General features: G+C 34.4%; 8 protein-coding genes across 12 annotated transcripts; 3 read left to right on the forward strand and 5 right to left on the reverse strand.

The window, feature by feature from the left end:
• Nucleotides 1-2,399: 2,399 nt before the first annotated feature.
• Nucleotides 2,400-5,470, reverse strand: LOC140743995 (uncharacterized). Its single transcript, XM_073075429.1, has 2 exons — nucleotides 5,296-5,470; nucleotides 2,400-2,656 (listed from the first exon to the last, which is right to left on the reverse strand). Exons 1-2 carry the CDS (start codon nucleotides 5,436-5,438, stop codon nucleotides 2,461-2,463), a joined length of 339 nt encoding a protein of 112 aa, XP_072931530.1. The 5' UTR covers nucleotides 5,439-5,470; the 3' UTR covers nucleotides 2,400-2,460.
• Nucleotides 5,471-7,288: 1,818 nt separating this feature from the next.
• On the forward strand, nucleotides 7,289-14,577 carry LOC140744211 (apyrase). Its single transcript, XM_073075721.1, has 4 exons — nucleotides 7,289-8,073; nucleotides 8,649-8,858; nucleotides 11,669-11,902; nucleotides 13,548-14,577. The coding sequence occupies exons 1-4, from the start codon at nucleotides 7,534-7,536 to the stop codon at nucleotides 13,749-13,751; spliced, it is 1,188 nt and encodes a 395-aa protein (XP_072931822.1). The 5' UTR covers nucleotides 7,289-7,533; the 3' UTR covers nucleotides 13,752-14,577.
• Nucleotides 14,578-16,131: 1,554 nt separating this feature from the next.
• On the reverse strand, nucleotides 16,132-27,261 carry LOC140744212 (mitochondrial glycine transporter B). 4 transcript variants are annotated; one of them, XM_073075723.1, is made up of 6 exons: nucleotides 27,000-27,261; nucleotides 23,611-23,744; nucleotides 21,818-22,081; nucleotides 19,928-20,103; nucleotides 18,534-18,703; nucleotides 16,132-16,297 (listed from the first exon to the last, which is right to left on the reverse strand). In XM_073075723.1, the coding sequence occupies exons 1-6, from the start codon at nucleotides 27,081-27,083 to the stop codon at nucleotides 16,178-16,180; spliced, it is 948 nt and encodes a 315-aa protein (XP_072931824.1). In that variant the 5' UTR covers nucleotides 27,084-27,261; the 3' UTR covers nucleotides 16,132-16,177. The 4 variants fall into 4 exon arrangements, with proteins under 4 accessions (XP_072931824.1, XP_072931823.1, XP_072931825.1 ...); XM_073075722.1 differs by having other exon boundaries at nucleotides 21,818-22,084; nucleotides 27,000-27,257; XM_073075724.1 differs by lacking the exon at nucleotides 27,000-27,261 and adding an exon at nucleotides 25,944-26,099 and having other exon boundaries at nucleotides 21,818-22,084.
• A 3,058-nt stretch (nucleotides 27,262-30,319) lies between these two features.
• On the reverse strand, nucleotides 30,320-60,284 carry Chd64 (transgelin calponin-3). Its single transcript, XM_073075728.1, has 4 exons — nucleotides 60,084-60,284; nucleotides 33,751-33,887; nucleotides 33,029-33,233; nucleotides 30,320-31,492 (listed from the first exon to the last, which is right to left on the reverse strand). The coding sequence occupies exons 1-4, from the start codon at nucleotides 60,135-60,137 to the stop codon at nucleotides 31,322-31,324; spliced, it is 567 nt and encodes a 188-aa protein (XP_072931829.1). The 5' UTR covers nucleotides 60,138-60,284; the 3' UTR covers nucleotides 30,320-31,321.
• Nucleotides 60,285-66,725: 6,441 nt separating this feature from the next.
• LOC140743996 (uncharacterized) lies at nucleotides 66,726-73,549 on the reverse strand. 2 transcript variants are annotated; one of them, XM_073075431.1, is made up of 5 exons: nucleotides 73,314-73,549; nucleotides 69,951-70,207; nucleotides 68,985-69,088; nucleotides 67,133-67,267; nucleotides 66,726-66,861 (listed from the first exon to the last, which is right to left on the reverse strand). In XM_073075431.1, the coding sequence occupies exons 1-5, from the start codon at nucleotides 73,339-73,341 to the stop codon at nucleotides 66,777-66,779; spliced, it is 609 nt and encodes a 202-aa protein (XP_072931532.1). In that variant the 5' UTR covers nucleotides 73,342-73,549; the 3' UTR covers nucleotides 66,726-66,776. The 2 variants fall into 2 exon arrangements, with proteins under 2 accessions (XP_072931532.1, XP_072931531.1); XM_073075430.1 differs by having other exon boundaries at nucleotides 68,996-69,088; nucleotides 73,314-73,476.
• A 1,544-nt stretch (nucleotides 73,550-75,093) lies between these two features.
• Nucleotides 75,094-81,366, reverse strand: LOC140743997 (uncharacterized). The gene is made up of 6 exons (XM_073075432.1): nucleotides 81,210-81,366; nucleotides 80,133-80,352; nucleotides 77,320-77,546; nucleotides 76,293-76,339; nucleotides 75,902-75,939; nucleotides 75,094-75,528 (listed from the first exon to the last, which is right to left on the reverse strand). The coding sequence occupies exons 2-6, from the start codon at nucleotides 80,314-80,316 to the stop codon at nucleotides 75,449-75,451; spliced, it is 576 nt and encodes a 191-aa protein (XP_072931533.1). The 5' UTR covers nucleotides 80,317-80,352; nucleotides 81,210-81,366; the 3' UTR covers nucleotides 75,094-75,448.
• A 14,987-nt stretch (nucleotides 81,367-96,353) lies between these two features.
• LOC140743998 (alpha-(1,3)-fucosyltransferase C-like) lies at nucleotides 96,354-98,020 on the forward strand. Its single transcript, XM_073075434.1, has 2 exons — nucleotides 96,354-97,356; nucleotides 97,706-98,020. The coding sequence occupies exons 1-2, from the start codon at nucleotides 96,407-96,409 to the stop codon at nucleotides 97,971-97,973; spliced, it is 1,218 nt and encodes a 405-aa protein (XP_072931535.1). The 5' UTR covers nucleotides 96,354-96,406; the 3' UTR covers nucleotides 97,974-98,020.
• A 27,338-nt stretch (nucleotides 98,021-125,358) lies between these two features.
• On the forward strand, nucleotides 125,359-127,868 carry LOC140743999 (uncharacterized). Its single transcript, XM_073075435.1, has 4 exons — nucleotides 125,359-125,578; nucleotides 125,984-126,171; nucleotides 126,548-126,726; nucleotides 127,389-127,868. Exons 1-4 carry the CDS (start codon nucleotides 125,413-125,415, stop codon nucleotides 127,585-127,587), a joined length of 732 nt encoding a protein of 243 aa, XP_072931536.1. The 5' UTR covers nucleotides 125,359-125,412; the 3' UTR covers nucleotides 127,588-127,868.
• The last annotated feature ends 16,311 nt before the right edge of the window (nucleotides 127,869-144,179 follow it).

Here is a 144,179-nt window from a genome sequence, read left to right on the forward strand (position 1 = left end):
TTAGGCAATAGTTTGATCAAATTGGACTGCGTTGCACTGTGCTCTATTGGGCGCAGGGCGCACTAACTAAAGAGACGGTGTAGTGATGAATGCGCAAATTAAACGTCACTTGGCTAAATATTCTATAAGGATTTCTTCGTAGCTTTTGAAGGGTTCACCGACTAAACAATCAACAAGTATGCACTTATGGTAAAAGGTGGTCTCAGCGTGGTGCATGCAGATTTAGCAGTCGTCGATTATTTGTCGGCAGTACAGTTCGTATCTCATCACACTTTTTATTGGCCGATGCCGAATAGTTCTAATGCGCGTACTTACACACTTCCTTAAGTTGATTAAAGACCCGACCAAACTATTACCCGATAAAAAGTCTGTCGTTTGAGAGGTCAGTGTGCTTACCACGGTACAAGAAAAACTCTTTTCCCTGGTGCTACATTGAAATAAAATTATTTGATTTTACCTCAAACGGTGACAAAATGTAAAAAACCAGTTCTATTGTTTCAAAACTCCAAATAGTCCGAACTAAACATGATGCTACGCTCAGTTCAAACATCCGCCCCATACCATTTAGCTTCCATTCCGAGGCAACGGACTAATTAAAAAGCAAACACCTTAAAACAAGCCTGCTCGTCTTATTAAGACATCAACAGGTCGCTAAGTGTAAATTTAAACCGTCAGAAACCAATTTCTTTAGAAATTTCACTTTCTTGTTCACTGACTTCTTGTTACCGACAATTTTTCGCATGTAAGTTTACAAAGTAACACAAATTACTTCCTGTGAAATATTTAGCTTGAATTAAAAATTGGTTCATCCGATGAGAATGATAAAATAAAATTAAAAAGAGATTGTTATATCCGGTAAGTAAGCATATTTTAATATCCTTGTTAATACGACTCTCCTTTCTGGCGCCCAGACTTTTTGTCCCAGATTGTTGAGTAAATTGGCCAGTGGATTATGTCCGGTGACTAATTGATGGATTACGCCCTAAAACCCTTATCTTTCTAAAAGTTGGCCAATGCCCTGTAAATGAACAATAAAAGCTTGCAAACACTACTTCGTGTATAGTATTCCATCATAAACAAAGCAAATGTAAAATGTTACTAAACTAAAAATACAGATTATTCACACATACATCACACATGCCTCCAAATAATTATTTATGTGAGAAAATCCAGTTTCATATTTGGCAATAATAATAGTGCCTAATGGTAACACATACCATCATAACTACTTATTCATTTAAGTAGGTTAATATGTAAACCAAAAGTAACTAAAGCAGAAGCGATAACTTCTTTGTTTCTCCGATAAATAATGCTTTAGCTTTCGATATATCTAAACAAGAATCTCGATATTATTGAAGTTCATACAAATCACTAATGTACCAATAATTTGCAACGCGCATTGAGCATACATCAGTGAATGCGAATTAGTGTTATTACCGTTTCAATACTATTGATTCTTCCTGTATCAATGGGCATTATCACCTACATATCAAGTCTCTATTGCGAGACATTAAAGTGTAAAATCGATCTAATATCTTTTCAAACCGACGCCACTGTCAATCTACGCACAAAGGATCTGGTCAATTCGTCATTCATGAATGGAGCTGCCAGTCACGATCATCAAAGATAAAGCATCGCAAAAACGCCGCAATAATCTGATATTGTCTTTGTTTGTTCCCCATCAATTGAATCTTCACTTTCATTCGGATTGTGTTTCAATTACTATATTAGCGCCTTCTAGGTTTATTTTTCGAAAGTGACTTTTTGTCCTAGCGTCAAATGATATCAGTGTTCAGGAAAGGCGTTTGGCTGTCGATCAAACGTCGCGCAAAAAATCAGACTCAAAATTTAATAACCGATCTTATTTTCACCTGTACTCACGTTATATCATAATTCAAAAGCGCTCTTCAATGATTAATGATAGTGTGCGCGAATGTTTAGTTGCGAATTGCGAATTAGTGCAGTTTAGAACTCACTTAGTTTTAAATTGCGATGAAAAGACCACTGCCGTTATATAAATTAGCTCTCTCATTTCTTATTGTTGGATTGTCATATTATAATACGATAATCGAACCATTTTTAATGATTTTTTTCACGTGCCATTATTTTCGTAATATTGTTAACATCGTACTTCTAGAAATACTTTAATTCAAATTAAGTTCATGTACTAAGAAAGTAAAGTTATTCGTATATAAACTATTTGAAAAGTATATAATAATAATAACCGTTTTTCGAGAAGTTAATGTGTAGCGTGTAAAAGGTAGCAACGGATGTGACCAACTTCACATAGGAATATAGTCTTAACTGGGGTTGTTTACAGATGTCCATGGACGGCAGTAACTTTTCACAAAGTCGACGGTAAGTTCGTTTGGTACTTCAATATTAAAAAGACAAAACACTGTCTGATCATCATTAAAATTTAATAACTCAAATATCAATAATACAGCAGGAACAGTAAAATTAAGGCACAAACAAGCCAAACTTAAGCTTAGTGTCAGATATGAGGGTATAGGCGCAGTAGTAGCATAACGCTATGGTAACGATGCTGCCGATAAGCCGGCAGAACCACACGCAACCCAGGTCGCAGCAAACTGGCCGCTGGTTTGGTTCCGGGATCTTTGGTTTCTTTTTCGGTTTTTTTGGGATATTCTGGATTCTGGAAATTGAAATAGAATGACGCACTACAATTAAACGCAAGCGGAATAGGAATAGCTGAAAATGCAAAAACGCATACGAACACGCACTGCGTTTGGCTTTTGCTTAATTTTATTATTTAACTAGCTGACCCGGCAAACTTTGTGCCGCCTTAAAATCTATTTATCAAATATATTTCATGTAAAATATAGCCTAAGTTACTCGTGGATAATGTAGCTTTCGAATGGTGAAAGAATTTTTAAAATCGGTCCAGTAATTTTTGAGCCAATTCATTACAATCAAACAAACAAACAAAGGTTTTCCTCTTTATAATATTAGTATAGATAATGTAAGTCTGTGTGCATTTAATAAGAATTGTTTTAAAAACTAGTTACGAGAAATGTTTTGCTACTAAATATAATAAAAGTGTACGCTGAACTGCACCTAAATTGTAATTTAGAATAAATACAAAAGTTTGTTCTCATATAAGTAAATTTCTTGTAATTCTTATTGAGAATAAAGTTTCATAAACCATAATATAGGTAGGTATATTTTATTATTTTCAACCAAATACTTTATACACATAGATTAATCTAATTGAAATTATTTTTACCACAATATTATAATCTAGGTAAGTACTAATATTGTAAACTAAAATATACAAGCATTATAGCAATTAAATCAGCATCTTTATTGTCATTGTCATTGAGATGTAACAATAAAGTTATAAACATAAAACCTATAAAAGTTTATTATTATATTAAAAAGGGGAAGAACACCTGTCTCGGAGCTACCGTGCTCCCTAGAGAACATTTCCGACGCAAAATATAAAACTGACCAAAGAGTTACGGTAACTACTGTACATTTTATAGTAGATGTAAAAATTAAGAATTTGTAATAGCAGATATTGATTTTCCACTACGAAACCTGTATAACTTGAGGTCAACTATGGCATTTTTGTTTCTTTTATACATTTAAAACATTAATAGCTGTTATAAACAATGTGCCAGAGAATATAAAACGTTTTTACGAATCATAAATTTATTTTAAATATTACACGTTTACTGAACACGGGAGTTTTTAAAAATAAAATAGGTATTTACTTTTTGAACATCTTGTTTGACGGTTTTATCATTTTTTACAAATACGAGTTATAAATAAACGCGTGTTAAATTAAATGCTAAGAAATATTGTTATATCTTTTAGGACGTAGCTCGTTTTTCCGGTTACATGCCTCTCCGAACAGTATTCTGTATCCTTTATATGAGTTGTCAATCGTCCCTACAAATTTACATGCAGCGCCTCTGGTGGTCGTTCGAAACAAAATTGTTATTATAATGTGACTAGCGATATTTTGAAGGTTCTTAATAATTTGGAACTAGAATCTTTCTTGGTTCAATTCCGAAGCCGACGCCGGTCCATCTGATGGTATGTGGCTACTGCCGCCCATGGACATCTGTAATCAACCCCAGATAGGACTAGATATTCCTACCTGAGGTCAGCCACAGAAGCGCCGCTACCCTTGAGGACTAAGTTGGAACGCCTCGGAAAAGTATGTGTCCCTTACCACACCCTTCAAAACGGAACACAGCAAGGCCTAACACTGCTGTTATTACGCAGAAATAGGTGTGGCGGTGGTGCCGCCGGAGTCGAACCACAGAGGGTTCTACCACCTTCAAACATTTACTTATTATACAGGCATTCCAACCTATTCCTCAGAAAAACGCACCAGTGTTCGACCACAGGTGGGACTCAAATCCTGTCGTCAATACTGCATGATGATTAGCATGTTTGCAAATCATCATGTTTGTAAATTCAATTCCATCGATGTTTTAGCCCTTGAAACAATCATACGATACCTTGAAGATCATACTTTATACCATACGATGATCCGAGGCTCAAGCGTTTAATAAATGCATTCCCTTAAGATTTTTAACCATCCACTCGTTCAATAGTTAAAATTCAAGAAATCGTTTAAATTAAGTACATAAACCTTGACTAAAGTATATTTTCCGAGTCGTTAAAGTTAAATTAAGTGCATTTAAAGTAATTTAAGTTTCAAGTCACTTAGATACGAATCTTACATCACGATTTTGCGTTTTGTTTCTGGATTCATTGTTCTATCCTTTAACTTTGTAGTAGCCAAGTACCATCAGCCATGTACCTAAAACAATTTTAGAGATTTAGTTATAGTCCGCGCCAAGCTGCTAGTCCGCTCTCAAGTTGTTCCGAGCAGGTGTAGTCATACAATTTGCTATGGCGACGCGATTCATTTCTATATTCAGAGCGGACAAGCAGTTTTACGTCTATACTACATATAATATATTACATGTGTGCATTATGAATAAGCAATAATATGTTTGTTTTAATTTAAAAACTTTATCCATATTATAAACATAATTTTCAAACGATTTATTATCATTTAAATATAAATACGAAGAGCATAAAAATATGCTTTGTAAAGTAAGTGCTAAAAGCCGAGAAACTTAAAAGTATTAAGGTGTAGACTATATAATATTAGATTATAATAAATTTGTTCCCGCAGCGCTCATATAATCGTAATTTTATTAATATAGGTGTGTATAATGTACTACAAGTGCGTCAGTAAATTATTTATTAATCCTTCACGTACAACAATGTAAGTAAATAAAAACAACTCACTTTTGCCGCATATCATATCGAAGATTATAGTGAACGTAATGAATGTTCGCTAAATACAGAATGAAAAAGAAAAACGCAATTAATATTACTACGAATGCGAAGAATTCCAAATACCAGAGAACATTTGTAAATATCCCGTGCATCGTAAATTGTTTATTTTGTTATTTTGTATCTGTATCCACAAACCTATCAAAATATTTTTTTATTTTTAATGTAAAGTCAGCAGCAATATTAATTTGGGTTTCATTAAAACCTCGAGAACATTGACTTATAATAATATAGGTATAAATTACTTATTATAACTTTATTATATCTTAAATTTAAGTGAAAAATTAATAGATTTTTTAATTGTTTTATTAATTCTCTTTAAGACAGCTAATTTAACTTGCTAAATAAAAGTAAACGTTTACAACGAGAAGTGTATATTTATTAAATTTTAATACTTTATGTTATTGAGTTTAAATGCCACTTTAATGCTATATACTTCATGTTTAATACTATGCACTTACGAGTATATAGTTTAATGATGTGTTAAAACGATTTAAGAGAATGATTATTTTCTCTTGACTCTAAGTAGGCGTGTTTGTTTATGATTATGATTAATGAAACACTATTTAAAAATCTAAAGAGCATGCAGTAAGTGCAGGATGTATCATTCAATTTTTAAGTCCATAACGTCCTTAATAACTACGTAGATATCAAATATCTGAGAGTGAGAGTATGCGAATAAAATAATTATCTGTGGCATTGAATTCGGCGGGCGGATGTTTAGCTCTCTATGACTCGAACTAAAAAGAAGCCCAAAATATTAAATTGGTAGACTACCGACTACATTCCGAATAGTTTGGTTTAATTTTATTTCAATTACGTTTTTTGTACAGGATGTCCGAGGAGAGAAGGTAATCACTTTTGAATTTCTTTATCCAGTGAAAGCAGCGAGATGTTTTTTCTTTGCGTGCGCAAAATTAACTTTGGACGCAAATTTAATAATTGCATAAAATAGGTACCTAGCCATGTTATATAGTACCTAGTACCTAACTAGGTGAAGATTATTATTTCCAAAAATAGCTTTAATCTAAGGAGAGTTCTGGGAAATAAAAAAGACGTTGATAGAAATGTAAGCACCTGTAATGGAATGTAAGTGAAAAAAATACATCAAAGTAAGTAAGTAACGAAATTCAACATTATAAAAATATGAATTCAGAATCTTCTGTCTGTCTTTCAAAATTTGTCTTTATTATTAAGACATGGTGCAGTACATTAAAAATAAATGAGTAGGTAGCTAGTTAATTTGATGAATAAAAAATATTGCTGGAGAAAAATAAATCACAGTACCTACGTATTGTAGCCAAGTTCATATTAAGTAGTTTCTCGTAATTGTAATAGTAATTTGCTAAGTATTTTTTTGCAGGTATATGTAATCATGCTTGCGTTACTTGCTTATTTTCTAAGGCTTTTTTAAGCTCCAGCAGTAATCAACTGAAAGAAAACGTAAATGATTTTTTTCCTAGTGTACTCTTTTATTATAATAGTATTTATCTCATTTTGATTTGAGAATTTATCTTTTTAACCGTTTCTTATAATATATGATCCTTCAATAAATACAACTTATATAGGATGCGTCAAACTGCTAACTGCTAACCGCGCCGCTCTGAAGTTGTTGCGAGCAGATGTAGTCATACAATTTGCTATGGCCACGCAATTAATTTCTATATTCAGAGCTAACTAGCAGTTTTACGCAAACTATACTTCTGCTACTAACTGGCTCTACTGCTAGCTTTTAGCTACAATACTACGACTACTGCTTTGTTGGATCATTAGCGTTGCTCTTCCAGCGTGTAATGTGCCAACGACAATATAGCGCTAGAAGCGCTATATTTGTGCTACATTCATACAAATAACAAGCTTTGTAAACATTCAGTAAAGTACACGTATTGTTTGTTTTATCTGTTGGCTACAATGTGTCACATGTCATGTGGTAATTTTGGAATGACATTTGACAATGACAAATATGACAAGGGTCAACCAGCTGCTGTCATCGTCATATTGTTGGAATTAACCAAATTTTTAGATTTCCTTACAAAATGTACCATATTTTTCCACGTAATTCATTAAAGTCGTCCTGTGTTAGTAAATCGAAGTATTGTTTTAAAGAAAACTGTGCGGTTTTAACTATTTCTAGTCAATTTTAATGTGCGAGTTTGAGTGAAATTTAAGTATGAAATAATTTAGTGCGTTATGTATGACTATTACGATTTGGAAGATCGCAAAATGAAAGGAACCCTTCGCGATTGGCGTAAAGCCCTACGGACCCCTGCTACGTACAGGGTGGGCAATGCAGTGAGAATACAACCACAGTTCATATACCTAGTGGCGCTAGTAGGGATGTTCCTGCTCATATTATTTTATTATAACTGGTGGACGAGTAGCCATGTGCAGTCAATGCACAGATGGAGTAGTTCGATACGGCCGTATAACAATACATATCCGTTAACACCCCCTGTGCATTCAGGGGAGATTGTAACATATAGGATAGGTATAGTAGCTGACTTAGACACCAATTCCAAGAGTAGTAGTAAGGCGCATACGTATAATAGTTATTTAAAGCAGGGTTTTCTTAGCTACAATCCTACCAGGAATTTTGTGTCAGTATCATGGGAGAAAGTGCCTGTGACTCAGCTGGCATCCACATATTCACACAAGGGAAGAGGTATGGAGCTGTCGGAGCTGATTGTGTATGATGGCAGACTTCTTACATTTGATGACAGGTCTGGAATGGTAAGTAGATATTTTGTTCTTTGCTTTTATCAAACACTGTGTTACTGTTCCTGTATTGAAATTTGGTGTCAGAAAAAAAATTAGTACTCTCATAGCCACTAGAATTTAGTGTTTTCATTTACACAAAAATAATGAATATCTATATTTAACACCCATGAGCATTTAATTTACAATGCTAATTTATTGATTTGATACTAATCTAATAAAGTATTGAAGTCCACAATTTATCTGAAGATAAAGTAAACTAGTTTTTTAAAGATAAGGGTTACTAATATAGTGTTTAAATATTATCTATTAAATGATAAAGTAAAGGGTAAATTGCCTCATAGGGAATAGGAAATAATGAAAACCCTAACAGAAAATACTGTTATTTTTAGGCAGAAATAATAGAAGTAGCAGTGTAGCTGTATTTAAACAATTTATGTTTAAATACAGCTGCTTTTTATAACTGTTTTAATTTTTTATAATAAGTTACTATGTACTCTATAATATGCTACATTTAAATAACTATATAATTTTAATATGTGCAATTGCGTCTTTCAATTATTAATGCAAATAAACTTCAAACTTTTCAGGTGTTCGAAATAGTTAATAACAAAATGGTGCCATGGGTAATCTTGTCAGATGGGAACGGCCATATGGAGAAAGGGTTTAAGTCGGAATGGGCCACAATCAAGGATGAGATCCTCTATGTCGGATCCATGGGTAAGGAGTGGACGACTGAAGGAGGAGAGTTCCAGAGTTACGACCCCATGTGGGTGAAAGCGATAAATATTCATGGAGAGGTAGGTTTCTATTCTATTTTAATAAGCTTTTACTTTTTATTTAAATTGCCTTGTCGGTTTTATGTTTGTGAGTGTCATATCCTAAAACTAAATATTAACCCAGTTAGCCCCAATTGCATGTGCTAAAATTTTGCATATTTTCTATCAAATGTAATTTTTGTTCTAAGACAAATACAGTAAACCAAATAATGTTACTTTCTTAATAACTTTCATTTTGTTTTTTGTAGTTGTAGCTAGATAATACGCCCAAATTATGTTGAGCTAACCGTTAGCTCTAGTAGATATCTTTAACTGATCCCAAATAACAAAGGACTCTTAGAGAATCATCACATAATTAGTCTTGCATTGGCACCATATTGTAATTACAGGCATAAGCTTCAAATTGTAGTAATTTTTTTTTCTATTAACATACTCAACTCTCACTGCTGATAAGTTGTCACTACAACCCATAGATTAGTAAAGATTACTCACTCCTAACAAGAAAATGTACCCAGTTTTGAGAATTGAAATAATTGCGTAAAAAAGTTTTGCCACGTCTCCGTGCTAAAATGTCCCTAAAATATTTGAAATAATTATTCATTTATTATATAAATAACACAGTATTAGTTATTTATTCGTAAATTTACTCTAAAAATGTTTTTATTTGTCAAGAATTCAAAAAAAGAAACTTACTAATAAGCCATTTGTGGCTTCATTCAATTTCAAGGCGGCGAAGTATCTTTACTAATCTATGCTACAACCCATGAATATTTGTGATCAATACTAATTACGGTTTAAGTCCATCTTGATATTAGCTATAGATGATAAGAATTTTATTACCTTAATTACCTTAAAACATTACTATAAGTATTACTATATTACTATATATATTATTACCATTATTATAAGTACCTAATTCATGCTATTTTGCAAATGACATAAGCATTATCTAATGACTTTGAAAGTCATGCAAACACTTTAGGTAAATATTTTGTTAGTTTTAATTTGACATTCATGTCTTATCTATTCCACTTCTAGCTTCTTATCATTCAATTGCAGTTGATGTTACTGTTCCTATGCAAAGTTATGTACTAGGCTGATTAAAAAAAAACGGCTAATTTTTTTTTTTCAAAATCCTCACATAAAAACTTCCGAGAAGGTGTGAAAAGACGCGTGTAAAAAGCAGAGCCCTTAATATTATTATTAAGAGGTCGCGCATCGGGAATTTCTATTTCCCGTTTAAGTAACACAGGAATATTTTTTTTTAAATTTTGCAATTTCCTATTTTTGCAACGGCTCATTGAATTAGCGGACCAAAGCATATTTTTGTAGGAAATTTGACGCTCTACAAAAAAGGTCCTTACAAAGTTTTTGATAGTCACACTCCTTCAAAAGTTATTCGAGGTCAAAGTTGATCTTACAAAAAAATTCAATGTTTTTTTTTTCGATGATACTATGAATCTTTTCTTATTATTTTGTTATAAAGAGGATAGAATTCGGAACAATTGCATTTTTAAATAGTCAAGTGCATCAGTTATGGATTCTCCATGATAACATGTTTATTATTGAACATCGCATTTTTGTAAGGTAACTTTATATTGACTCGATGGGAAAATTAATGATTGAAAAAGCCCAATTAGAGTAAGATTTATTTATTGTGTTATATTCTATAGTAAAGTTAAAAAAAACTCCGAATAGCAAAAATACATCAGAAAATATTATTACTAGCAAAATATTGAGAAAAGATTCATAGTATCATCGGAAAAAAAAAACATTGAATTTTTTTGTAAGTTCAACTTTGACCTCGAATAACTTTTGAAGGAGTGTGACTATCACAAACTTTGTAAGGACCTTTTTTGTAGAGCGTCAAATTTCCTACAAAAATATGCTTTGGTCCGCTAATTCAATGAGCCGTTGCAAAACTACGAAATTGCAAAATTTAAAAAAATATATTCCTGTGTTATTTAAACGGGAAATAGAAATTCCCGATGCGCGACCTAATAATACTAATATACTAAAGACGCCTGTAAAAAGCAGAGCCCTTAATATTATTATTAGCCCTTAATATTATTATTAAGGCTCTGCTTTTTACAGGCGTCTTTTCACACCTTCTCGGAAGTTTTTATGATTTTGAAAAAAAAAATTTGCCGTTTTTTTTAATCAGCCTATTATGTACCCATAAACTAAATTTTATATTCGCGAAATAAAGATTATTTGAAGCTTGGAAAAGTAAAATGCAATATTTTGTGCTATGTCATTGTCATATTGCAATTATTGCTATATTACCAAGGTCTTTGCTTATGTTACAATCAACATTTGTAATAATTTTATTGTGAAATAAATAATTTGATTTCATATTGGACATACGTAAACTGTCAAGGCTAATTATTATATTTAGAATATTGAAAATGATATATCTTCTGTATGTACCACTTACAACAACTTATGTTATTTTAGTATTAATGTCATCATTATCTGTATACTGCACTATCTGCGTACTGTAATACATAAGTCTGTATGTACCTACGATTCTATTGGACAATAAACTATTATTATTATTATATAGCGATCTTAAACAATATTGCTGCCATATTCCCTACATATAGTTGTGGTAAAAGCACCTTACCGTTGATATTGTAAATGCACATTCCATTGTTCATAAAAATCAGTTAAAAATACCGCACATTTGAAAATAAGTGATGTGTTAAGACCAAATTTATTTTAACAATCAAATATTGGTACTTTATCACACTATATTGTACACGAAATTGTAGATTTAAGAACTATTATTTAAGACTACATAACAATAAATTTTAATTGCATGTTTCCAGGTGCAGCACTTAAGCTGGGTTAATCAGTATAAAGCTGTGAGGAGTTCCATCGGCATCCAGTGGCCAGGGTACATGATCCACGAGTCGGGAGTGTGGTCTCCCGTCACTGAGAAATGGCACTTCCTGCCAAGAAGATGCAGTCATGAACATTACAACGAAACTAGAGATGAATTGATGGGCTGCAACTTTTTGATAACCGCCGATAGTAATTTTCAACATGTTCAGGCTACTGAGGTAAGATTTTTTAAGGTTCTAGACCCAAAGGGTAAAAATAGAATAGAACCCTATTACTAAGCCTCTATTTTTCGACGTTTTTCGCTTTATCTGTTGAATTGTAATAGGTAGACAATTTAAATTTTCACAATACATTTACTGCTAAGTAAATGCTAAAAATTCAAGGATGCTATAGTAACAAATACTAAAAGCAAACATTTTTTTTTTTTTTTTTTATAATATAGGAGTAGCAGACGAGCATGCAGTCCACCTGATGGTAAGTGGCTACTGCCGCCCATGGACATCTGTAGTAGCTATATAGAACAGGACTTCTATTTGAAGCTGATCACACGAATAGCAAACTCCTAGGGATTAAGATGGCCGCCGTAATGGCAGACGTAATTCAGCCGCCTTCAACAATCTTCCACAAAGAACTGCTTCTTGCTAGAAATAGGTATAGCAGTGCTAGAAATAGGTATAGTAGAAATAGGTATACACTTACCACCCTTACCACGTCTTACCACCATTCATCATCATTTCATTCAATTTGATGAAAAAATGAAAAACATATATATTTAGAGTACATGTCTAAACATGAACAGGACCAAACCTGAGATATGTAATTATTCTATCATTACACCCACTTAGCCGAAATTTATGATTATTTCTTATCAGATCGACTCATATTCCCACGAGAGACATACATACTGTGAGACTGCAGTCAATGTTCAAGATGTTAAAAAAAAACAAGGAAACCCTTATTATATATCGCCCTATCATTTATTAGTTTATAGGTCCAAATGCCAGATCATATGTCAATATAAACAATTTAAAATTATTGGAGCAAAAAAATACATTACGCCATAATCGCAAAATATTACATCATACCTTGCCGTTAATATGCGCAACAAATTTTACCGAACTAAAATAAATATTTACGAGCAAATATAATTTTAATTGTCATCGACTCATCGATTACATAAGTTCAACCCATTCTATATATCTTGTGGTAGGTAAATAAAGATAAAACTCGTTTATTATCAATCTTAATTTCTTGTATAGGGATAGAATTTCTTTGTGTTGAGTTTAAATAGAAATTTAAGGCAGTCTATTCACGAACTTTTATTTTTGTTAGTCAATAGTAGTAATAGTCTTGAATTTTAGTCTCTTACCATAGCGATTCAATTATAATTTTGGCCACAGTAGTGTGAAAAGAATGAGTGTTCACATTTACATAGACGCTATTTACAATATCTTCATCATGATTTTTACTCTACGAGCACACTTCCTCTAGAGCTCGTATATATGTACGAGCAATATTACCCACTGAAGCGGAACGTGAGATTTTCTTTATGTCGTAGATCGGTTTTGACTATGCTTGGTTGTGATCGCAGTAGACAAAAAACTTTCAGAAATTATTTCCAGACCATGTTCTGATATTAATCCTTCAGTCGACTTCATTCTTCTCTTTGATAAGTAAAATATAAACATACTTCATTATTAATGTATCAATGTATTTCAAACATTTTAGGGTCATTTCAGAACAGAGACGTGGCAACAATTTTTTTACGCAACAATTTTAACTCAAAACTGGTGACACTTTCTTGTTAAGAGTGATCAATGTGTGTATTTTACTCATCTAAGACATATCTATAAACTTTTTCAGATAACAAAACACCAACCAAAGCACGGCTTCTCTTCATTCAAGTTCATACCTGGATCGAATGATGAAGCCATAGTTGCTTTGAAGACCACAGAGTTCGAAGGGAAAACTGCCACCTACATAACTGCATTTAAAACCGACGGCACTGTTCTATTACAGGACACATTTGTAGAAAATCTTAAGTATGAAGGACTCGAATTCATATGATAGATGTAAGTAGAAGATAGATCAATATTGTAAAGCAGAAGTAATAGTTCATATTCGTTATCATAGATATTATTGTCTACCTCAAAATGAGCAAGGTTATGGATGCTTTCTACCACAGATGTGCGAGATCTAGGTTAACTACTAAGATGTGCTATGCTACAATGCTATAGCTACTCCGGTCAAGATTTGTAGCTTGCATCCGTAGCTTCAATCCTTAGCTCGCATCCTAGCTTGTATGTCCTACCTAAGCTTAAGATGTGCATATTTGATACACATCCATAGCTTAGGTAGAGTCCGCGACACGCACCACAACTTCAGACCGGACTAGAAGTTTGGTGCGGACTATACTTTGCGCATCTCTGGTTGAAAGGCACTTATAGGCCATCCTTGCCAAACTTTAGAAAAATTCGTAAACAGAGACCAGTAAACATTATGAGCAAAAATAGTATACTAGAGAAGTTGGCACATAAAGGCTGCCGTGCAAAGTAAGTGATAGAGAGAACTTGCGCTCATCCTAAACTTTCAGACGTGGATGACGGTATGTGATCACACATACTCCTCATACCTAAATAGATAATATAACTCCATAAACGTTAACAAATAAAGTAAAAATTATATAAAGTATTTACATGATTTCGTTTGTAATATCATTAAAATTCATATGTACTGTGTGCTAAGCTGTAACCCCATGGTAACTAAAGATGAACTATTTGTAATCAACCTCGTAAAACGGGAGCACATTATGTTTTTTTTTTTATTATGTATGATGTTATAGAATAATAGAACCATTTTTTGTCATAAAACGTGAATGTTATTTTCTTATAAGTTTCAAATCAAAATCAAGGTTGTTATTTTCACTATCGATAGGTTTTATTTAGTAATTTATAGAATGCAAAAAAAATGTTTTTTGAGGTTTTTGTCATGTATTTGCTACATGCGACAAATTATTTTATTGTCTTTAAGTCATGGCCCAAGCGCTAAATCTAAATATATAGAAATATTGTGTATGAGGAAAATTAAAAACACTAAGCAATTTTATTGCAATAATTGTTTTAGGAAAAAACATGCTTATTAGTGGCAATAAATATTAAACTAAACATTCCGTCATACCCAGGTGGAAATAAATATACCACATGAAATGAATAGCAAACTATATTATTAAATGAATAGCAAATATTGGCCCTACAAATATATTTCTTATTTTTCTAGTATTGAAGGTCTTTTCTGAAACATTTCCATTAATCTTGACTTTTTAAATATAATTAAAAAAACGGGATAACAGTTATAACAAGGATAACATCGAAGATTTTAATTTATGTATTTCTCTCAACAAGACATGGATATAAAGGTATGAGTGAACTTACTCAATCAAAATAGAATTATTATACATACAAATATGTTGATATATCATTTAATAATGTTTCTATGATGCAGTTTATTTTAAACCAACCCAACCGGGACCATAAATCTTTATGTACAAATAATACTTGAATGTGGTTATAAATATCCTATGGAAGATGACGTAATAAACCAGCAATATTATTTTGATTCTAACAAATTGTAACATTTTCATTTTTCGAGCGCCATTGAAATTACATATATAAATTGAACGTAAGGTTGAATATACTTATGTTATTTATATGTACATGAATGTTTGTGTATCATAAGTATAATTATAAAATCAATAAACGAAGGCCAATTAAATGTAGCAATAAAGTATTTTTGTCATAGCAACACTAGACTAATTATATAAAAAGGTTCGTGTAAATATGTACAATAAAATACTTTCTTTCACGATATTGTATCATTTGAATAAAATACAAATTAAAATTTTAATTGTTTATTACATAAACATAAACAGTTTCAACAATAGTTTGTCATAACATACTTGACGATAGTAAGTATAAAATTATTTAGCAAAACTTCCTACTTCAGATAACTCAATCTATTGGTTAGTACTAAGCGGATGATAGAAAAACTACTGGTTTGTTAATAATGTAGATAAGACAGTCACATAATGTATTATATAAATCTCCACATGGCGGAAGAAATAAGCGAAAAATTGTGTTTATTTCGATGCGTGGCAAACATGTATTATACCTAGACTATACGTGTCAGAGATTCGTAAAAACACTAATGGTTTGAAAAGCATACCGACTTTTTAGTCTATATTTTATGCTGTCTCAAACCTAAAATCTATCTAGACATATAAATGTACACCTATAAACTAAATAGATTCATATATAACTTCCAACTCAAGGAACATCATGCTTATCCAACAATTTCTTTGTCTTATGCTCTTATATTTGTGCGTATCTGTTAATTAACTTTGCAACATTCACTTTACGCTCCCACAGACTCAAAACAATCCCCATAACTTGAATTTTGGTATCCCAATATTGGTATTGGTGGTATAAAATTCCAAATTATTTCAACCCAATAGATCGAGTTATCTCTTCGAATACGGTCCAGGCCATCGCGGCCATCAAAGTTCTACGCAACATCCTCGGAACTGCACCTTTGAAGTAACCCTTCACCCCGTATGTCTGTAACAAAGTAAATTTAATTATGAGTAAAGTCTCTTGATATTTTCATCATTTGCAATATTACAAAATAACCAACATAATTAGTAATTATATACTCTGGTATTACATCAGTCAAACAATGTGATCTTTATGTTATTACGTATTATAAATACATTATCGTAGCAACAACGAAATTGCAGCATAACTGAAGTCAAATGTTAATTGCTTTCCATCTTTATGAATAAAGTTCCTATTAAGAGTTGATACTTTCAGGATTTCAGTTCTACCTGTGATTGAACATAGGTGAGTTGCTATCCCTTATTTTGAACACATCTATCACATTTAAACAGATTAAAAATAAGCGTAGACGTGGTGCCACCAAAATGAAACCAAGAAGAACTATACTTCTGTCTATTTGTTTGCCTGGATTATATATTCTCTTAAAACTATTGAACTGTTTTTTATTTACAGGACAATTGTAGGTGAAGTGTACCTATAATAACTATGGTATTCGAATATAAATAACTATAAAACAGGCAGACAAAATATATAACAGGCTGCCAACGTATAAATTAGACTCTCCTAACAACTTGAAGCATAATCTATCATAACTCCGAGGCAAATCTTTACGACATACAGCAAATCTTCACAACATACAAATACGGATACTTAATTAATAGTAAATTACTACATCATTTTTGCAATCAGTTTCCTAAGTTATCTGGAGGTCCGAACAAGGCAGCGATAACCCCGGTTCACCAAAGTTTAGTCACTGTAGATATAATATCTTGTATATATACAAAATATTTTATATAAATATATAATTGTCAATGACTTGACCCCACACCACACTCGAGTACGTGCGATCGATAATATCTGTCAATAATAATAATTGACTTGAGTACATGCAATCTTAATAAAAATAATCAAAATTAATTTTTTAATTAGGATATTATTTACAAGGGTGTAACCGCTCATTAGCGACCTAGAGGATACATTTTCATGTGCTAAAAAATTTGGTACGCTGTGTTTTGTCTCTCGAACAGTCATTATAAAGTTAATAAATGGCTGTATTATGTACCGTACGTTTATTTTACACACAAATATTTGCAGGACTGCTATTTTATATAGAGAAAGCAAGGGAGTAAAAATTGGGGAGCGATGATATGGGAACCATACTTACTAAGTTCCTACATCAGATGAAAAATATTGAAAAACCTTCCTCACAAATTTCTTATTTGACACAATATTTTTCTCTTTTTTTTTAAATAAATTAACGTTTTTCTCGTTGTTACTCGTGCAAAACAATAATAGGTGTGTCGACGGAACTGCCACGAGGTCACAGAAAGTTCGACCACCTTTCATTAATCAGGAGTAGGTTAATAACCATTTAATTTATCAATAATTATCAAATCAAGATTGACGAAAGAACTTGCGTGCGCAAACGGATAGAGATTGCGCTCAATATAACAAGAATCTGAAATCATTGATAGCACTGACGCATTTTAATTATGAACAAACAATTTTATTATCAGACATTTGACGCCAAGTAGATTTGAAAGCGGTCGCTGATAATAGAAATATGTAGGAATTATCAATATATATTTTTCTGATGGTTTTAATATTTGTAAGTACATGTATACAGGACATTATTTAATTTAATATACCACGATATTTTTTTTATATTTAGTTTCAAGTTCCATTGGAGTAATAATGTAAGATTTATTTATCAATAAACAGGAACCAACAGATTTTAATAGATTATAGTTTGACTCCGGCGGCACCACCGCCACTAATTTCTTCCTAATAACATCAGTGTTAAGCGCTGTCGTATTCCTGTTTGAAGGGTGTGGTAAGGGAGACATACTTTTGCGAGACGTTCTAGCTTAGCCCTCAGGGGTAGCGGCGCATCTGTGGCCGACCTCAAGTAGGAATATTTAATCCTATCTGAGGTTGATTACAGATGTCCGGGGGCGGCAGTAGCTAGTAGTAGTAGTAGTATCAGGTGGGCAGCATGTCTTAATCTTAGTATCATTTACCCATAATACTTTGATTGTTAATTCTAACATTTTAGCTAAGTTTTGACATGTGTGACACCTGTATAGGTAGCATTTAATTGGACTCTAATTGACTCTATGTATCATTATTGACCTATTGTTCTAAATGCTTGACACAATAAAATAAATAAATAAATAAATGATAATAAAATGCTCGTAATAAAATACTCCTATATTACATCAACAAAAGTGCTATTCACCTGATGCACATACACAGCAGCGCTGAACGCGTTAGGAAACTTGTCCGGATAGAGTTGCATCTTAGTTTTGAGGACATCAGCCGGGTTAGTGGCGAGAGACGCCGCAATGCCAGCCACTATGCCACAACTGAAGTGCATCACACTGGCCGCTGTTGGGGTTTGCAGCCACTCTGAAAATGTATAGTTTTGTTAGTTATATAGCAAATATCAAATGCTACTATACTATGGGAATTGGAAATATTAACAATTTGAATACCTATAATGTCTATGTCTATGGTTTGTCAAATCTAAGACGTAAAAAAAATATTGAAATATTAAACGATATACATATACTGGTCACATTTTTACAAGGAGGTCAATTAATATGTTTATAATTAAAATATGTTATAGATATCACCAACTAACATTGGAGCAACGGTGGTGAATTATGCTCCAAGTGACACAGAATTAGTAGACCGTTATATAAGAAGTCATATTATATAACGGTCAGTGCCTGTCATAAGACACGTAACAATAAATATTTAAACAAAGGGTTAATTAGAGTAGAAGTCGCGACGAATTCTATCAATTTTTGTCGCACACAAATTCATTCTACTTGACATACCCTTACACGTTTCAGTTCTTTAAGTTTTTACTGGAAAAAACCCTAAAAAATACGTATCTACCAGTCAAAGCTAATCGTAACGTCATATTGATAAAAAGATAAGTGATAAATAATCTTTTGATAAAAGACTTAAGACATCAACGTCAGATAGGATTTGGTACGTAAATATGGCGCGATGATTGTTTATCGGAGACTATCACTGAATCAATATGATATAGAAAATTCCCGACTAAGCTTCGAATAATATTCTGATGAAAAGATAAGATTTAGTTCACCTACTTTTAAAAGATATAGTTTTAATAAACATGCAATAAATTATAAACAATTACTATTTATGTTTCCTCATATATTTTATAATGGAAAATATTGACGATACTTCTTCTATAAATGATAAATATTTTCCGGGAAAAACAGCTATTATTTATCTTTTTAATCATAATCAATTATTTATTTATCAGCATATGACGTTCTGCTATTAGCTATTTCTATTTTCAATATCAATGTTAGGTTAGGTTAGGTTAGATCCTCTGGTAGGTTTTAAGATTGTTTTAAAGAGACATTTACACAAACAATTCTAAATTAGACTTAAAAGGTGGCAACCCATATTTGGCCGAGTTCTTATCTATCCAATATCAAATCTCCAATTCTATCTAAGGGTTGCTTACAGATGTACATTGGCGGCAATGGTCACTTACCATCAGGAGGATTGCATACCTACTTGTTTGCGTTAAAAAAATCTTAAATGAAGATACCTAATACTATTATTTTCTCTAAAGACAAAAACCCTTACCTTTAGGTAACGCTTGCTTAGTTTGCGTGTAGAACATCAGATAGAGTCCTGAGAAGGGTGCGTCCCGTGCCAAGGTAGGACCCAGACCGCAAGATAGACCCCTTATCCCTTCAGCCCTGTATATAGCTTTCAATGCACCGCTCAAACTGTTGTATTTGTACACCCCTGATTCGTATCTGTGGGCAATAAAAATATACATAAATATGTGTTACAGAGTAAAAACTAAGTAGATCGTAAACATACTTTCTGTAAAAAAGGCAACTACAATTTGCAATTTAAGTTAATGGAATAAGCTAATACTTAAATTATAAGTATGGAATGAAGATACATCGTTTAGGCTGTACAATAAATAAAATTGGAAACATTTATTTCATAATAAAGATGCACTTATGTGTGATGCTCGTAAAAGGTCAATGCATTTTCCCACTGCTTATGTGATATTTTTTGTGATAGTTGATTAAACGTTATTATTCAGAAATAGTATTTAAGTCAGTTTTAAAAATGATGCAAAAAAATCAATTAAAAAAGAAGTGTAGATATTGTATATAATTATACAGTAATTGTAAGTAATTATATAACATACAAAAGTATCCATAGAAAATTAGAGAACAACAACCTCTATTAAGTATATTTACTACAATGAGTAATTAAGAAAATCAAATGATAGTGCAAAATAATGCGCCGTAACTTGTCTTTTAGAATATAAAATATCTTCAAGTTTAAATGAAATACCTATTTTAGAGTTAAATTTTCCTTAAGAAACAACGCAATAACCTATGTTAATTTAAAGTCAGCTCAATAAATGGAAACAATATGTGTAATGTAATTATGTAAACTAAACTGACCTGTGTTTGGATTAAAAGGTATTTGACACAAAACTCTACATAGAAAACAATAGAGTTACAGAATAAACATAATCAATTACCTAATTGATTGTCATTCATCATCATCAATATCATTATATAAAACAGGTAAGAACTTTTTTCTCTTCTGTTGGCCAACTGTGCTAATTTTTGTTCTGTATTATTAGGAAATTTTTATCAACAAAAAATACCGACTTTACTTTAATAATTATGGTCGACCTAAATAATAAAAAAGGAGTATGTAGTAAGTACCTATAAGTGTATATTTTTTTAAAAATAATACAAAATAATGAACATCTGAAATCAAAATACCTTTAGTTACATAAATTACTATAAATATGCTATTTTAAAAACCAATCTACTATTACACTAAAGATTTGTTAAAATTCCAAAATAATTTATTTTAGCAATCTAACATACAAAACGGTTCTTTACCGTACATAATTCTCTAGTATTTGAGATACACTTTAACATTTTACTATCATCATTTGCATTAGAATTATCATAATAAAGAAACGATTAATGCTTTCCATTGATAATAATTAAATGATGATGAAAATACTGAACTTATCTTAATCGCCGAGTGCAAGGGTACAAAGACTTGGTTATAAAACATGTGTTGTGATAAACATTATTATAACTAGATATTGATATTTATCAAGTGAACCCCCCTTAGGGTTCAAAACGTAGTATGGGTCAAAATTTACGGGTCCTATTGAAGAATTTGCCCCCCTTACCCCTTTGGACATAAAAAGCAACCAAAACCCAAACAGTCTTCTATGGGTAGTCAATCACGTTGCATTGCTCTCGATGTGTGCAAACACTCTTTAGTACAAGAACCTCATTTCATATATATCTACTTAACCCCTCCCATGAGTATTTCCAAACGTTTAATCTAAATCGATCAATATTTCATACCTACTTTCTCTATGTATATTCGCTATATGCGTACTATATTTGTATGTGTGTTGGTAGTGTTGTGCCAATCTATCAAAATGTTTAAATGCATTTAAAACATGATTCTTACCGTGTCTTTATCACCGTCATCGGTATGAGCGCGACACCACTCATCGACCTCGCGACAACGCCAAGCCCGATCGCCTCCAACGCTCCCAGGTCCTGGTTCCTAGTCTTGCCCAGCTTCGACTTCAGCCAGTGGAGAGATGAGAAGTACAACCCTACGCCGGGCACACAGCGGGCTATGGAGGGGACCATGCCCCGCCATAACCCAGCTATCTGCTCCTGGCGTATGATGTTCGCGAAGATCGTGATCATCCCGGGTTGGATTCGGCTGCTATGGAAGGAAATTTGGCATGTAATCTTGAGGTCTGACTAAATCCTAAGGCTGACCACACATTGGCTTCTAGCACCTAAGCTATATTTACATAAGCTAAGATTTTGGCGATAAAGCTACAAAAAGTTCCTTAAACCGTGAATTTCCAAAGTTTGCATGTTTTATTAAAAAATAATATTTTTTGATGATCAAGTGTATAAGTTATAAATACTACGTCAAGTTATACAATCTTACTAAAACATAATCATTGTTATGTACTCATATGTAGAAAGTAACACATTACTATCTCCTGCCAATTAAATGTATTATATGTAAGGTATATCTTAAATTAAACATTCATTTTGTAACAACAATAAACAAATTAATTAACACTACAATGTCTACAAAACTTTATTATTACTATCCACGCCAAATAAACTTTATATCACGGCGTGCGTAAATTGACGTTTTACGCACGCTTCGCGTGCGCAAAACCCCATTTCCGACCCCGTAATATAATAGTACATTACAATACGAGGACGAAAAATTTTTTTCTGACAAGTGTGAGTTTGCAGGCCGAGCCGCAGGCGAGGACTGCAATCACACGAGTCAGAAAAACATTTTTCGTCCGCGTGTTGTATAAAATTTTATATTACGGGGTCGGAAATGGGGGTTTTGCGCACGCGAAGCGTGCGTAAAACGTCAATTTACGCACGCCGTGATATAAAATTTTATACAACACGCGGACGAAAAATGTTTTTCTGACTCGTGTGATTGCAGTCCTCGCCTGCGGCTCGGCCTGCAAACTCACACTTGTCAGAAAAAAATTTTTCGTCCTCGTATTGTAATGTACTATTATTAGTGTAGGTATAATTATTCTATGATAAACGTCCCGCTTGGAGACAGTCACAATCAGAATTTGGTGACTTGTGTAAATGAAAGATAAAAATGAGACGTTGGCCTTACAAGCTTAGTACTGTCTGCGATTATTTAAGATATTTACGTGTTACTTTCATTACGAATCAAAAGTGAAAATTAAGAGAAAAGTGAAAAATAGTAGCTAATTCGGATTGGATAACAGCTAATAAATAGGTATACAGTTTTAAGTAGAAAATTGAGTTAGTAATCATTTTATCATCAAATAATTCGGGTAACGCTTGATAAATATACAGTTGTAAGTCAGAAATTGAGTAAGTGACCATTCTATCATGATTTTATCATTAAAAAAATCGGAAGTCCGCTTACGGCCACATCAGATTAGCTATTTTTAGCATCCGCGATGCATGTTGGCGATTGCATCGATAATGTATCACGTCTTATTGACTGCATTAATGCTATATAGCGTTCAGTTGCGCACTGCATCCTATTTCACTTATCAAAAACTGCATCGAGCATCCAAAACTTATGTGGAGTGCAGCGATTGTCTATATATATGCAAGATGCTAAAACTAGCATATCTGCTGGAGTCAATAGCCATAAGGAGGGCATATACAATTAAATACTTATTCTACCACCATCAACGTCTATATTAGTTATTCAATACTCACTTGACTGCCGTCGCAACAACATGCTGGCTGGGGTTCTGTAGCCTCGTCTTCACCAGGTCCAGGGGCTGGAAGAGGATAGTGCTGAACGTCCCCGAGAAGGAACCCGCGAGGAACGCCTTCAACACCGGGTGATACTGCACACATAATTATTTAGTTAGTACAATATTACTTGTAGATAACCTTTGCTCTTAATCTTACACGAGAATCGAATGATTTTGCAACACAATATGGTTTCATTATTACATTATATGTTTATTCGTTTTGATATAACGCATCTCGAAGTTTCTCAAACTGAATTTACAGATTTTCGTTGATGTATTTTGTGTATCGTGTAATGCAAGAAGGATTCAGTCTATTTGATAATAAATGATCACTGCAGCACTTGTAACAGTGTAACAGTTAATAATTACAAATGAGTTTCTATACTTTTTTTTTCGTGCCCAGACCTAAAGGATTTTACTCCCGAGAATTCAATTGCGTAAAGCCTTAAACTGCCTTAAAAGAGACTATCATAATGCAGACATGAATGGCCGGTGGTGTCACCTCATTCGAACTTAGAAGTTCTATTAAAAACCGAAATATAATTTGAATTACAGGTTGTAATACGTCAGAACTTACATTAGCAACGATGTCCATTTTGCTTTATTGCAAATCTTTCCAGTTCAAAAAAGCGTATCGTCAGGTAATATCTTTCGGGTAGATGCCAAATTTGTAGTATTCGAAATTGTAGAGCCAATGGCAAAGAGCGCGTTTCGGTTGATAGAGCTTCAGGTACAATCCTAGATCGTATCCGAGTAGTCCGAATAGTAGATGGGGTTGATACGATACATTAGAGTAATGGTCATTTTTTGTAGCAAATCGCTGTAATATTGATGCATGTATGCTATTCCCAGAACGAATTTTAAAAGTTTGAGAGCCTCTATTATGTGGCCTACGTTCGGCAACGTATTGTCTTTGCACTCACTACACGAAATAAATTAGTAAGGAGACAGAAAATCACTGTAGTTAACGAATTTAGCCATGAGGACTGAGTAAACACGAATTTAAAAAGACAATTTACAAATTGAAAATATTCGAATTAAGCTTTGCACTGAGACGTGTGGTTAGAATGACGACTAACGGCGTACTGAATTCGAATGTTGAGGAGCGATAGTGTGAAGTAATTTATATATTTCCTTATCGGTGGCAGACGACGGTCGCGGATAGCAGGGGTCCACAGAGGTCGCGACTCCCACCCCGGCAGATATCAGCTATCGACAGTTGTGCTAACTAGGGGGTAACGAGTAGGCACGGAATTCTTAGAACGATAACACGAACTTAAACTATAAACAATAAAGTATGTATAATATTTCCAAAGCTCGCTTTGTTCTGATACACTTTAAATGCAAATGTTAATCACATTCTTTGAGAGTGATCTTCAATTTAATAATTAGTAAGAATGATAATACAATTTTTATTTTACATCAATTAATGCTTGTTTATAATATCAATTAATACAATGAATAACTGTGACACTGTGAGGCCGTATGATTCCATTTGGATGTCATACTTAAAATAGTGGTAGAGCCATTATGGTTGGATTTAAGAGGTATAGTTATCGCCAAACTGCTAGTCCGCTCTGAAGTTGTTGCAAGCAGGTGTAGTCATACAATTTGCTATGGTGACGTGATTCATATCTATATTCAGAGCGGACTAGCAGTTTTATGCTGTACCACCATAGCACCCATTTCTAAGACGAGTAGTTCTGCATTTCAGTGAGAAGGGATGCCGGCTGACTTATATAAGCGGCAACCAATCAATATTTAGGAGTGACAATCCATATATATTCGGCTTCAGATAAAACCTGTTTTATATAATGTTGGTTATTGATGTCCACGGTCACCAGTGACTACTTACTATAGTATACTTAGACTGCAAGCCTGTTTACGATTCGAATCTCGTAAAAAACTATTCAACTGTATATTATTCAATATTATTTTTGAAACATTAGTAAAACTTTTCTAAAACGGCTATGTCGGGCAGTGGATTTTTAAAAGCTGTTACATAGAATAGAATAGAGATTTGTGCAAATAGATTTAAGATATATTATAGATGAAGAAAAATATTGGGGAAACTTAAATTTTGAGAGTATATTTTAGCAATATACTATAATGTACGGGTTCTGTCAAAAATGTGAGTGACATTGTCCAAGTCTAAAGGCTAATATTATTCATTTAGTAGGCAACCCACAATTAAAAATGTGTTGTCTTATCAACTGAAAACACTAATGAGTGTCTCCATAAAAATAGTACTTAATTAAAATCAATCAGTTTCCAAAAAAAAATTATGCTTACATGTACAAATTCCACAAATGCTTTTTGAACTTCCTTAGACTGTGTCATATCTTCACTTTACACCAAATATTATATCACACTTTATATTAAGTATTAGCTCATGAACACACCTCTACTATCTTAAGAATGACTAAATCATCATCGTCATGTCATTATAAGTAGCAGGATCCTTGATAACAAGATTAGTTGATACCGACAACAACGAAAACATGATGGAGCACTAATAACAGAGTTAATCAACAATAATAATGATAAAAGATAATAGATATGCAAAATGCGTAAATCAAACATTTACGTAAAAGATGATTTACAATAATAAATATGTTTAATGCTATTTATGGATTCATAATGTATATTGCTTTGTTATATTCTGAGATATATATTATCCTAAGAGCAAATATTTCGCTCTGCAATATAATAATGATTATGTAAAGATACTGAAAGCAAAGTATATTTCATATACTGCTTTATTGGAATGCACAAAACTAATAAATATAGTATGAACTAGAAATATATATCTGAAGCAAATTCATAACATTCATAACATTTTAAAATAATGGTATGTTAATATTGTTATATAATTAAGAATCTAAAACAATATAATTAAAATGATTAGGTAAATTTAACTAATTATTTATTAATAGTCATTGAAACAAAAAATGGTAACCATGTACCTACATTTCATGAGAAACTCATTACGTGCTTATTTTTAGATCAAAATTTTAAACAAAGCTGTTTCAAATTATGTAATATATAATAAGTGCGAAAATACCTGGTATTGAATTTCCATAGGTTAACTCGCGAATGTTTCGTAAAGCAGGCAATAGGTGTTTCAGCCTCAAAAATTCGTGAGAACTAACTTATAAATGGAATGCGTACGTATTTAACATTTCACATACTCTTACCAGCCAAGATCATACAAGTAGCAAATAAATGATGTCAGAATCGCGACATTTGCAGGACGTACGGGAGTAGTTGGAGTCAACATCGTAAGGTCAAAAGGAGGCTCTTATCACTCTTATCACTTGACAAACAACTCCACAGGGGGCCACTTACGTCTTTATCGTTCGAGTTCTGCAGGTCAACGGGCACTGCCGTGTCTATCGCCCATCCATTCGAATACGCCCCCAACTGCGACATCACTCTTTATTAATTAGTTTCAAAGGCATTTTACTATGCTTCCGCACCACTCCAGGCGCTGTTTTTACTTCAAATTTGCGATCGATTCAAATGTACAAGGTCATGGATACCTACATATAGTAGTTAGTACTAAACGTAATTAAGATGTTATGACATTGTTTGTTGTTCCTTTTTTATCATGTTCGCAATATTTGCAATGCCAATATGACATGTTTCAGTTTCACGCAATATTGCAACTTTCAGTGTCGCATGCGTTCAGTGCCAAGTGCGCTTTAATCATTCTTCTATTTCTGACGTAGCTTGTCATGTCTTAGTCATATCTTTTGAAAAGAATAGTCTTTTGCCGCCATTTATGTCTTGAAATTAATACTAAATGTGTATTTTGACACATTAAACCTTTAATTATTTATTTTGAACAATGAAACCTTTAAATGAGAAAGAACATAATTTGAAAAAGAATATAGATTTTGAACGCAATCCAGGTGACAATGACGTGGAAAGCTTATCAATTTGTCAATCTTGATGACAGAAAACAGATGATAAAACATTATGTTCAAAAATAATATTACAATTTTATTTTTGTAATAAAATAACAAGGGGCACTTACGCTTACGGTCATTAATGCATATAATGATGCACTTAAAACTAATCGATATGGAGAATGGCGCATATTATCATTTTTAATTTAGGGTACAAATTTTAAGAAAATATAGCGCGGATACCTAGACGTTTGGGAGTTCTTTAAAAAAGTCAAACGCATGTAAAGTCTAGCAATTCGCACTATGGGCACTATGGCCCAAAACTCCCTGTCGCCTTGAGAGGGACACGTACCTACTCAGGAGTGGGACAGTAAAGGATTGACGACCGAGTTATAATAAAATATCCCAACTTTATAAAGTTACATATCTAAATAAACGATATACTTAGATTAAAATGTGATTTATGGTATAAGTAATAATTGGAGAAGCATATAACGTTTTGAACATAATTAAAAGTGATAAAGAAACCTTATTAATTGACCCAATTACTTAAGTACTACAAGTTATCAACTTAGCCAACGAGGATTTCCTATATTATTATAAATAAGAATAATAAATATGATTCTTACACTTAATTTAGGTTATCAAATGTCGTAAGCTGATAAGGCTTCACTGGGGGTATCGGTCACGTGATAATTTCATGGTTAATTTAATTAACCTTTGTCTGTCATCATGCGTAGCGTGGTAACCAAATGGGTTAACTACCTACTCCAAACTAATTAAATTTGTCCGGAACCCGTAAAAAATACATAAAATAAAATGTTAATGGTATTGATAGTGCCTTAATTAACGTTATAATCATTTAATGGCTTAGGGAGGGGACAAAATTAGTTGCCCATCATAATTAATGAATAAATGGATAATAAATGAAACAACGAATACTCATAAGGTGGATCATGAAGCCCCCGATCGAGATGCAGAGTTCCTTATCATTAAGCTATCTCAGCCTGAGAGTACTCCAAAATGGTTTGAGAGGGAGATGAAGTCAGCTAATGTGGACCACTGGCGTTAACCCTTCCTATTCTGGCAGTAGGGACAGTACAGTAGGTAGACACCGATCAGAATTAATCGGCTGCTGATGATTAATTAATCTTCATAAACTTTTCTGAAACCCATATTAGTAGCACATGAACTGAAGGACTAGTACCTAGTACTCGTAATATGTAGCTTATATTTAGCGGTCTTATGTAACTTATTTACTCGGTATGTCTCTCTTACGTACTGATGACATCAGTACTTATTTATATTTTTTGTATATAATATATTATCTTAAAGTGATTTATATTTATTTTTATCATAATATCTGTAAATAGCAGGTCGTAGATATCATGGTCCATCTTGGTCTTTAGTGGCAAGGGAGACATACTTTTCCGATGCGTTCCAGCTTAGTCCTCAGGGGTAGCAGCGCATCTGTGGCCGACCTCAGGTCCTATCTGGGGTTGATTATAGATGTCCAAGAGCGATAGTAACCATTTACCATCAGATGGACTGCATGCTCGTCTGATTCTTTTTATACTATTCTTTTATATTATAAAAAAGTACATATGTAATCTTGTTTGTTTTATTTAAAAGTTTGATGTTCATTCACCTACATTTATCTAAGTACTATTTGTTTTTTACTGTAAGTAATTCAAATTCGATACCCGATATCCAAAGACAACAAACATAATTTTTTTTATTACTTAGAAAGCATAATTATGATTAATTAATGCAAAAAATAAAAAGGTCAACTTATGATGACTTTTAATATTTGCCTCTTTGAAGCAAGAGTGTTTATGGAGTAGAGCGACATCTATATTCTTACTAAAAAACGAAATATATGATAACTCATTACGTGTAAATTATTCTCTGAAATGTATAGTAGATGACGTTGTAATCTTACTATTTATGTTGAAAAAAATTAATAACTATTTTATATGCAAAATCAAGCTGTGATAGCCTAGTGATTAAGAAACTCGGCCTCTCGATCGGCGGGTCCGAGGTTCAAATCCCACGCACCTCTGATTTTTCAAAGTTATGTGCGTATTAGAAATTAAATATCATTTGCTAAATGGTGAAGGAAAACATCGTGAGGAAACCTGCATACCTGAGAGATTTATTAAAAAAAAATCTCAAAGGTATGTGAAGTCTACCAATACGCACTTGGCCAGCGCGGTGGACTATGGCCTAATCCTTCTCATTATGAGAGGAGACCCGTGCCCAGCTGTTTGACAGTAATGGGTTGTTGATGATTATGTGCAAAACATGCATAGCATATACATGGTAGACAGGATCATAATCAAGTAGGTAGGTACATAACTTAAAAAAATAGATTACTATGTAGAGTAGAAGTGACTTGAATTAACAATAATTTGCAATGCCTACCATAGATAGGTAAATTAAGTTAGTTTCAAATCACGTAATTTCGAATTAAATCATTATATTACAGTGAGAAAGACGATGAGAAAGAGCAATTTAATAATTGTCAACTCAGTAGTTGTATATAACATAATAATATGCTTTATATCAAAATATACTCCTGCCTTTACGCCAACGATATTTCCTAGTGCGAAGGTAGCTTTATATTATTAAATCTACTAGTCATTATCCAAGATCCATTCAAAATAATGACAAATCTTACACAATTGAGATATTAAATCTAATGATGTATTATTGAGAACATGATTAATGTGGGAATGGGTAATAAAAAAAAACTAATTTTATACATAACTTATTTTATTCTACGTACTTCCACAAAGCCGAATTAACTTTATGAAACTTACAGACCTAACATTACGCATCAAATACATAGCTATAAGAATATAGAATGTACCTATTCATAAAAGTTAATCACAGTGTGTAAAACACAATAAATATAATATGGAATGAATAGTTATTTTTTTAATTTTAATAAATAAGGAATCAAGATAATCTTGATTGATTAAAAGCAATGTTAGTCACCTTCGGAGAACAAATTGATAACCCCTTTGGAGCCTGAAGGCACGATTATTCTGTATAATATATATTTTAATAATTACACAAATAAGAGTCCGATTAATTTAAGCACGTACATAGATAATAAAGTCGAATACATTGGCTTTTGGAATGCAATTGGCACATTGAAATTAAAATGCAAAATTTGTGTCACATACACCTATTTCATACAATATTTGAACATTTACTGGTAATAATTTTAACGAATTACCGCACTTATGTCTAGTAAATTTATAAAGGATGTTTACAAGAAAACATTTTCTAAAATATAAAATAGGTACAAAAATAAATTCCAAAGTAATGGAATGATTCCGGAATGATAATAATTACACAAATTACGAACTCTACGAAGATTGGTCGTAAGGACAGAAGATGCATCAAGAGATTCGAATTGAGAATTTAAAATAGGTACAAACATTAACGTGGTCCTTAATTTTTTATTCTTATACTTACGTCGTAAATATTGACTTCAATGTAATAAGTACAGAGCTTAAGAGTTCCTAAATAAGTTGTCTAGATGAACCAACTAGTCGTGAACAATCTATTGGATTATGTTATAAAATACTTCGCGAATCCGTGACTATCATAGCCGAGTCACTCGGTTCATAGGAGCGAGATAATCGATTATGGCGCGCGATTCTGTTAATTTGAATTATAAATAGCGTTATTTTTTATCAGAAGACTGAAAATTGTCATAAAGATTGTTAATCTTATATTGTGCGTTGTTTACATATGTCTTGTGTTGCCGAAGTTGATGCCGCTCTGGTTGGCGCCCTTGTTCGAGCCGTACTGTAGAGAGATGACGCCCTGTCCAGCCCTGAGCTGCTCCTCCGTGAAGTGTCTGACGTTCTTCTCCGCCTCTTTGGGTCCTATTGTGGGCTTGCCGAAGTTGCCCGCCTGGAATATTGATAAATAGTGTATTATTATTTTATAGTTAGTGTACTTTTTAAAATAAACTCTCGTAGTGGCTGTGGCACATGACACCTATTTTTGGAAAACAGTCTAGCAATGTTTAGTTTTGGATTGATTTGAACATACGATAGAGAAAGTCCTCGAGAATAGTGGGGCATTTGTAATCAACATTATGTTCGATTTGAAAAATATTTTTCACATACAATCTTACTATGATTATGATGGTGCTATAATCTAATGCGCTCAGCCTTGGCCTGTCCAAGTTGTATACAAAGACATATCTAAAAAGTGACCTAAAATGAATTATTTAGATGTTAGCCCGGGTAAACTCAAATAGAATCAAATTGCTAATTGTGATAAAAAATAGTTTACTTATTTTTTTGAGTATTTACTATTACTGGGTTTTTCAACCGCTCATAAATGTAGATTTCAAAGTAATGAGATTATATTTTTTAGTCTAACAGGTATTATGAGTAAACATTATATTAATAGTCACAGTTAAATGTGTCATCGTTCTAATCACAGACCTGTGTTTGTAGGTCTGTGGTTCTAATTATTTTAGTAATTAAGGCTGTGCACAAACTGCTTCTTTGCTCTGGTATTAAAATGTGTAATATGACGACAGCATTGAACAAATACATTCCACACTGTTCTCACAATATGTGGCATCGTTAATTTGCATGCTTCGCATTTCTGTTTCCTTATAGATCATTGTCACGATAAGGCAATATAAACAGATGGCACGTTTGAAGGTTTCGCGCGCATCGTTTCATTTAAGATGATGATGGCTTTTTAGTTTAAAGAACGATCTCCTTACATTGTTTTGTTCTATTAAAGGCTGCTTTTTTACCCTGATTACAACTCATAATAAGAAAAAGGTAAGGTTTATACATTTGCGTACACCACTACATAGGTACTACATATCTTTAAAACAGGTTTTTGAGATCCATAAAGTGTTTACGTCCTCGAACTCGATAGACTTTATACCCAGCTTTATAATTAAAGAAGAAAAAGAAATTAACACGACACATGTATTTTAAAGCATAAAAATAGCTCTAAAATACGTCCAAGCTGCCTCATTTTAAATGGAGACATCAAGTTCAGAACTAATCATTTCCCACCGGGAATGTAACCTGAAACTTATTCCTCCGTAATTCCTACGTTTCTTGAGACTTACTGCTTCTTAAAAATAATGAGCTACGTGCCTCAATGGCCACCGTACAGCTGTTTAACTCTGTTTTATATTTAGAGTATGTGTTTAGGTACTAGTCTGCGCTTCTTCGAAGCACCCACGATAAGTACGTCTAATACTTATCCAATGCGTTCTAACTCATGCTCACGAGTAGCAACGAATCTGGGGCCGATCTTAGGTAGGACTTTCATCCTGTCTGTTGATTACAGATATCCATGGGCGGCACTGGCTACTTACAGACAGCATTATCAGCTTACGAGCGTATGTCCTGTTACTTCCTTATTATAAAAAATTGAGAAAGTTTAAAAACTATTAAGTTGGAGTCTAACCTTTCTGCCAAGTGATTGCAAGCAGATGACAACAGAGTTCAGATTCTGTCGCTCCCATAGGTCAACAGTCTGGAATGTCTCTTGTGCCGGAACGCCCAGTTGCCTCGCAGCTTCCAGGAACGCGTTGATGTTTTCCATGCACTTGAACGCCATTTTGGAAACGTTTATTTTCTTGATGATCCCCGCTTGGATGCCGTTTGCAAGCCTGGAATGTTTGAACGGGGATAATAATTTATAGCTCATATTCTTCAATAGCGTCTTAGAAAATGAAATTGACATATCATTATTTTTAGCCAGAAAAACAAATACAAACTTTTGTAATGTTTGCTTCAAAATTGACGATTTTCAAACAAATTTTAACCATATCTGCATTACCTTCGGGCTTGATTTTTCGTAAAGTCGTAAGAGGCGATTAAAAGGGGGCTTCCGGGGTTGCGAACGGTAAGAGTGGAAGCGTAAACCATCCAGCCAGCGACACTGGGAATGCCGTTGTGGTTTGCTGTTGTAATCAGCAGATTATGTGGGAAGAGCGTAAATTGCTTTGAGGACCACGATTGGGTTTCATCGAAGATCTTGGAGTTCTGCACCAAAACGGAGGACGGCCACCGGGAAGGTTTTAGTGCGGTAAAAATCCCACATAACCCGGCGTCGCACCTACGGCGTCGGGTTCCTTTTGAAGGTTTCCGCTCGTAAAAAAAATTGTATAAGGTTTGAATACGTACTTGCAAAGTAATGTGCCGTCTTTAAGTACTTCATAGAAGTTGTCCATGTCACCAGAAGTGTTCTGTGGTTCACCCGTAATCTGCCGCACCCATTCCAGACACTCCTCCGCTAACTCCTCGCTGTATTTGCTGTTGATCTGAAAAGATAGAAGATATTCAAGTAAATACTAGTTCATATACGGTAGCACCTACCACGGCAGACAATGCCTTTTAAAATATTGAGTTGACACTAAAAGCTAGTTTATTATTATCATCATCATCAACCCATTATTGTCCCACTGCTGGGCACAGGTCTCCTCTCTGAATGAGAAGGATCAGGCCATTGTCCAGCGCGCTGTGAAAAAGCAGAGGTCTGGGATTTGAATCTGGGACCCTTCGATCACGAGGCCAAGTTCCTTAACAACTAGGCTATCACTGATTTTTTAATTTATTATGTATCATATACAATTTTTGTAAAATAAAGATTATTATTATACAGTTGTAGGTTTTCTGTGATGCTTTTATCTTTGTTTTGCTTTATCATTTTATTGTACATGTTAGATTCTTAATTAATAAAATGAGTATTGCAATACTCTAGCTGAAATTGGTTGTTATTGTGTTTTGTTGAGTACGCTTTCAGGTACGAAGCAGAGCGGAGGCGAATCTGTGCAAAAATAATTGGTTCTTATTTTGGCGAATGCTAGCTTTTGTCAAACGCATACAAAGACAAATGTTTGCATATAACAATATTTTCACGAAATATGCAATGTTTGTTAACTCACAAACTCAGGCGTTTAGTGATTTCGAGTCTCATACTGTAAGCTTCAAGAACTCTTGTCATTTTTTAACCGACTTCAAAAAGGGAGGAGGTTTCTCAATTCGACAGTATATATGTTTCTTTTATGTTTGTTCGCGGATAACTTCGTTGTTTATGAACCGATTATCATGATTTTTTTTGTTAGAAAAAAGATATTTCTAAGGTGGTCCCATAATAAGGAAATCAGAGTCTGATGATGGCAGACCAGAGAAATCGAGGGGAACTCTAAATAATCGTAATCTCAATATATTTCGTCGGATAACGACATCAACAGCGTGTCCAATATGAGCGCCGACTTCAGAACTATGTACAAAATCAACATTTATTTCAATTATTTTTTACTTTGTAGTCGGTTGTATTTTTTGTTATAAAAATACAACCGACCGATTTAAAATGAGTTACAGACGTCTATCAATTGTATAAGGATCTTACGCTAACATCAATTATATTATATCCTTTTACTATTATGTATTACAAATCATACCTATGCATTAGCGCAGAGATATTATTAGATACGTATAGTCCGCGCCAAACTGTTAGTCCGTTCTGAAGTTGTCGCGAGAAGGTGTAGTCATACAATTTGCTATGGCGACGCGATTCATTTCTATATTCAGAGCGGACTAGCAGTTTTACGCGGACTACACGAGTATTATAGTTACTACATAATAGCAATTATAACCATCGGTTATAAAATGTAACTAATGAAATAAATAGACTAAAGGACACTGTTAGCGGCGGTTAGACGGATAGTTATTGCGGTTACGATATCCACTGCCCCAAGCAGTTGCAACCATTTGCGAGTAACCACAAGTACATATGTATTGATAGCAGGTAACTATTGTTATCGTATTATGTTTTTTCTTCCGTGTCAGTGTTAAGTTACGTTAGCTGAGGTTACGGTTTTTTAATTTGTCACGTCAAGTCGTTATTGTTCTATTGCAAAGCATTTTGCCTCTCGGAGCGGTTTAGATTCTAACTCGCTGGCCAAAAGCGTATTGGTAGTCTTCACACACCTTTATTTATTTTTATTTTATTTTTACTTAGGAAACAGACAATAAAATATGACACTTAAATAGGTTATAAAACTAGTTCACATATCAGTAAATTTTCCACTAATATCTTATTCATTAAAATGACTGGTAATAGGTGACTCTATTGGAGCAAAACAAAGATGATAGACAAACAAAGTGATAAGGAATTTTAGAAATAATTAAGTAATTACCTATATTAAAACTAAGTAGAACTTCTCGTTGCAATGACCTGTCGTATATTGCTTTTATATTTTATATTATTATTTTAATATTTTGTGAACTTATTTCAGATTTTCGTCAAGCTTTCAGAATGCTTTTGCACATAAGATTGATATTTTAGCATCTTTAATTACTTAAGTTTAAAATTCAAATCGTATTTCTTTTCTAAAATTCCTCCACTCTAAATATAATTAATTATTATAAAACTTATCAAAGGTAAACTTAAATGTGATCCTACCCCGTCAACTCTGACTTTGACTTTAGGTGTAAAATTTGTGTTTACCAAAAGTCTTAGAAGCATTTGTTCTGGTTTCAAATATATAATAAGTGAGAGGCAGTAGCACGAGTTGTCCCAACTTAGTCCTAGAGGTACCAACGCATATGGTTGACCTGAAGCCTACTTTAACGTCCTAACGTTCAAGGTAACAACACATCTGTCGACCTCAAGTAGAACTTTCAATCCTAATTAGTTGATTACAGATTGAAAATAATAGAATAGTTATTTCACCGTTTTTGAAGAAATAAACCCGTTAAGGTCGTTTCATTGGGGATAGAACTTTATTAAAAAAAAAACCCTTAATTTGGAAGCAAGGACTGTAAAAATTAGCAATTGGCTTTCTGGTTGGGAATGGTAGAACTTTTTTAACACCATTTATGGAAAAGCTGGAATGTATGGATTTTTTTTTATAATATAAGAGTAGCAGACGAGCATGCAGTCCACCTGATGGTAAGTGGCTACTGCCGCCCATGGACATCTGTGATCAACCCCAGATAGGTTAGATATTCCTACCTGAGGTCGGTCACAGATGTGCCGCTACCCCTGAGGACTAAGCTGGAACGCCTCGGAAAAGTCTGTCTCCCTTACCACACCCTTCAAATGGAAAATGGTGCGATAGTGGCCACTTACCATCGCGTTTTTAACATAGGCGCTTTATGTGCGCGTTTGCTACGTAATAAATTTCCAAAAAGTAACTCATGAAATAGTTTTATCCTAATGTCTATCTTTTCTAAATATATATAACTCAAAGGTGACTGACTGACATAGTGATATGTCAACGCACAGCCCAAACCACTGGACGGATCGGGCTGAAATTTGGCTTGCAGGTAGATGTTATGACGTAGGCATCCGCTAAGAAAGGATATTGATCAATTCTATCCCGAAGGCGATAACATAGGGGATGAAAATATTACTTCGAAACGCGAGCGAAGTCGCGGGTAAAAGCTCGTTAATAATAATATCTTACAAAGAAATAAAACTGTTGCCAATAAAACAATACATCAAGTGCAATTAAAGATTCTACTCGCTTATAGTTTCCTTTGAAATCGAGATGTGAATTTTATACGCTAACAATAGTAATCGATACTTTAGCTTGGCTAATCATGTGAGTATAGCACACATAGCTATTATAATATACATAAGGTACACACATAGAATGTAAACAGTGGCTCAGACTAGCTAAGTCGGAACCGAAACGTGATACCATAGTGCACACAACTATATAAGAATACAGTAGGGTACAATAGGGCTGTCAATGTGTATTTACGAATATTAAAAGAAATGACGTGACAACTGCTGAACGCGTGACACTGACCGTGCAAATATTTAATAACGTGATAAAAAAAAGTAAAATTTAAAATTATCCGTTATAGTTTCTAAAATACAAAGGTACACGGTGATTTACAAACGCAGATGCTAAAATAAAGTATTAATTATTAATAAGTAGTTTGGTATTAAATTTAATAAAGACAATATTTACCCAATGTTTTTTATTGTGATAACTTCACAAAAATATTTTGTTTATAATGATTTAATTATTTATTGCTTATTATTTAAGTAGTAGGTACGTAAAATTTAAACGAATCAGTTACCTATAACTTAAGTAATTTAAGCATACATTATTGATACACAAATGTAAGAATAAACCACAAGCGAGACTAAGTTTTTAAATATAAAATAACTTGAACTGCCATCCCTAGTAACACCATAATATTAATGTGTGACTGAGGAAATACATACATTTATGCAACCAAGGTCACTGATAACAGGGCGTTAGGACGTTCGGTGTATATTGCTAACTTGCCTTCCGTTACAATTCCCTGTTTTGGGCGTGACCTACTTACTGACCTAGATAATTCTCCGGGTTATTTTGCGTACAATCGGGACAGGGGTGTCTTGCGTCAAATCAACAAGGCATGAGGTGGCTTAAAGATGGGATGGAGTAGCTCCACTTCATCCGAACCGAGATAGGCCCGGATGTGGCCATAGGAGGCCGAAGGAGTCCGGCATATCCTCTCCGCTGCCTCAGCGGCTGAGAGGAACCCATGAAGGGTTTTCCCACGTAAAAGAAAGTTTAATATATATTTTTTAACATAATACAGGAGTAGCAGACGAGAATGCAGTCCACTTGGTGGAAAGTGGCTACTGCCGCCCATGGACGTCTGAAATCAACCCCAGGTAGGATTAGATATTCCTTCCTGAGGTCGGCCACAGATGCGCCACTGAGGACCCCTGCGGACTAAGCTGAAACGCCTTGGATAAGTATGTCTCCCTTACCACGCCCTTCAAACAAAGACACAGCAGCTCTTAAAACACTGCTGTTATGAGGTAGAATTAGGTGTGGCGGTGGCGCCAGCGGAGTTAAACCACAAAGGGTTCTACGAGTACCACCTTCAGAGCATATTACCAACTTGCCATCCGTTCCAATTCCCCGTTTTGGGCGTGATGTGACCCACTGACCTAGATATTCCCCGGGAATATTTCGCGGATCGAAACTGCGCAACCAGGGTCAAGTATTACTTAGTAAATGAATATAGTGGGAAAGAGCTTCGTTTTATCATTGAAGTGACGGTAATAGAAGCAGGGCTGGATTTAGAGGTCTAGAGGCCTTGGGGTAACAAAGGAGTGGAGGCGCCCTGGCCCCAAATTATTTTCCGAATAAAATGAACAATTTTTTCAGTTGAGTTTTTCAATAAATATTTTATTGTGAAACGCAGGTAAGATTCTTCTAGTATTCATGTTTGTACAAAGTACTGTAGATAAAGGTAAAACAGCGAAAAAATATCAAAGGAAAAGATATATATTTTTTTACTAGTGTTTACTAGTCGGAATTAAAAAAAAGTCCGACGTCTCTATTGTGGGGCCCCTCTTTTGCGGAGGCCCCGGGTCTGTCACCCCGGTTGCCCTCCCTTAAATCCGGCCCTGAATGGATGATTGAAATTAAACTGCTTAAATCTTTGATGTTATTAAATCTTATGGATAGGTTAAACTTAGTTTAGTTATTTTAGTTTTGAACGTTTTCATTGGCTCCACCCTTGTTAAAGTTCTTTCCTTTCTCATTACATTACCCATATATTAGACAAATAATATTTAGAAATTAATAATTAACCCCCTAATTATGATGAGGAAAAATATCATGAAGAACGTGAAATTATTAAATACTTCATGATGATCTCATTCCACACTGGACCAACGTTGTTGACAAATGGTTAATACGAAAAAATATGTCGCCAATCTGTTGTGAAATTAAATAATACTTTTAGCAATAAATTTTAATGGGAAGGAAAATTGTCGGCCTTATGTTCTATAAAATATAGTCATGAGTTATAGGAATTGGTTTACGAAGGCAGTAGTCGATAAAATTACTCATAAATGGAATACCTATAGTGAGCAATGTCAACTACTTAAGCATTACTTATCATAAGTTGTGGTCTACCTCAGACCAAAAGTAGAGATAACGCCTCACAAAACCCTTTAACCAACAATTTGACAATTTAAGTTACTTTGAGTGTGATCGTAGATTCGTGAATGTATAAAGCTTGTGATGTGTACGCAACGATATTTTATCTAGCATTTATTATCATACTACAAAGTGACGACTTTGCCAAGTTGCTCCCTTATGTGAAACACAATTGGCACTATTAGTAATATGTGTACGTAATTCGTGCTAAATCAGCAACATGTGGTACGTGTCAACATTTTATTGAAAGGCGAAGTCTATGTTTTTGGTCTGAGCTTATAGGTTAGGTAGAACATCTACAGATCTAGGTTAACTGGATTTCTCGTTTATTGCTTGCCCAAATTGCTTTAGCGAAGTCTCTTGGCGCCAGTTTTACGATATTTACACTCGAAATGGTGTCTGTTGGCAAAGACGCTTCCTTGGTAAAGAAACTATAAATATGTACCTAATCAATACAATGATATATTTACTGATATTATTAATACACGTTCTATTTTTTTTATACAAAAATCATATTAGTCTCTATAAGATAGAAATAACAGGAAGTTTGTAGTCCACCTGATGGTAAGTGTGTTGTTTCCCCTATCTGTAACCAACTCCGGGATTCTATCTGAAGGAAATCATAGATGCATTAACACTTCTGACAACTGCTATAGTCGGTTTATATGTAAGTCAGCATCCACTTCTACCGAAATGTAAGAATTGCTTCACGGTAATAAATAGGTGTGACGATGGTTCTTCCCCGGTTGAACTATAGGCATTTTTTGTCCTAGCGCCTGAACCAAGTAACTCGTGTGATAGGAAAAAGTCCCTTATAGGTATTCAGCGATATTCCCACCAGGATTGACATATAACAGGAAAACCATATGCAGATATGACTATCTGCTTTGGCTATTGATATGCCTTTTTTAATATGTAATTTTATTAAAAATTATTATCGGTAATAACATTGACATTGACATATTACGATAAAAGGTCAGACCAAAATTTGGTGAATAAAAATGACGATTGTTGGAGATTTTTAGGGGATTTTTAAATCGGCTAAGAGTCTGGCAGGTTTCCAATAGAAACTCTTAGAAAGTCTAAGACTGTCTTAAAATGCCTTTACAGGCTAAGTAAGCTCAAGGGAAAGTTGATTGTAATATTAATGGACATGGTGTAAGAACAAGTGGACCGTTTTATCAAATCTGTAACTTACTCCGTAAACCTCTACCTGCGATAAATCGATAAATATTTTCTGTTTTGGGAAGAGACCTTACTTGGACATACAAAGACACATCGACTTGATCTACTTGGTCTAGAATAGACACTGATCAGGATCTTAGTTCGTTGATAGATTAGTTCAGTGGTGTGTCCATTGAGCTATTCGTGTCGTGAAGAGTCTACACGTAACCCCATAAGTAAATTTGTCCTAAATTACAATTTCCTTCGTTGTCCGTACCGAATTTGTCCTATTTATCCCATGTAAAGGAAATACTACAAGTACAAGAGGTCATTCATTACAAAACTACATCAATAAACTTCCTAAGAAACATATTATGGAAGAATTTACCCAGAAACATACAGTACAGTTGAGCAACTGTCGTAGATAAGAACAGTTTCGTAGAATACGAAAATTATGTACATGGCGCCTACAAATGAATTAGGATGAAACGTCGTGTATGCAAATAGAGCTCCTCGAAGACAAATCGTGACTGGCCACCGGGTGTAACTGTTAAGACGTAACCTAGGTTACAAAATTCTATTTGTAGAAGACTGCAACTTTTTATTTTCAATGTTTATATTATGTTCAATAATGTACACATGTAATAGAGCGGAGGCAAGAAAAAAATAAGACGGTATAAAACCCCTGATTACACTGTAGGTACTTAGTTTTATTTCTTAAAGAAATACTCTAGCAAACCGGCGAGAAAACAGCTCTCCGATTATTAAATTGTGTAACATATTATATAGGACTTTATTATCAAATTAAAAAAAAAAAAAAAAAAAACAATTGGTTAAATGGATATGCAGCATAAGATGGGCATCCTAAATCTTAGGCATAATGTTATGAGGGTAATATCTGTTCAAGCGTGGAATGACGTAATTACATAAGGATTCAATGTGACTCACGTTCAGGTTCAAAACTTGGCAACAAAAAAATATCTAAAGTATGTTTCACGGATGCGGTCTTGTTAGAAGACTTGTTAGAATACGAACGTAAATAACAGGTATATTTACTTTTGGCAAGACGAAAAAAGTTCAATTTAGACTTGATTTAAAATTACTACATGTGGCAGACATAATTTAACATGGCTCATTACCAGTATTTCAACCGATTAGTACAACCGGTGAAGTAGAGACTTTTTTGTTTTAGTAGTTCACTACTTTGGATGAACCCCAACAGATCCATTTGATAAGCAATCCGCTAAGTATCCATTTGTTACTTCTACTAGATAAAAATAGTAATCTTTATTTACTGACACTGTTCTCCCATCAAAAAGTTCTCCATTCAATCGCGAAATAGATGAATTACAATCGTAACTATTCAACATAACATTGTTGTCCTGACCCTTTATACATAAAATCACATTCTTTCTCCCTTTTATAAAAATGGAAGGTCACAGACAGTATTCAACGGAAAGAAGACGTTACGAACAACCGTAACTGGTTTCGTAACTTGCATGATTAAGGTTTCTTGAAACTGTCTTGTCATAGCTACATTGTACTCATTATATTGGTATGTCGGAGTGATATGAAGAACGCGATACGTTCGGTTACTAATTCGTGCGTCTCATTATTATTCTAAACCGTTATCTAATTTGTGTTTGAAGACAAAGGAAGTGCTTTCTTGTGTCCTGTCAGTTGGACAGTCGAGGCACCTGCGACACGCGTATCGTTTAGAATTAGGGTACCATCATCAGGTGGTCTCGTTTTAGTTCATAAATATTCATCGACTCATGGCCAATCTCTCCCCAATTTAAAAATTGACTACTGTGTATTTAAGGTCGCCGTCTTAACTTTTGTAAAGACAGATGTATGATATACTGGGCTGAGAAATTTTGACAAATTCTTGTCAAAAACTTTTCCAACTGGATACAAAATGTAGGTAAAGAGTCTAATAAGATATTTACTTGCGGAAAGAGTTTTCATACCAAAAAACTACCTAAAGCAGTAAGCTAATCGCAAGTTAGTTCATCTTATTTAGCAATGGATGTAAGGCAATCAGTGACTAATTCCTGAGGAGTTTCCAAATTGGAAACAATAAATACTCAATCGATTCACACAACGCCTACATCTAACAATACCTCTAACTTTATCTTCAAATAACATAATTTGAAATGACTAGTTATCTCTCAAAGTAGAAATTTAAACTAAATAAGTAAATCTATTTTATCTGTGAACTTTGTACAGAGTAAACCATTAGATTGATGTCGTAAATGTGCCCGCAATGGTCAGTAATGATGTTTCGTTTGACCTAAATATTTGAATGCTCCATAACTTGAGGCTTGTGTTGCTGTCCTTATCACTACCGTGTAAGCTAATGAGATAGCAATGTTAATGTTGTGTTTTGGTACAGAGCCATTATGTCTAATAAGTTCTACCTTGAAGAGTAAATAAGTGAAATAGTTCCCATAAGAAATAACGCGAAACATTTCTCAATTTATAACATGATCGTAAAATATGTTATATGCCATATACATAGCTCAGTTGTATCGAAGTCATATAATAACGCAAAATTTATAGGTATCATTTTCTGGTTATATATCATAACATTTTTAATTATACTCTCTTCGCTATACTTTACCGTTTACGCATAAGTTACAATCATCATATTTCTAAATATTTTTTGTTTTGTTTAGATTATCTGTCCATTTTTTCTAGTCTTTGATTTGTGCATTTTTATTGACAGATCTTCTTTTTAAAACAAACAAGACCCTCTCATTAAGGGCTCGAACACAAAACTGCGATGCGACGCGATGCGAATTCGCAACGCAGAAAATTGCGATGCGAATTGCTGCGATGCGATATCGTGCGGCGTAGCGTCTCTCAGGGTGACCAACAACAACAACCACTGTGCGATGCGAATCAATTCGCAAGTTCTTGCGATGCGTCGAGGGAGCTCGCAGATTTTTGCGATGCGACGTCGCATCGCAGTTTTGTGTACGAACCCTTAAGTCGTACTTGAAGCCGTCCGCTACACTCTTGAGCACGTCACATTATCCTTGGGCATCACACTAATTGGATGTGACAACTCCATCTTCTTAATTGTCGTTATCGTCCTTTTTATTAATAGCTATTACAATTTAACTTGCTGTATATGAAAATGACATTTGTCACACAGTTACAATTTATTTAAGTAATACAATTGTAACTTCAAACATTACAGAGCTACAGTAATCTCGGTAAATGCGGCGACTTAATAAGGAATTGCATTTCATCTTGTCTGATGAAGAAATAAATGTAGTAGAACTAAAAATAAATACGCGACTTATAGATAATCTCCGTTCTTTGGTAAGTCAGTTTAAAATTATATTGGAATCTAAAACGTTTTGTTATATTGCAAGCTAACCTAGTACTCCCCTAGAAACGATGGTGTATTACGAAGGAACTTAAGAAAATAACATAAGTTGGCAAGCCAAAAACATACAAATTAAAAGAGAAAATGTACAGTTACTTAATTTAAATAGAAATGTGTATATGTATCATCTAGCATAAAATCAGACATTAGTGCATCTTGAATTGTCGAAAGCGTGGTTATTAAGACAATAAAATAATATTCTAATGTTATGTAAATATAAAGTAGATACTTAAGAAATACTGTAATGCAAAGAAAAAATAACGTGTAAGGTTTGCTTTACCTGTCTGGTGAAATGCACATACGAACATTTTTAAAATATTTTAAATATTAATACCTATATTATTATGTTACCATATTAACAGCTATAACACTTTTTAAATAATTTGTTAAAATATCTATTGCCGTAAACTCTTATCAACCTATTTTATTATTATTTTATATACCGTTAAACGAAAGTTACGTAGTTAATTTAGCAATTTGGTTGTAACGGGTGCCAATAACCTCGTGACTGATAATTTAAATAGGACTAGATATCGCTAAGTAACACATTAATTAATTTGTACAACGAAACAGACAAACTGTTCGGCATAGATAAAATGACGGGTGAGTAATATTTTATGGCCATCTGTTTATTTTTCTAAGTTGTTCTACATTCCAATAGGTTTGTAAAATTAAATAAAAAATAATACTTCTTAAGCTAATCGTCCCAAATACTTACAGACAGACAGTCACAGACATAGGATTACACAATATCCATAAACAAAGCAGACATTTAGATTCAAGATTCTAGACTATTCTAGTCTAGAGGGAAATTGAACCCATAAATAAGACTGTGTGTTGCAACAGTATGATGACCAGTTTTGGAATGGATCACTATATGGAACGAAGAAATTAAGACTCAATCATTTAGGTATCCTTACAATTCCCACACCGTTAAAACTTGTAAGTAATTCATTTCCAATATCATACATTGCTTCGAAATGCCAGGAGCAGGTATTTTATTCTAACTTCGTCACAAAACATACCAATCTATTAGACGATTTGAATAATTTCACAACATTATGAGGTACTACGCTACCGTATAAATCGACTATTCCTTATTCAGCCACAACAGATGCTTAAGCAGGCCATACTGATGGATGAGATTACCAATACGATTAAAGCGCTCTTTCATTGCCGGTCGCACGATGCTGCGAGCCGTACACGTCAGTTGGTAACAAAAACGTCTGTGCACGCAAATAGCTGTGACTCACTGTCAACAGATTTCTGTATCTCCACATCTAAGGTTCGAAACGCTTAGGAAATATTAAGCACACGTGGCTAAGAATGTACACTTATAATATATTAATTGGTATCCAGTGGCAATTTCTGAATTTGTAGAAGAGAGCATCCAGTTCCTTGGATTCCAGGAAAAAAAGTATTAGAAATCAATATCACTAATAACTTCGAATATGTGAAAGAAACGTTGTATGGAAAACTACATGTATCAGAATACTCGGTAATGTACTGAAAGGCATGTGAAGTCTATTAATCAGCGGTAAAGTAGCATGATGGCGTATACCTAGATCTAATTAATTATCAGAGAAGTAAGTAGGAGATAACTAGTAACTACCAGCAAACCAATAATTAATTTATAAAATGAAACACAAATGTGTTCTATAAAGAAACAAAGTACAATAATAAAGACACTTTAATTAATGGATATGACACATCCGGACACAAATGTCACTAATACTAATGGACCCTGGACACATTGACCGAATTACAGTAATGGATATGTCTGCTTTGTAGGTCAAAATGGAGTGATCATCCCACGAGAAGCTAAAATATGAGATAAAGAGCATTCGTAAGGACTACGACGATATTTATATGTTCTAATTTTAAATTAAATAAATGTACTTAATTTAAATCACGGATTAGAAGTAGCCCAAAACGAAGCTAAAGAGGCGCCACATTTTGAACAATTGTTTGAGACATGACGCGAATCAAACGGCTTATTAAGGCGCGCCGTATAAAAAATAGGTAGCCTTGCAAGCCATCATCGACAATGACTGCGACCAGTAAGGAGACTGGAATGGGGTCACGAGGCCGGTTGGTGTCGGTCAATGCAATTCGAGGATCAACGGGTTTACACGAACGGACAATTTTCACACGAATCGCAAGCTGTTTTGTTTTTGATCGATCTAAAGATTATAGGGCCTGGAAATTTAAATGTGAGCCTAGAAAATAGAGGATAATCGTGAAATAAACATTAGTTGTGGGTTTGTGACTCAGAGTACATACTAAAGATGAATACGATATTGTTTAATTTTAATGACCTAATGATATAGACCCACAACATTTGAAACGTGCACCTAGTAAATAATTGATAGATGTGGAAGATTTTTTAGAAATACAGAACCATTTCTAGCAACTTTAATAAATGTTAATTGCTGTAGGCTTGTAGCTCAGACTACTAATTTACTCTAACATCAACGTGTACATTCCTCAAAACAGGAGCAAACTGATATCGATCAGAATTCAATCACATTACCAGGCAACGCAATTAACTCGAATGTACAATTTGCATGACACACATTTCACGAAGCTGGTTGCAGTACTTGCTGCATCTGTCTGCATTTAATATGGTTATCTTACTTATAATCTTATTTAATGACGAAGATTTAATCCTACGTAAATCAGTCCTTTTATTTCAAGTGATGGTATAACGAAACACTTGTTATAATTACTTGAATTCAATCCATAAATTTGATTATCGTCAACATCATCGTGTTGCTATACTTGATATTCATAAGATTCAGTTACTCCTGGATATTATGATTTCGTTCATATATACAACTATCATCTGTTGTTAATAATTGATCTATCCAATTTTTACCTACTAAACATCAAAATTTTACAATGCTTAGAGTTAAGAAATTGTAAAATGTCGATCTTTCCTAAGCAAAATTATTGATAGATTCACGGTTATTAACGCTTGTATTTGGATAACTAAACTAAACTCTGACGACTAAAACCTTAAATATTACCTCAGAAACATTCTCAAATACTATTCCCAAACACAATTTCTAATAGAAAAGGCGGGAGTGGCGAGCTCCATAACATTTTATACCCGAGCGTGGCTAACGGAATGTTATTAGGACAAAGGCTTGCAACAATAACATTAGTTGACGTATCGTATTTCATGTTGACCACACACCGACGAGTGTGCCGCAATTCTAACGCTAATGATTTTCTGGTTACAGTCACCTGCAGTAATTAAATTTATTATCTTTTGTTATTGAAGCTATTCGTGAAGCTTTACATCTATGTCTTTATATCTTTACATTTTATGTCTGCTATTCTTCATTCAAGTTTTCTTAGAAAAATATTTTATAGATATACCTATTTTAAAAATTTTAAATGTAAACTTAAACATGTAATTTTATTACATTTACTTGATATCCAAAATAAAACTAGCGTACTACAACTTTACTACCAAGCCAAAAATGATGTCTGATACTGTTTTAATGTACAGTATGCGTGCATTTTTCAAAATTCCTTTTTTGTATCGTCCAGCTCCATGACTCAAAGAAAATACTTAACATCAACAAGAGTTAAAAAGAACAGGGAAGAAGAAAAGAAAAAGACACAAAGAGTTTGAACGGAAATATAAATTCAGTCAATTTTAGTTCAGTCGGGTAGTACCGCCACACCTATTCCTAGCGTGAACTTCTTGCGTTTCAGGGGAAGGGTATGATGCCGGATGACTTACATATGAAGGGACCATTTTACTCCTCAGAAGTGCAATTGCTTCTATGATCGATTTTAGATAGAAAACCTGTTATATGGAGTTACAGATGTCCATTGGTGGCTGTGATTACCATCAGGTGGATAGACTGCATGCTCTTTGCATGCATTGCTACTTTATTACGAAAAAATAATATTCTGAGGCCGTCTGTAGGAAAAGAGAAATTTTGGTTAGTGTCAATCTCGAACATATGGTTGAGTTTTGAAAGTAGCCTATATTTAAGCCTTATAAATATGTCCCGAGTAAAGGCCGTACCTTATAAGGTGCGGTTGGGTGTTGTAACACAACCGTGCCTTTTATGAGTCATCGTCTCGTCGAATTAGTATAAAATAAATTCTTTATACTAATTGAACATCTGTTCCTATTTACGTATTTATAGAGGCTTTCAGCAAACATACATCTCGCTTATTACGATAGTGTGACTAATTTCGTATTACATCATCGATTGATGTTTACATGTGTTTTTACTATAACGATAAATATGTAAACCAAATACTGTGTAAAATAACAACCAATTTCGAAATTACATTTAAGACTGATTTACGTATGCGGCGACCATTTTAATCCTCAGAAGTGCCAACGCATCTGTGATTGGCTTGAGGAAGAACATGCTATGTATAGTTGGATACATGTCCATGGGCGACGGTGACCACCAAGTGGACTGTATCCTCGTTTACTACGTCGATCTTAAACGCTGGGTACATTATAATTTCGTCGGCCTTGAGACACCTCAAATTATGAGAAGTGGCTCCGTAGTATTTCGAAAACAATGAAACTCAACGTTTAGGGTGATAATTTTCACAAATTTCATCACAACTCCACACTCGAAAGTGCAGCGCCACTGGCATTGTTGACTTTTAAATACGAAGTTGATATTTTATTGTAGATGCACATTCTCAGATTATATGATTATCTTACAGTAGGTATTCTTTAAGATATTACGTTTATACGGTACCTATTTTATAAAAAATGTGTCTTTTTCTTTCAGTTAAACTCCCGAACGGCTGCACCGATTTTAACGGGAATTTCAAGAAAAGAGTAACGTAGGCTTTTTATTTTTGAAAAATAATAAGTGTTTCGCGAAAAATATGTAAATTGCCTGAAATGTCTAGAGTATTTACGCTTTTAAAACGAGTAAAAAAGCTCGTCCAATATTTCTGAAAACTGTGATTATGCAGATTTATAGGTGACCTTAGTGTCTCTTAACGATGAAGGAAACATTGTGAGAAAACTAACATGCATTCGAATTCTTCGAATTTCGAATTCTCTTTTCTCAGACGCATGTAAAGTCTACTAATCCATACTTAGCCAGCGACCAATGACCCTAATACCCGCTCAAAGAGGAAATTCGTGGCCAGAATTAGTATGCATATAAATTTGCATAAAATATACATGCATAATATACGATAGCATCGTAGTTCAGGTTGATGATGATTGTGATAATAATTGACGGTCATGATGATCGACTTATATATTATGCTGTTATATTAGCTGTTATCAATTTTGTTCCTCACATCATTTGTACGAGTATTAATATAATTAGTAATGACATCATATTTAATTTAACCAGATAGTCAATTACTAACAAAGTTTACTCAGTAATAACAATTTACGAGTCACATTATTTTATGTACATATTACGTTATCTATACTTTATGCAAATTAATAAAATTGATGTCTGTTTTTTTTTGTCTGTTTTTATGTTTGTTCCAAATGCACAGATTATGACGGGTCTTTCACAGCAAACTGATGTTATATGGAGTTCAATTTATTTTACAAAAAGAATTAGGGATCCGTGCCAAAAATTGAAGTGTTTTTACATTTTAACTTGCTTAAACGGTGAAGGAACCTTCGCGGGGAAATCTAGGCATCTAAGTTCTTAAAAAAATCTTCTCAAAGGTATGTAAAGTCTATCAATTCATGTTTAGCCAGAGCCTATGCCTAAATCCCTCTCACTCTAGTAGACCCGTGCCCAGCAGTGGGACAGTAATGGCATGACGATGATATCGTACGTATGTTTTACGTTTGTTAATAAGAAATATCTCGTATTGTCAATGCCGTAGGAATCTCACTAAGCAAATACTCGGTACATTCGAACTTGTCTTACTCATTGAGGATTTTACTGACTTTAGCAAAACGGTGTTTGTTGAACTGAAGTGAAGTGTATGTGTTTGAAATATGCGAGAGATGCAAAATTATTGACCGGTCACTGCCCGTATAGAAGGTATGTTTTAGCAAATTGAAATGTTTGGAATATTAAACGAAATTTATTAGACAAATTGTTTTTGCAATTTTATGTTTTAAAATATCTTAAGATCTAACTCGGGTTAGGAATACTAATTATTTTACTACTTACATTTTCTTTCGCTTTGTATTCTTATATTCAGTATATTTTGAGTGAAGTGCATAAGTAAGGAGTAAATATTTTAATCAAATTATTAAAAATAATTTTATCAACATTAAAGTCTACCTTTTAGACAAATTATGAAACATCATATACTATGGATACACACAATAGTACACAAACTCTCAGACCTTTGCTAAAAATCTAATATCAATATTTCGACGTTTACCTTGGGGAGTCATCATCATCATCATCAGCAACCCATTACTGTCCCACTGGGCACGGGTCTCCTCTCATAATGAGAAAGATTAGGCCATAGTCCCCCGCGGTGGCCAAGTACGTATGGGTAGACTTTACATACCTTTGAGATTTTTTTATAACTCTCTCAGGTATGTAGATTTCCTCACGTGTTCCTTCACCGTTTAGCAAGTGATAATTATTTTTTTTAACCTTGGGGAGTATCGAACGCAGAACCTTCTGTATACCAAGCTGATACGGTGGCCGCAGTATTTTCTTCAGATTTATAACTACAGTTATTTCATAATACAGTGTATCATTACTATCCGAATTTACAAAATAAAGCCCTTTAAGTTTATTTTTACTTATTACCATCATGTTACGATACAAGTTGCTCGGAACCGGTTGAAAGCTGTTGACTGATTTCCCTTGACCCACTATAATACCGTTGCAAGCAGGAAGAAAGGTGTTCTGGGAATATTTTTTGATGTTTGCTGAAGAGTGTTGAGGGGTTTTAAAGTTTTTTTTTAAATTTTAGCGTTGTACAGTGCATAGTTTTTAGTTTTTATATAAATTGTTGAAAAGATATGATGTGGATTTCTAAGACCCGAAATTTGAACTTTACAACCCAGTAACATAAATAAATAATGGTTTAAAAAACTAAAAAAACGCGCTTTTATTGCTAATCGAACTAAAAACTACAAAATAATTTTTAATAACAATTTATTTTGTGCCTTACTGGCAACAAACGTGTTTTTTTTTATTAATTACCATATCACTTTAATTATGTTTGTAAACAAAATAGTCAATTAGTAAAAGAAGCCTAATTATGGTTTCCATGTAAAATCCCCGATAAATTATTATTAAACCGATAAAATACTGATAAACTTATTGGATAATATCATTTTTTTTCGTGTTGTAGTATAGAATAATATATAATAATATGGATGGATTATGATTTTCTCATTATAAATTAATAATATAAAGTATTTTTTTATGTTATGTAATTTTTTATTATGATTATATTTTTACGAATTATAATATACGTCTTCTCTGCATAGATTTATTTATTTAAAATTATTAAAATAAAATTATGCGCTATGTGCATACTAATTTGTATAATAATACAAGTAGATAGAAACTGATATGCCCAATACAGAACAATTACACATCATACGTATGCAAAATCTTAAAATAGTTGTACAAGAGTACGATACCAAATACGGCCATTGCCCGAAACCGTTGAGTGACGTGTTACTTTGAATAATTATCTTGCACAAACAGAATAATTTAAGCTCTATATACTTGCAGTTTTCGTCATAAATATTTTGTAATATAACGATAGCAACATAAGTATCTACTTATCTACCGCCTCCCTCTACCTCTACCGATCTACCGGTAGTGGAGGTCTACATCGCTAGTAGGTGTCTATCGGTCTATTCACCGGTAAATTGTTAGACCGTAGGACCTCTTTACCTCTTTGACCTGGTGGCACTTGGAATGCATCACCACTACATGTATTTGTTTTTTTTTTACAAAATAGGAGTAGCAGACAGATAAGAATAAATTTAAGGTCGACCACATATGCCCCGCTATCTTTGAGGACGGTGAGGACTAAGCTGGACCGCCTCGGGAAAGTATGTCTCTCTTACCGCCCCCTTCAAACCAGTACACAGTAGCGTTTAACACTGTTATTAGGCAGAAATATGTAGATGTGCCATCGAAGTCGAACCACAGAGCACCACCTGTGGCAGTGATTTTTGTTGTAACCACTTACCATCAGGTAGGCGGAATGATCTTAAACTAAGCGATAAGGCCAGAAGAGTTTTCAATGCACCGCAATTTTGTTCATCTTTATCGAAGATACACAATACTTTGCTATTATTTTCTATTAAAAACGTAGAACAATCACTTTATTTACATGAGATACGAATAAGTGGTCGAGATTTTTACCAATCCTACATTATAGGGAGGGAAATATCGGTACAACCCAATGTAACAAGTAATGTCGCAGTCTAAATAATATGATTGCTTCTTCTATATTAGTACCTAAATAGCCTTCATACAATTTATTGATGATGATTCAGATGATACAAAAATAGAAATAGGCGTAACGAGGAGCTCGTTACGTTTTGTTTATTGCGATATTGCTATACGAATACAAACGCGTCCTTTGCGTTGCATTATAAATAGGGTTGCTACTCGATTTTACGTGAAATGAAGATTTGTATTCTTTACACTTAGTTTGTAATGCAATAACAATGTATGTTCTAGAATATAAGTACAGTCAACTCGAAAAGTAAGATAACAGATTGTTACGGTATTCCCATTAATATGTTGTTTTGGAAATTTGGATCTGTTCATCTACTTCTGAAGCCGACTGTACGTGAAGTTGATTAGTCTTTAAAATCATCTCGGAAAAAAATAATAGGTATAAACAAACTTATTACTATGGGTTTAACAGGTTGGTGTTAGGGCATATCGGCACTATCTTTTGGTTGCAAACTTTTCTGTGTGCAACTGTTGGGCACTGGTTTGCCTACAACTTAAGGATGTTTGAAGCGTACTTGATCATGTTGCTCTAATACCAATTTTTTTTCTACAGATATTTTACACACTATCTTTTAGCAAAACAACATAATATAGCTTATACCGGCTTATACCGATATCCAAGGACTTGGTTGAAGATAGTCATATAAATCTAAAAATACTTTAAAGTACTTCTCATCAGGACACAGCAACACCAATAGATCTGGCGACGCTTCACTCAGGCTAATCATACTCGTATCAAATTGATCTTCTATTTTTTCTGGTCGAAGGTGGCAACCTTTGTTTCCTTCCCCGTTCAGCGTAAACATATATGTAAAGAGGCTTTCATAATATGCCTTTAGAATGCAAAACCTAGGCGCTTTACACAAGACAATAGAATTTCCTTTGCGCAGAAAAATGATTCGCTTGCAACATAAGTAGAGAACTCCCATACATTATTGTTTTTGTATGGGTTAAAGTTGGTTTTTTCTACTTTCGGGGAGAGTTAAAGCTATAGATATGTTGGTAGACATCATCTTTGGGAATATCGTAAAGACTTCTCGATTATGTTTTTCGCTTCTAAAATTTTTTCTTAGTCGTTTCAAAATATTTTGTACTGTGAATGTAAAACTGCAATAAATAGTCATAAAATTAATTCATCTCTTTGCTTTTAATACTACTCGCGACATATTATTGAAGAGGTTCAATTTTTTACAGTTGTATAATGGCACTTCCTAGTAATAACCTAAACATAACAGAATAACCTTTTTAATCCAAGTAATCTGTACAATGATGATGGGTTCAAAAGCCTTTTCCATGGTAAAGATAATAATTCAAGTTTACCCTCTAAGGTTCTGTTCGCTTCTTCCAAGCAATGAAAAATTAAAGGACTATAACTATAACAATTTAAGTTTTCGAAAAACGTACGAGATGCTTCATGTATGTAAATCAAAAATTAAATATTTACGTCGCACGTGTCGTGAAATGCGAGCGTTCATAATTTAGTTTCAGCCCACTCTTTACTGAAGTTCGTTACATTGTCATATATTAAAGACGTGTTTTACCTAGAATGCGAAAACTTTTCAAGGATACCTATACCTTATCCTTTGATCGTGGTACCCTATCATGTCCAACTTTATCGTTTAAAAGTTGGTATTAAATATCTTAAGTTTTGAGGATGAGGATAAGTGGTTGCTGTCGCACTACCATGAGAAAAGTATACTTGGGCACATGGACATAGGTACATACTACATACTCCACATATGGAGGCTTAAACGGAGATAAGTGATATTCCTAATTTATTTCAGATAGGTCTGCCTTAACCACTACTACTTTTAGGCAATAGAGATTTTCTTTTTACGCACTTAAAGTACGTAACAACTTTTGGAATTCATTCTACTATTGTATTCTCTCAGTGCCTTCAATGTGTTTCAGCCAAATCCCTTTATATATTTAAATTAGTATGTCATAAATGTTTTAGGTCAATGATTCAAAATTCCTGAGTGACGGGGACAATCTTCTAGAACTACAAACTAACTATTTTGATGCGGTTTTTCCCGCTACATTGTTTAAATGGAGTTTAGTTAGTAATAAATGGAAGCTTGACGTCACTTGTATGATCCATTGTATGATACACTCGTGGTCATAGAATTATTAATAGACTCGCCGTACTATCAGCGAGTAACGAGAAGTTGAGTGTGTAAACTTAGATCAACAACTTCGAGAAAATTAGTCCTTTTTAGGAATCCGTGCCCAAAAGGTAAAACTGGAACCCTATTACTCAGCCTGCACTGTCTGTCCAACAGTCCGTCTGTTTGTCTGTCTGTTTGTTTATTTCTGGCTCTACCCCTTGAACCGCAATAAATAGATACATTTTTTTACAGAGTATGTATTGTTTTGGCCGCTATGACAACAACTACTAAAAAAGAAGTTAAAAGTCTATTCGGCATTTCTGGTGACAACTATTGGACTAAGTATTTATTTATTACCTAATACTAAAAAAAGAGAAAAATCGGTCTTGTATTGAAAGATACAAGACCGATTTTTCTCTTTACTTATAATAGTTATCTTTACTTATAATAGTTTCTCTTTACTTATAATAATTTTACTTATAATAGAATATCGATTTACAATGTACCAATGTTATGTTCTGCAGTATATCTGTCATTATCTATCTACCTTTTAAAACTAGCTGTACCCTTATTTTACCTGGATCAGAACTGTAAGCTAGACATCAAATTAATACGGCTTTACCTACTCGATTCCCCCATACTACAGTGGAATAATCTCTCGAGGGCCCTTTTACCCCCATGTCATGTACTGCATATGTAGATATAATATATACGTATATGAGTGAATACTCAGGTATTATAAAATTTTATTGTGTAGACTGGTGGCTTCGATTTTGATTTTTGTTTATATATATCTTATATATAAAATTCTCGTGTGACAATGTTAGTTACCGTACTCCTCCGATACAGCTTTACCGATTTTCATCAAATTTTATATGCACATTCAGTAGGTCTGAGAATCGGCTACTATCTATTTTTCATACCCCTAAGTGATAAGGGTTGTTCACCTTAACATTTTTTAACCGACTTCGAAAAAGGAGGAGGTTACTCAATTCGACCGTATATATTTTTTTTTTTTTTTTTTTTTTTTATGTTTGTTCGGCGATTTTTTCGCGATGCTGCGACCGATCGACATGATTCATACACCATTGTATGCGACTAGTTTCACAGGGGGTCCCATTTCGAGGAAATTTGAAAATTTCCGCCAGTTTTCCCGGAAAATTGGAAAAACCCGATTTCATATAAACTTGAATAAGTCGAGTATTTCTTAACCAATTTTAATTTTCTTTTTTTCATATGAAAGGGTGTTTCGTTGCAGTACTTTCCTACCTTAACATTAGTACGCTCTGATGATTAGAATTTAAGTTATGGGGTGGAACTCATCATCACTACCCCTGCTTTTTACATATTTTATGACAACTTACCTTCTGCCCACTCAATTCTCATGAAACTTTAAATGAACATTGAATGTCTAGGTTATCATGATATGATGGAAAATTTGACCTTCAACTCTTCAACCCTGGTAATGCAGAAGTGCCTCCTGCCTCAACCATACAAGTTAGGCATTTGGAACTTATGGATATTTAATAAAGTCGATAAATTGAGATATATGATGTAAAATTTGACCTTCCACTCTTCAACTCTGATAATGCAGAGGTGCCTCCTGCCTCAGCCATACAAGTTAAGCATTTAATGCTTATGAATATTCAATAAGGTTGATAGGTAGAGATATATGATGGAAAATTTGACCTTCTACTCTTCAACTCTGATAATGCAGAAGTGCCTCCTGCCTCAACCATACAAATTAGGCATTTGGAGCTTACGAATATATGATAAGGTCTTTGAGTAGAGACATATGATGGAAGATATGACCTTCAATTCTTCAATCCTGATGATGCAGAGGTGCCTCCCATGTAAAGTATATAGATTAGACATTTGTTGTAATGAAGTAGCTAGACAGAGATATATGATGAAAAATTTGACCATCAACTCCTTTTTCTTTTCTTAACTATTGAATTAAGGTAAATTGGACCGGTTCACTCGCAGAGTTTTACCACCTAGTTTGATTTATTTACTTACCTGTTCCTACCTAACCTAGCCAATAATTAGTATCTCATAAAGCTTAAAGAATTGGTTAGGTTAGGTTGGAACATATAAGACAATATAAAACTAAGTGAGAAGGGCGCGGCAGCGCCCTGCGAGCGGGTGGGTCCAATCCGTATCTATTCAGACCTTACCTTTATTCATGATCACATTTATACAATTTTACATAATATTTATACAAACGTTAGCATATCATCACTAAAAAGGGTGAAAAAAAAAAATTTAACAAAAAAATAAAACCGACTTCTATGTCACTACAAAGTAAAAAATAATTGAAATAAATGTTGGTTTAGTACATATTTCTGAAGTCGGCGCTCATATTGGACACGCTGTTATCAAACGAAATATATTGAGCGCCGACTTCAGAAATATGTACTAAACCAACATTTATTTCAATTATTTTTTACTTTGTAGTGACATAGAAGTCGGTTTTATTTTTTTGTTAAATTTTTTTTTTATTGTTATATAGCAACACAACGTTTGCCGAGTCAGCTAGAACACAATAAAATCAAAATAAAAAAAATCCGACTTGAATCCGAAACTATTTGTGTACCTATTTGAACGACTTGTAATGTTTTTGTTGTTTTAAAATAAATAAAACATTGTTGTTTTAAAATAAGTATTTTCCTAATTAATGAACTGAAACATTGGACTTCCAGATATCTAATCTTTTAGGCACTGTGACAATACTAATTTATATCAATTAGGTAATTATACTACTCAGAAGTACCTATGTAGGTATTCATTCATATAGTTCTTTGAACGCGATTGGCGTGAGGTGTAATAATTTTATCGATATAACAAAATTCCTACGTGATCATTATCCTATTTGCATAATTGTAGTAATAAACGTATTGTTCACCCCAAATCAAATATTATTATTCTAAGGTGGTAGAATGCTTTATGGTTCGACTCAGGCGGCACTACCGCTTCACCTATTTTTGCCTAATAACAGCAGAGTTAAACGCTGCTGTATTCTGGTTTGAAGGGTATAGTAAGCGAGACATACTTTTCCGAGGCGTTCCAGTTTAGTCCTCAGGTATAGCGACGTATCTGTGGCCGATCTAAGGCAGGAATATCTAATCCTGTCTAGGGTTGATTCATCATCATCATCATCAACCCATTACTGTCCCACTGCTGGGCACGGGTCTCCTCTCAGAATGAGAAGGGTTAGGCCATATTCCACCGCGATGGCCAAATGCGTATTGGTAGACTTCACATACCTTTGAAAACATTTTTGTTTTAAGAATTCTCAGGTATGCAGGTTTCCTCACGATTTTTTCCTTCACCCTTTTAAGCAACTGCTAATTAACTTCTAATACGCACATAACTTTGAAAAATCAGAAGTGCGTGCTGAGATTCTAACATCGGACCCCTCGATCAAGACGCCGCGTTTCTTAACCACTAGGCTACCACTGCTGCTAGGGTTGATTACAGATGTCCATAGGCGGTAGTAGCCACTTACAATGAGGTGGACGGCATACTCGTCTGCTATTTCTATGTTATATAAAATCAGATTAATATAATTCATTAAAATATTATAGTTTAGCTAATATCAAATTACAAAACTAATTACATGTATAATTTCTTTTAAGGCGATCCGATCTTCGCACTGATAATATTTACACAGATAAAACGAACTTCACATGATTAGTACGATTCTAATCGAGTCGATGAGATTTTGATGACCGATCGCTCTTCGATAAAGAGATTAATATACAATCGTTAACACCTATCGACCTGTTATCTTATACGATACACTAGTATCATCTGTGAGGTGGAGTACTATTACATACATTAATATGATAATTTCCCTCATAAAGCAGAAAATCCTCAAAATCTGTATTGATGCTTCAGACTTAGTGGGATTTGGCAGAAGTGGATCCCAAGATAAGTATCAAATTAGTCTAAGATTCAGTAGTGTTTGTATTTTACGAAAACTTCTCCATATATTCATTAATCGACTATGTCTAAAAGGTGACAGAACTTCATAAAGTTTCAATGTCCATAAGTAAGTTCGAACTGTCATAAGTTTTGTCACAGGTCGTTACTTGATTCCAAAGAAAATGGACATTTTGGTAACTATGTCAGCTTTATCAGCTCGAAAAGGGTGTGGCGACTCTTACCATTTTCAAAATAAGCACGGTTACTGTCAGTTTCTCCATCATCAATAATTAATATTAAGTCAATTTTACCTATGCTTAGGTAACTACTACTTACGAGACTAAAAATATATTTCTGCTAATGTGTGTGCCACCACGCATTAGAAATAGCGCCACTAGGAATAATTTAAATTACCTACCAATAACTTCGTTAGCTAGACGTATAAGGCATTAAAACCTAAGTGAGTTGAGCAGACAGGCTTAGAATTTAATGAAGCGCCAACCTAGTCTAGATAGGTACAAGAACATAGTGACAATACATTACTATTAATTTGTTGCAGGTTTTTGAAATATTTGATTTAACTACAAAAAATCTTTTTTGGCCTAGATTATCGAAAAATCCGAATTAAATACAGCCTTATAAAGATTGCAGCAATAATGTTTCATGATTTCATCAATTATTTATTTGAGTAATATTTTTTACGGTAATTATGTTTGGATTTTAAAATAACGTTTCACCGAAAATTTTCCTCTATGTTAAACACAGATAAAATGATATAACGTGGTATTAGTTTAATTTAACAATATTAAGTCAATTTTACCCTATTCAGAGGTAATATTACAAATAAACTCCCTGAATTATGTTAAATGAAACGAACATTGCGACTTAAACCAACATGCGCGCTCCCTTGAGGATTTTAGGTTGCCTTAATTAAACAACTATAAGTCATTTTTACTCTATTTAGAGGTAATATTCTAAGTAAACTCTTTGAAATATAATAAATGAAACGAACATTTCGAATTAAACCAGCATGCGCGCTCCCTTGTGGATTTTAGGCGGCTGCCGGTGATAAGTTTTTTACGCGACGAAACCTGTATTCGGTCGTTTAGGATATCGTGTCCTATGGTGCGTATGTGTTAGTTACCTCGGGATGTATGCATGTGGAATTATTTAGCGAGTACCGAACAGGTAGGTATGTTAAAAATCGGAATCGGTTCTTTTTTGAACTTATTCTGTACTGTTGTTGCAAATATTAGTTATTTAAGATTCGTTTGCATTTTAAGTTGATAAAAGTGACGAAGTATGTTATTTGACAGGTGTACAAGCACGGAAATTCCTCAAAAATAATAACGGAACATCTGCGCCTCCAGAATGAACGCTTGCAACACGTGCCTAAGTAGGTCACGGGCTCTGGGCTGAGTCCTTGTACTGTTTTCTAGGTCTTGCAGCCTCCGCTCAATAAAACCGTTACCGTAAAACTTATCTCTCACATTTAATATCTTTAACTAATATGAAATAAGAGTTTGCTTACCTTTCGCTGCGCCTCGGCGGCAAATCCAGATTTCGCGGCTCTATTGTTGGCCATTTTAAACTGAGAAACTAATGTATTAAGAATTTAAATCACAGATGCGGGTGAAGTCACTGCGAGAATGATCGCACAGAATGTAAACAGCGCACGGGTCGCGGGCGACCTTTCAATGTGTGAGTGTGTGGATGAATGACATCATGCAGGCAGCTCAGCGTGGCCGGCCGGCTCGCTGGAAGGGGTAGATGTGGCCATTTGCCGTTGTCGATGATTGTCGCGAAGTCGATAATAATAATTGTGATTACTGAGTGGGTTCCAATTGGAATCTTATTGTGATTAATATGTGCGTGTCTGTTTTAAAATAATTGATTAAGCAGATGTGTGTGCAAATTTGAATAATTGATAACGTGCTATATTTAATTCAAGTGCTTACATACGTTAATAAAACATTTTACATTAATTACCTACCCATATATTTTTTTACAAAATAATCTTACAAACTGGGAAATCAAAATAAACTTAAGTACGTCTGTTGTAACATAATATTTGATTGGAGGTTTACTTAGGTTCAGATTTTTATTTAGGTAGAAAAAAATACTATTTGAATACTAATATTTTTCATGACCGAACAAGACGGAGCTCTGGTATTTCATATACTTATTTAAAGGAATGCAGAAATCCAAAATAATAATTGACATATTTTTATACACAGCTTTAGTACTTATTTAGCACCAATGTAAGAAAACTATCGTATCGATACTTGATTATATCGATTATCGACAACACTAACTTCGAAATGTAAAACGAAAACCAAGTATGGAATACAATGAGAGCGAGTGGGACGACAATATCTGTAACCAGCTCTGCCGGCTAACATGGCGGCGAGACGAAATACGATGGGCTAGGAATGGGAGTGGACCTCCAAAGTAATGGACGGGTATGGAAAATTCCAGATATTTAATCAAAGAACCAATTTTCAATTTTGGACAAAGGCAAAGAGAAAATTTCCATAAAGCATTATCAGTTTAGACCTTAAAATTTTTACTTTATGCTATATAAGCAATTGATAAACGAATAATACCTACAATATAATCTGTATTATGATAAGTTCTAATAAACACTGTCAAAAGGTCAAGAGTAAATTAATAATTACGATTATTCATGCAAAATTGATCATACTGCAGTTGAGAAGACATTTATTAAACGTATTTACTAGCGACATCTGGCAGCGACTTTTTGAACTTCACGACATTGCACATAACAACCTGCAGGCTATGTTGAGCTTGAGTAGAGAAAGCCTTATCAATTCATGTGGGTAGAGCCACTGGCGCTAGGTGGCGCTTCAGCTAAAATATGATATTTGTATTATCTAAGAAATAAATAAACGTCTGTAGATTGATATATATTTTAACGGCTATCATAATAATACTGTATGGAGAATCATTATTTTTTCACTAAATTTTTATTAAAATAACGTTGCTATTCTAACTTTTTAGTTGTGTTAATCTATGTGATTAATAAAACTAGCGTAGCTTTTGTGGGTGTATATAAATATATTTAATATATATTTTTAGTATCAAACACTTGATAGGATAATTATTAGTTTCGTTTATGGGAAATTAGTCATTAGTCTGAATGATTTACAGCTTTGTTCAATTCGCTTATGTACCTATTAGATAATAAAAGGTGTAAATAATCCTTAAACGTAAAACTATATCAATAAACCTAATTGAATTTTGGAAGAAATCGTTTTAAACGTTGATCATATTAAAATGATTGTGTACTGGCCTGGAATAGAATAATAGAAGACCTTTTACTATTATAATTGTAACATGTCTCTTGTCAATTCTAGTGTCAGGAATTCAGAAAGAAAAATGGACCAAATGAGAAATTTTTAAGAAAAATATTGAAATCAAAAAATCTTTAAATACACGAAATGTTGCAATGAGTGATTACCAGCAATAAATCAGCACACAAAAAGGAGTTTTACAGAAAAAAAAACGTAAAGATGGACTACCATGGTAGAAGGAACCGCAGAGGAAGAGAACGTAGACCAAGACAATCCTTCACCCCGCCGTCTTTAATAGTACCCAATAATCCAAAACGGTGGTCAATCATGGATGGCTTCAGTAGTTTCTTCATCATGACGAGCCTTCTCGCTATCATCTACTTAATGCTGGACTACCACTGCACTACTTGTACTCATAATAAGTGTGATCTTACTAATATTACAAGAAATATTAATGATATAGCGGTAAGTTTATGATGAAGATGTTTTGAAGGTGGTAGAACCCTTTGTGGTTCAGCTGCGGCGGCACCACCGCCACACCTATTTCTACCTAATAACAGCAGTGTTAGGCGCTGCTGTGTTCCGTTTGTGATAAGGGAGACAGACTTTTCCGAGGCGTTCCAGCTTAGTCCTTAGGGATAGCGGCGCATCTGTGGCCGAACTCGGGAAGGAATCCTATCTGGGGTTGATTACAGATGTCCAAGGGCGGCAGTAGCCACTTACCATCAGGTGGACTGCATGCTCGTCTGCTACTCCTGTATTATAAAAAAAAGATGAAAAGAAGTTATGGGATTTATGGATATGATGGTTTTTAGTATAACGATGTTATTTATTTAGTTTTAATGTATTTCCACATATGAAAGACATAATAAATGGTAAGGGAGACAGAGGTTCTTATCCGAGGCATTATAGCTTAGTCAGGGGTAGCGGCGTATCTCTGGTAGAAGTCAGTTAGGAATCCTATCTTATCTGGGGTTGATGTCTATGGGCGTCAATATGCGTCTGTTACTCCTATATTATAAAAAATAAGTTGCTAGAAGTATTCATTTTAATACGAAGTTTCCAGAAATTATACAGAAACAGACATTTTAAACCTGAATCCTGTTTAAATGCTGTATTCTCATTCTCACTAAATAAATAAGTTAACGGATTATATAACTCTGACATTGTTAGTATTTTATTGATAAAAAAAAATTAATCTTGGCTGTAAAACTTTATAGAAGCAATAATTACATACGCAAAGCCATCGCATTGCATTAACGGAATTAATTACTGAAATAACTATTTGCATTCCGTAATACGCACAATTAATTAATTCCATTTCGTAATTATTAGCTAGCACCATTTGATTTAATTGTAATACCTGTTGTAATTCCAAAATGAAACTCAGAAATTGTATTATTTATTTTTCAGAACAACATTTCTGTAATGAAAAAATCGTATTCCGACTTGGAATCGAAAGTGATAAAATTTTCACATGACCTACCGAAAATTGAAGGCCAGATAGAAATATTGGAATCTCTTGCTAATACTATAGGTTGCGGTGACTTTCCAAGACCTGAAGAAGATACTTCTTTACGAAAAGTAGACCACTGTCCTGAATGCATGAGACATGAAGAAAAAATATATGAAGCTACACAGAACGCAACTAAAAACTTTCAAAAGAAATACATGAAAATTGAGCAAGATTGACTAGATTCGAATAAATCGGAGGAATCAATAGTACAACGGAATTTGTGTGCTGGATCCTTTTAATAGATTGAAATTAAACTATTCATATATCATCAATAAAATCTATGGTTGTTTAGTAAAGACAGTGTTTTTATTTTAAAGGATTAATTATGAAATAAGAAATAATTACAAAGATATTTCAAGTTATAAAAGATTTATTATCACTATCTGAGAAATACTTTATATTTAAACGATTTCCTACGAGGCACAATTTAAAATTTATATTTATACTGATATTCACAGCATTCGTGATCCTTGCAACATTTATGAATATTTTTTGTATTATAATTTACTTGATGACTATAAATTAGCTTGCTGTCTAATTCTGGATCAATATTAACTCCAATGGATTTTAATGGATTTCTTGTAGCCGTCGTGACATTTTTCATAAGTTCATTTGTTCCTGATGCTGTGGTACCTATATTCATATTATTTCCCTTATATGGAGCAACGCCTATATTTTTATCTTTTCCTCTTAATTCAGCGCTACCTATACTTTTGTCATTGCCTTTAGACAAATCGATTCCTACGCTCTTATTGTATCCTTCAGATGCACTGTCACCTATGCTCTTTTTAGTTTTTATTTTCTTTATTTCTTCCTCAACCATAGTACTGAATGTATTAAAAATGTCTGAACTTCTTTGTTGCGAAGATGGTAAATCTTTTGGCATCGACTTTGTTGGCGTTGTTTTTTTCATCCCTGCGATTCCTTTCAGTTCATAGTATAAGCTGTCGTATGCCGCGCCAATGTGATGTACAGTTTCCTGTAAATTTTAATTAGTCAAGTTTTAAATGAAGTAGTTAATTTTAAAAAGATTTTAATAAGGAAAAGAACAGCTACCGTATAACATATACTATTTGTATTCCTAGGATTCAAATTTCTACCAGCTACCACATCATCACGCGTTGCTGATGGAAAGATGTAGACGCTATATCTATATGCAGTCTTTAGGTATAGCGCCAGTTTTTGATTTGATAAGACCACTTATGGTTACTTAACAGTTACTGTTGGTTCTCAGAGGCAGACAAACCTTTGTAAGTATAAGGAAATCCATATCTTATATCCCAGAGAAAAATAGCATAACTACAAACCTTTAGCACATGAAGACTGGACTTCATATTTGTCAGTTCCGACTGAATCAAGTATCTTTCCCAAAAATTCGATGTCATGGTTCCTATTAAAGCAAACAGCGTAAGAAAAGATACGAGTTCAACGAACATAGATTTGAAAGTACGCGCCATGGTTGATATAGAAATTAAATGAGCATAGGATGTGAGAAAATATCAATCCTATTTTTGGAAAATTTGTAGTTTTTGCTACAACATTGTTTCACTTATTTAAGATATCTAGTGATCGATTAAATTTTATTTATATTTTTAGGTACATAGCAGTTACATTTTTTATTATTTTTGACAATTGTATTGAGGTAAAAAATGTTGTAAATTGACAATCACATTTTTAAATAAAATATTTCATAAGAATTGTTGATTGCTATCATCATTGCAGATCATTAATATTTTTATTTATTTAAGTAATAATAGTAATAATAATAATATACTTTATTGTACCCATAAACAGAATAAAAACCCATGGAAAATTAATAATTTCAAAAATACAATAGGCTGCCTTATCGGTAAACAGCAATTTCTTCCAGGCAACCTTTAGGTACGGAGTTAAAGCTAAAGAGAAAGCAAATAGAATCATAGGTAGGGTGCAAATAACAGATTGTAGAATTAGTATAAAATACAAATTTTGAAACAGATTACAGGAAGGCATACGTATTTAAAAATAAAGGAGCAAGATTTAAAAGAGTTGTGACTGATTTAAGATTTAAATAAACAAATATATTAAATTACAGATAGCAAAAGCATAAGAAAAGGAAACCAAACAGAGATAGAGTTAGAGCTGAAGATGACATTTTACCTGATTTTTGAAGGAGTATAGGGATAGAATCTTGCGATTTTTTACAGGAAGAGTTCCACAGACGGATATTGTGAAGGATTTCCTGTAGAAGGATGTTGAGTGGAGAGAAGTAAGGAGAGCATGGTTTTCAGTGGAGCGACGGGATCGGTCATGGGACAGATGAAGAAACTGAAATTGTTGCTTGATGGTATGGAGGAGAAGTCGGATTCAATAGTAATGTTAAAGAGATAGAATGTGAGCATTACGGCGAAGGCGAATTGGTATTGTAACAATAACACAAAGTTATGGTACAAAAGGGCAAACTTAATGCCTGAGGGCATTCTCCATTAGTCAACCCTGTTAAATGTAGAAAAATTTTCGGCAGGTGCTAATATACATATTTTTTAAGGGTTCTTTTTACCTAGTAGAACCTCAAAGTAGTGTGGTTTGACAGAGGAGGTACCAAAGAGTATAGTAACCTATATAGGGAGGTACCACCGCTACACCTATTTCTGCCTACAAATAGCATTGTTAAGCGTTGTTGTATTTCAAGGGTGTGCTAAGGGGTCTCCCTTACCCGGATCCTTCCATATATGTATATGTAAACATATCTGAGGCGTTCCAACTTAGTATTCAAGGGTATTAACACTACGCATCTATGGAGACCTCGACGACAACATGAGGGAAGAACATAATCTTATTTAGGTGTCCATGTGTAGTAGTACCTATTTACCATCAGGTGGATTACATGCTTGTCTATCACTATAATTATATAAATAAACTGGTGGTGCCCCCGGCTTCGCCCGCAATTTAAAGAAATAATATGACATACATAAAACGGAAAATTTGTACCTGCATTGGAATGACAGTGGTGCCATCTATCGAAAATTGGTCTTACCAACTCCCAAATCCTCGTCGGCTCTTGGACAACAACTTTACTAAAGATCATCACTTGATCAAATGCATAGTTCCCGATTCTAAACTACTTACGAATTAAAAATTAATTAAAAAACCTTTTCCCACGGACTAAATTGTGAATCTAAACCATTTTCAAGTTCCCTTAAACCCACAAATTTCATCAAAATCAGTCCAGTCGTTTAGGAGGAGATCAGTGACATACACACGCACATAAGAAATATATATATAAAGATGGTATGTGGAGACTAATTTTTTCAATGACTATAATAATATCTTGTTAAAATATTGTCAAAAATAAAACTCATAGTTTTGAGATCCGTTTTTATTTACTGAGTAAGAGTTTATTGATCATTGTCGTCTACAGCTGACGGCGGAACATCTTCAAACCCCTCCTTTTGGGTGGCGAACGAGTCGCTATATAAAAAGGACATGATGGCGATTTCCTGAAATAAATTTAACGCTTACATTACTTCCCTTCTTAGCGAATTATTTTTAATCAGTCTCCTTTTTTTTAATAATAGGTATAGTCCGCGCTAAACTGCTAGTCTGCTCTGAAGTTGTTGCGAGCAGGTGTAGTCATACAATTTGCTATGGCGACGCGATTCATTTCTACATTCAGAGCGGACTAGCAATTTTAAGCGGACTGTACTATTTACAAATATTTACATTAAAATATCGAATTCTGATTTTATATAAAAATATATAAGTTAGTACTTTGTGGGAAGCGTTCCGGTGTGGGAAGAAGATTCGACGAAACAAACCGATTTTTTTCTCGATTTGCACCGGCTCTGATTGTGTGTCTTGCATTGAATTGCTGGTACAAACTGACAATTCTCGGAGATCTCTGGCCTGGGGAAGCGAAAACATTCTGTAATTTATCAGGGCAACTCCTTATAACGTTATTTTCTATCTTTTATCGTTACGATCTCTATTATATAAGCATTGGTAGACTACCAGGTAGATAGGAGTCGGCTACTAGTCGTCTAGTCTCTGTTTGTCGACAAAAAATCACCCACTGAACAGTGGGGTTGGTCTATTTTTGATACTTGTTCATTATATTATAACGTTTTAAATAACATTATATTATTATGAATAAATATTATAAATCCAGGGGGCATTCGACCGGCTGAGAATCTGCCCGGGCAAAGAGGGCATCCTCGAGACCCGAATTTCCTGCCCACCGCCCTTACGTTGAAATTGCCGCAATATACGTGCGGCCGGGGGGTAAGACGTCCCAGTGATGATGACATAATAGTTCCTACTATTTGAAGAATGCTTTGCTCGCCTACGCTTTGGGGTAGGTACCGAACCTCCTAAGCCCATGCTGTTATGGTTATTCCCACTTTAGTTGAAAAGAGGAATCCGTATAAGCCCGCACTTAGGTCTGTCTGACGTCCATCCATTAGTCCATTTATTAAAGCATTACGTCTCCGGAATTTTTTAAGCCACGAAAAACATAGGTATGTTGAAAGAAAAAGCTACATCGGAAATATTTCAGATAAAATAAATATTTAAATATATTAAAATAATTTGTTAATTTTCAGAAGTAAAATTTGCCATAATATTTATTGTAGGCGTAGAAATATCCTTCCAAATTTCCTTGTATTCCATGGGCCTACTTTAAGCTACACCTCTTCCACGTATTTCATAGGGACACAGATTAATAAATAGTTACTACGTAAATAGGGAATCTCAGAAAAGATACAAGATACCTAACACTTATACACTTACAGCCCCACACTAGGATTCCCTATATCGTGGATGCTATGGATACACACAGAGACAAATACACAAATTCCCAAGCCCAGAAACAGAAACTAAATTCATCATTTAGATATCTGTCAGGCCGGGAATCGAACCTGGGACCCTCTGCGTGTCAGACCGGTATGATGACTGCTCCGTCGTCCATTAAAGCAAAAAAATATACAAAAATACTAGCTGAACCGGGAAACGTTGTGTTGCCATATAAAACAATTTTAAAATTTAAATTTCGAGCGGTATGAAAAATGATGAAATTACTGAAATGGCTATTAAAAAATAGGGGTTGGTGAAAAAGGGTAAAAATTTAAGGTTGTATGTATTTTTAATGCCACATTATAGAAAAATAAAAACAAAATATTTTGAAATTACTAAAATAATTTGTACAACCCTTATCACTTAGGGGTATGAAAAATAGATAGTAGCCGATTCTCAAACCTACTGAATATGCATATAAAATTTGGTGAAAATCGTTAAAGCCGTTTCGGAGGAGTACGGTAACTAACATTGTGACACGAGAATTTTATATATATTTTCAAGTGTGCATTAAGAAGGAAATCTGGTGTTAGGTGTGTAGATGTAGCCCGATAGAAGGGCATCGCGTTAGGAGGACTCCGGTTGTGTTCCGTTGGAGATCCCGGAGTTCTCCAACAAGCGTTGAGGACGGCCACCGGGGGGGTTTTAGTGCGGTAAAAATCCCACATAACCCGGTGTCACTCCCATGGCGTCGGGTACCTTTTGAAGGTTTCCCCCTCGTCAACAAAAAAAAAATAAAAAGGTGTGTAGATTAGAAAAAATCAAAATTAACCTGATACTAACAGTTTCCGTTTGATCGTCACGCATCGAATTTTTTATTGAGCACAGATTATCGGCGACGGTCAGACACGCAACTTCAGCTCTATTCACCTCTGTCTGTAAAAAATAAGAATAAGTTATTTTAATTAATTATTCGAGTAACTCACATAGGATTGGAGTTCACCCTGTACCTGTAGTTCCAGGACTAGAATAGGGCTACGGTATCCCCTGCCTGTCGTAAGAGGCGACTAAAAGGGGGCTTCCGGGTTGGCAAGAGTGGGAGCTCGAAACGTACAGTATGCTACCTAGGGAAGGACGTCGGTATGTGTGGTCGCATACGGTCGTATTCACCAGATGTTGTGGAAGGATCGAACGCTCCCCCAGGGCAGAGCCCGATCCAGGCATCGCGCTTGGAGGACTCCGGTTGTGTTCCGTCAGAGATCCCGGAGTTCTCCAACAAGCGCTGAGGACGGCGGATTGGGGGTTTAGTGCGGTAAAAATCCCACATAACCCGGCGTCGCTCCCACGTTGTCAGGTACCTTTTTAATGTTTCCTCCTCGAAAAAAAGGATTGGAGTTCACCCTGAGGTCGGTATCAAATGCTACCCATAGTCTAAGTTGACACGCCTCATGTTTTAAGATCACTTTAAGGCCAACCGAACATTGGCTACTATTGCAACGGCATTAGTTGCTTAGTTACCATTTTGTCGTTTGAGGTAGCTTTTGCAGCCGATGCAGTAGTTGCTTAAGTCGCCTTTACTTGTACACCTAAAGATGTTCGAGCGACCGACGAACCGTAGGTTTAGGTTCGATTTATTCGATAAATTAGACAACGATTGAACCCGTGTGTAAATCCGTAAACTACTAAAAAGTCGCTTTTTCATATACCACCTCAGCTATATTAGCCCCTACTTAATCACTAAAACCAGGTTCTTCAGTGCTAGTAAGCAATGGGCAGACAGCCTAAACGAAATACTTACTGCCATCAGATCCAGGGTATTTTTCATAGCTTTCAATTCATTGGTCTTTTGTATTTTGCTCGAAATGTCTGGTAAGAGAAAAGTAAGAATCACGACGAGTAGAATCGTGAAAACCGCCAGATATCTGTCGTTCATTGTGCTGTAGGCTTTCTTGAAATACTTCTTGCCTATATTGATGTAATTTTGAAAATTTACTTTAAATGGTTGCTTATTTATTTGGGTGCTTCGAGGAGAAACATGGCGCTGTGGGCGCGGACCTGGAAATATAATTCATAATAAGTCATAAGTCATAATTATTTAATTGCATAAATGTGGTTACTAGGTTGTACAGAATTGGAAAGTTTCTCACATTTGCCATATTTGGCGTGCAAAATACATTTTTATAGTGTTAGTAGGTACAGCATTGTTCAATTTATGTCGATTATTAATAGAATAAAATTATGATTAGGGCATAAATTCTTTCAGAGTATAAAAACATTTTCAAGGAGCCACTCTTGTAATTGTTTTTTAAATTTATTTACAGTTTAATTTTTAAATTTATTTGGTTTTTTATTATATATAGTAGCACACATATGATATGCGTTTTTACCTACCTTATCAGTTAAGCATTTTAAGAATAGAGTGAATACATGAATTGGCTTATAAAAAGCGAATTATTGTTATAGGCCACATGTCTTTGTATCAATCCATTTTCATTGACCTGTTACTGTCCTATTGCTAACTACGGGACTTCTTTTGAATGAAAGAAATATAAAACAATCGATAATGGAAAAACGGTGACACTTTTAACCAGGGTATTTTTTTTCCCAGAGAGGTCAGACCCTCACCTATGTTCTCCCCAAGTTTGTCGTCGTACTTACGGGACACCCTGTATATAGTTAATCTACAGTCTGTTTGCCTCCCACCGATGCTAATGTCCCTCGTGCTCCAAGACACATTTACCCAAGTTGTAAAGCTAGATAACTTAGTTTGAGCTAGTAGTTAGAAACACTCGAGTTCTATAGTACCCGAGTAATCTGGACTTACGTAATGCTCTCAGGCTGATTTGAGTAAAATATTTTAGTAGATGTAAAGGTTTTTATCAGTAACCGCATATCTCTAAATTCAATTGTAATTATTTTTCATAACATGGAGTAAGGGATGAGCATTCGGTCCGCCAGAAAGTGGATACTGCCGCCCATCGACATAAGAAATTAAGCTCAGATAATAGTTTAAACAAATAAACACGTGCCGCCGACCGACTTAAGGTCATTTTTTGATAAAATTGTATTTTTTTGAAATTTCTCCTACAGTATTCGAAAGTACAGGATTTGAGAAAAACTTGTAAGGACTTTTTTGTAGGAAATTAAATTGTCTAAAAAAAGGTTTATTATGTATTTTTTTTAAAGTTTATATTTATCAAGATATTCCCAATTATACCTAAGTAGCACAAAAAAAATGACTTTTCGGTAGATAACATTTAAGAATTTAAAATGACCTTAAGTCGGTCTGCGGCACGTGTTCTTTTTGTTTAAAACAAAAAAAATACTCCCGTCATTTTTCGTCAAAAGGAAGGATTTTTAGGGGATCTCAAAAAATAATTTTATATCACGGCGTGCGTAAATGGACGTTTTACGCACGCTTCGCGTGCGCAAAACCCCCATTTCCGACCCCGTAATATAAAATTTTATACAACACGCGGACGAAAAATGTTTTTCTGACTCGTGTGATTGCAGTCCTCGCCTGCGGCTCGGTCTGCAAACTCACACTTGTCAGAAAAAAATTTTTCGTCCTCGTATTGTAATGTACTATTTAACGACCACCATACTGAACATGCACTGCACATGTAGGTATATTATAGATACAGTAATGAAAAAATTGCATTCAAATCACAAGTTACCACATTCAAAGTCTTAAAAACCTTAACAAATTTTATAAATCTTAGTAAAAAATAAAATTCTATACCCTTAGAATCTTAACACTTTATTATATTTGTAACGCTAATTGTAAAGTAGAATGTAACCTACATAATTATCAATTATCACTTGCTAAACGGTCATCGAAAACATCGTGCGGAAACCTGCGTACCTGAGAGATTTATAAAAAAAAAACTCAAAGGTATGTGAAGTCTATCAATACGCACTTGGCCAGCGCGGTGGACTATGGCCTAATCCTTCTCATTCTGAGAGGAGACCCGTGCCCAGCAGTGGGACAGTAATGGGTTGTTGATGATGATGATGATGAACCTACATTAAATATTTCTAAAATATAAAGACTTAAAATATGTACAATTAATTTGTACTCAATTACAAGGGTTTCATTTAGTTTTAGGGTTTGTTATCTTACAATAGACATTATCCAAGTGTAGGGGCAACTCGGACAACTTCAACCAAGTTAAGACATTAACCGCTTGAAAACAAGAAACTAAGTTCCAGCCTAGTTTATTGTCTTAAGTCTTGATTCAACAATAGTCAGTCTTAGAAAACGTTTCCCTGAAAGCGCTTTCGAAATTTCCTATGTTAAGATTATCGCATACTTTTACTGATTGAAATGACAGTTAAAAGAGAATGCTTCAAATCTCATGCTAAACATTTTTTTCAATATGAATAAATGAAATTAATAAAATTCAAAATAAATAGTTATTAAATCACTGTTGTTATTAAGTATATCGGTGTGGCGGTGCCGCCGGAGTCGAACCACAAAGGGTTCTAGCATGTTATCATCTATGTTATGTTAGGGGTATGAAAAATAGATAGTAGCCGATTCTCGGACGTACTGAATATGCATATAAAATTTGGTGTAAATCGGTAAAGCCGTTTCGGAGGAGTACGGTAACTAACATTGTGACAAGAGAATTTTATATATAAGATTTAAAATATAAACAATTAATTTGTACTCAATTATTAGGGCTTCTTGTAGTTTTAGGGTTTGTTATCTTACAATAGACATTATCCAAGTGTACGGGCAACTCGGACAACTTCAACCAAGTTAAAACATTAACCGCTTGAAAGCAAGAAACTAAGTTCCAGCCTAGTTTATTGTCTTAAGTCTTGATTCAACAATAGTCAGTCTTAGAAAACGTTTCCCTGAAAGCGCTTTCGAGAATTCCTATGTTAAGATTATCGCATACTTTTACTGATTGAAATGTCAGTTAAAGGAGAATGCTTCAAAAGCTCATGCTAAACTTTTTTTGATATAAAATAATTATAAATAGTTATTAAATCACTGTTGTTATTAAGAAGAAATCGGTGTGGCGGTGATGCCTCCGGAGACGAACCACAAAGGGTTCTAGCAACTTCAAAATATCTGAAGCATTCAGAGCCAATATCTTTCAGGTATCGTCGTTACTATTTTAACAAATAAGATAAGCTTTAATTTCCTTACTTCTGTGAGCGTTATGTCCCCTAGCCATTTTGATTCCTTTACACCTCTATTTCATCATTTTTTCTTCGGAAACTAACAATGGAATTTTTCATGACATTTTTCAAAATCTTCATACTTCAGTTTTTCATGTCAAAAACGACAGAAATATATAAAAATATACACTGTGGACAGAACTTTTATTGTAAGTTCAATATTTTTTTTAATATACCAAAATAATATTTAGTATTTGGTAAGAAATAGTTGATAAATTACATAAGCCTGGAGGATTTAAATGATAATCTGAAACCGACTCTTAACCGTATTTTTTACATGTTTCGTAAATTTCTTTTTAATTTGACGATCATGTAGGAATTAACTTTGTATTTTTTTCTTTTTTTTCTAAACTATTATATGATTGTTTTATTATGAAAAAAACATTAACATTATAAATCGTGTACCTAATCAAATTAAAATTAAATTTAAAGTTAGTAAAATTAAATAAAAGTAAGTAAATAAATAATAAATTTAATAAGTTAAATAATATAAATTAAACTTATAAAATAAAGATGTCGAAACTAACTTGTGAAAAAAACTAACTAACTTATTCTCAACTTTGTTTTGATTACGTTTTTTATAAGACTTAAGATATAACAAAATATTCATAAATCTCCTTAACCTTGACCATAACATTCTCACACTACCATATGTATGACTACCTTGATATTGATTTTTTTCATAATATAGGAGTAGCAGACGAGCATGCAGTCCACCTGATGGTAAGTGACTACTGCCGCCCATGGACATCTGTAATCAACCCATAGGACTACATAGGTTTAAAATTTCCTACCTGAGGTCGCCGCTACCCCTGAGGACTAAGTTGGAACGCCTCGGTAAAGTATGTCTTCCTTACCACACTCTTCAAAACGGAACACAGCAGCGCCTAACACTGCTGTTATTAGGCAGAAATAGGTGCCGCCGGAGTCGAACCACAAAGGATTCTACCACCTTCAGAAGAAATAGTATGAAACATATGTCTTAAAGCATACTTGTAAATGTTGATACTGCCATTATGACGTAATAGTATTTTAATTCCGATGTTATTGACATATTGTCTTTAAATGATAATAAGGAAACTGAAATTAAAAATATAACAGTTTTTTGTTTATCTAAAAGGTAACAATCGGACAAGGGCCTTACAACTCAAAATCAATTACAAAATGAAATAAAACTTAAATTAAGTTTCTATTGAATCTTAAGACGAATCGTTTTAGACAAAATAATTGTTTATTTCGTTTTGATTGATGACGGGCTCGAAGAAATTAATGAAATTCAATTATAAAGCAATAAACATTTAATCAAAATATACAGAACGAATAAACAAAGCTGAAACGAAGATTTGGACATTTAGGGACAAAACGAAATTATAACATTCTATGCGCACACAGTTATACTCGTATACAATAACAAATAATTTATTAACAATACTTTTAATTGGTCATAAGACATATCACGTGGTGTTGTAGAGTAACATTATTCTGTCACATTGTGGATGCTTAAGCAAAAAGAAGAAGAGAAGAGATTAGTCAGAGGTAAGGAGTCCAGGAGGTTTTCCTGTAAAGTTGTCATTTGCGGTCACGAACCTTAGTGGAAATTGTTTTATTTGTTAACAGTATTCAAACTGGCGGGCCGCTTCATGTTAAGTGGTTACTGCCGATTAATCCTAGATTGGGTTAGTCTATGGTCGTTTATGGGTGCGTTGCGACTTCTGAAGAGAAGAGAAGAAAGAGAAGAGAAGAGAAAACAGAAGAGAAGAGATCAGTCAGAGGTAAGGAGTCCAGGAGGTTTTCCTGTTAAGTTGTCATTTCCTGTCGGTCACAAACCTTAGTGGAAATTGTTTTATTTGTTAAAAGTATGTAAACTGGCGGGCCGCTTCATGTTAAGTGGTTACTGCCGATTAATCCTAGATTGGGTTAGTCTATGGTCGTTTATGGGTGCGTTGCGACTTCTGATAGAAACACTCACGTATTCTCGAGGTGACTACTTAGTAGTTCAGATATTGCAGTCAGAAATAAATGTGTCGTTACTCTCGTAACTACGGTAGTGATATGTAGTTCATTAATCTTTATTTTGTTAGCGAGTTTTAGGCCAGGATCAGGTCATCCGTCACATTTGTTATTGCAGCACATAGAGCAGCAAGAGTCCAGCTTTTTGGAACTTGTTTGACTAGGTGCAGGGCCTGTGAATAATATTGAAAAATCAGTAATAAAATTAACTTTATTGTTGACAAACCATTAAAAAAATACCAAAGAACCATTTGTTTGATTCCGGTAAAACCGCGACCTATTTCTGCCTAATTTCAGCAGTGTTAAGCACCGCTGTTTTCTGGGTTGAAAGCTATGTTCAGATACTTTTTTGAGGTGTTCCAACCTAGTCTCCAGTGGTAACAAACGCCCACTAAGGCCGATCGCAGGTAGGACTCTCGTCTTACCAGGGGTTGATTACAGATTACAGTACCAGAGTCGAACAACAAAAGGCTCTTTCGCATACATTTTAGCTGACCTCAGGTCGAGCTCAAAAGCTAAATTTTATAAAAATTACTTTATATTTACATATTTCGTCATCTGTTGGTAAACTTGGTATAGATATTCTGAAAAACACAATTAAAATTAGTTTTAATCTTTGATTTTTACGTTTGAGTATTGTATTGTATTGTATTGTATTGTATTGTTTCTTCTTCATATGAGAAAAGATTATTTATATAAGATACTAGGTGACCCGGCAAACGTTGTGTTGCCATATAAATAAAAAAATTGTTAAGGGCGAACAAATCTTAACACTTAGGGGTATGAAAAATAGATAGTAGCCGATTGTCAGACATATTGAATATACATATAAAATTTGGTGAAAATCGGTAAAGCCATTTCGAAGGAGTACGGTAACTAACATTGTGATACGAGAATTTTATAATTATATAAGAAGATATAACAAACAAATATATACCTGGGTTTTGAAACGGCGTTTGGACAATTTACGGGATCGCAATCAGGCTGAAAGAAAAAAAACGTAGTATGTAAGTTTGAAAACTAATTTCAATAGAAGAACCGCTTCAAAGTTTATCGGAGACTTTTTCACGTTATAGCTGCAAGGTAGTGTGATATAACGTAAGGAAAGGATGTTAGAACGGATTTTTTTAGCTCAACAGAATGAAGGTGGTGGTTTCCAAGGTGGTAGGACCCTTTATGGTTCGACTTCGGCGGCACCACCGCCACACCTATTTCTGCGTCATAACAGCAGTGTTAAGCACAGCTGTGTTCCGGTTTGTAGGGTGTGGTAAGGGAGAGATACTTTTCCGAGGGTTCCTTTTCCGATACCACCTTAGTCCTCAGGGGTAGCAGCGCATCTGTGGCTGACTTCAGGTAGGAAAATGCAATCCTATCTGGGGTTGAGTTCAGATGTCCATGGACGGCAATAGCCACTTACCATCAGGTGGATTGCATGCTCGTCTGCTACTTTCATAATAGAAAAAAAAGCTCGACTGCAGAATCTTTGTTCTATATGGATTTGGTAACAGATATCCTTGGGCGGTGACTATTTACCGTCATGCTCATCTATCATTTTGCTGCAAAATGAGCATCATTTTCTGCTTTCACTGTAAGTATGTTTGTATGAAAAATTACATAAAAACCGATTGATCTATTATACCGGAAAATTACGGATACATAGATCCAGAGATACACACGTTAAACTTACAATACCCAACTTTTTGTTGGGGGTTAAAATCAATAACTTGGGTAGAATATAATAGAATAGAATACACTTTATTGCACACTTACAGTAGAATTTAACAGTAGTATTAATTAAGGTTAAAACAGTATGCAATAGGCGGCCTTATCGCTAAGCAGCGATCTCTTCCAGGCAACCTATGCATGGAAAAGAGAAAAGGACAATAAGGAAAGTAGGATAGGGTGTGCGAAGTTAGAGGTGGAGCAGATTAAGGAATAGAATTACAGTAAAATAGGGTACCCACTCTAGAGCAGCTAGTAAATCCGATATCTCTCAAAATCTTCTCGTCGGAGCATGCTTGGTCCGAGACTGGCGAAGCGCTGGTGGTAGAGGTTTTCTCATCTTGGGCGTCGAACATCACGAAATTATCCTTCACAGGATTCTGTTTTTGTGATCTGTTTTTCTGCCTATTCAAACTAGTGGCACTGCCTCCTTGAAGATCCCCTCTTCTAACTCTTGCATATGTTCCACCTTAAAGAAAATTATACTTATTATCTCAATATTATTCATAAATAAGTATAGATATCTCGCCGCCTTGTAATTGAAAGCCATTAAATTACTTAATCGGTTGACAATTCTGTCAGCCGTTTAATGGCTGTCATGGTGTAATTTACGCGGAATAATGCCGACATGCGCAACTAAGACACGATCTCGAAGAAAAAGTGCGAGGAAATATCGTTTCATTCGTAAATTATCGAAAAAGTACATTTCTCAATAATCTTTACTAATAGTTATGTTATTACATATTGTTTTTTTTATTTGTTTTTTTTAGTTGTGTCAAAATGTCCTTATTAAGTTATGGTATAGTTAAAGGAAACAATAATATTTTTTTGACATTTCGAATAATGTATCAACAAAATAAAAAAAGTTGCTTTTCTCCTTTGTCGATCTACCTGACAGACTTACAAAGACCCATAGCAAACGTAAGCCATAAATAGTCATAAGTCTCTGATAGTTGTAAACTACGCGTAGTAATATATCAAACGTAGTCATACGTCATAGTCATAAATAAATAAAAAAGAGTAGCACTCACATAACGACTTAAAGGTACATTACGACACAATGAGTACATTTCTTAGGAACTACAAATGGAGTACTACAAAGTGGCAGTAAGTTGGTTTGCGAGAGCCAACTCGTTTCACTTGCTAATTCGCTCTGGAGTTTCAATTTGTAACAATTGAATTCTAGTACTTGTTTAGTACTTAGTTACTTGTACACGTATTTGAGAGCTAAATTAACGTTGAGTCGAGTCTTGTTCGTAATCGTATTGTTTGAAAATGTATTGTTTGAATGTGTGTATTTTAAAGTATTAATCTAATGGTTTTTGCTGGTAAGATTATTTTGCGGATTGACTTAAAATTTGAAGCAGACGTCTCTAAGTTTTTTTAAATTAGAAACAATTAGAACAACACTTACATATTATCACTTGGTTTAAGCATGAAATAAAATAATATCGCGAGAGTTTACAGCGGTAAAGTTTATCAATTGTCACTTAGTCGGAGTAGAAAATTATGTAATAGGCTAATGCTACTTCCAATTCGATATTTTTTGGTACAAGAGGGTTTCTGATGACTTTGTAAATGTATTTTTTACATATAACTAATCTCAGATATTTAGATCAATGAATCAAATGATTAATGAAAAATTTAGATTTCTTTTTTTCAGTCTGGGTGGTTATGTATTCATTTTTATTTGTGTCCATAAAACCTACAACCTAGGACATTGTAATAAACCTATGGTCCGACTTGAAGACCGATTCCAAAAGCCAATTGCAAATTCTTGAACTTTATGATGTATTTTAAAGCACGAACTCTAAAGAATTCCACAAATAGAAAATAACCCATTAAATTACACTCATCAAAATTATAATTAAACGTGCAATCTAATGGAAGGGAATGTAAGAATACCACTTAACATATACAACAGCGGTTAGAACAATGTTTCAAAACAAATTCAATTTACATGAAACACAATCCATGTAATTGTGTGTCAAACGCACCTCGACAAAGTTCGTGAAACGTTCTAATTGTTTTGTGTATTCATGAGGCTTAGTATAATACGGTTCCTTTGCGACGATTTGTTTAGGAGTACATATAAATGTTACGAAATTAAAGTTTGATTCATAATTACGTGTCCAGAATGTAACCCGAGAAATGTCATCGTCAAAATACGATTACAGGTATTGTAAACCTTAACAAATTAACAAGAAACAAAAACTTTAACAATCTCAACAAAAAACTAAATCCTTAAGAACTACACACAATTAACCAAACACGACATGAAATCGAGAAAACATTCTACGAAACTTAAAAATGGCGGCAAAAAATGTTACCGTCATCATATTTTAATTTTCTACCATAAGCCTTGTTTTTTATTATTATTACTGTATGGAACGAAATTGAATTATTACTTCATAATCGTTGTATTACTTTAATATCGTCAAAAAAAAAAAAACTACCATTTGAAACGTTTCTTGATAGGTCAACACCTTTGTTTACATTTTGGACACCTAATTATGAATCGAACTGTATTATGATGGCGGAATTACACGTGAGGCGATTCTACACCTCAATAGTGGCAACACATCAGTTATCGGCTTCAGGTAGAAATTGTTCTATGTGAATTTGGTCATAGATACTTATGGGAGGTAGTAACCACTTATCGTTGGTCTGCGCTGCGGGCTTATTAGTTTATATAAAAAACTTAACAGAAAAATATAAGTGACTTCTATGTCACTACAATAAAAAAATAATTTAAATAAATAATGGTTTGGTATAGTACATAAGAACTTTTTTTGTAATATATGTTGCTACATCATGCAATCAACCCAAGATAGGATGGTATTTCTACACGAGGTCGGCCACGGAGGCACCGCTATCCCTGAGGACTGAGCTGGAACGGAACAGTATGTCTCCCCTACCACACTCTTCAACCCAGAACACCGCAGTGCTCTCTGATGTTTGTAGGTAGAAATAGGTGTGGCGGTGGTGCCGCCGGAGTCGAACTACAAAGGGTTTTACTACCTTCGAAAGGAAATAAGGAAATCATTAAGATTACCTGCCACGTATGTTGGATCTGATCGATCAGCAATCATCTTCAACACGTACGCAATCATGGCGACGAGAAAAGCGACAGCAACTGATATTATTATGATGGAGTTCTTCACAAATTCCTCGAAGCAGTCCACCAATTCGTCCATGTAACATTCTAGGCTGTTAACTAAGGCTCTGTTCGTACACATTTGGCTTTCGGTATTTAGATCGAGTAATAGATGTACCTAGAATAAAGGCAATAAAGCGAATTAGGCTACAGATTTTTTTTTTCTTTTTATACTATAAGAGTAGCAGACGAGCATGCAGTCCACCTGATGGTAAGTGGCTGCCGCCATGGACATCTGTAATAAACCCCAGATAGGATTAGATATAGATATTCCTACCTGAGGTCGGCCACAGATGCGCCGCTACCTGAGGACTAAGCTGGAACGCCTCGGAAAAGTATGTCTCCCTTACCACACCCTTCAAAACGGAACACAGCAGCGCCTAACACTGCTGTTATAAGGCAGAAATAGGTGTGGCGGTGGTGCCGCCGGAGTCGAACCACAAAGGGTTCTACCACCATATTGTGTTTAGCTAGAAATTTTTAACATAGAATTTAGTCCCGAAACTATCAGCTTATAATTCCATAATTTTCTTCACCATGTGTGAAATATAGTAAATGGAACTTGGCTAGCAGGGTGGATTATATGATACGCCCGTCTCAACTTGAGAGGAGACCAGTATCCAGTCAGTTGATGATGATTAACTTAGGTAAACGTGTTTGGTGTTAATGTCCAAACAAATGGTCTTAAAGCAAATGATCAATCAGTCCAATTGATGGTATTGAACCCCGGATATCACTAGATTCTGAAGTCGGCAACAGATGTGTTGCTATTCCTAAGGATTAGGTTTGAAAGTCTCCGATATATGTCTCTTTTACCACCCTCTAAATCAGTATATAGTAGTGCTGAACGCTACTGCTGTTGGGCAGGAACAGATGCGACGATAATGCCTCCGGATACAAATCACAAAGAGTTCTACCACTTTCAAATATAATAAATGTTTAAAACTAATGTAGTATTTGTAATGTCTTACATACCAGGCAATTCGCTTTACATTTTTAAAATATTTGGAATAATATTTTCTATACACGAACACAGGGCGCATAGTATGTTTTATTTTATTATTTTTTGCTTACATAACAGTCGGTGAACTTCACGTAAAAATGACATCTGAAAGAAGTTATATTTCAGATTAATAATCCTCTATTTGTCTATAGTTTTATTCCTTTATCACATAAGTCTATCATTTTTAGTAGAGGTTTTCATAATAAAATTGAAATTGAGATGTGTAATACTAGTTTATTGATCTGTGATATTTGTAGTTAAAAAGTACCATTATATTTTATACGTATTTCAAATAGATTATAAAGTCGTAAATAATAATAATTTATGGTTAATTTACAAACATAATTGTACCAAAATTGTCTTATATAACTTTATCAAATCCCATAAGATTGTTTCACATTTTATGATGAACAATTTTTTAAATGAGGAAATACCATCACGTGTATTGTACGTGCACTTTAAAGTTACAATCCCAGACCTGCATATGTTTTAAGCTGTGGTTACAATGAAAACCTCATGTTAACATATAATAAGGTTTGCATTTGCAATCCAAAATCAAGAAATGAGGTTGTCCTAAACCTTAGTTTATGCCAAAATAGGATGGATCCGTCCTATGTTGTATGACTTTTATATATGTCTTATACATTAGTTGCGGTCGCCTTATGACGAAGTGGACAGGAAGAACGTTTAAGACCTTTTTTATAAAAATTACAAAATACTGGCTATAAATTAGCTTCCTTTTAACAATATTTCACGCAAAGTTTTCATGTTACTCCATAATAAAAGGCGTAGTTTGCAATCTTTTATCCTTTTCATGCGTGTAATAAACTCTCAGCAATTTGGGTGGTCATGTAACCTACTGCCGTGAGTCCAGTGATGGATGGAGCGTCCCTACACTTTGATTTATTCCTGTATAAATATTTGTGGTTTACAAGGCTCCTATGTAGCTGAAGATATTTTATAAGATTCGAATAGCTAACTAGCATGCAACTCATCTGATGGTAAGAGGTTTTTACATATAATAATAATTATACATAGTTTAAAAACTAAAATCCACGCTATAATCGCACAAGGAAAATCGTTAATCCTGATTCCTGACGATCCTGATGAGTAGAATGGGATAAAATTATTAAAATCGTGTATTGTCATTGGTTCTTGATAATTGTTCAAAATTTTAAATTAATCGGACCGTCCAAAGTGGGTAAAAATCGAGTTCAAAGATTCCGTTACATACATACAAGACATACATTCATACAACTCAAGCTAATAAAAGCGTGGTAAAAGTGGGGTTCTATTGGAAGTCAATTGTAGATGCGTTAGCCACTCCGGAAGGCTAAGGCGATCGTTTTATATTTAAGTCAGCCAGCATCACTCACCCTTCCGTTGAAACATAGAAATGGGTCAATAATTCGATTTTTGTAAGGAATGGGGTGGTTTAAGAACGGTTAAGCTTACTTACAGGGCACCATTGTTACGGTGCTTTAATAGTACGGCTTGCATGAAAATGTCTTATTGCTCAAGAAATGTTGCCTAGCAACAAAGCGAACCTTCATTATTTATAATAGTAACATCTACGAAAGTTTATATGACCTACTTATACGAGTATCTTTCATTTTGATGATGCCAGCTTTTATACAACTCTATATTTAAGTTTATCCAGTGCTTTGTTTTTAAAAGTGACTGGCAAACGTTTTCGTCTTCAGCAAACTGTCTCCGCTTGAGTGCAGTCATCAATCAACTGTCGCCGCGAGCGCCGCATAAATAAGGAGGGCAATATGTCGCCGTGTCACCACTGCCGGGTATTGAAGAGGAAAACAAACGGAAGATAGCGATGCTAAATTACTAGATATGCCTAAAAACGTTCATATTGTTTTAAACGAAAACAATTTTTGGCGGCTTTTGGCTTAATCTTATTTATTTATAAATAAAAAAAATCTAAACTTATTTCCACATTTGGAAAGGCCGGAAATTCGCTTAGTTCGTCACATACAAAAGGGAATTTAGTCAGCATACCATGTAGATTCACATGACACTTTGCTTTTTGTGATTTTTGCTAGAATTTGGCGAACTACCGTGCGTGGAGACACCGCATAAATCATGCTTGCCAACTGAAAAAATAAATATCTTATTTGGCTCTTAACATCATTTACGAAAAAAAAGAAATTTGCTTTATTGTATCTGATAATATCTAGCGATTTAAATCTTTGGTAGATCGTATATTCGTTAAACGGACCCTTCGTCAACTTATACAGCATTAAATAACAAAGAAACATTCTGTTCGTTACTTAAAACTTTCTTTTTAAGCAACAACTTTTACAATGACTTTAGGTAACATGATTTATAGTTTTGATTAGTGAAATAAAGAATAATTATCACTTTCTTAAAACGGTAAAGGAAAATAACGAGAAGAAACCTGCATACCTGATAAATCTTTATAAAAAAAATTCAAAGGTATGTGAAGTCTACCAATACGCACTTGGCCAGCGCGGTGGACTATGGCCTAATCCTTCTCATTCTAAGAGTAGATCCCTTCCCAGCAGTGGGATAGTAATGGGTTGGTGATGAGAAATGTAATATTGAATAATGTAAGAGTAATGAAGCCAAAATCGATAATATTTAATTATTCAACTTTTTACACACATTACTTAATAAAACCTGTGAATTTGAACCCATATTACGAGCATAAGACATCTAGATTCATCACAAAAGTACTAGCACTATGTTATAATGCAGTTTTAATATTCAACAATTGAAGCTGGTGCTATAATTAATTAAGGGATCATCACATGTCAGGGCGACCGCAAGACGTCATCATTCATAATCTTAAATTATAATTAGTATGCTTCCCTTCTTAATGGGATGAGCTCTAGATTGTAATATATATCTTCCTGCATCACATTTGCTATTCTGGTAAAAGTATGTGGTATAAGTTTAATGTATATCTTTATGTTTGTAAACAAGCTTCTAAACAAACGAGCAAATATATAATAAATTAAAAATGATCAGCTCTCATTTGCGCATCAAAAAAGGTGCAAAAATAGCTCTACTTAAAAGCCGGCGATGCATTGGCGACTCCTCTGGTGTTGCAAATGTTCATAGGCGACGTTGACTACTTTCCATCAGGTAACACGTCTGCTTTATCGTTAGACTCAAATATAAAAAAAGAAATGTAGAGTTAAGTGTACTTATTTTGCAAAATGGTGCGTGCCTGGGATTCAAACCTTGGATCCTCAGATGTAGAGGTCAATTTTAATCTTTACCCTGTTTTTTGTACCTTTTTTTTGTTTTCGAGGGGGAAACCTTCGAAAGGTATCCGGTGTCGTGGGAGCGACACAGAGTTATGTGGGATTCTTACCGCACTAAAACCTCCCCGGTGGCCGTCCTCGGCGCTGCGTAAAGTACTCCGGGATCTCCAGAGGAACGCAACCGGAGTCCTCTTAGCACGTTGCCCCGTCGGGCTCCGTCCAGGTGAGCATGACGCTCGCCACACCGTCTGTTGTACACGACGGTATGCGACAACACATTTACCTACTGCCTACATTTTATGAATGTAACGAAGTATATTCTAATTTAGATTTGTAGTTCAGAATAGAAAAAATAACTTGCCTATATACCGCTGAAATAAGTTTATGTCAAAATAAAGTTTTAAAAATTCAAATAAAAGAGATAAACAGAGGTGCAAACCCAAACCACAGTTAACTGAAATTCAATATGTATTATCAGTAAACATTAATCAGATTTCCAATTAAATATACGCATTTAAATGTGCCCCCATACACCAATCCTGATATTAATTAATTCGTTTTGCTAATTACTTTACTGAAAATCTATTGATAAACTCTTTTCAGGCCACATTTTATACCTGTAATTTGAAGCTTGTGGTTTTATAATCAAATTGGCTTTCTATACGCATTTCAGGCTCTATAGGTGCAACTCCGTAAATCTGTGTAAAAATGTTGGAATTCCGACGTTTTAATTCCAGGCAAGAACTTTCAATTTTTCGAAGTAATATCCGTACAAAAATATTTTATCGATAAAGGGATAAGAATAGTAATCATTATATATTATTGTAGATCATTTCCTCTTCTTTTTGACAATATGCTCAAAGGCTTGTGAAATCTGCACTTTTGTTCTTGGACAACGTGACTACTATACTGGTACGTGGTCATGTATATCCTAGCTCTTCCTGACTCTTAAGACATCTGAACAGGCTTATGCCCAGCTGTTTTGTTACCTCACACCCAAGATGGTTACTCTATTTTTAATAACGAAATATTTAAAATGTACTCAGCAGAATAACGTACAACATTATGTACTAAAGTGGAGTAAAAAACAACATAAAACGTCTCTAACGAGCATGAGACATTATTGCTCGTAGAAGCGTACTTTGACGACGTTTTCTCACAACATCGGGGGAAAATCGCATTTTACAATTCAATTTACTGAATGGCCGCTTGAGACAGGGCGAGCGTGAGCTGTCGAAAGCGAAGCGTAACGTTATCGATTGAATGTCGATTTGGTTTTGCTCAGCGAGTATAAAATCAAACTAAACTTTCTTATTTTTTTTTTTTATATAATATAGAGTAGCAGACGAGCATGCAACCTGATGTTAAGTGGCTACTGCCGCCCATGGACATCTGTAATCAACCCCAGGTAGAGATATTCCTACCTGAGGTCGGTCACAGATGCGCTGCTACCCCTGAGGACTAAGCTGGAACGTCTCGGAAAAGTCTGTCTCCCCTACCACACCCATCAAAACGGAACATAGCAGCGCCTAACACTGCTGTTATTAGGCAGAAATAGGTGTGGCGGTGGTAGCGCCGGACTCGAACCACAATGGATTCTACCACCTTCGAAACTTTTTACTTAGCCTTCTCGCCCTTCTCTGGATAGCTTTAAGTTTTTTTGTGTCGTGGGTACCATAGACACATAAAGACGAATACACGAACACTTAGACTAAAAACCATTAATTCATCACATTTTTTTTTAAATTCAAAATAGGTTCTATACAGAGCACTTTTTCAATGTCAATACAACTACACTTTACAAGGTGTTTCGTTATGGAGAAGAAGCGGCGAAAGAAACTCCATAACACACACCTTTTTTAAAAAACCTGAACTGAAATGAATGAATCGAACTCGAAACCCACTGCGTGTTAGCTCGGTATGGTGACCGCTGTGCCACGTGGGTCATCTATGTCGTTTTCGCTTTAAAGTATTAATCCTTGTGTTTCAAAATTTTGAAGGTGGTAGAACCCTTTGTGGTTCGACTCCGGCGGCACCACCGCCACACCTATTTCTGCCTCATATCAGCAGTGATAGACGCTGGTGTGTTCCGTTTTGAAAGGTGTGGTAAGGGAGACATACTTTTCCGAGGCGTTCCAGCGTAGTCCACAGGGGGAGCGGCGCATGTGTGGCCGAACTCAAGTAGGAATATCTAATCCTATCTGGGCCTGATTACAGATGTCTATGGGCGGCAATAGCCACTTACAATCGGGAGGACTGCATGCTCGTTTGCTACTCCTATATTATAAAAAAAAACAAAAATATGATAATTTGTTATTTACCCTCATAGATTAGTAAAGATTACTCACTCGTAACAAGAAAATGTACCCAGTTTTGAGAATTGAAATAGTTGCGTAAAAAAGTTTTGCCACGTCTCCATGCTAAAATGTCTCTAAAATATTTGAAATAATTATTTATTTATTACGTAAATATTACGTAAATTAGTTATTTATTCGTAAATTTTCTCTAAAAATGTTTTTATTTGTCAAGAATTCAAAACAAGAACTTACTATAATAAGCCATTTGCGGCTTCATTCAATTTCAAGGCGGCGAAGTATCTTTACTAATCTATGTTTACCCTATTCATGAATGCATTCCTGCCATCTAAAAATACATGACAAAATGTCCGATCAACATCTTAACTTCTGAAAAAAAAACTTCAATGTTACGTTTCTCAATATTTCAATTTTGTTCTGTGTATGTAAGTTTTATGCTTGTCCCATAAAATTACACCCAAAGACAGAAAACGAAGATGAAAGCGTTTGTGAATGTCTAATGCTATCATTATAGCCTCCTGTAGATTAGAGGGCAAAAGATTAGAGGGATTTCCGTTTCGTATAAGTACTTCCTTGAACTAAGCCGGCACTAACGCAACGCCTTACTTATTTTTAATATGCTTTTATTAGCTTGCTCTATATATATTTACGTAAAGGAATCCTTGAACTCGATTTTTATCCAGTTTGAACGGTCCGATTTATTTAAAATTTTGAACAATCACCAAGAACCGATGACAATACACGATTTAAATAATTTTATTCCATTCACCTCATCAGGATCGTCAGAAATCAGGATTAACGATTTTCCTTGTGAGATTTTAGCATGGTTTTTAGTTTTTAATCTATAATTATTCCCTTATAACATCAGTTTTAATGCTGCTATGTACTGGTTTGAGGGATATGATAGATTGTTAGATGGTTTTTGATTAGTAATGATTAGAGAAAATTACATTAAGATTTATTTATCTAACGCATTAAAGTGTCCTGTAATGTTACATTAAATTTTCAAAAAAATAATAGCCTAATACATAAAATCTGTCGGATCTTAAATTTAATGTCTTATGTACACCTCCATCCCAAGATATAAGGAACCGTGTAGAAAGTTTATAGAGGTTTATAAATCCGCATTATACTTATACTGCAGCTCAGTGCTTCTTGAAGCATAAAGCCAAACGGATCCGAAGTGCCACACGGAACGTCGTACTGAAATACGGATCATAAACTTCGTTCAGAAGCTCATGTTGAAATGAGTTCAGCTACACACACAGTTTGATTTATACAGTTTACCTTCTTTTGTAATGATAACATTAAGTAAATTATCTTATAATATCCGTAAATTTAGCGTAATGAAAAACAAAACATTAAAACGTGAATCTAAAATTAATGTTTCATGTTCACTTCGGTATCTAAGAATAATATTCCGTATAAAACTTTATGGAGGATTTTAAATCCACATTATGTCATGTAGCTCAGTGCTTCTTCAATCATAAGGAAGAATGGATCTGGAGCACAACCAAGCGGAACTTAGTACTGCAATACAGATCATAAAGTATGCCAGTCCACAAGTTCACGCTAAAGTGATTTCAGCTTTACTTGACAGTTTCCTTTAAATCGTTTTTCTTCTTTTAATAATGCTACATGTTCACATGTTAGAATACATACGTATCTATGCCGTAAGTAAGTTTATGTTCACATCTATATCTATTAGAATACGTAACTTTAATCCACGTCTTCTTGAAGGTACTCGTATATATAGGCAAATATACAGTACGGAGTAACGACATTACAATTACACGTAAGTAAGGACACACTAGTGATTAGAGGTATTATAAATATATCTCCGTTATTAAACTGTTCTTGCTGAAGTCTCCGACCAGAATGCCGCTCTCTGTTAACTCGAGCGCCGCCATGATATCATCCCCACTTGATATCTCCACTGCATCTGTGTTAGAACTGTAGTAATCGAATGAGTGACTTATTATTTTAAAGTATCATAAAAATGCGAAATCGTTAATATCCAAGCTTCGTATTAAGGATGATAACATAACTATGCCGTATATAAGTTTACGGAGGTTTTAAATCTGCAGTATGTAATGTAGCTCAGTGCTTCTTGAAGCATAAAGCTGAACGGATCCGGGGCACAACCGCACGGAACTTAGTACTGAAATACAGATCATAAAGTACGCTCCACAAGTTCATGCTGAAGTGATTTCAGCTTTACTTGACAGTTTCATTGAAATAGTTTTTCTTGTTTTAATAATGTTTCATGTTCACATCTATATTTATGAGAATACGTAACTTCACCGTATATACGTTTATGGAGGTTTTAAATCTGCAGTATGTAATGTAGCTCAGTGCTTCTTGAAGCATAAAGCTGAACGGATCCGGGGCACAACCGCACGGAACTTAGTACTGAAATACAGATCATAAAGTACGCTCCACAAGTTCATGCTGAAGTGATTTCAGCTTTACTTGACAGTTTCATTGAAATAGTTTTTCTTGTTTTAATAATGTTTCATGTTCACATCTATATTTATGAGAATACGTAACTTCACCGTATATACGTTTATGGAGGTTTTAAATTCGCAGTATGTAATGTAGCTCAGTGCTTCTTGAAGCATAAAGCCGAACGGATCCAGGGCACAACCGCACGGAACCTCGTACAGAAATACGGATCATAATCTACGCCAGTCCCGAAGTTTATGCTGAAATAATTTCGTTACACCTGTCAGTTTCATTTAAATCGTATTTCTTCTATAATAAAAACGAATTACATATGTAACTTTAAATCATATTATAAAAAAATGGTTTTAACATCCACATCGTATCCGAAATTATTGGTTTTGTGGCAAAGGGAGACCTCCTATCAGAGATCATGCTAGGGAAGTGGCTATTCCCTGAAAGTCTTAGTTACGTTAGGTTATAGATACATTTATTTGCAAGATATTGAGAAAACTTCGATAGCGTGACTCAGAAAGCGCCATCTCTTTAGGAGTTTCTAAAGTCACATTTAAATTCTTTAATTCAAAATACTGTGTTCCAAATAGCGAATGTGAATTTTTATTTGAATTTGACCATGTGCATGTGCTCTCTTACGTCGTTTCACATGTCCGATAGTACGAAACACCGTATGAATACACAAAATGCATACAAAATGTACCTACACGTAATCTGTCATTCTCGTACGTAAGTCAACTTAAGCGATGCGACCCCTTAACCTGCTATTACTATGAAGAGCATTTTAATATGTACTTTTTGCTTTAGAACGCGGGAAGGTATGACGTAACGTGTAATTGTATTATATTAATTTTCTTTTAGTGTAATTGTACGCGTGTTGGATATTGCTTTCTTATTTAATACAGTTAATTGTATCAGGCGTTATTTTGCGGAAATCCATGCTATTAAGTTAAGATTAAAACTACTCCGCAACAATCTGCTACAAATATGGATGGTATATATTTTAGATCATGCAGTATGTACCACCCTCCCACAAAGGATGCGTGCAGATGCAAAAAAATAAAAATATACACCACCATACATACCACCACCAACACGTGTTTCGCTCCAAATCATCAGTCAATCAGCATCATCAGGGTAAGTTGACTCGACGACGGTTTATCGTTAAGACTTAACGATTCACCGTCGTAGAGTAGTAGTTTTAATATTAAGTTATTTAATACAATTCATTAGGGTTATTGTAGTTGTTTCTACGAAGCATGCATAGAAACTAAATAAGGGATTAACAGAGATGCTACTTCTTCTTAATTACTCATATTACCCTGTGAGTTTTTACAGTCGTTTGTGTTTTTATTGTTCATAAGTGAATCGAGTAGTTGCTTTTACTTTTGCATGTCTCGTAAGGAATTAAGTTATTGTTGAATTGTTGTCAATTCATTACTGTCTCACTGCTGGGCACGATATCTTTCATAGCGAGAGATGTTCAGGCCATATTCCACGGTCGCCAATTGCGAATTGGTAGATTACAGACAATTTTCTTCAATATAAAAATCTGCGTTATAACAGCAGTGCTGCTGTCTTCTGGTTTGAAGGTTATGGTAAGAGAGACATACTTTTCCAAGGGATTCCAGCTCCTCAGGAGTAGTGGCGCGTTTGTTGCCGACTTCAGGTAGGAATCTAATCTTATCTGGGATTGATTACAGATGGACTGCATGTTTGTCTGCTACCCATACGATATGTTATGACACGACACGAAACCATTTATTTTTAAATATTGTTTACCATCATATAATCAGTCTTACATTATGCAATACAGACTCCACGCATACATTATGTACCTGTTTAAGAATCATGTCTCTTAACAAACAAGATTTCATTGTGTAAGCCTAAAATATTTTTCTTTGGTAAAGTTATGTTCCCTCGAAAATGAAATCCCAATAACACGTTCAAATGTACGGCGGAGAGCCGTGTTGTTTGTCGATCAAAGTACTCGTCCTACTATAGGCGATAATAGCTTATCTAACAGTAACATATTTTTGCCTAAGAACAACAGTGTTAAACGCTGCTGTTTCGCTTTAAAAGGTGTGGTAAGAGAGGCATACTTATCCGAGGCATTTCAATTTAGAAGGTGGTAGAACCCTTTGTGGTTCGACTCCGGCGGCACCACCGCCACACCTAGCACCTAACAGCAGTGTTTAGCACTGCTGTGTTCCGGTTTGAAGGGTTTGGTAAGGGAGACATACTTTTCCGAGGCATTCCAGCTTAGTCCTCAGGAGTAGCAGCGCATCTGTGGCTGACTTCAGGTAGGAATATCCAATCCTATCTGGGGTTGATTAAAGATGGCAAGGAGCAACAGAAACCACTTGCTATCAGATGGATATACTGATCGTTTGTTACTTCAGTATTATAAAAAAGTGATAGCGTAATTGTTAGAACTCAACCATTCGTTTAAGTTCGAGGTTCGCAGCCTAGGCACCTCTAATTTTCAAAGTTTTGGAATTCTAGTTCCTCTAGTTTTTAAGAGTTTGTGCCTTACTACTTACTTTTATACTTGATACTTTCTAAAACGTCAAAATCTTATAATAATAGGTATTATATATAGTTCATAGCTTTTAATACGACAAGTTTGCAAGTAACATTTTGTTTGCGGCCTAATCTAACTCGGATTTGTATGGACGAAGAACGAAAATCTCGTTATTTCGTGAGTTTTTCACATTCGTTGAAGGGGCAAAAAATAGCTTGTTAATATTCTGATGCCTGCGTTTTTAGACTATTTCAAATACCTAATGTTTTTAGATAAAATTTGATGTATTATATCACGATTGATGTAAGTTTTACGGGTGGAGGAGTTAATGGTTCGATCGGAGAGGTAGCATAATCACAAATATTTTTAGCATGAAGCAGATTTAGTCTTAGCAGGCCGTGCATGCTGGCTGACTTACATATGAAACAGCTATTTTAATTCTAAGGGGTGGGCTATCCGTGATCTTTTTCACGTACAACTACTGTTTACGAGTATATGGAGTTGTTTACAGACGTCATTTGTAACTTCAATGTTGCAAAGAAAATATGTAACGAGTAAATAAATGTGCCTACTTCTTTTTTTTTGTTTTCGAAAGGGAATCCTTCAAAAGCTATCCGGTACCGTGGGAGCGACATGGGCGTATGTCGGATTTTTACCACATTAAAAACCCTGGGTGGCCGTCCTCAGCGCTACGTAGAGGATTCCGGGATCTCTAAGGGAATACACTCGGAGTCTTCTTAGCGCGCTGCCCCATCGGGCTCCGCCCAGATGTGCGTCACGTAGCACCGGTGTGCTCGACGCTATGCGACCATACATTCCGCCGTCCTTCCCGGGGTCTCTAGCCGGGCGGTTCGAGCTCCCACTCTTACCGCATGCATATGCGGAAGCGCCTTTTAGTCGCCTCTTACTATCTGGTTTATTACAGATGTTACAGGGCTGGATGTGAGATGGATGGTAATGCATGATAGTCTGCTACTCCTATATTATATAAAAAAAACCTCTACTTCATTAAAAGTTATGTGGGCGCCTTCTAAATGTTGCTTATCGATAAACACTTATCGATTCCTAGAACAATGTTGTTATAACAATATTTTTTAAGCGAAGTCAAAAGGCTTATGGTTTTGATCGTATCGGTGTCTGCTTCCAAATATGTGTAATGTATCTTTATCGACAGGATAACAATCCACTTCCTGGTATTGAATTATTTGTTAAGTTTATCATATTTAGGATTGAAAGTAGATAAACTTTGACTTTTATACAAAAAAAAAGAAATAGTTCAAAAATTTAGTTGTTGAAGTTAAGCACAAGTATTATTCTTATCATGATAGATCTGAGAGTGAGGAAACTGGTGATTATTGTAGATTTTGTTCGATGCTTTCTGAAGACAAACTGGTTCAGAAGATCACTATATATAATAACTTTAGATAGTGGTGGAACCCCCCGAATAGGTGTTGATAAGTCTGTAATTATTGTGAAGAAAGTGACTTAAAGTAGGACGTTCTTACCACGAACATGAAGGATGTGGAATGAACTTCCTCCTGAGGTATTCCCAGAGCGCTATGACATGGGGCTCTTCAAAAAAGGTGCAAAAAGGGCTCTCTTCCAAAGCCGGCGATGCATTGGCGATTTTTCTGGTGTTGGTCATGTCCATAGGCGACGGTGCCTGCATTCTATCAGGTAGCCCGTCTACCTCATTGTTTTGACGCTGAGGACGGCCACTGGGAGGTTTTTAGTGCGGTAACAGTTCCAGATAACCCGGCGTCGCACCTACGACCTCGGGTACCTTTTGAAAGTTCCTCCTCGTCAACAAAAAAAAGATAGACAAGGTGTAACTTACACGGTCGAGTACTTTTGGCGTATCCGTGGTCCTGACAAAGGGCGTATAGAGGAATACCGCGAGGTTAGCAATGCGCCAGCATCAAAACTATGTTTGATATTATTATGAAAGTGAGGCTATAGTTGCATATTGTATAGGCATGCTCTAAGCAGGAGTAAACATATTAATGTAATACTTACCTAGCTATTTAATCGTTATCTTTTTAGTTTTTTATAAAAACTGTTTTTTGAAATATTTTTTTATGTGTTCTGTAAAAACTTTTTTAAAAATTTGTAAAAAAGATAATTAAATATAGAAACATGTACATACATAATATGTCAGTACTAAACATCAACTATAAAACCGAACTAAATATGACGCGGTTCTGTGTATTTACATTTTACAATGAAAAATACGAAACTTTACAGATTCAAAGGTCAAACGTAAAGTGAGCGTCTAGTCCTACATTCCTTTACATTCAATATTACACTAGACAAATGGAATTTCATTTATTCCAGCTCACCTAAATACACATTTTCTTTCCAAACGCTGTCCGTAATGCTTCGTTTAATCCTCTTGTCCCTACTTCCTTTGAAGACTGCGGTTTTGTGTTAGAGGCCGCGAGACCACTAGGGTTTCTATATAAAGTGATACGTTAATTCAAATACATCCAGTATTAAATACTGTGGTAAGGGTACGGTAAAGTTAATCCTAGTTCATACGTATAGACACTTATATGTAAAGAGTACTTAGGGTTAGTTTATATCTTGTCCCTGTAGTCCCGGGACTAGAATAGGCTACGGTATCCCCTGTCTGTCGTAAGAGGCGACTAAAAGGGGGCTTTCGCGGTTGCGGGCGGCAAGATTAGGAGGTCGAGCCGTACGGCAAGCAACTCCGGGAAGGACGGCGGTGTGTGTGGTCGAAAAACCGTCGTAAACACCAAACGGTGTGGCGAGTCCTGAAGCTCACCTAGGCAGAGCCCGAAGGGCAACGCGTTCAGAGGACTCCGGTTGCGTTCCGTAGGAGAGTCCTCTTGGTAACGCCGAGGACGGCCATCGGGGGGTTTTAGTGCGGTAAGAATCCCACATAAAAAACTATACTATACCGATTGAGCGTGTCAGGCACATGCTGTGACAGATTACATAATATTTTTCTATGCATGTCTATAGGTATTTACTATTTCAGAACCTTTAGGCACCGGAAAAATATTATTATATCTAACCCGCTATGTAGACATTATGAGAAACGTATCGAAATCTCGCAGTCGTTAACCCATCACTGTTTCACTGCCAGGCACAGGTCTCGTCTCAGGATGCAAAAGTTTAGGCAAACACTACTGAGCTGGCCAAGTGCGTATTAATAGATGTCTCATACCGTTGAGAACAATATTTAAGATGTTACAGTTATTCAGGTTTCCTCTTGATGTTTTCCTTGACCGTTAAATCAAGTGTTAATAAATTTGTATACGCACATAACTTTGAAAAATCAGAGGCGCCTGGGATTCGAACCTCGGACCCAACGATCGAGAGGCCGAGTTTCAACCGCTAGCTATGGGTGCTTTGTATATCTTGCTGACATTCAACTACACTTATCTAGACCACGTCCGACGCCAACGACAATGTCTGTCATTGTCTGCCACGGCCCGTGTCTGTCACGTCACGCTCAATGTGTGTAGATAAAAAATTTTAAACAAAAAAATACAACCGACTTCTATGTCACTACAAAGTAAAAAATAATTGAAATAAATGTTGGTTTAGTACATATTTCTGAAGTCGGCGCTCATATTAGACACGCTGTTTACATCGTTATCCAACGAAATATATTGATTGAAAATTAACCTGTTTTTGGATTTTTGCCCGGCGAAAATCAAACAATTATTTTTCTGTGTTCAGAAACAATTAATTTATTACACCGCCTTAATTATTAACAGTTTAAAAATAAAATATCATATGATGTGACAATCCCTTTATATAAATGCACAGACTACTAAGAGGGTACTTGAGAAAATAATGTGTTCGTTTATAGATTTAATCAAAAAGTCTTAGTAGTATGATTAGTGTGATTCATAATGCAATATAAATAATTTTAAAGATAAGTTATTCAGCATGAGTGCATGATTGCCTTCGCGTAATTTCCATTATACATAGAAACCAGTTTTTTAATAATAAATATCTATTAGAATATCAAACGAGCACGTGGTCCACTTGACGGTAAGTGGCCATTGCCGCCCATAGATCATTCATCACCATCAACCCATTACTGGGGTAGTAACTGCTGGACACGGGTCTCCTCTCTATATAAGAAGGATTAGGCCATAGTCCACCGCGCTGGCCAAGTGCGAATTTGTATACTTCATAAACCTTTGAAAACATTTTTTAGGATTTTTCATAATATAGTCTAAGTAAAAAGTTATTATCAACATCTTATTATTTATCCTACTTCAGGGCACGGATCTGATTATATTGAAAAGTGATTAGACATAAGTGCACCACGTCATAATAGTGCGGATAAGTAGACGTCACGAGTCTAAGAAATGTTTGGTTTTCACACGATGTTTTCTTTCGCCGTTTAAGCATGTGATAATTAATATATTTCACGAATTCGTTGTTATTGTCACGTTTGAGGGTTGTTCCCACATATATAATGAGAAATAATCAGTAACACGTACAAATACAAATATGAATAAAACTGACCAGCGATTAGATAGGTTTCTGTATTACTTAACCTATCTAATCGCTTCCCCGCAGTAACAATATGACTCGCGCCGCGCACGCACTAGCTAAGTTCAAACAACGTAGCCGTAAATATAAAGATGAGAGTAACATTTTATATGAAAATATTCATCCTCTGCGCTCTGTTTACAATACTAGTGGTAATACACATCTCGGTGCGACAGTTACAATTGAAATATGGTACTATCAATAGTAAGGTGGAAAATAGTGCACAAGAGCCAAGTACCGATACATATGAAGAGTCTGCGTCTAAGGAACAAGTTATGAAGTACATATTACAATGGACATCACCTAAAAATGTGCCGTTTGTGTATATGGGTGAGGGGCCAAAAGGTTTTATCGATAGGAACTGTCCTTACACTAATTGCTTTGTTACTAGTAAGAGAGATTATTTGGGTGATTACTCAAAATTTGACGTGATTGCTTTCTCCGGACCCGAAGTGGTACGAATGCCAAAAGAGCTCTTACCGAAAAGACGATCACCTCATCAAAAGTTCGCCTTTGCGAGTATCGAATCTGCTGATTACTATCCCGTGTGTTCAAATAGGTTAGACGGTTTCTTCAATTGGACTTGGACTTATAAGCTGGACTCCGAAGCTAAATGGGGCTACATCGTGGTAAGAGATGCGCAGAACAAGATCATAGGTCCGAAAAGGGAAATGCATTGGATTAAGTTTGAAGATATGGATCCCGTAGGTGACGAATTGAAAAATCAACTAAAAACAAAAACAAAAGCAGCCGCGTGGTTCGTATCTAATTGCTATTCAAGAAATGGACGTGAAATATTTGCTCACAAATTACACGACGAAATGAAAAAATATAATTTAACATTGGACATCTACGGTAATTGTGGGTCGTTAAAATGTCCGAGGAATGAAGAGGAAAAATGTGACGAGATGCTGAAGAAGGATTATTATTTTTATTTAGCGTTCGAAAATTCATTTAGCGAAGATTATGTGACTGAAAAGTTACTACATGGGCTCAAACACACGGCTGTGCCGATTGTTTACGGTGCTGCAAATTACACACGGTACCTAAATACATTATTTAATTATTTTCCGAAGCATGTTAAATGTATATTAGTGATTACGATTGCAAATAATTATATTCGTTTTAATGAAAAGGAACTGAAGTTAAAATTCTGTATTTATATAAGTAAAATAAAATTTAGATATATTTTTTAAAGCTACATTTCATAAGAAACCTTTTTCCAAATTTCTTTGTGAAATAAACAATTTCTATGCAATAATGTTCCCACAAAATAATAAAACGTCTTGCGAATGCATGCAACATGAATGTAACAACTAGTGGCTGATACCGCATAAATGCATTGGCAATAAATATCAAATAATTTAATCATGTGATTTTCCTTATTACAGATTTATGCCAGATGGAATCTACCTAAACGCCAGAGAACTGGGCGTGGAGAAGCTAGCTGCAAAGATGGACGAACTGATAAGAAATCCAGCTGAATACGCAGAATATTTTCGATGGCATAAATATTATTCTTATTACAGAAGACAAGAGAGTCTAGAAACAGACGACTATTGTCGATTTTGTTCTATACTCTTTGAGAAGGATATGGTGAATAAGATCACGACTTACGATAACTTCAGAAAATGGTGGGATCCTCCGAACAGGTGTTAATAAGGAAGCAATGCTTTTTCGAACAGTTCTCAGCTTAGTTCTCAGGGGTAGCGGCGGATCTGTGGCCGACCTCAGGTACAACTAATCCTATCTGGTGTTGATTACAGATATCCGTGGGTGGCAGTAGCCACTTACCATCAGGTGGACTGCATGCTCGTCTAAAAAAATGAACACCTATATGTGAATATATTATCACACATAGGTATTCATTTAAAAAAAAAACGTTTTTAATAAAGACGTGTCATTGTTTCTTACGTAATAACAATAGTGACATAATGTATCCTAACAATGTTATAACAGCGAATGTGAGTTTTTTTGTTAGCTACATTTAAGTATTCACTACTTAACAGATTGTCGTGAAATTTTGTACACACGTTGTCAGGGGTTCAGAAAAGGACGTAGTACCTTTTATGTCGAAAATAAAACAATTTTCGATGGCTAGATAAAAACCTCTGACCGCGACCGAAGCCTTGGATACAAGTTAGTCTTTTATGAGACTCTAACCATTAATTGTTGAACTTTATGGTTATGACTAGACAATTATACGTAGATTTATGTATTGTTTGTATCATGATGATGATTTTATTATTTTCGTACAGCTTTTTGAATTAAATAGGATTTTTTTTATTTTTAAACGTAACGATTAAGCAGACGTACTACCTGATGGAAAGTAGTCAACGCCGCCTATGGACATTTTTAACACCAGATGAGCCGCCAATGCATCGCCGGCTTTGTATGAGAGCTCTTTTTCACCTTTTTTGAAGAGCCCCATGTCATAGCGCTCCGAGAATACCGCAGGAGGAAGCTCATTCCACATCTTACATGTTCGCGGCAAGAATGTCCGTGCAAAACAAATATTGCTGTTCTTGCATCGTCAATCGTATTTTTCTTACGACAAATTGGAATTGATAAGACTTTTATGATTACATTTTGATACAATTTTATGACTTATTTGTAATTTGTAAGAAATTCGTTCGATAAGACTGTAAAGTTGTTACTACTTGTATTACATCTGTCAAAGTAAAGATTGTAAACATGTTATGTTTACAGTTGTCAAACATCAAATATCCTACTGCTGGGCTTTGGTTTCGTCAGAGAATGAAAAGAAGAAGTTCTAGTATTTAAGTAGCCTAATAATTACCTAAGTGTGGATTAGTAAAAGTTACATAAAATTGAGACGTTTTTACGTGACTACCGGAGGGTAGTATTTTGCGAGCGTTCAGTACCCTTACCATGAGTTTTCAAAACATCCCACAATTTTACCGCTAGGGGCGCTGATTGGAAATTGTATGGGCAAATATGTAAACAAATACCAAAACAGTCATATTTGTCAAAACGTAAAAACTCATGGTAAGGATACAGTTCTATTTTATCTATATTCTATTTTTGGAGTTTATTGGAGTTTACTCCTTAAGAAACGATTTGAGTTATAAGGCCCGGTACGGAAATTTTATGAGGAGTAAAATCAAGTGTAACACGAAAAGTTGAGGCGTTACGTAGAAAGAGACAAACATATATATCCACACTTTACGCGCAACACCAGGGAAGTCACTGAATATAAATGTCATAATTTTTTTTTGTACTAGTGACGTGAAGGAATGCGTTGTATCGGTAAAATAGGTTCACAGACTACATATTAAAAGTATTTTTAGCCACAAATAAAACATAGATAATTTAAAATAAGCCAAATACGAAGGTGCTAAACTCGGACATGTATACATGTCTGTGGACGGTTACGGTACATTTCGTTTCGGACATGTATGCATGTCGCTGGGCGGCAACGTATAATGATCCATTACAATCCCTCCTTTTTATTACAATCATCATATCCTCTCAAAAAGGAAGTAGCGTTTTTAACCAAAATATGAATCAAGAGTGCTTTTATTATTTTAAAATACAGTAAGTTCAAATCCCATATGAAAGTAATTATTACAATAAAAATAATTAGCAATATATAAAACATTAAAACGTCATTAACTAATTTGTTTACATTTTTGCATAAATTAAGTTATAGGTTTGATCATTTATAAACACTGTGAAAAATATGAACATTGGCACCATAATATGATTAACAATCTTTTATGAACGTTTTTAAAGAAGAGTAACATATAAAATCAGTAAGCAATTGAATAAGATATAATATTAGCAAAATAAGTTTTTAACATAAAGAGGCTTTTGTAAGTTACTGATATATTAATTTAACTTATGAAACTTATAAACGGGCAAAATCAAAACAGTATTATTTAATATTTATTACAGAATTATTGCTAATGAATTATGTTCAAAATAAGTTATATAAAATTAGCAATACGTTTTAAATGAATTCTAGAATTATAAAACATTCAGAAACAATCCAAATTACATATAATAATATGTTTATTGAGTCTCATATAAATTGCATCCGTAAATTGCAACAAGGATATTTTATAGATGGCAAAGAAATTATAATTATTAAGTTTTAAGTTATAAAACGTTTAACATTGTTTTAAATATAAATAATTATATTATATTAAAATTTACTTTAATATAAACAATTATATTAAGTTACCATTATAATATTTGGAACCAAAATACGTAGATTGATAAACTTGCAAACTTACAATTTATAAAACTTGCCACTAGATGGCGCTATTATACCCAATGCGCCCATATATACATCTCTATACAACGTACATAAACAGCAACCTAACCATCAAGTTTTAATGTTTTGATTTTAAAGTTTTCTTGTACTTCTATGCATTGATACGTGTATTTTTATGTACTATTAAACAAATCATCAAGTGATTAAAGTTGAAAAAATATTTGAAAATATGCAAGAAATTGATTTAGATGATAATGAAGAAGAATCCAAAAAACACATGGATGCGGTGGATGGATATTATTATTTATATTATTTTGTAACATACTTTAAGTAATACGCATTATTGAAGTAATATAAATAATCCGAATAATTACAGATATATGTTTGTTTCTCTTATCATTTTAGCAGATGCGTTCATTTACCCTTTTTTTCTATTCGATATATATCATAATTATCGTTCGTAAGGAGTAAACTCCAATCGTGCGTCGTAGCTGACACACACACACTTTTTTGTCTGATATCTAAAACCAAATGCACTCGAATGCATGAAACTTTAATGGCATAATTATAGCGGATTATGTTACGCAATTACACGTCATTATCAATGCAGATGTGCTCAATGACATTAACAATACATTAGTGAATATCAACTGGACAAATTACGTAAGGGCTTTTCAGACGATAATTCCAGATTTTGAAGCTATAACAATATGGTTTCACCGGGGAAGTATTTTTTTATATATAACATAGGAGTTTATTGTTATATATAACAAGTTTGATCCCCGGCCAAACAGGTATCTAAATGATGAATTTAGATTTCTGTTTCTGGGTCTGGGTAGTATGTTGCTCTATGTGTCCACGGCACCCACGACACAGGGAATTCCAAGACTGTGAGTGTAGAAAATGCCTGGATTAAACAAATAACATGACTGAGAGGGGCCACTCACTGGTTACTAATAGTCGCCAAGCAATTTGCAATAAATCCTAGCAACCACACTCTGTCAACAATGAAATGTCTATCAATTACGGTTTAAGAGACGAGCCCTGAGACAGACGGACAGACAGACAGACGTACAAACGGACAAAAAACGGCTGCTTAATAACAGGTTCCGTTTTTACCCCTTGTGTACGGATCTCTACAAACACAACGTGTCCTATTAGAAAAGGTCCGAAAACTTTTCAAAGCATCAATCTGAATCCGTATTGAATCTATTTGTAGACAACGTCTAAATCCCAAAATATGTTGGTATCGAAACTTTACATTGAAGTTTCTGCCGAAAAGTTAATGGTTCAAAGGACTCGTTTGGAGAATTTGCCCTTTATGATAGAAATCTTAGCGGACGGTCCCGGCTTATCCTTTACACAAAGTTCAGCTATTTTAGTTTAGGGTTGAATCACAAAGACAGGTAATTGAAAGTTTGAATAAGTGATGTTTCATAGGGATTACGATTCTGACCGAAAAAGATCGATTCTTGAATCGATTCAAATTGCGGTTTGGGCGTTCAGAGTTTATCAATTATGTATTTAAATGGATAATTCTGTCAAAAAATCACATAGTATATTTTTAGGTATTTAGGACGATAATCGAATACTGAACACCCTAAGTCCCTTACGACTTTGTTTTATGCCACCCTGTATAGACCCGGTACGCTCTAGAGTCCACCTGTCGCTCCACTCGGGCTTTATTAACTACAGTTATTAAAAATCAATTATATCGATTTTTTCTTTACCAAGGATCGAAATGGCAAATTTTTAGTAGGTAAAAATCGATACATGTCGTACTATGGTAGACAAATCATGGGATGTTTCTTTTATAATATAGAAGTTGCAGACGAGCATGCAGTCCACCTGATGTTAAGTGCCTACTACCGCCCATGGACATTTGTAATCAACTCCAAATAGGATATATTCCTACCTGAGGTCGGCCACAGATGCACCGCTACTCCTGAGGACTAAGCTGGATCACCTCTGTAAAGTAGGTATGTCTGTAAAGTTGGTTTGTGGTAAGCCACATCCTTCAAACTAGAACACAGCAGCGCTTAACACTGCTGTTATTAGGCAGAAATAGGTATGGCGGTGGTGCCGAAGTTGAACCACAAAGGGTTGTACCACCTTTAAAAATCTTTAAGAAATTGTGAGCGTATATCATTTAGATGTGACTCATACATAAATTTAATGCACGATAGAGTTTGATTCAGAGTTTCGTAGTATGAAATTCAGCTCAAGCCATTTCTGTCTAAGCTTAGTTTAATAACAAGTACAGTGCAAGTCAGGAAGAAACTTCATGCTAATTACAGCAGTATTATCTGTTTCTAGAAACTTGAAGTTTGACTCCAAAATTCATTGTTATCTAAAGTTTCATGCAATTTATATGAGATCCTTATTTTATATGTAGTAAGTGTGCAGTACTACAATTATGTAGAATTAGTATACTTCCACTAGGGAGGTAATGACGTAATACATTTTGAAGATGGTAGAACCCTTTGTGGTTCGACTCCGGTGGCACCACCGCCACACCTATTTCTGCCTAAAAACAGCAGTGTTACGCGCTGCTGTGTTCCGTTTTGAAGGCTGTGGTAAGGGAGACATACTTTTCCGAGGCGTTCAAGCTTAGTCCTCGGGGGTAGCGGCGCATCTGTGGCCGACCTCAGGTAGGAATATCTATCCTATCTGGGGTTGATTACAGATGTCCATGGGCGGCAGAATCATATTTCTATGTCTAAAATAAACGTCTAAATAAATACAGCATATAGCCGTTATTTGCCCTAAGATGTCGTGAGTATAAATGCTCTCCAGGGCGGAGCCCGACCGGGGCACTGCGCTCGGAGGACACTGGTTGCGTTCCGTTACAAATCTCGAAGTTCTATATGTTCTATATATATAAAAAAAATGTTGAAAAAAGTGGAATTGGCTGATTTGCGAATTAAAGTATCGATATAAAGTGTTACGTAGTGCTATGGACGGCCACCAGGGTATGTTAGTGGAAAAATAACCCACATGTGTGTCGCTCCCACGGCATTAGGTACCTTTTGGTCCTGGGTAAAATCTGGTCAGTAAAAAAAGGTACAGAGTAATTGAATTTTTTCATTTCTGACCTTTATAGGTGTGTAGATAATTATTTCGTCGCAAAATATCGGTACTTTAACCCTATCTACGATGTCGGTAATATATGAATACTATGTATAGGGCTCGTACAATTAGTAGGTGGCTGGAACAAGCGCGGGATAATGACGGCAATGAGAGCGACCTTGCTCTGGCCCAAACACTCCACCTAAGTGCTCGTTCATGGCGCTTCACCAGAGTACTTGGATTACGAATATCTAAATCATTCGGACCGAAATAGACAGGGATTTTGCATGTAATTTGAAGGGAGAATCCTCTGTGGTTCGACTCCGGCGGAATCACTGCGATGCCTATTTCTATCTAACAGCAGTGTTGATGTATCCTGGTTTTATCCTGGTTGAAGAGCGTAAGGCACGCCTCGGGGGTAGCAACGAATTTGTTGCCAAGCTCAGATAGGAATACTATTTTCGCCACACTATCTTATCAGTTGAATGGATTTCTGCCTTGGGCGGCTGAATCTACTTATATTTATCGCCAAACTCCTGGTCTGCTCTGAAGTTGTTGCGAGCAGGTGTAGTCATACAATTTGCTATGGCGATGCGATTCATTTCTATATTCAGAGCGAACAAGCAGTTTTATGCGAACTATATCAGGTGGACTGCATACTCGTTTATTACTTTAATATTGTAAAAAAAGATGACATATTGTCTTTACGCTGCGGCGCGGCGATGCCACCGGTAAACCTATTCTGTTTTATGACATATAAATAGCAATAGAATTTGCAGTCTGAATGATCTTATCTGATTGATTATAAAAGTCCATAGGCAACGTACCATCAAGGGGACTCCGTTTTTATAATTATACAATACTAGCTGACACGGCAAACTTTGTACCGCCTCAAAATCTATTTATCAAATATATTTCATATAAAATATAACCGATGTTACTCGTAGATAATGTAGCTTTCGAATGGTGAAAAATTTAAAATCGGTCCAGTAGTTTTTGAGTCTATTCATTACAACCAAACAAAATACAAAGTTTTCCTCTTTATAATATCAGTGTAGATTGCGACAAGTGTGACTTGTGTATCAGAGTTGTAAAGTACTATTTTATCTTACTGATTAGGTACTATCGATCTGAGTCGACACTACTAATGGTCAATACTTAATATATCACGTGTTACAATAGCACTGAGCGCCATTGGGACGACACCGGCACGGCACGGCACGGCAACGGATACAATATTAGTGGATGCATCTAATATATGAAATTCTCGTGTCACATTTTTTGTTGCCATACTCCTCCGAAACGGCTTGACCGATTTTGATGGAATTTTTTGTGCTTATCCGGTATCTAATCCGGGAGAATCGGCCAACATCTATTTTTCATCCCCCTAAATGTTAGGGGTAGTACAACCCTAATTTTTTTTTTTATTTATATGGCAACGCAACATTTGCTGGGTCAGCTAGTAATTCTGTAAAATCGTACTGCACGCTCTCTTACTATGTCTATGTATGCCGACTGTCATCGACGGCATTTCGGTGTTGTGCTGGCATCTTTATACATGTCTTATGTGCAAGATATTGATTGATATATGCTTTATACTTATATTTCTAAATAAATTTAATAAAAATAAATAAATAAGAGTCAACCCTCTGTCGTGTCACGCCGCTGTCGTTCAGAAATTAAAAAAATGGCTGCCGGTGTCTTGCTGTCGGTGCCGTGCCGTGTCGTGTAAACAGACCCCGTTCTAGTCGAGTGTATTTCAGACGTCATAGACTATGTATATTGGTAATAATGTTAGCATGTCTATGAGATTTTGTTATTATGTGAATAGAGAGTTTTCGTCACGCGGAGATGTTAAAATTTAGAAGAATGGTATTGGAATGGTATTTGTTAATCATGTTACAAGATTGACATGTGTAGATAAACAAGAATATAATGGTAACTTGATGTTCTCAATTCCAAAAAAAATACTTTTTTGTAATAAAAAAATAATCTCGCCACATATTTTAATTAAAACTTTTATCGAATATTATTTCTTTTGTTTTATTTTAAATCATTATTATTTTTATATATTTATGAATTATTTATTATCTGCTAGTATTACAATAAATTGAATATAAATATTTTAAGTGTTATTTATGAAATCTTTTATTTTACATGCTTTATGATGCAATCATTCTTTGGATAAATTTGAATAAATGTCCACATCACTATTAACTGAAATTCAACAATATTATAATGGTTATTATCTTCTAGATCTGTTGTTGTAATGTGCTTTTGAATCTCTAGTAGTCACGTAGCACTGCTTCTGAGTGGTAAGCGTGATTCAGAATAGATTTTGTATAACAGCATTGAATGACGTTGTTTCATCTCAAGTGTGTACTCGATTGTACCCTGAAATAGATAAAATATATCCAAATAAATACAATTCTAATATTTTAAATAATATGCTAATATTTTAAATATTAGAATTAAGAATTTATGCTATTTTAAAAATTATTTGCACCTTTCATTATTTATTATAAGATAAGACTGAAGTCGGTCACAGATGCGAGATTACTACCTCTCACAACTGAATTAGAACGTCTGTGATAAGTACTCCCTGTTTGTATGTAGTAACTGTGTGTCTCCCTTACAACACCCTCCAAACCAATACACGGAAGCCCTTCACTATGGTTAGACCTTAACCTTAACGACGTGGCGAAATTGTTTACTTTACTGTTATATGGCAAAAATGGATGTGGTGATTGTGCCCCTGGAGCCTTGCCACAAATGGTTTCACTAGTAGTTTCACTTTCACTAGTAAGCTAATGTAGTACCTATTTATGTATAAAGCAAAGCTATTTATCAACCTGACCTTATGAACCTTAAGCATAGAAATTTCGGTCCAGATTTTATATGTATTGAAGCTTAAATATTGTTATTTTTGCAAATATTTAGTGCACCTATTTACACTCTCAAAAAATTTATTAATTAAATATGTAAATAAGAGCCACTTCTATTATTTTCCAAGAAAGTTTCATCTTAAAATTTATAACGTCTTTACAATTCGAAATAACTTCAGAAATTTGATATCTATAAGTGCTACGGGTGTTCTGACTACAAAGATGTCTGAGGATTCTTACCCGACAAGTCTTTGAGAGAATGCAAACGTGTTTATCACCGCCGTAGCCATCTGTGACCGTATTATGTTCAAAAAGGTATGTTTTACTATATTATTGTGTATTTTTGTTGGTAAAACCCTTTGTGGTTCGACTCCAGCGGCACCTCCGCCACACCTATTTCTGACTAATAATAGCAGTGTTAAGCGCTGCTGTATTCTGGTTTGAAGGGTGTGGTAAGGGAGAGATACTTTTCCGAAGCGTTTCACTTCCAGTTTAGTCCTCAGGAGTAGCGGCGTATCTATGACCGAATTCAGGTAGGAATATCTAATCCTATCTCATGTCAATTACAGACGTCCATGGGCGCAGTAGCCACTTACCATCAGATGTACGGCATGCTCGTCTGCTACGCCTTTATTATAAAAAAAAATCTTTGGTAGACAACATTTGTATAGATTGCGTATTATTAAAGGGTGTAATTCTATTTAAACTTACTAACAGATGTACATGGGTTGCAGTCACTACTAAACATCAGACGCTACTTTTTACATAGTTACTCAAAAATAACATTTGTAAGAGTAGAGTTAGGTATTTACCTGCCTCAGGAGGAAAATACAAAGCAAACATATTTGCCGTCAGCAAGCTTGTCGGCAAAGCCGGCGTTGGCACAAAATAATTGGCTATTATCGTTTTCGTTAAACACCTATATTATATACCTAGAATTTAATGTTAAAAAGGTAAAAGTTTGATTAAATTATTTTCCTTGTATATGTTATATTGGGCACTTATATGGAACTACGTAGTACATAGTATATTTATGTGAGTATCTACTTCATTTGTTGAAACCATGTTGTTCGCAGATTTGACCATCGTCTGACTTTATATGAAGCTATTGAATGATTAAATTTATATGTAGTTAATAATTTATTAGGATATTCTGAATTTGAGCTGGATAAGCACTATTTTATATTTTGTTTCTTAGATTAGTAAAGATTACTCATTCCTAACAAGAAAATGTAATCAGTTTTGACAATTGAAATTGTCACTGTCATCTATTTTCGTGTTTGAAAAATATTAAAAACATGTAGTTTTTAGAGCATTTACGAATGAAACGATGTTTCTCCGCACTTTTTCTTCGATTTCGTGTTTTTGCACCACTTAACATTTAACATCAGCCAATGTAAAATGGCTTCCTTCAATTACAAAGCGGCGAGATATCTATACTTATTATATCTATGTTTTGTCTACATATTATAATCAACGTCTTCTTGTAGGTAGTCATGTATAAATGTAGTCACATATACGGTAAGGAATAACGATATTACAATTACACGTAAGTAAGTATCTCCGTTATTAAACTGTTCTTGCTGAAGTCTCCGACCAGGATGCCGCTCTCTGTTAACTCGAGCGCCGCCATGATATCATCCCCACTTGGCATCCCCGCTAAGAATGACAAGAAATTTTTAAAATTATTCACTATTGAATACCTATTTCTTAATATTGCGTCAAAAAACTTTATTTTCAAATTATTTCAGTGGAACGAAGGTACATCGTTAGTAAACATTTCGAATTCGATTTATGATCGAATTGAAGAGACTTTGCTGACTTCGTGAAACTTTGCCCGCAGTAATCCCGTAGGCTATAAAGCCTCCAACCGAATTATTGGATAAAAATTAAAATAACATTTCACCTGAGTTGAGATTCTGTTGAGTTTGAAGGCCATCAGAATTGAATTTGCTTTATCCACTCCCTCTAAAGGCTTACATGGACAAGATTATTAATAAACTGATATGCAGTCTTGATTGGTTTTCAAATGTGCAGGTTATTAGTAAGCTTAGTGCTTTTGTTATGAGTAAGGTAACATTCATAATTTGAAAGATTTTTTGTCTCATGTCCTAAACACCAGATGATGTGTTGAACGTCATTCTAATCTGGGTGGAGGCTGAAGGGGCAACGCGATCAGAACACCGGTTGCGTTCGTTGGAGATCCCCGGAGTCCTCCTCACAGCGCCGAGGACGGTCACCGGGGTGCTTAATGCGGTAAGAATCCCACGTAATCCTGCGTGGCTCCCACAACACCGGGAGCCTACCTACCTACAAAGGTTTTCCCCTTTTTAACACAAAGAAGGTAATGTGTATTTAACGTATTAAATAGATACACATTACCTTCGGTATCGTAATACCTTGCCAGGCGGACTGATGGCCTTAAAAAGACACCAGATAAGAAATGATAAGAGCTTATTCGACCTTAAAATTGTAGCATGTGTACGTATATAAGTCTTTTTATGTCATTATGAGACTTGTAAATTTGCTTCTTAATCGCTTATTGACAGGAAATTCCACTCATTTCCCTCCTCAATTCTGGCAAATACGTTTATTAAACGCAAATATACTATGTTAATGTGTAAACAAAGGCGCACTCCAGTTAAGTTCGCTAACAATCTGTCGTCGACCAGTCTGAAAATTATGTATATTAGGGCACTATTAAACGTGCGACTGTCTGCGTCTCAGACCGCGCCAACGAACGGGGTAACATCGCTAACAATAATGCCCCATTTACACGGAGAGAGTTTCTCGTATCGAAGATACGATTATCGAAGGAATATAACATATTTTGTTCGTCTAAACATTCTCTTCTCTCTCGTTGCCTTGGGCGATAATTGCCGCGCATGGAATATTTTAATGCGTCCGTGTGAACAGAATTTCAAAGCAATAATCGTATTTCGAGATTTTATGCCAGTTGCTACCATGAGTGCAGTGGACAAGGCTGTTTTAATTTTGATTATGTCTTATTTTTCCGTTAAATTTATTCTTGTAATTAAACGGAAAAAGAAGAAAAGGCTTTGTGTTAAAAATAGACAGCGGGAAGAAATGATTTGGGAGCATATAACACATTGTACTTTGATTCACAATTGGAAAATCACTAAACATTTTGAGACGATTATGTTATGGCGTTTATTGCCTGTGATAGTTGCTTACGATTTCTCGATCCGAAATGTGCGAGAAACTCTCTCCATCTAAATGGCTCTTAAAGATGATAAAACACGGTCTTAAAATCATTTAAGACCGTGTTTTGTCACGTTTATTGTCACATTAATCATGATGTGTGTGTCAAATGCGATGATTGTGTTTTTTCGTGAGTCGTTAACGAAAAAACACAGGCGTTCCAGCTTAGTCCTCAGGGGTAGCGACGCATCTGTGGCCGACCTCAGGTAGGAATATCTAATCCTATCTGGGGTTGATTACAGATGTCCATGAGCGGCAGTAGCCACTTACTATCAGGTGGACTGCATGCTCGTCAGCGTGGACTGTTGCTCGTAAAATAGCTTATTATCGCACGTATGTTACCTCCCTTAGCCGTAAATTATATCATCATTATTATCTTCAACCATATAATGACGTAACACGTCAATAACTTGATCCAAGATCTACAATTTACGTCATAAAGCTGGAGGTGTTGAACTATCGCTAATAGAATTTTCATGCTTTGTTATTCCACATTATGAAAATTTCAGAGCACGACGAGAAGAATCTTACATTGGAATTTGTAGGAACTTGTATAAAATTCATGGTTAAATAGCTTTTCTCAGATATTTTACAAAATATAGCACCATATTTAATTTAGCATTTAACAATTTAGCAACTAAAAATTATTATAAAACCAAAAACCCGACTTTTTAAAAATATAGACTATGTCCCTTTGGTAATAATATCAACCAAGTTATTACCAATTGGTATTAAGTTCTAACCTAAGAGTTTTTCATTTCCATGTCCGGTCTATTGTTACTAAATAGTTGAATGTCTAGCCCGGTCAAGTTAGACATAAATATAGTGGTCAAATAGCAAAAATTCCGGAAAAGCCAATTTTTTGTAGAGACCTTGGGTTTACCATTACAAATAAATTGTCAAAAGTCCCCATCGATCCGAAGTGTGCGTCGGCAGTTATTCGAGGTCACATGTCAAAATTTTAGGTTCTTTGAATTTTTCTCGAAAACGGTAAGTTTTATCGAAAAATACCTCAGGCCAAAATTAGAGATCTTAAAATTCGCTATAAAATGGTGCTTATAATGACTATACCAGAACTAAGACTACTTTTGATTAGTTCGTCATGTCAGCATACCTTTATTTTCAGCTGTATACTGCAATTTTTCAACACATCAAATATATATGATGTCTAATAAATTTACACTAAATCATATATATATATATTGTATAGAATAACAAAGCATAGGCATTTTTGTGAAGAACAAGATTTATTATTATTTCATGTAAATTTTATTCGAGTAGGCTGGAGATTACCGCTGCCGAGGATTAGAAAATAATCTCAAAGAAAACATTGACTTATGAAAGATGCTGTAACGTTTTCTGAGTTTTTGTAAGACAAGTTTTTGTGATTAAAGGGAGATTAGTGTATTACAGATAATATTGTTATATCGTCATCATCATCAACCCGTTGTTGTCTCACTGCTGGGCACGGGACTCATCTCAGAATGAGTAGTGTTAGGCCATAGTCCACCGCGCTGGCCAAGTGCGCATTGGTAGACTTCGCATTCTTTGGAAATTATTTTTTATAAATCTCTCAAGTATGCAGGTCTCCTCACGATGATTTCCTTCACCGTTTTAGCAAGTGATAATTAATTTCTAATACGCACATAATCTCGAAAAATCAGAGGTGCCTGGGATTTGAACCTCGGTCCCCTCGATCGAGAAGCCGAGTTTCTTAACCACTAAGCTATCATTATTGGTCATGTGGATTTCAATTGGTGGCCACCCATTTACGACTTTAAAGTTTAAAGTGCGTTGACTTTACTGAGCCGAGTTTAAATTAGTTTAACGGGCACTTGGGGAACTGTTTCTAGTTTCATACATTATAACATTTATAACCAAACAAAGTTATAATTTAGGGCTCTTAGCTGTTGTGCTCAAGTTAATGGATCGAATTTGGAACATAAAGATGTCATTGGCGTTGTAACCTCGCAATGTGCTCTATTTTCATAAATGTTGTGAAACCCCCTGTTATTTGAGATAAGTTAACCTTAAGGTGTTACCTACACGTGATAATGTATACCTATAGGTAATGAGATCGTTCACTAATGATATTAGTTTTATTATAACAACTTATAATACTCTGCTTTAGTTTTAAATAATATTTTATATGTACATCGAATATGAAATAAATAAATTTCCTGAAAATTATGTCTACAATAAATAAAAACGTAAATTTCATCTTTACCACATATTGCTCTCAACGAGCCTACAATGGTACCGTAAACACAAACCATGTATGTACATTAACGGATGCAAATACCATGCCAACCTTGCCCTAAATCGGACAAAGCAACAGGAGGGTCAAGGACTCTAATGACGGATTCCCCACGCTTTAGTGCCCATTCGAACAAACTCAACAGGAACTTCAGAACAGCTTCAGAATGAAGAACATAAGTATGAAGTTACATCTTAGGGTGAATATATGTATATATTTACAGAATTAACTAACATCGGATGTGCAAGCTTTTATACCTATTCTAACCTTGCTCATCAGAAGCTGAACCGCTTAAAAATGAAGAAATAAGTATGTAGATAAGAATATAATTATGTAGGTATGTATGCATAAGCATGACAACATGTTTCTCACGCTCTTATTCGAATGTTGCTGAGCTGAGCTTCATTAGAATGAAGAATTTAAGTATCCAATTATAAAATCATATTTTATTAATTTAAAAAATATAGCTGTAATTTATATACAAGTAAAATGAAGTTCATGAATATTGTCATACAATTTCAAATGAGGTTGGAACAAAAGTGTATTATACTTAATTAAAAAAAAAACCGTATTTTAAAAAATAAATATTTTTGAACATAAATTACTTGCAGCTATATTTGGACAGGTAACATGGCAAAACAGAATTCTCCATTTATAAATTTCGGACGTTGAAATCATGCACTTTGATACACTATTAGGGATGGCGATTCTTTCCGAAAAAGATCGATTCTTGAATCGATTCGAATCGAAGTGTCGAAATCGATTCACAAAAAATCAAGGCCCAAATTAATCGATTCTCCAAAAATCGATCTTCGATACTTTCAGCTACACAGGGCGAAAATAGCAAAAAAAGGTCATCAGGGCTAAACAAGGACTGAAATACGTGTCTGATAGCAAAAAAATCTATATAGCTAAAAATGATTATGTATTAACATTCAACCAACTTAGAAACGATCGACTTTCGATTTTCTAGGATGAAATATTGATTCACTGAATCGATCCATTACTGGAGATCGATTAAAATAATCGATTTTATTGTCCCAACAGATCGATTCTTCGATTAATCGAACTCAGATTGCCATCCCTATACACTACAAGTATGTAACATGTATCATGTGCAGCTGCGCTCGATATCAAACGTTGCCGCGGGCGACCACGTTGTCAAGAACACTTACGAGTATGTACCGAAATTGTTAATTAATTTAACATTAAACGGAAAGTGTTGGTAACTGAACGAAATGGTAACAGTGATTTATTTTAAACAAACTACAACAAGTAATTACGCACATTATTTAAAATGTAGTATGGAAGAGTACACTCTAGACCACCACCAATTTTTGGAAAAGACCCGTGCCCAGCAGTGGGGCATAAAGGAGGCGAAATGGAGTTGGTAATGTCAATGGGCGGCAGCGACCACTTAAAATCAAACAAAATGGTCCTTCTTTATAAAATATCAATTACTAATTTTTAATAAATAACCACTGGTATCTTAATTGTGAATAATTGTAATTCATTTACTTTTTTATATAATATAGGAATAGCAGACGAACATGCAGTCCACCTGATGGTAAGTGGCTACTGCCGCCCATGGACATCTGTAATCAACACAAGATACGATTAGATATTCCTACCTGAGGTCGGCCACAGATGCGCCTGAGGACTAAGCTGGAACGCCTCGAAAAAGTATGTCTCCCTTACCACACCCTTAAATACGGAACACAGCTGTGCTTAACACTGCTGTTATTAGGTAGAAATAGGTGTGGCGGTGGTGCCGCCGGAGTCGAACCACAAAGGGTTCTACCTTTTTACTTGGTTATGTTAGCGCTACCGTACCAAAACAAAAATGTGCGTTAAAATGCAGTGTTCATCATTTTATTTTGGTCTGTAATCGCAGCTATAGGATACAAATAGACGTCATTTATAATGTTCCAGTAGTAAATGAACATGCAATTCACGAGATTGTAAGTTGCCCACGAACATCTGTAATCGAACCCAGATAGGGTTCCCTGAGGGTTAACCTGAGGTTGGTCACATGTATTGGAATGCTTGGATAAGTATGTCCCTTACCGCACCTTTCAAGACGGAGCACAACAGCATTTAATACTTCTTTATTAGGCAGAAATAGTGAAATAGGCGGTGGTGTATCCGGAGTCGAAACACACTAATTCCTACCACCTTCAAAACTACTATGTACTGCTATTGGTTGGAAATTAGTCATCATCATAATATTAATATCGTGGTGATTCTCTACACTAAACCAAACTACATAATTATGTTCCTTAGTGAAAATAGAAAACGTATACAGCGAAATTCCATTCCAAAAATGTCACAAGTGTCTTTCAAAATAGAATCCCAAAGAAAAGCACGAAATAATCATTGCAAGTTCGTCACAGCAATCAAGCAATTTCCGCGTCCAGATGGACGGCCGATTGTCAATCAATGGTTCATTTCCAATCCCCTTCTGTCCATCTGCTATGGGATTGCCTCTTGTCAGCCGATTGAGTTAAGCAGATTGACTAGTTAAAAGAGACAGGCTATGAATAAGAGCTGGAATAGTAGGAATACTAATAGCTTCTTCAGCCTTTCATATCGTCACTAATATGTATGTGTATCCGAAAATTATGCCTAATCCTAATATTATCTGACATTCATTAAAAATATCCATGCAAATACATTGCAAAAGGATGGGTTATGGGTAGATATTTCATTTTTTCTGTATAGCCATCAGAAGAGCCATTGACATCATGTGGGCTGTACGCTAATTTGCTGTTTCTATTGCCAAATTAATACCTAAACGTTATAAATACTGAAATCAAAGTCATCTTGAAGGTCTTGAAGTCATGTAATAATATAGTCACATAAACGGTACAGAGTAAAGATATAACAATTATACGTAAGTAAGTTCACACTAGTGATTAGAAGTATTATAACTACACAAGTATCTCCGTTATTCGACTGCTCTTGCCGAAGTCTCCGACCAGAATGTCGCTCTCTGTTAATTCGAGCGCCGCCAAGGTGTCGTCCCCACTTCACCTATCCGCATCTGTTTTTAAACTGTAGTATCAAATGAGTCACTTATTACTTTAATGTAACGTTATAAAAATGTGATATCGTTAATATCCAAGCTTCTTATAACGACGATAACAATACGATGATTATTTTTCCCCGGAAACTTATATTTTCGATAGTTACCATTTATCACGAAAACATGTTATTTTTCGTATATATTTAACGGAAAATAGGTCACCCGGAGGCAAAGATATAACACATGAGTTTATGTTTGATTTATAACGCTTTAGGAACAATAATGGGGTTAGCAAATTATAGTGTTATTTCTATTTGTATAGTCTTAGAAACTTAAATTTATTTTTTTGTTCGCACTGGATAGCATCAATTTAGGGTATTTTTAGCGTTCCGATTAGATCCTTACCTGAGGTTGGTAGCAGATGCGTTGCTACAGCTGAGGACTAAGTTAAAACGTCTTGGATAAGTATGTCTCCCTTACCACATCTAATAAGTAACCTACTTTTTTTTATAATATAGGAGTAGCAGGCGAGCATGCAGTCCACTTGATGGTAAGTTGTGATTGCCGCCCATGGACATCTATAATCAACACCAGATAGGATTCGATATGCCTACCCGAGGTCGGCCACAGATGCGCCACTACCCCGGACGACTAAGCTGAAACGCCTCGAAAATGTATGTCTCACTTACCACACCTTTCAAACCAGAATACAGCAGCGTTTGACGCTGCTGTTATTAGGCAGACATAGGCGTGGCGGTGGTGTCGCCGGAGTCGCACCACAAAGGGTTCTATCACCATCAATCTTTATTGTCTTAATTATTTTTTGTGAACTTCAAGACATTGGATTTCATTTAATACTCGTAAAATATTATGGTCAAACAGCCAAGCAAATGTAGTCAGTTTAAATGACACGACTCTTAACATCAATAATACAGCAATTATAACTCACCTAAGTAACTTATTATCTTAAGCCTTCAGCTTCGTGTGAAGTCATGATTCTGTAGAACCAAGAATTAACAAACATTTTCAAAAGACGCTGTTCTGAGATGTTTTTACGAAGTTTCTAACATTTGCGTACTTGGCTCGCATGGATTTTGTTAACTCATGCTGATGGGAAAAGTTGCAGCTGTAAATTAATGGAGCAAATTATGGAGTCAACTTCATCAGAAGTTATGTGTTAGGGAGTTTATCTTGACTGATCTGTTTGATTTTAAAATTTTCTAAGTAACTTCATTTAAACAATACATGCCAAATATAGTAAAAACTTTAAAACTAATTTTTTGACAATTCGTCTTAGAAATACTTGTCATTTTATATCTATACCGATGTTATGGAGGTGCTAAAAACAAAGTCCGTTATTTTGGAGCGACCGCCATATTGGATTTAGAATGACGTCACTAAGTTAATCAAATCATCCAAATCAAACGCGTACGCAAAGTTTCATTTCAATTAATTGGTGTTAACTGGTTTAAATTTCATTAAAAGGTAGAGAAGTTAAATAAAAACTTGTAATAAAAAAAAAATTAAATACTTATAATATATTGTCCGTATGTTATTACGAACTAACCTTATAAATTATGACACGGAATTGGTTAGAATTTTTATTAATAAAAGCGAACTTTATACAGTGTTATATGCTAATTCTAAACTTTGTAAAGTTTGTGCAGCTCTTCATCATCTCTTCAGCTGGTTCATCTGTCGCTACACAATTACAAGGTATAACTATTACTGAATAAAAAGAGTAATATGAAGCTACATTATTCAGGTTTAAATTTTAGTTTTAATAATTTTAATTTTAATAAAGTTAAAATTTTATATTATTTATAAATTTATATAGTTAATCATTCGAATTTAAATAAAGAGAGCAGGTAATACTTTTGATCAGATAAGATTTACAATTTGGGTCCAATGGAGTCCATGGTTGATAATGATGAAAAAATGCAGCCTACTTTGGGTCGCAATTTTGCTGCTGTGATTGAATGAAAAATCTCGAACTTGTACTAAAACTCGCGTATTCATGGCAAAAACCAGCAATGCGGCGGAAATAAAATACAAAATAATTTATAAAACCACCTCTATTTTTTATTGGAAATTTATATGCTTCTTCATTTTGCATCCAGTTTGTATACACATTTTTTCTCTATCAAATCAAATCAAATCAAATCATTTTTTTTATTCAAAATAGGTTCTTTATGTGAATTTCTTTGAATGTACATACAACGACCACCACTTCACAAGGTGTTTCGTTATGGAGAAGAAGCGGCGAAAGAAACTCCATAGCACACATCTTTTTAAAAAATGTTTTTTACAATGTTAAACTTAACCTAATGGTACATGTGGAGCTAGAACTACTTCAGACCACGCCGTTTTGTCAGTCAAATAATCAATTAGTTTATAGTACGTTTTTGATCTCATGACATGTTTGAACTCTTTTTCTGTGAGATTCAAAATTCATCTTTAATAAAATACGAAAAAGCTAAACTTTTTGGTTTACTTGTATGCAATGATTTTGAATAGGCGCAATTAGTCCGTGTAACAATATCTCATTATGACTAGCGTATTATGGAAAATTACACTTAACGAGATTTCCCACGAGTCCTGAGACTGCGGACAATGAGGTTAGTTTTTCCTTGAATACCTACAATATTACTTTTAGTTAGGATGCTATTCAAAACAATATTATCTTTTTTGTATAGTTCATTTTTAAATGTGAATTGAAACATTTTATTCTTGAAATAAAATTATAACTGTGCCTCGGAAGTTTAAAATAAATATATTACAATAAGTGCTAGTCCTTCGTGATTCGAGAGCACCTTCGTAAGCACGGTAGTTAAGCGCTGCTGTGTTTCTGTTTAAAGGGTATGATAATATAGACACTTATATGCGGCGTTCCATCTTAGTCCTGACAGGTAGTAACGGAAAAGTGATTAACCTCAGTTAATATTACAATCATATCTAGGATAGGATAGGATTACAGCTGACAACAGGCGCCTCTTACTCTTTAGTGGATTGCATGCTAGTTTGACATTTATTACAAATAACCCCATTTTTCATTATTTCATTTATTACAAAGAACCTAACCTAAACTAACTCAAACCTAAATTCTCCAAAAAAATTCGACACTTATATTATAGTAACTTGATTATATCCGACTTCACCAGTACTTACCAGCTTTACCAGCACTTTAGGACTTTACCAGCAGAAGCTAGTACGAAATAAATATTCCATGCGGAGCCAATCTCGACATTACTAAGTTAGTAACGATTACATGCTACTTTGATATTACAAAAAACGGAAAGTAACCTAAACTAGCCCAAATCTAAAATTTCCATAAAAATTCGACACTTACATTATAGTTACGTGATTGTATCCGACGAGCAATGTCGGGAGCAGAAGCTAGTACGCAATAAATATTCCATGCAGAGCCAACCACGACTTTACTAAGTTAGTAACTGTCAAAATCAATTCCCAACTGTCCGAACAAACCCGCAATTGTTATTGGCCTATTATTATTCTAAAAGTTTGTCATACGGACCTCGAATATTAATAGAGCTTTTGATATATTTTAAAATATTTCTTTTTTTCGTTTATACATTTTAATTCAATACAATTCTCTTTATTCTATCCGGTAATCTAATAAAAATGTGGTATCGCGCTTTTCGTGAAATATTACTTTATACCTATTAAATATATATTGATATCTCATATATCTTACTAGAATATGTAGGTGCATATCATAAAAACTTTTTGAGCAGCAATATAAATGAGAGGCACATCCGTCTTGTGTCCATTATGTTTAACAAGGGAGTAAAATTTCAAAGGCACCAACACCACAGGGCAGAATTTCTATCCATCACATATTTGCAAAGAAGAATGATGCTGTGACCCATTTTTTCCTGCTAAAGCAGGGCTAGTTCTCAGGATCACATCGCTTAACCAGCTTTGCATTAAACAGATTCATTTCGAAATGATGCAGTGAAACCAGAAATTTGGAAACATCCAGAATTAGAACGTTGACGAATAAGCATTTCCTTTGCGTAGTATTTGAAACATTGTGACATCTATTTCGCAAGTGATAGGGTTCATTCCGTCACTGGGTGGAGGTGCTTCATTTACATAAAAGGATTACGTGACGTGGCGAGGGTGGCTCGTTGAGACATTACAGAATTTGCAATGGGACGAGCTTCATTTAGAGAAGTAGGAAATGCAAGTACGTTGTACTGGGGAAATTACACTTTAGAGCAGTGATATTTAAAACGAAGTGAGCCCGCGGTTTTACTTCCATTTTAAAGTGTAAATATTTGGAATATTTCATAGTTTTATTATGTGTTTTATTATGTGAACCAGCCTTCTTTGTAGGATCTTCGTATGATAATAGATAGATAGTTAAAATATTCATATGTACACATACTTCAACGGCTTCTGTTATAACAAATACTATTTTATTTTCCCGGGTTGGTCGAATTATTGGAAAATTAGATCTTATAGTAACACTTACATAGATTAGTAAAGATACTTCGCCGGCACAAACAGCTTATTTTAGTAAGTTCTTTTTTTTTAATCCTTGACAAATAAAAACATTTTTAGAGAAAATTTACGAATAAATGACTAATTTACGTAATAATTACGTAATTTACGTAATAATTAAATAATTATTTCAAATATTTTAGTGATATTTTAGCACGGAGACGTGGCAAAACTTTTTTGCGCAACTATTTCAATTCTCAAAACTGGATACATTTTCTTGTTAGGAGTGAGTAATCTTTACTAATCTATGAACACTTATAACAACAAATGAATGAAGTCTAAAATATAATTTACTACACGGTGTTTTATATGAATATACTCATTTCCATTTATTATTTTAGCAGAAGTAAGCTTATCTAAATAACATATTAACGTACAATTTGGTACTGAAATACGAGTATATTTACTACCTAGTCGACATGTAGATATACGAATTGAGTTGTTGTACTTGAATTAAGTTAATAAGAAAAAAATAAATACCATTATAATTATGCTTATTCGTATTGCTGTTGTATTTTCTATATCAAACTGTTTAAATAGCGAGTAAGAAAACATGAGTACTGGCAAATTATCTCGTGCCAGCTGATAAAAATATTATCACGTCTAAATTTCAGAATGGTGTTTAATAGCTTAGCGACATTGTTCTATCGTTGACGACTTATATTATGTGTGTGAATACTATTTCGGCCTCGTTCTGAAATCTTTAAAAAAATGAAAATTATTTAAACGAAATATATATTAAATTTATTCAAAAATATTTTATGAAAATTTCGTTTATATTTGGAACTTGGCAACGATTGTGACCTCGAATTACAAAAATATGTCGAAAACATATTAACAAACAGACATTAGTAAAAGAGAGAAAAGGTAAAAACTGAAATCAAAATTAACTGAAAACGGAATAAAAACTATATAAATGGAGCCGAAGAATTGCAAGGTCTGGGTAAGATTTGAGGCCAAGCGGCCAAATGGTGTGGTAAAGTTGCGAATTCAGGATTTGCCAAAACATCGTATGGAGGATTTAGTGAAATTTCTCATGACGCATTACGTTAAGGATGAAGCGTTCCACAAAGCAGCAGGTTAATATTTCCATTAATACACAGTTAAGCACCTTCTTTATGCATCGTTTTCATTTTTGAATGTCTTATTTTATTTATCTTATTACCTAAGGGATAAATTTCATTCCGTTTTATATTGTATTAGGATTAACAGTCTGCAGATATCATTTTTGGATTATATGTATTTATAAAAATGTATCGTAATAATCTGATGTAATTTGAAGGAATCTGTAACAATCAACAAGCGCTAGAAGAGTATAAAGAATCTTTAATTAAGAGGTATGAACTTAATTCGCCGCATGTAACTATTTGTTGCGAAGATCACGAATCCGAAGACTTCGATGAAATCCTTGCAGCGTCCATGGTACAGCTTATGCCACAAAAAAATTCTGTAGGAAATTACTTAAGCCAGGTAAACTGTTTCATTTTCTTTAATCTTATAGAAAAGATCTCAAAGGTGAAATCTATGAATTTGGAATTGACCAGCACGATTGTATAGCCTAAAGCCTTCTCACTCTGAACGGAGACTCGTATACAGCAGTGGGGCAATATTGGATTGACGACGTGTAATCTTCAATGGCTTTATAATAAATAATAGTACAAAAGCGTCAAAAATAATAATGTCGTCAATATTATTATAAGCAAAAAAGTCAGTTTAAGTTGACTAACTTTTTTCTATGCAGAACTGGTGATACTGGGAATTTAGATTCAATTAAATTTGAAAACGTGGATGCTTACTTATGATATTGCTAAAAAGATCTACTTAAAGTTTGAAATAATAATTATTAATTTTTCAGTTGCAAACCAAAGAAGTAAGGGCATTTTTTAACACCATAAACGTTCTGACTCCTAAATTTCCACAATCACTTAAGGAAAAGTATGAAATCTATTTTAATGGTCGAGGTATCATAGTTCATCCTGACTACAGAGGGTGCCGCATCGCTACTCAAATCATCAAACAAAGGTATTTGGCAAAGGTTATAAAGGTCCATATTATATTAAGTATGTGACCATAATTTTACAAATATTCCATCCAAACTGTTTCATTCGTCTGTAAATTTCGCCTTTATTGTATAGTGTAAGGAAAAGCAATATAAAGATTTAGACAAATATCCGCACATACAAATCGACGTCCGAGTTTAAGCAATAAGACGAATTAAATATAAATTGATTGTTATATCTGTCGTGATTTAAATTCTGGGATAGACAAAGTAACAGATTTCAAGGTGATCACATCATTGAATGACAGTAATAGTATTATTAACAAACAACCAAAATCAATTGCAGGTGTAAAGGGTACATGGTAGTTAACTACATGCTTTCTTAATTATACGCGTTACTTTTATTATTTACAGACGATTATTATGTCAGGAGTATAAAGTACCAATGACTTGTGCATGGATGACGTCAGTTGGATCTCAGAGGGCAGCAGAACGAGATGGTTGGGATACAGTAGCTGAAGTAACACTAGAGGAACTAGATGATATCACCGGCCTAAAATTTGTAAAGGATGTTCCTACTTATAAGCTCATGATGGCTACAGTAAACTGTTAATTAATTGAAGCGCTAGGGATCCGAGGAGTAAAAGACTATAAGAGATAAGCCCTAGTGATCGATAGATGTGCCTATGTTTATAAGAAAATTATAGAGTAAAAATCATATAGTTATTGTTGTTATAAAGTATCTTCCAGTAGACATACTTTACCCTAAATACCAATACTGTAGTTACTCATGTATTTATGGTTAGTTAAATCAGGCATTTAAGATTTATCAAATGATATTCATATTATGTATTAACCTAGAATAAGGTGCTAAAACAGTTACTTGTATGTATATTATATTAGGTTAAAGATAGAAGTTACTTAGCTATAAAATTAGTTGTAATTTCCATACAAAACTGTTTTTATTGCTACAAAGAAAACTATTAGTACATACATACATAAACTATTAGTAAGTTATGTCGAAGAAGCTGATAAACTTATCATTTCCAAATTCGAGAATGCATTAAGTGTTTAGTCATATCGTAGTGACATCACGTACTATGCGTCTGAACATTAGTTTAGTCTCATACTGAAATAATAATTTAAACAGTGTTTAAAATTTTGTTGCCCTTAAAACTTAACAATGGTTGTGATCCTATATTGAATATAGTTCTTGTCAAAATATTAAAATAATTAATGAAGAAACTGGAGACAAGAAAAAGAAGAGAATAGAATTAGAGGAGAATTAAAAAAACTATGGCCCTTAAGATGGAGAATTGCAAGGTCTGGATTAAGTTTGAGGCCAAGAGGCAAAATTGTCTCTTTAAGTTGCGAATTCAGGATTTACCTAAAAATCGTATGGATGATTTTATCACATTCATCCTACATCATTATATTAGGGACGAGGCGTTTCACAAGACAGCTGGTAAGTACTTCTGTAAGTTTTTTATTCAAGTAAATATGTTCGTCGTCATTTGGCGTCGGAGTTAAATAAAAGTGAAATTGAAAGAATTTCTTCAAAACAAAAGTACTTATCCTATTAATTATGCTTTTGTTTGTTTATAATGTTATTGTAGAATATTTATTTTCATAATTTGTCTAGCAATATACCTGCAATGTGTCATTTATTTCAACGTATATGTCTCCAGTCCTCCATACCTCCTCCAATACTTCATTATGATCTAATTTATAGGAATTTATAAGAGCCAAAAAGCTATAGAGGAGTACAAAAGAATTTTAATGAAAAGGTATGAACTAAATCCACCACATATAACTATTTGCTGCCGAGATCGTGGATCTGAAGACGTTGACGAAATACTTGCTACATCCACCGTTCAGCTCATGCCAAGCAAAAATTGTGCGGATAATGATTTAAGTCAGGTAAATTTGTAAATTAATATCTTTTATTTTGTTGCTCTTGCCTCTCAGGCAAACTAAATATTAGGCTAATTGAAGAGGTGCCAAATATATTCTTCAAATTAAGAATCTTTTACTAACTTTCATAATTGGATCATTTAAAATGAATTTAATCCAATGCGAAAATGTAGACATGTAATTTCTCAATCGATAGACACTTATGTGATTTAAAAAATCTGTATTTTTATTGTAAGTAATTAACAAATATTTAATCCATATTACAGTTGCAAAATAAAGAAGTACGAGACTTTTTCAACATTATAAACGTTTTGAGCCCAAAATTACAGTCACTTAAAGATAAATATGAGTGGAATTATTATGATCGAGGCATCATAGTTCATTCTGACTACAGAAGGCTTGGTATAGCTACACAACTCACGAAACAAAGGTATTAGATTTTTACAAGATGATACTTCTCTGTAACAATAATAAGAAATAGTTCGATATGTAAAGATGTAAATACTCCGTTTAATATCCTATCCAATAGTATCCGCGTCGTAACGTGTACAAACACACAGTATAGCTAGTTCAAAGGGTATAAAACGCTATGAAGCGAAAGGCATAATATAATTAAAAAGAAATGCCATAATTATGGCAACAAATAGAGTCATTTGAAAGTAAAAAGCGAATATATGTCATAGTGATCTCAATGTTATAACCGCAATCGTCTCATTTATTGATAAGCAAAGTTAATGTACATTAAAAATGTAATTAATGTACATTAATAATGTAAGTTGATGTACATTGAACAGTACAAATTGTTGATGAATTACTGATAAGTCCTAATTCTTCTTTCACAGACGATTATTATGCCAGGAACACAAAGTCCCGATGATATGTGCATGGATAACATCGATTGGAACTCAGAAGGCTGCTGAGCGAGATGGTTGGGATGCAGTAGCTGAAGTGACACTAGAGGAATTAGATAACCTCACCGGTTTAAATTTTGCTAAGGATGTTCCTACTTATAAGTTGATGATGGCTACTGTGGACTATTGATTATACTAAGACATAGGTACTCTAAGCGGTCGCTGGTTGTCGCTGGCGACAAGAGCTGGAAGTCGATGGCAGTCGCTGGCGATGGGACGACACAATCGGCGGCGATCATTGGTCGTCATTGGTGATCTTGTGGTCGATGAATGTACTCGTTGATCGCTGACGACAAGTGGCAAGAGTCGGTATCTGCCGAAGAGCGGCGAGAGGTGGCAAGAGTCGGTATCTGCCGAAGAGCGGCGAGAGGTGGCGATAGTCGACAACGGTCAGGGACAATCATTGATGACCATCGGCGGCGACAACCATGTTGGCGTGGACTGTCGCTTGTGTACTTATTAGTTCTCTTAGAATAAAAATCTACACGCGTAAGAGATAAGTCGTAATATTTGATAAATATTTATGTTTATTAGTAAATTATGGTGTTTAAAAATCTTAGTATTGCTGTATTTTCAAAATGATGTGTATTTCAACAACTTACTTATAATAATAATAACTTTACGTCGTATAAATAATAATACTTTACAAGATGGTTATTAAGTGTGAAAATTTTATTTACAGTATTGAGATGTATTTAAAAGATAAGGTAAAAATAAATATCCTTTTATAATCATATTTTGTTAACACAATAAACAATCTGTCTTTAAACGAGTCCCACTTAATCATAATATATGGCTGATAACGCTAATCAAGTGTAATTTGAGGATGGCCTAAATTAATTTATGATAACGCGATAACTACAGTTAGTGGCTCACAGATAAATTTAAGTTTTAGTTTGTATTGGTAATGACTCTAAATTGGCTCTATTATTTTGGCGGTCATATTCAAGATTGAACATCCGGTCTTTACGGTCACACTTCAGAATGACCGTCGCCCGATCCATTCAAAGATCTGTCTAAAAATAAGTCAACAGCGTTAGTAGTGAGCTATGGCTTTGGAGAAGTCGAAGGTTTGGATGAGATTTGCGTCAAAGAGGCAAGATGGAAGTATTGTTAAGCTGCGGATTCAAGACCTGCCTAAACACAGGATGGAGGATTTCATGACATTCCTTACGACCTATTTTATAAAGGATGAATCGTTTCATAAAGCTGCAGGTTAGTAAATGTTTCTCTATTTTGTAATACCAATATTTGTACGTTTTAAAATTAGAGATTGATGAATGGTGATGATTGATGATTGTTAATAAGAGTATGTACATCGATTTTAGGTTTTAATCTTATAATTGTGTTTAAAACTTCCAGTATTATGTAATTGATAAAGTAAATAACTATGATATGAATGAAAATGTCCCGTTTAATAAACTGTATATAGAATGTAATATGCAAGTGTAGATATTTAATAAATAAGTGCCTGTTTGTAATGATTAATGTAGTGATTGATAAAGTTTAATATTGTGTCGATTATTAAAATATAGCAATATATGAGCCATTCTATAAACGAGACACAAACACACTACAATCCTTTTGTGATATTTTAAATAGATAGCTACTTATTTTTAGGAGTGTACAAAAGCGAAAAAGCGACAGAAGAGTACAAAATTATTCTAAACGGGATGTACGAAGCGAACCCTCCTCAAATAGCTATCTGCTGTCTCGATACTGAATCGGAAGACTTTGATGAAATACTTGCTGTATCCACCGTACAGTTGGTGTCGCCCGAAATATCTTTAGAAGATGCTATAGGCGAGGTAAATATAAGATATTTTGAAACTTTACTTACTAAAGATATAAATAGAGACTGTTACAGAGGATGACCTAAGTTTTATAACGAGGAATAGGAATAGGAGGAAGGATGTGCAATTCGGTTACTATTTTATGAATTCTGACACGAAATTATTCATTATACTATTTATTTAAATACGTAGTTGAGATAGAAATACAAAATGTTAATAATTTAAGAAACACAACAATTCCGAAACCTCTGATTTTCAACAAGTCGGTTAAAAATGGAGTTGGTCAGTAAAATTTTAAAAGACATGTAATAAAATCATTTATCCACTAAATGATGTAGCACATTACTATTGAATTTTAAAAAACAACATAATATATTGTATTTATTTACAGATGGGAATGAAACTTGAAAATAAAGAAACACAAGCATTACTTAATATACTTGTAGTCCTTTCGCCAACATTTCCAAAATCAGTGAAGGAAAAATACGAAAACTATTACGAAGGTCGAGGAATCATAGTCCGTCCTGACTACAGAGGACTCCGAATAGCTAGTCAAATTGTGATACAGAGGTAATTATTGAAAATTATTAGAATTTTAACAAAAGCTGCATCTACTATCGACATTAATTCTATAGTTGTGATTTGAATGCTTTTCTTCTTGCTCATTCAAAATCCATACCTATGCTATAGACAGCCTTGTTGTGATTTAGACTCTTGTTGTTTAGTGCTGTCAAGCCAGGCCGTCAGTAACGGTCAGGGGGCACACTATACCGATGCACATAAAAATTGTAGTTTACGAACTATGAGCCGTCGAAAAAAAAGGTCGTCATGATTTACTGAATAGGTACTCTGATTTGATTACCAAAGTTCTCTTCTTCATAACTCTTGGGATGCCGTGGGGTGGGAGGACACAAATCTTGCCAGGTGTGCATGACTCTACGATTATAAATATATTTCATTATTTATATAGGAATCGAGCATGCAATCCACATAATCGAAGTATCGCAAGTAGCAACTGCCGCCTACGGGTATCTGTGATCAAACCCAGATATGATTAGTTTCAATCTGAGGTTGGTTAGATGTGGTTTCACACTTGCAGACCAGGTTTAAAAGACTCGTCATAAATTTACAACAACACTTAACTGTTGTAATTAGGCATTTATAAAAGTTACGTTTGGTTTGAATCCAAAGGATTCTACCACACTAAAACTAAAAAATAAAACATTTTTCAGGCGACTATTATGTCAGGAGTATAAAGTTCCCATGACTTGTGCTTGGATGACGTCACTTGGATCTCAGAAGGCAGCTAAACGTGACGGGTGGGAGACTATAGCTGAAATAACACTAGAGGAGCTAGGCAATCTTACAGGACTGGATTTTGGAAAGGATGTACCGACTTATAAACTGATGATGGCGACGCCGAATAGCTGATATATGATTCCAATGATGCTGGAGAGATTTCGATATTTGTTGGATTTTGTTTGAATACTTTATAATGTTGTACTTCATAGGGCTAGTTGTATTATGTAATTAAACACCTAAAATTACAACTGATAGTCAATTATATTAATTTATGTCGTATGAAATAAAAATGTAATAAAATGGATTCATAGTTATCGTTTCTTCGTTAGATTAACTTATTAAGGAAACTGAGCACAAATAGTTTGATGGCGGGACATTCAAATTTGGAACAGGCTGGTTAACTACGCAATTACGCAATATAGAAAAAAATGTCGATAAGTTAATATTATGGAAAATAAACAAATGAATAGCGAAAATATAATATTACCGACCAATAAAATAATGTAAAATAAACAAAAAAGGCGTAAGTCAGTTTTTGAATGAGCCCTCAATATAAATGATTAATTTATGATTCTTCAGATCAGTGTGAAGCTTCAGCATTTGGAAAAAAATTCAAAACAATTTTAAGATTGACTTCTGATAATATTTTAGTCTAAGATTAAATATTTATCTAGGTTGTGTTTTTGTAAAACTGTATGCTACTCCTAAATGATTAAATGATAAAAATCGCTAAGTACGTTTCGAACTCGCACATGGAGGCTTCCGTACCACCAAATGTTCATTATTTTTTACTTATTTTTATTCATTTTATTATTTTCAACAATACTTAGTTATACGAGACAACAATAGATGGCGTTGGGGTAATAATGAATGATACGCACATTTTCAACATTACTTAGTTATATGACACAAAAATAGATGCCTTTGGGGTGATGATAAGTGATATGTAAACAACGTATAATAAAATTAAAATAACTAATAAAATTACAACTGATAGTTAATTATATTAATTTATGTCGTATGAAATAAAAATGTAAAAAAATGGATTTATAGTTGTCGTATCTTCGCTAGATTAACTTATTAAGGAAACTGAGCACAAATAGTTTGATGGCGGGACATTCAAATTCGGAACTGGCTGGTTTACTACGCAATTACGCAATATAGAAAAAAATGTCGATAAGTAATATTATGGAAAATAAACAAATGAATAGCGAAAATATAATATTATTTATACATGTTACAATTATGATAAATAAATGATTATTCATTGTTTTAACTTTTGTCCGTTTATAAACTACATAGAAATAGTGACGTCATTTGCAGGATAATACCAGTATTTGGACAGTTACAAGCAAGACTCGTTAGCTCAGTAGGTAAGAGCACCGATATATAACAAATAAAAGAGCATCGGGGGGCGGAGGTTCAAATCCTTCACGAGTCATCCTTTTACGTCTTACATTTTGATTTTGAAATATTATATTAAAAACAAAAACAAATATTTTTTCCCGTTTCATAGTTCAAAAAGTCCAATTGAGAATAATTTTTTTGTTTGTTATTGTATTCTTTATTTTCGTAACGGAAAATTGTTTCTCATTTATCACTGCTATCGATGTTGTGATTGGAGTACTAACGAAATAAATAGTCGTATTCACCGACCAATAAAAGAATGTAAAAAAAAAACAAAAAAGGCGTAAGTGAGTTTTCTGAATGAGCCATTGAGAGCGAGCCGGTCGATGTGCAGGACTAATGAAGCTGATTAGGGCTGCTCTGGTCATCGGAGTTTCAGCACTTGGAAACAATTCGAATAGCGTTGAGCGTTGAGATGGACTATAGAAATAATTTTGCTCTTCGGTCTTTGTGAAACTGAACGTATACTATCAATATCTGATATAAATTATAAAGTCGAATTTTATGGTTACCGACAAGATGGCACAAGTGAGATTTCTGAATGAGCCATTGAGAGTGAACCCTTCGATATAAATAATTAATTTATGTCGTATGAAATAAAAATGTAATAAAATGTATTCATAGTTGTCGTATCTTCGCTAGATTAACTTATTAAGGAAACTGAGCAAAAATAGTTTGATAGCGAGACATTCAAATTCGGAACTGGCTGGTTAACTAAGCAATTACGCAATATAGAAAAAAATGTCGATGAGTTAATATTATGGAAAATAAACAAATGAATAGCGAAAATATAATATTATTTATACATGTCACAGTTATGATAAATAAATGATTATTCATTGTTTGAATTTTTGTCCGTTGATAAACTACATAGAAATAGTGACGTCATTTGCAGGATAATACCAGTATTTGGCCAGTTACAAACAAGACTCGTTAGCTCAGTAGGTTAGAGCACCGATATATAATAAATAAAAGAGCATCGGGGGGCGGAGGTTCAAATCCTTCACGAGTCATCTTTTACGTGTTAAATTTTGATTTTGAAATATTATATTAAAAACAAATACAAATATTTTTCCCCGTTTCATAGTTCAAAAAGTACAATTGAGAATACTTTTTTTGTTTGTTATTGTTCTTTATTTTCGTAACGGAAAATTGTTTCTCATTTACCGCTGCTATCAATGTTGTGATTGGAGTGCTAACAAAATGAATAGTCGTATTCACTGACCAATAAAAGAACGTAAAAAAAGGCGTAAGTGGGTTTTCTGAATAAGCCATTGAGAGCGAGCCGGTCGATATGAATGATTAAAACAGGGCTGCTCTGGTCACTAGAGTTTTAGCACTTGGAAACAATTCGAATCGGCGTTGAGATGGACTTTAGAAATAATTTTGCTCTTCGGTCTTTGTGAAATTGATCGTATACTATCAATATCTGATACAAATTACAAAGTCAAATTCTATGGTATCCGACAAGATAGGCGCAAGTGAGATTTCTGAATGAGCCATTGAGAGTAAACCCTTCGATATAAATAATTAATTTATGGCTCTTCTGGTCAATGTGAAGCTTCAGTACGCCGAGGTAATTACGAAACAATATTAAGGTTGACTATTGAAAAAACTTTAGAAAAAAAATACAAATTTAAAATCCGTGTTGACCAATAAGATACGCCTAAGTAAGATTTATGATTTATTATTTATTGATACAATTAATTAAAGAATATTCTGGTTAGCGTGGCGTTAGGAAATATAAAATACTCGGATGTTATCTTATATATAAAATTCTCGTGTCACAGTGTTACCGTACTCCTCGGAAACGGCTTTACCGATTTTCACCAAATTTTATACGCATATTCAGTAGGTCTGAGAATTGACTACTATTTTTAATTTTTTTATTTATATGGCAACACAACGTTTGCCGGGTCAGCTAGTTTTGTTATAAAAATATCGAAGATACAAAATGTATGTTATATTCATGTCATGTTACGTTATTTTAAAAGAGGGTGAAACAGTGGGGCACAGTTAGTTTATGCGAATGTATAAGTACTTAAAATAAAACCTTTTATATAAAGAAAATAACTCCAACCAAGTTTTAATGGATGTCTAATGTGATTCGTGCTCCCGAGACAACTTTGATCGAGTCCCAAATGAAATGGGAATTCGCGGATTTCAAAACAATCGTGTACGTTGAATGTTTCAAGTCAAAATTATTAAGGAAGACAGCATTTTTAGGATTTTTTTTAGGAAATTCAGTGTAGCAGCAGTGTGACAGCATTTTTAGGAAATTCAGTGTAGAAAATAATGGTAGAACCAGTATTATTTGACAAGGTAGATATAGAGTATATCTATACAGATGACTTATAGCTAAGTCCTCAGAAGTGGTAACGGCTATTTTTTTAAATAAAGAAATAACAGACGAGCATACAATTCTTCTGATGGTAAGTGGCTACTGCCGCCCATGGATATCTGTAATCAACCCTAGATAGGATTAGATATCCTATCTGAGGTAGGCCTCAGACGCGCCGCTACCCCTGAGGACTAAGCTGGAACGCCTCGGAAAAGTCTGTCTCCCTTACCACACCCTTCAAACCGGAACACAGCAGCGCCTAACACTGCTGTTATTAGGTAAAAATAGGTGTGGCGGTGGTGCCACCGGAGTCGAACCAAAAAGGGTTCTACCACTTTCAACCTATATAGGACAGAGGTGCCTGAAGTCGATCACAATTGCGTTATCACGCCTGATGGTTGCCCCATATGTATCATCTTAAACTCTATTTAAGTTATATCTAATGAAATTAACTTCCTCATTAAACGTAACTTTTTGTAATAGTATGAATTTGCGTCGTCAATATCGAGTTAAACCCGTATGTTAAACCATATGCAGCATCCCTAGTCGATCGATTAGGAACTAACATTTGTCATTTTCTAAGAGTTGATTTTGTATCGTCTATATCCGCGTTTCCCAACCTTTGGTCTGCGGACCCCGGGGGTCCGCGAGTATATGTATAGGGTTCCGCGGTGTCATCTCTGGACCATAGATAAATAGCTCATTAAATGCAAAAGAGCCGCAAAACGAAAAATCAGCAAATCGGTTTTATTAGAAAAATGTGACCTGAATGGTAAAAAAAAGATGCATCTAATGATGTATAACACTATTATTAATCTTAAAAAAAATATTCGCTGTTTATTTTGTTAAGGGGGTCCGTGAAAACTGTGCTTGATGTCCTAAGGGTCCGTGGACTGAAAAAGGACTGAGTAACGCTGGTCTATATTACTCATAGACAGCAAAGTGTTGTCCCTGTGAAAAAACTATGCATTTTCTTATAAAGCATTCGCTCACGCAGTTATTGTGGTATATGAATAGGCATGAAATATACATATTTAAAACATTTTCAAAATGTATTGTACCATAATTTTTAGAAGATCGATGTTCTATTAAAACAAGCTTACTTGAAATGACGTGGCTACTGCAAGCGTCATAATATAAAGTTGTATTTTATAGGGCTAATTTTATTATGTACCTAATTAAACACCTAAAATTACAACTGATAGTTAATTATATTAATTTATGTCGTATGAAATAAAAATGTAATAAAATGGATTCATAGTTATCGTATCTTCGCTAGATTAACTTATTAAGGAAACTGAGCAAAAATAGTTTGATGGCGGGACATTTAAATTCGGAACAGGCTGTTTAACTACGCAATTACGCAATATAGAAAACAAATGTCGATAAGTTAATATTATGGAAAATAAACAAATGAATAGCGAAAATATAATATTACCGACCAATAAAATAATGTAAAATAAACAAAAAAGGCGTAAGTCAGTTTTTGAATGAGCCCTCCATATAAATGATTAATTTATGATTCTTCAGATCAGTGTGAAGCTTCAGCATTTGGAAAAAAAATTTAAGATTGATTTTTGATAATATTTTAGTCTAAGATTAAATATTTATCTAGGTTGTGTTTTTGTAAAACTGTATGCTACTCCTAAATGATTAAATGATAAAAATCGCTAAGTACGTTTCGAACTCGCACATGGAGGCTTCCGTACCACCAAATGTTCATTATTTTTTACTTACTTTTATTCATTTTATTATTTTCAACAATACTTAGTTATACGAAACAACAATAGATGGCGTTGGGGTGATGATGAATGATACGTACATTTTCAACAATACTTAGTTATATGACACAAAAATAGATGGCGTTAGGGTGATGATAAGTGATATGTAAACAACGTATAATAAAATTAAAATAACTATATTCATTATAAACGTAAAATTAGAACTGATAGTTAATTATATTAATTTATGTCGTATGAAATAAAAATGTAATAAAATGGGTTCATAGTTATCGTATCTTCGTTAGATTAACTTATTAAGGAAACTGAGCACAAATAGTTTGATGGTGGGACATTCAAATTCGGAACAGGCTGGTTAACTACGCAATGACGCAATATAGAAAAAAAATGTCGATAAGTTAATATTATGGAAAATAAACAAATGAATAGCGAAAATATAATACTATTTATATATGTCACAATTATGATAAATAAATGATTATTCAATGTTTGAATTTTTGTCCGTTGATAAACTACATAGAAATAGTGACGTAATTTGCAGGATAATACCAGTATTTGGCCAGTTACAAACAAGACTCGTTAGCTCAGTAGGTTAGAGCACCGATATATAACAAATAAAAGAGCATCGGGGGGCGGAGGTTCAAATCCTTCACGAGTCATCTTTTACGTCTTAAATTTTGATTTTGAAATATTATATTAAAAACAAATACATATTTTTTATCCCGTTACATAATTCAAAAAGTAAAATTGAGAATACTTTTTTTGTTTGTTATTGTATTGTTTATTTTCGTAACGGAAAATTATTTCTCATTTATCACTGCTATCGATGTTGTGATTGGAGTACTAACGAAATATATAGTCGTATTCACCGACCAATAAAAGAATGTAAAAAAAAAAACAAAAAAAGGCGTAAGTGAGTTTTCTGAATGAGCCATTGAGAGCGAGCCGGTCGATGTGCATGACTAATGAAGCTGATTAGGGCTGCTTTGGTCATCGGAGTTTCAGCACTTGGAAACAATTCGAATAGCGTTGAGCGTTGAGATGGACTATAGAAATAATTTTGCTCTTCGGTCTTTGTGAAACTGAACGTATACTATCAATCAATCTGATATAAATTATAAAGTCGAATTTTATGGTTACCGACAAGATGGCACAAGTGAGATTTCTGAATGAGCCATTGAGAGTGAACCCTTCGATATAAATAATTAATTTATGGCTCTTCTGGTCAATGTGAAGGTTCAGTACCTCGGGGTAATTACGAAGCAATATTAAGGTTGACTTTTGCAAAAATTTAGAAAAAAAATTACAAATCTATAATCTGTTTTGACCAATAAGATAGACCTAAGTGAGATTTATGAATGAGCCAGTGAAAATAATCCAGTTGATGCAATTAATTGAAGAATGTTGTGGTTACCGTGGCGTTAGGAAATATAAAATACTCGGATGTTATTTTGTTATAAAAATGTCGAAGATACAAAATGTATGTTATATTCATGTCATGTTACGTGTTTTTAAAAGAGGGTGAAACACTGGGGCACAGTTAGATTATGCGAATGTATAAGTACTTAAAATAAAACCTTTTATATAAAGAAAATAACTCCAACCAAGTTTTAATGGATGTCTAATGTGATTCGTGCTCCCGAGACAACTTTGATCGAGTCCCAAATGAAATGGGAATTCGCGGATTTCAAAACAATCGTGTACGTTGAATGTTTCAAGTCAAAATTATTAAGGAAGACAGCATTTTTAGGATTTTTTTTAGGAAATTCAGTGTAGCAGCAGTGTGACAGCATTTTTAGGAAATTCAGTGTAGAAAATAATGGTAGAACCAGTATTATTTGACAAGGTAGATATAGAGTATATCTATACAGATGACTTATAGCTAAGTCCTCAGACGTGGTAACGGCTATTTTTTTAAATAAAGAAATAACAGACGAGCATACAATTCTTCTGATGGTAAGTGGCTACTGCCGCCCATGGATATCTGTAATCAACCCTAGATAGGATTAGATATCCTATCTGAGGTCGGCCACAGACGCGCCGCTACCCCTGAGGACTAAGCTGGAACGCCTCGGAAAAGTCTGTCTCCCTTACCACACCCTTCAAACCGGAACACAGCAGCGCCTAACACTGCTGTTATTAGGTAAAAATAGGTGTGGCGGTGGTGCCACCGGAGTCGAACCAAAAAGGGTTCTACCACTTTCAACCTATATAGGACAGAGGTGCCTGAAGTCGATCACAATTGCGTTATCACGCCTGATGGTTGCCCCATATGTATCATCTTAAACTCTATTTAAGTTATATCTAATGAAATTAACTTCCTCATTAAACGTAACTTTTTGTAATAGTATGAATTTGCGTCGTCAATATCGAGTTAAACCCGTATGTTAAACCATATGCAGCATCCCTAGTCGATCGATTAGGAACTAACATTTGTCATTTTCTAAGAGTTGATTTTGTATCGTCTATATCCGCGTTTCCCAACCTTTGGTCTGCGGACCCCGGGGGTCCGCGAGTATATGTATAGGGTTCCGCGGTGTCATCTCTGGACCATAGATAAATAGCTCATTAAATGCAAAAGAGCCGCAAAACGAAAAATCAGCAAATCGGTTTTATTAGAAAAATGTGACCTGAATGGTAAAAAAAGATGCATCTAATGATGTATAACACTATTATTAATCTTAAAAAAAATATTCGCTGTTTATTTTGTTAAGGGGGTCCGTGAAAACTGTGCTTGATGTCCTAAGGGTCCGTGGACTGAAAAAGGACTGAGTAACGCTGGTCTATATTACTCATAGACAGCAAAGTGTTGTCCCTGTGAAAAAACTATGCATTTTCTTATAAAGCATTCGCTCACGCAGTTATTGTGGTATATGAATAGGCATGAAATATACATATTTAAAACATTTTCAAAATGTATTGTACCATAATTTTTAGAAGATCGATGTTCTATTAAAACAAGCTTACTTGAAATGACGTGGCTACTGCAAGCGTCATAATATAAAGTTGTATTTTATAGGGCTAATTTTATTATGTACCTAATTAAACACCTAAAATTACAACTGATAGTTAATTATATTAATTTATGTCGTATGAAATAAAAATGTAATAAAATGGATTCATAGTTATCGTATCTTCGCTAGATTAACTTATTAAGGAAACTGAGCAAAAATAGTTTGATGGCGGGACATTTAAATTCGGAACAGGCTGTTTAACTACGCAATTACGCAATATAGAAAAAAAAAGTCGATAAGTTATGGAAAATAAACAAATGAATAGCGAAAATATAATATTATTTATACATGTCATAATTATGATAAATAAATGATTATTCATTGTTTGAATTTTTGTCCGTTGATAAACTACATAGAAATAGTGACGTCATTTGCAGGATAATACCAGTATTTGGCCAGTTACAAACAAGACTCGTTAGCTCAGTAGGTTAGAGCACCGATATATAATAAATAAAAGAGCATCGGGGGGCGGAGGTTCAAATCCTTCACGAGTCATATTTTACGTCTTAAATTTTGATTTTGAAATATTATATTAAAAACAAATACAAATATTTTATCCCGTTTCATAATTCAAAAAGTAAAATTGAGAATACTTTTTTTGTTTGTTATTGTATTGTTTATTTTCGTAACGGAAAATTGTTTCTCATTTATCACTGCTATCGATGTTGTGATTGGAGTTCTAACGAAATAAATAGTCGTATTCACCGACCAATAAAAGAATGTAAAAAAAAAAAACAAAAAAGGCGTAAGTGAGTTTTCTGAATGAGCTATTGAGAGCGAGCCGGTCGATGTGCATGACTAATGAAGCTGATTAGGGCTGCTCTGGTCATCGGAGTTTCAGCACTTGGAAACAATTCGAATAGCGTTGAGCGTTGAGATGGACTATAGAAATAATTTTGCTCTTCGGTCTTTGTGAAACTGAACGTATACTATCAATATCTGATATCAATTATAAAGTCGAATTTTATGGTTACCGACAAGATGGCACAAGTGAGATTTATGAATGAGCCATTGAGAGTGAACCCTTTGATATAAATAATTAATTTATGGCTCTTCTGGTCAATGTGAAGGTTCAGTACCCCGAGGTAATTACGAAGCAATATTAAGGTTGACTTTTGCAAAACTTCAGAAAAAAAATTACAAATCTTTAATCTGTTTTGACCAATAAGATAGACCTACTCGTAAGTGAGATTTATGAATGAGCCAGTGAAAATAATCCAGTTGATGCAATTAATTGAAGAATGTTGTGGTTACCGTGGCGTTAGGAAATATAAAATACTCGGATGTTATTTTGTTATAAAAATGTCGAAGATACAAAATGTATGTTATATTCATGTCATGTTACGTGTTTTTAAAAGAGGGTGAAACACTGGGGCACAGTTAGATTATGCGAATGTATAAGTACGTAAAATAAAACCTTTTATATAAAGAAAATAACTCCAACCAAGTTTTAATGGATGTCTAATGTGATTCGTGCTCCCGAGACAACTTTGATCGACTCCCAAATGAAATGGGAATTCACGGATTTCAAAACAATCGTGTACTTTGAATGTTTCAAGTCAAAATTATTAAGGAAGACAGCATTTTTAGGATTTTTTTTAGGAAATTCTGTGTAGCAGCAGTGTGACAGCATTTTTAGGAAATTCAGTGTAGAAAATAATGGTAGAACAAGTATTATTTGACAAGGTAGATATAGTGTATATCTATACACATGACTTATAGCTAAGTCCTCAGAAGTGGTATAGGCATTTTTTTTAAATATAGAAATAACAGACGAGCATACAATTCATCTGATGGTAAGTGGCTACTGCCAACCATGAACATTTGTAATCAACCCCAGATGGGATAAGATATTCCTACCTGAGGTCGGCCACAGATGCGTCGGTACCCTGAGGACTAAGCTGGAACGCCTCGGAAAAGTATGTCTCCCTTACCACACTCTTCAAACCAGAACACAGCAGCGCTTAACACTGCTGTTGTTAGGCAGAAATAGGTGTGGCGGTGGCGCCACCCGAGTCGAAACACAAAGGGTTCTACCACCTTCTGATATAGGTATAGGCGCCAGGGACCTCTGATCATCACGTGCTGCACACCCGTTTGTAACTTTCTTATAAGAGACAAACCTATTACTTAACCGACGCCGACCTTTCGTTCAGCTGTTGTATCTTCAAGGTATAGGTACCATTTGAATTACAATAGGCATCTAGTTGAATTTTCCGATAATTGTAAATATCGTAATAAATAATAAAATTTTGATTTTAAAGCGGGGATCTCTATAAACAAGGAAAAGTTTTAAGTAAAAGGCTATTAATACAACTTCATAATATAAAAACCTAACGATATTTTGCATAAAGATACATTTATATTGGTTAGTAACCTGTATGAATTGTTTTAAATTTACTTTACAGATTTAAAATGCTCAAACAAACAAAGTTCCTTCTTTCTTTATATGTACACTAGCAGAACCCGCGGCTTCGCCCGCGTAAAAAAATATGATATGAAATACAAATAACTGTAATCGTAAATTTGTACCTTCAACAATTTTAACGTTAAAGTAGCATTAATATTTAAATAATAAAAGCGTCACTTAGTACCTAAATTGGTCAAGCTTTCTTCAGAAACATACACTACAACTCTAATTAGTGGACTGTAATGAAACTTTTTTTAAATATAAGTTTCATGTAGGATACAATAATTATTATTTACACTATTCCATAGGAACGGTCCATGTTATATGGGGCCTTACATACAGTGGTTCTTTCCAGGGTCTCTGGCTGGGCGGTTAGAGCTCCCATTCTTGCCACCCGCAACTCCAGAAGTCCCCCTTTAGTCTCGTACAACAGGCAGGGGATACTATAACCCTGTTCTAGCCCAAAATTTTAATTCAAGGTCTATGTGCCTACCACATCACCATCACTAATCCACGCATAACCACAACCATACCCCACGGCAGGACAAAACGCAGTGTGACTAAAGTAGTTCCGATGTGACCCAATCAGTACACCAAAATGTAGGCCAATTTGAATAAACTTACGCATTATCATATATGAAATTTGCATCCGTCCACGTTGTCGTGTATTTGTTTGAATAGACATTTCTAACTTCGAAGCTAAAAGATTCTCGTATACATACATATAACACTTTTTTTACCTCCTTAGTAGAATTTCAAAAACATTCCTATGTACATATGCATCAACAAATACTTTATCAGTAAATTTCTGAAAGCTAATATTCAACACCAGCGGTCGGCAACCTGACACCCACGGGTGGTGTGTGGCCCGCGACTTTCCCTTGTGGCCCGCGACTTTCCCTTGTGGCCCGCGGGTCTACGCGTTACTAATAATTGGCCAAGTGCAAGTCAAACCCGCACCTGGAGGCTTCCGTACAACCAATTTTTTTTTAATTTCTAGTATTTAATATTGCAGCAGCCATTAAAGTACACACATTGTAAAAATTTGAACTGTCTACCTCTAACGGTTCAAAAGTTAGTTGGAAAAATATCGAATAGCAGTTTGATGTATGGAGACCCCTTTTTGTTTTCAACTTTTTTTTATTTTTAGTATTTGTTGTTATAGCGGCCACCGTTATGCATCTTCTGTAAGAATTTCAAATGTCTATCTATTACGGTTCCAGAGATAGAGCCCTATGACACACGGACGGAAGGTACGGAACCCTAAAAAACCGCTGTTCTGCACTTCAGCACGCACAATACATTTCCATGTTAAAAGTATATGTTACGACGGCCCGTGGAATTTCGCCCTACACTAAACTTCTCTGCACTCTGTTCTTTTTCCAGACACGCCAAAGGAAGTAACTTCAATAACGGTTTTTAAAGAAACTTTCTTTACTTATAGTAGTACCCTAATGGGGTTGATTGTTGAGTTGCTAAAAATGCTAAAACAGATATGTAAACAGAAAGGCATAATGCATACATTCTTTTATAGCCGTCTTAAGGGTTGATCTAAAAAAGAAACAGTGACTCAGATGCTTCATTGAGTCCAATGATAATTTTTCATAGTGGTTGCTTCCAAATTAATGGATTATAAAATAAAGTTCCAACTCCTATTTAACGACTTTAAGGGTTGATTTTCAAAAAATGGAAAAATAAGTGACATATTATTTACAACCAGAAAACAAAATACCAATTTTCATAGACTTTTCTTCAAAATCTGCGGACTTCTAAACGAAGTTTCTACACCTATTATACCCTCTTAAGGGTAGATTTTCCATATATGGTGTTAAAAAAGTTCTATCATTTCAACCAGAAAGCCAATTACCATTTTTTACAGTCCTTGCTTCCAAATTAACGGTTTTTAAAATAAAGTTCCATCCCCTATTAAACTTCCTTAAGGGCTAATTTTTCAAAAACGGTGAAATAGGTGTTCTATTATTTTCAATTAGAAAGCAGAATACTAAATTACGTAACTTTGCTCTAAAATCTGCGAACTTCTAAACGAAATTTCTACCCCCATGTTATCCTCTTAAGGGTAGATTTTCCATAAACGTTGTTAAATAAGATCTATTATTTCGTACCAGGAACCTAAATCCTATTTTTACAGTCCTTGTTTCCAAATAAACGGATATTAAAATAAAATTCCATCCCCTATTAACAATCTTAAGGGTTGATTTTCCAAAAACTGTGAAATAGGTGTTCTATTATTTTCAATCAGAAAGCCAAATAACAATTTTCAGAGACTTTGCTTAAAAAGCTGCGGACTTCTAAACGAAATTTCTACCCCCATGTTATCCTCTTAAGGGTAGATTTTCGATAAACGGTGTTAAAGAAGCTCTATTATTTCGAACCAGAAAGCTAAATGCTATTTTTACAATCCTTGTCTCCAAAGTAACGGATTTTAAAATAAAGTTCTATTCCCTATTAATCGAACTTAAGGGTTGATTTTCCAAAAACGGTAAAATAGGTGTTCTATTATTTACAATCAGAAAGCTGAATACCAATTTTCATAGATTTTGTTTCAAAATCTGCGGACTTCCCAACAAACTTTCAACCCCTATTTTACCTTCTTAAGGGTAGATTTTCCATAAATGGTGTTAAAAAAGTTTTATTATTTCCAACAGGAAAGCCAAATGCAAATTTTTATAGACCTTGCTTCCGAATTAACGGAGTTTGAAATAAAATTCCAACCCCCATTTAACGACCTTAAGGGATGATTTTCCAAAAACAATGAAATAGGTGATTAATTATTTTCTATCGAAAACCCAAATACCGATTTTTATACAGTTTACATGAAAACTGGGGGACTCTCATACAAACCTACAACCCGTATTTAACCCAAATAAGGGTTGATTTTCCAAAAACGATAGAATTATAGTTCCACTATATCTTACCAGTGAGGCAATGGCTAACTTACATAGTGCTGGCTTTCAAATCGGAAATTTTTAAAATAAGCTGTCAACCCTTATTTTACCAACTTAAGGGTTGATTTTCCAAAAATGGTGAAACAGGTGTTTAATTATTTTCTATCGAAAACCCAAATACCGATTTTCATACAGTTTACATCAAAACTGGGGGACTTTCATACATACTAACAACCCTTATTTAACCCATATAAGGGTTGATTTTACCAAAAACGCTAGAATTAAAGTTCCACTATATCTAATCAGTAAGGCAATGACTAACTTTCGTAGTGCTGGCTTTCAAATTGGCAAATTCTAAAATAAGCTGTCAACCCTAATTTTACCAACTTAAGGGTTGATTTTCCAAAAACGATGAAATAGGTGTTTAATTATTTTCTACCAAAAAGCTAAATACAGATTTTCATAGAGATTAGATCAAAACTGGGGGATTTTCATACAAACTTACGACCCTTATTTAACCCACATAAGGGTTGATTTTCCATAAACCGTAGAATTAAAGTTCCACTATATCTAACCAGTAGAGCAATGGCTAACTTTCATAGTTCTGGCTTTCAAATTGGCAAATTTTATAATAAGCTGTCAACCCTTATTTTACCAACTTAAGGGTTGATTTTCCAAAAATGGCGAAATAGGTATTTAATTATTTTTAATCGAAACCCCAAATACCGATTTTCACAGAGTTTACATCAAAACTGGGGGAATTCCATACAAACTTACAACCCTTATTTAACCCACATAGGGGTTGATTTTCCAAAAACGGTAGAACTAAAGTTCTATTAAATCTAACCAGTAAAGCAATGGCTAACTTTCATAGTGCTGGCTTTCAAAATGGCAAAATTTAAAATAAGCTATCAACCCCTATTTAACCACCTTTAGGGTTGATTTTGAAAAACCCTTAGATTAGATTTTTATTACTTTAAATCAGAAAGCTAAATACCAATTTTCATCCAGTTTACTTTAAAACTGACGGACTTTCATATTAACTTTCAACCCCCATTTAACCCCCTTAATGGTGAAATATCAAAAAATCCGTTCTTAGTGCGCATCTTTATTATAAAATTAAGCTATATTCCTAATTTCATGATTGTAGCTTCAGTAGTTTCGGCAAAACCTTGATTAATACGTTTCGAACGTGAGTATCTTTTCGCTTTTATATATATAGAAGATTACAGTAAAATATGTTACATTTTACATTTAAAGAAGCTGCAAGTTAATCTCGTTAAAGTGAGAGATTCGCTGATTTATACCTCTTTATTCTTATGGGCGTTTGCCTGATTCCTTTAATATATTGCCTCGGGGACCAAAGTGAATTATAGTCAGGGAAATCGCAGGTAACTCTTATTGGGTTAAACAACCGGATAAAATAAATTAATGTGGTGTTTCAAGTTGGTGATTATTATTATAAATATAGATATTTATATCGATTGCCTAAAATATCGATGGCCGATGATATTGAAAATGTAACGCGATTTTATAAATAGGTACTTAATGTCAAATTTTCAAAAATTATGAGAAAAGAAAGAACCTTTCTGCCGGTATTTTTTTTTAATAATTTTGAAATCGTTTTGTGGCTGATCCAATGGTAATGCTTATAAATGTTTTTTTTCCTTAGTTCAATGGGGATCGATAGAAATATCGATATCTTCCCTATTTTGACGAGTTTTATATTTCCAGAAAATTATGATACCACAATTTCAATTTAATTGATTCTAATTGGTGGTAGTTCAAGTTACACGATTGAGAAATAATTTGTGCTAAAGGTTTGAATTCTAATATCAATTAATGTAAAATAATAAACACCGAAAATTGTCAAAACGTGTAAATTTACATTTTATCTCACTCTTTACAAAACAATTTAAACATCCATTCAATCCGTGCAGCAAAATTGACACCAAGCTTACATTTAAAAGTTAAAAATAATTCTATAAGATGTTTCTCCCCAACTTTTAAGTACAATTTTAATTAATGAACTAAGGCACTTGTTTTACTGCAATTTCTTAAGCGAGGTACTGTTAAAATGTGACGATTCTTGTCTAAACCCATAAGAGGTAGCTTATTTAAAACTTATAGGTGGTAGAACTCTCTACGGTCCGACTCCGGTGGCGCCACCGCCACACCTATTTCTGCCTAATAAAAGCAGTGTTAAGCGCTGCTGTGTTCTGGTTTGAAAGGATACATCCTTTTCGAGGCATTCCAACATAGACCTCAGGATAAGCGGCGCATCTGTGGCGTCCCTTAAGTAATAATCTAATCTTATCTGGGATTGACAACAGATGTCCATGGATGGCAGTAGCCACTTACCATCAGGTGTATTGCATGCTCATTTCCGATTTCTATTTTCAATAAAATCAATTTATTCAATTCAATGTTCAATAAATCACTCACCCTAAAAAAGTTATAAAATATATAATACTTGACTGTAAATAGATAATTTTGTCCGCACAAGATTTATTCATTTTATCATACATGTTATCGTCGTTAATAGGAAGCTTGGATTAACGATATCACATTTTTATAACATTACATTAAAGTAATAAGTGACTCATTTGCTACTACAGTTTAAAAACAGATGCGGGTATGTGAAGTGGGGACGACACCATGGCGGCGCTCGAATTAACAGAGAGCGACATTCTGGTCGGAGACTTCAGCAAGAACAGTCGAATATCGGAGATACTTGTGTAGTTATAATACTTCTAATGACTAGTGTGAACTTACTTACGTATAGTTATTATATCGTTACTCTGTACCTTTTATGTGACTATATGATTACACGACTTCAAGGGCCGTATTAATAAACCGATCTCAAGTTTGAGATCTAACTCAAGTGCGATCTTAAGTTCGTTA

The sequence above is a fragment of the Epargyreus clarus genome, unplaced genomic scaffold, assembly GCF_041222505.1.
Source record: "Epargyreus clarus isolate Ecla_fem2 unplaced genomic scaffold, WU_Ecla_fem_2.2 ptg000008l, whole genome shotgun sequence".
Classification (NCBI taxonomy): domain Eukaryota; kingdom Metazoa; phylum Arthropoda; class Insecta; order Lepidoptera; family Hesperiidae; genus Epargyreus; species Epargyreus clarus.

What these genes read in the sequence shown, in the direction of transcription:
- LOC140743995 (XM_073075429.1), bottom strand. Translation starts at nt 5,438, where the DNA reads ATGCACGGGATATTTACAAATGTTCTCTGGTATTTGGAATTCTTCGCA. An exon ending in CGATATGATATGCGGCAAAA is followed by an intron (nt 2,657 to 5,295) that starts GTGAGTTGTTTT and finishes TTCAATTTCCAG; the next exon opens with AATCCAGAATATCCCAAAAA.
- LOC140744211 (XM_073075721.1), top strand. Translation starts at nt 7,534, where the DNA reads ATGTATGACTATTACGATTTGGAAGATCGCAAAATGAAAGGAACCCTT. An exon ending in TTGATGACAGGTCTGGAATG is followed by an intron (nt 8,074 to 8,648) that starts GTAAGTAGATAT and finishes CAAACTTTTCAG; the next exon opens with GTGTTCGAAATAGTTAATAA. An exon ending in CGATAAATATTCATGGAGAG is followed by an intron (nt 8,859 to 11,668) that starts GTAGGTTTCTAT and finishes GCATGTTTCCAG; the next exon opens with GTGCAGCACTTAAGCTGGGT.
- LOC140744212 (XM_073075722.1), bottom strand. Translation starts at nt 27,083, where the DNA reads ATGTCGCAGTTGGGGGCGTATTCGAATGGATGGGCGATAGACACGGCA. An exon ending in GTTGTTGCGACGGCAGTCAA is followed by an intron (nt 22,085 to 23,610) that starts GTGAGTATTGAA and finishes TTCCTTCCATAG; the next exon opens with CAGCCGAATCCAACCCGGGA. An exon ending in CTGCTGTGTATGTGCATCAG is followed by an intron (nt 16,298 to 18,533) that starts GTGAATAGCACT and finishes ACTTTGTTACAG; the next exon opens with ACATACGGGGTGAAGGGTTA.
- Chd64 (XM_073075728.1), bottom strand. Translation starts at nt 60,137, where the DNA reads ATGGCCAACAATAGAGCCGCGAAATCTGGATTTGCCGCCGAGGCGCAG. An exon ending in CCGCCGAGGCGCAGCGAAAG is followed by an intron (nt 33,888 to 60,083) that starts GTAAGCAAACTC and finishes CTATCTTTTCAG; the next exon opens with ATCAACAGCAAATACAGCGA. An exon ending in TGCAATCACTTGGCAGAAAG is followed by an intron (nt 31,493 to 33,028) that starts GTTAGACTCCAA and finishes TCAATATTCCAG; the next exon opens with GCGGGCAACTTCGGCAAGCC.
- LOC140743996 (XM_073075430.1), bottom strand. Translation starts at nt 73,341, where the DNA reads ATGGCTAGGGGACATAACGCTCACAGAA. An exon ending in GGGACATAACGCTCACAGAA is followed by an intron (nt 70,208 to 73,313) that starts GTAAGGAAATTA and finishes TTATATTTCCAG; the next exon opens with GTCCGCGCCCACAGCGCCAT. An exon ending in ACCGGAACGCTTCCCACAAA is followed by an intron (nt 66,862 to 67,132) that starts GTACTAACTTAT and finishes AATTTATTTCAG; the next exon opens with GAAATCGCCATCATGTCCTT.
- LOC140743997 (XM_073075432.1), bottom strand. Translation starts at nt 80,316, where the DNA reads ATGTGTACGAACAGAGCCTTAGTTAACAGCCTAGAATGTTACATGGAC. An exon ending in AACGCCGTTTCAAAACCCAG is followed by an intron (nt 75,940 to 76,292) that starts GTATATATTTGT and finishes TGTGTTTTTCAG; the next exon opens with AATATCTATACCAAGTTTAC. An exon ending in ACCAACAGATGACGAAATAT is followed by an intron (nt 75,529 to 75,901) that starts GTAAATATAAAG and finishes TATTATTCACAG; the next exon opens with GCCCTGCACCTAGTCAAACA.
- LOC140743998 (XM_073075434.1), top strand. Translation starts at nt 96,407, where the DNA reads ATGAGAGTAACATTTTATATGAAAATATTCATCCTCTGCGCTCTGTTT. An exon ending in GGTGCTGCAAATTACACACG is followed by an intron (nt 97,357 to 97,705) that starts GTACCTAAATAC and finishes TCCTTATTACAG; the next exon opens with ATTTATGCCAGATGGAATCT.
- LOC140743999 (XM_073075435.1), top strand. Translation starts at nt 125,413, where the DNA reads ATGGCTTTGGAGAAGTCGAAGGTTTGGATGAGATTTGCGTCAAAGAGG. An exon ending in TAGAAGATGCTATAGGCGAG is followed by an intron (nt 126,172 to 126,547) that starts GTAAATATAAGA and finishes ATTTATTTACAG; the next exon opens with ATGGGAATGAAACTTGAAAA. An exon ending in AGTCAAATTGTGATACAGAG is followed by an intron (nt 126,727 to 127,388) that starts GTAATTATTGAA and finishes AACATTTTTCAG; the next exon opens with GCGACTATTATGTCAGGAGT.